The sequence below is a fragment of the Odocoileus virginianus genome, chromosome 3 (genome assembly GCF_023699985.2).
Source record: "Odocoileus virginianus isolate 20LAN1187 ecotype Illinois chromosome 3, Ovbor_1.2, whole genome shotgun sequence".
In the NCBI taxonomy this organism is placed as follows: Eukaryota; Metazoa; Chordata; class Mammalia; order Artiodactyla; family Cervidae; genus Odocoileus; species Odocoileus virginianus.
In genome coordinates this window covers 17,484,909-17,621,572 of record NC_069676.1, presented here as the reverse complement: position 1 = coordinate 17,621,572, position 136,664 = coordinate 17,484,909, and the positions used below count along the sequence as shown (strand labels likewise).

Below are 136,664 nucleotides of genomic sequence, written 5' to 3'. Positions count from 1 at the left end.
CTGAATATGCTTCCCTGGTGGCCCAGTGGTGAAGAATCCACCTGCCAATGCAGGAGACTCAAGAGACATGTGTTCAATCCTTGGGTCAAGAAGATCCCCTGGAGAGGGAAATGGCAACCCACTCCAGTATTCTTGCCTGAGAAATCCAATGGACAGATGAGCCTGGAGTGCTATACAGTCCACGGGGTCACAAGAGTCAGACACAACTTAGCAACTAAACAACATCAGCAAACAACAACTAAACTTTTAAAGAGAACTAGAAAGTCCAAGTGGTCAGAGAGGAAAAAAAAAAGTGAAGCAGTTCAAACTCTTTTTCTTGGCATTAAAAGTCACTGGTCCATCATTGTTTGTTTCAAATCTATTGTTTAAACACAAGCTCGTGTATCACCACAAGGGTTGGAAATATGAACTATGTCCAAAGGGAATTCAAAAGAATTAGAATCAATAAGAACTAACTCTCCAAATGAATGTGTGTCGCCAAGTCTATGTGAGTCTGGGGCCAAATGCATTGCCCAAATTTCTCCCAGTTCACTTTTGTGTACAAGACAATTTTTATTAAAGGATTCATAATAAAATGTGATAATTCAAAACTTCCAGTGGCCAAACCACAACAATTGTTCAGACCAGGACTGGACAGACCATGACTTGCCAAATCCAGTCTATTTTTATAGGAGCTAAGAAGATTTTTTTTTTTTAACTGCTTGGGAAAAGAATCAAAAGCAGATTGATATTTCACACGTGCTAAGTACAGAGGATTCAAATTTCAGCTCCCAAAAACCTTTTTGGCACTGGGCCATGTTCATTGACAGTTTTCACACTGGGATCACAAGCTGAGAAGCTGTCAACTTTGCTGACCCTCTTACTGGTTTAGATCAAGGGAGGTTATTCTGACATTGCTCAAAATTGTCTATACACGGTGATATGAAAAATAAAATAATAATACAATCAGGTTTATTATCCTTTTTTGAATTCTCTACAATGCCCTCCTTTTTTCCCAGATTTTTTTAAAAAATTGAAAGATAGTTGATTTACAGTGCTGTGTTAGTTTCTGGTATACAGGAAAGTGACTCAGTTATACACATATTTATTTTCTCTTTCAGATTCTTTCCCATTATGATTTAGGATATTGAATATAGTTCCCTGTGCTATACAGTAGGACCTCTGTTTATTGTGTATATAGTAGTGTGTCTCTGTTAATCCCAAGGTCCTAGTTTATTCCTCCCGCCCCCAATCTTCCCCTTTGGTAACCAAAAGTCTGTTCTCTATGTCTGTGAGTCTGTTCCTGTTTTGTAAATAAGTTCATTTGTATCATATTATATTTTAGATTCCACATATGGTTGATGTCATATGATATTTTCCTTTCTGTCTGACTTGACTTATAATCTCTAGGTCCATTCATGATGCTGCAAATGACACTATTTCATTCTTTTTTATGGCTGAGTAGTATTCCACAGTGTCTGTGTAGCACACCTCTTTTTTTTAATCCATTCATCTGTTGAGGGACAGTTGGGTTGTTTCAGTGCCTTAACTGTTGTCAATAGTGCTGCTGTGAACATTGCGGTGCATGTATATTTTTGAATTAGAATTTCCTCCATATACATGCCCAGGAATGGAATTGCTGGATCATATGGTAGCTCTATTTTTAATTTTAAAAGGAACCTCCATGCTGTTCTCCATAGTGGCTACATCAATTTACATTCCCACCAACAGTGTAGGAGGATTCCCTTTTCCATACCTCTTCTCCAGCATTTATTATTTGTAGACACTTTATTCTGACTGGTGTGAGATGATAACCTCACTGAGGTTTTGCTTTGCATTTCCCTAAAAATTAGTGATATTGAGCATCTTTTCATGTGCCTATTGGCCGTCTGTATGTCTTCTTTGGGAAAGGTCTATTTAGGTCTTTCGCTCACTTTTTAATTGGGTTGCTTGGTTGTTGTTTTTTTTTTTTTTTTCATTATTGACCTATATGAGATGTTTGTATATTTTGGAAATGAATTGGCCTCTTTTTTGATAGCACCTGGGGTGGGCTGCTCCCCTTGCCCCAGCCATGGTATGCTGCGGCTTACATGTGAGAACTCACTAGATCTTTATTATTTAGAGAGGGGGGAAGTAGTGGCCCAGAGAAGCCAAGTGACTTGTCCAAGGTCACACAGCTTGCAAGAGGAGGGGCTGGAACTGAATCCAGAGAGGGGTAGCCTTGACATCCCCTCTGTGCCGAAAGACATGACAAAGAAGCCAGCATCCTGCCTGATACCACCACAAGCATTGCCACCTGTGTCAGTCCTGGCTCACCCTGGGGGCAGCTCCAACTTAGCATCACTGCCTGGGATTTCAGCATGACTGCTTACAAGCTGCACAACCTTGGGTGAGAGCATCCTTCCTCGAGCCTCAGTTTATTCATCTGCAAAATGGATGTAACAAAGCCCCTCGCTTGTTTGGGGTTTTTGGAAGATCAAGTTTATCTGCATACTTCACAAAGTCCCTGTCAAGATGCGTGACCAATAAATTTTAGCTGTGGTTTTGATGAGACTGGGTGCTTAGACCCAGGAGCTGGGTCTAGGAGGAATGGCATTGTTTTTCTTGGAGAAGGGAAGACTGTGTGTGTTGGGGGTGGTGCTGGGGGGGAGTGGTTTGAGAGAATTCCATGCATGTTTGTTGTTTGTTTTTGAAACCCCGTTGGGGTTCTCCATGCATGTTTGGATGCAAACTGCATATACAAAATAAACCTAATGAAAGGTAAGAAATTACTTCCTTTTCAGTCCTCTTTTAAACCAATTCTACCAAGAAGTACTCAAATTGGGTGCTGCTGAGTCATGAACACCTATTTGCTGACTACTTTAACAATCACCTAATCCAGAACCTTCCACAGGCAAAAGCAGCTGCCTAGAATTTAATAACACTGTTTACTTTCCTTTGCATCTGTTGTAGGCACCTGATACTTATAAAAAAAAAATTACCCCAATGTTATATTTCCTTTCAAGATATATTCATTGGGACTTCTCTGATGATCCAGTGGTTAAGATTTCAACTTACAGTGCACGGGATTTGGGTTTGATCCCTTGTTGGGGAACTAAAAGATCCCACATGCCTAGAGGCCAAAAAATCAAAACATAAAACAGAAGCAATACTGTAACAAATTCAATAAAGACTTCAAAATGCTTCACATAAAAAAAACTTAAAAAATAAAGACTGACCTAAAAAAAAAAAAAGGAAAGTTTAGTACAACCTTCAGCATTATTATGTACTTGGCTTTTTTTCCTCAATAATTTATTTTAGAAAAACACATAGGTCTTCCTAGTGGTCCAGTGGTTAAGAATCCACCTGCTAATGCAAGGGACATGGGTTCAGTCTCTGGTCCGGGAAGAGTCCACATGCTGCAGGGTAACAAAGCCCATGTGCCACAGCTACTGCGCCTGTGCTCTAAAGTGCGTGCTCTGGAACAAGAGGCACCACTGCAAGGAGAAGCCTTTGCTTCACAACTAGAGAAGGCCCACATGGAGCAACGAGGACCCAGGGCAGCCAAAAATAAATGATAAATAAATTTTTTTTTAATTTTTAAAAACTTAAAAAAAAATAAAGACATTTAGTAACATGATGGTAAATTAGACCAGTATCAGATGCCCCAATTAGAAGGTAATTGTTTAAAAAAAAAAAGTTACCAAAAATAAATGTTACTAAATTCTGTGGAGGGTTGTCGATGATCTTTTATTTTTTAAAATTTTTATGTACTTAACTTTGGCTGCCCTGGGTCTTCATTGCTGCACATGGGCTTTCTCTATTTGCAGTGAGTGGGGGCTACTCTCTCGTTGTGGTGCTTGGACTTCTCCTTGTGGTGGCTTCTCTTATTGAGGAGCACAGGCTCTAAAGCATAGGCTCAGTAGTTGGCGGTTCTCAGACTTAGTTGCTCCGAGGCATGCAGAATCTTCCTGGATCAGGGATCAAACCCACGTCTCCTGCAGGCAGATTCTTCACCACTGAGCCACCAGGGAAGACCTGTCAATGATCTTTTAAGAACATTCTAACCTGGAGATGCTACTGGTGATCTGAGAGTTCCATGGTGTTCTGCCTGAGCAGGAAGGAAATTTGGGGGTTAACCACGCTCCCATTGAGAAGGATCAGGGTGCAGTGCTTCCTTCACCCTTTCTCAGCATGACCAACCTCACTCATGCATGGACGGGATTGTCCCCTACCTCGTGGGTTTCTCCCATAAGTACGTACACAATGTGCGTGGCCCATGACTCGTATTAAACTTCACTCCTGGTCAGCTTTCCCCTGAGATTAAACATTAACCCCGATGTTTAATCTGGCAGGGGCTTCATTTTATATAACCTTTAGATCAATCCTCGCATGCTGCAGATGGAGAAGCAGAGTCCTGGAGGGGAGAAGTGACTTGAGATGTCACAGCCAAGTTGTTTGCTGAGCTGGGGACCAACTTCGAACTCTTGGTCCAGAAAGCCACTGTGCACAAAATGGGAAAGTTATGAACTGATCACAGATGAGGCGACGCCCCAACTTGGCCTCGAGCAGGTGTCTTTGTCTTGAGATCCGTGGAGCACGCTGTCATGAAGTTCACTCCACAAGTGTGTTTGGAGCCACTTCACTGGTGTGAGGGGGACTGTTTCGGAGGCTGGGGGTATATTGGTGGGGCTTCCCAGGTGACCTAGTGGTAAAGAATCTGCCTGCAATGCAGGAGACACAGGAGTTACTGGTTCGATCCTTGGGTCGGGGAGATCCGCTGGAGGAGGGCATGGCAACCCACTCCAGTATTCTTGCCTGGATAATCTCATGGACAGAGGAGACTGGTGGGCTTTGGTCCATAGGGTCACAGAGATTTGGACACAATGGAAGTGATTGGGCACACATGCTCAGTGATCAAAATACACAGGTCTTTGCTCCCTGGTGTAAACAGACAACATAGATGGATAAAGAGAATTCTGTCCCATCAAAGGTGTTATACTGGGTATGACTGGGGTGGAAGGTGGCTTTGGCAAGGGTAATCAAGGCAGCTTCTTAGAAGAGATGACCACCAGGCTTGGATTTCATCACAACTTGGAGGAATGTTAGGGGCTGAATTGTATCCCCAGCCCTGAATTCCTATATTGGAGTCCTCACCCCCAGGACTTCAGAATGTGACTGTATTTGGAGATGGGGGGCTTCACAGAGGTGATCAAAGTAAAATGATGTCACTAGGGTGGGCTCTAATCCGTAAGACTGGGGTGCTTGTAAATGGGGGACACGTGGACACAGAGACACAGGGAGAAGCCAGCATCTAAAAGGCAGTGAGAGAGGCCTCGGAAGAAACCAGCCCTCCAGCATTCCCAGCATCCCAGTGGTTAGGACTCCTTTCTTCTGCCGCAGGGGCACGGGTTCGATCCCTGGTTGGGGAACTAAGATCCTTTCTCATGCCAGCTGGCATGACCAAAAGAATAAGAATAAAAATACATAAAATAAACCTTAAAAAAACTGGGGTGTTTGAGTGATGTCCGACTCTTTATGACCCCATGGACTGTAGCCCACTAGGCTCCTCTTTCCATGAGATTCTCCACGTAAGAATACTGTAGTGGGTTGCCATTTCCTCCTCCAAGGGATCTTCCCAACTCAGGGATCGAACTCGAGTCTCTTATGTGCCACCTGGGAAGCCCATGAGGTGAGAAAAGTCAATTGAAAAAAAAAGGAACCAGCCTTGCAGACACCTTGGTCTTGGACTTCTAGCCTCTGGGACTGGAAGAAAAGATATTTCTGTTGCTCCAGCCTCCCAGGCCTTGGGACTTTGTTTGGCAGCTACAGCAAACAAATTCAGAAGGCGAGGGATGGAGGGCCTGGACCAATTCAGGATCTAGATGCCCCCACATGCCTCTTCCTCCCCCACCCTAAAGCACCCTCCCAGAATCCCTCGGGGCTGAGCCAGAGGAGACTGATGCCTGGCCTCCTCCCCACAAGGGGAAGGAAGCTGAGCTGACCACATCCGCAGCCACGGGAGGCCTCCTTTTCCTGGTGAGAGGGTCAGCTGTGACCCTTGGACCGACTAGCCATAAAACAATCACAGAGATGAGATGAGATGGTGGTGAGACCTGAAGGGGGCGGGGGTGGGGACTGGCCCGAGGGGTGTGGATCTCGAGATGGGTGAAGGACTGACCCTGTTTGCTGATCCAGACTCAGGACCCTCAGGGAACACTGCCCCAAAGACCACCTGGTCTCGGGAAGCTGGAGGACCCCCTTGCTATGGTTGGCTAAGGCCTAAACCCAGGCACCAAGCCTGGAGAACAGGACCCCTGACCCAAGGGACCTCCTAGCCCTGTCCACAAACACAGTCCACCCGGCCCCACGCAGAAACTTGTAGAACCATCACAGGACTGATCATTGGACTTCTCACCCTGGAACAAGGCACCACCCTTCCCTCAGGGTCTTTGTGGTGAGGCCCCCTCCCTGACCACCTAATATAAAATTACAAGTTGCCTCCCCTTCCACATACTCGCAGTGTCTCTTTCTTGCTTTATTTCTCTGTATCTGGTCTCTTCAATTTGTTTATTTTTTAATTTTTAAATTCAAGTATAATTGCTTTACAATTATGTGTTTCTCTTCAATGTATTTATTTACTTGCTTGTGCACAACTGATTTTACTTAGTATCTGTCTCCCTCAGCTAGGAACATCAGCTCCACGTGGGTGGGGTGTAGGAAATAACAGTTTATGTTCTCTGCTGGGTCCCCAAAGCCTGACAAACAGCAGGCACTCAAGAAGTAGTGGTCACAAGAATGAATGAATGAGGACTTCCTTGGTTGTCCAGTGGGTAAGACTCCAAGCTCCCAATGCAAGGGGCCTGGGTGCTACTCCTTGTCAGGGAACTAGATCCCACGGTCCACAACTAAAGATCCCGTGTGCCTTAACTAAGACCTCACACAGGGCTTCCTTGATGGTCCAGTGGTTAAGATCTGCCTTGCAATGCAGGAGTTACAGGTTTGATCCCTGATCCAGGATGATCCCACATGCCGTGAAGCAACTAAACCTGTGAGCCACAACTACTGAGCCCAAGTGCCTAGATCCCATGCTCCACAACAAGAGAAGCCACTGCAATGAGTAGCCTGCTCAAAGCAACAAAGAGTAGCCGTCATTGCAATGAAGAGTAGCCTCTGGTGCACCTAGAGAAAGCCTGGGCACAGCAGTGAAGACTCAGTACAGCCAAAAATAAATAAATAAACTTTTTAAAGAGACCTCACCAAAAAAAAAAAAAAATAAATAATAAAAAGACCTCATATAGCCAAATAAATAAATAATAAAATTCTTTAAAAAATGAATGAATGAATGCCTGAATGTAGGGAGCCTCACCCCCACTCCCTGAAAAAGTCTCCTTCCTGGTGGCACTGGGAGGCCCTGGTTCAAACATCCTGTCTTCACCCCTCCCTCTCCAGAGCTGGTAGCCCCCTGGACTAGGCAGCCGAGAGAATTAGGTGCTAATCAGTTGGCATTGCCCAAGAGGCTGATCAGAGTCCCCCGGCCCCCAGCCCCTGCCTGCCCCTGCCACACCCATGTCACAAGGGTTTTACTCACTGCCTGGCCTGACTGTACCCCGAGGGAGGGTCCCAGAGAAGAAGGAAGAGAAAGAGGAAGGGGAAGGGCTGATGAACTTAGACCCCCTTACCTGTCCCCCCCAAAGTGATCTAAAGGGAAGTGTAGAGAGGACTTTCTGGCAAATAATCCAAGGACTGGGGAGGTGACATGGTGACAAGAGGCAAGTCCCCGTCTGGAGAGGGGGACCTGGGTGTTGTCTCAGAGCCGCTGACTCATGGAGTGGTCACAGTGAGTCATAACCCCTTATTAGCGCCTCTGTCCTGTGCAGAACGGGGACTGTCGTCACGACCAGACTTGTGAGGCCAAAGGGCTGAAGCAGTCGGAAAGTAACAGGCGGGTGTCTGCCTGTGGAGTGCCTTGGGACTGGAGCCTGGCGTGTTTCTCACAGATGCATATAGTAGTAATAATAGCAACAACACTAAAAATGGGCAGAGTTGGAGACCTAACTCTGCGTGGGGTCTCTTCTGAGCATTCCTTTTTTTTCTTTTTTTAGGGTTTCACAGGTGGCTCAGCAGTAAAGAATCTGCCTGCCAATACAGGAGACGCAGATTCAATTCCTGGGTCAGGAAGATCCCCTGGAGGAGGAAATGGCAACCCACTCTGGTATTCTGGAGAATCTCACGGACAGAGGAATCTGGTGGACTCCACAGTCCATGGGGTCACAGAGTCAGACACTACTGAGCACACAGCACAAACAAACCCATGTTGCTCTTTTAAAATCTTTACATATTCTTTTATTCATTTATTTGGCTGTGCCAGGTCTTAGTTGCAGCATGCAAACTCTCAGCTGTGGCATGTAGGATCTAGTTCCCTGATCAGAGATTGAACTCTCACCCTCTGTGTTGGAAGGTGAAGTCTTAGCCACTGGACCAGCAGGGAAGTCTCTCCATATGTTTTAATGGATGGAACACCCAAGAATCTGTGTTTTATACATTAAAGAAGAACTTCTATATCTGTATTTTATACATTAAAAGAGTGAGTTTTTTTTTCACCCAGATAAACATATGGTACACAAGCGTATATACAGTACACTTGTGGATATACAATTTCACAGTGGAGCAGTTAGGAAAATGTCTTCAAATGCTCCTTGTGAGGGGCCAGAATAAAAAAAAATATTGAGAAACATTGATTTCTCAACTATAAATAACCATATGTTTTCAATATTGTACCATACCAGTACATAAAGATAATCCTCATTCATTTTCACAGCTATGTAATATCCCAATGTGTTAATGCATCAGACTCTATTAATCAATTACCTATGGATGAATATTTTGGTTGTTCCTAATGTTTTACATGTGTAAATGTATGTATAAATGTAGTATGTATGTGATTGTTCATTATATATTTAGTATGCTTTTTATTGAGGTAGAATTAATTTATAATAATGATGCATAGATCTTAGGTGTGTTCAATTTGATGAGTTCTGACAATTCTGGACAGTCAGGTAACCAGCACTAAAAATAAGATATGGAGTATTTTCTCCACCCTAGAAAGTTTCTTCATGCCTGTGTCTACTCAATTCCCCATTCTATTCCAGTAACCACTTTCTTTAAGCTGGTTTTAGAGAAGGCAGAGACACCATAGGTCAAATTGCCAACATCTGCTGGATCATCGAAAAAGCAAGAGAGTTCCAGAAAAACATCTATTTCTGCATTATTGACTATGCCAAAGCCTTTGGCTGTGTGGATCACAATAAACTGTGGAAAATTCTGAAAGAGATGGAATACCAGACCACCTGACCTGCCCCTTGAGAAACATGTATGCAGGTCAGGAAGCAACAGTTAGAACTGGACATGGAACAGCAAACTGGTTCCAAATAGGAAAAGGAGTACGTCAAGGCTGTATATTGTCACATTGCTTATTTAGCTTATATGCAGAGTACATCGTGAGAAACGCTGGGCTGGAAGAAGCACAAGCTGGAATCAAGATTGCTGGGAGAAATATCAATAACCTCAGATATGCAGATGACACCACCCTTTTGGCAGAAAGTGAAGAAGAACTAAAGATGAAAGTGATGAAAGTGAAAGAGGAGAGTGAAAAATTTGGCTTAAAGCTCAACATTCAGAAAACTAAGATCATGGCACCCAGTCCCATCACTTCATGGCAAATAGATGGAGAAACAGTAGAAACAGTGGCTGACTATTTTTGAGGGCTCCAAAATCACTGCAGATGGTGACAACAGCCATGAAATTAAAAGATGCTTGCTCCTTGGAAGCGAAGTTATGACCAACCTAGACAGCATATTAAAAAGCAGAGACATTACTTTGTCAACAAAGGTCTGCCTAGTCAAGGCTATGGTTTTTCCAATAGTCATGTATGGATGTGAGAGTTGGACTATAAAGAAAGCTGAGCGCTGAAGAATTGATGCTTTTGAACTATGGTGTTGGAGAAGAGAAGACTCTTGAGTCCCTTGGACTGCAAGGAGATCCAACCATTCCATCCTAAAGGAGATTTAGTCCTGGGTGTTCATTGGGAGGACTGATGTTGAAGCTGAAACTCCAATACTTTGGCCACCTGATGCAGAGAGCTGACTAATTTGAAAAGACCCTGATGCTGGGAAAGACTGAGGGCAGGAGGAGAAAGGGACAACAGAGGATGAGATGGTTGGATGGCATCACTGACTCAATGGACGTGGCTTGTGTGGACTCTGGGAGTTGGTCATGGACAGGGAGGCCTGGCATGCTGCAGTTCATGGGGTCGCAGAGAGTCAGACACAACTGAGAGACTGAACTGAACTGAACCACTTTCTATCACCGAGAATTACTTTTTTTTTTGGTCAAGTCACATGTCATGTGGGATCTTAGCTCCCTGACCAGGGATTGAACATTTGCCCCCTGCATTGGTAATGCAGCGTCTAACTGCTGGACTGCCTGGGAATTCCCACAAAGAATTACTTTTGCCTCTTCTCTGGGTATCATTTAAACGGAATCTTATAGTATATATGCTTTTGCATCTGGCTTCTTTTATCACTATGCATTTGAAATTCATATGTTGTTCAATGTATAATTAATAGTAATTTATTCCTTTTTATTGATGAGTAGCATTGTGTTGTATGGATATACCAGTTTGTTTATCTACTCCCCTATTATTGGATATTTGAGTTGTTTACTCTTCAGCACAATTATGAATAAGATTGCTATGAACATTCATGTACAAGTCTTTCTGTGAACATATATTTACATTTCTCTTAGGTAGATACCCAGGAATACAATTGCTAAGTCATATGGTAAATGCATTTTTAACTGTAAGAGATTGCCCAAGTTTCCAAAGTTTCCCCAAATTGTTGGACCATTTTGATTCCCACCAACAACGGGTGAGAGTTCTGGTTGCTCCATATTTTCCACCAACATCTGATGTTGTCTTTTTTTTATTATAGTCAGGCTAGTTTAGTGAAGTTGCTCAGTTGTGTCTGACTCTTTGCAACCCCATGGACTGTAGCCTACCATCCTCCTCCATCCATGGGATTTTCCAGGCAAGAGTACTGGAGTGGGTTGCCATTTCCTTCTCCAGGGGATCTTCCTGACCCAGGGATCAAACCCCGGGTCTCCCGCATTGCAGGCAGACACTTTACCCACTAAGCCACCAGGGAAGCCCCTAGTCAGGCTAGTGGGTATCTTTAAATGTTTTCATGTGTCAGAAATGGTTCTGTATGAATCAAGTAACAATTAGAAGCAAAGCTCACACCTAACAATGATGTTTGAGAAATGCTACAAATTCATACCTTCTTAGTGTTACAGAGTATTGTAAAGGATCTGACCAGTTCCACAAAGCTGTTTATTAACACAGTGTCCCTCAGTCTTGTTTGACCACAGCATCCTCTTGTGTCTTGTGTTGTGTTTTATACTTCAACTCATTGGTGGAATCTATTGTGGGAATTTTACTTTAGATTCCAACTTTGCATTGCTCTGAAGCACGCGTTTGTGTCCGGCACATTAGATCATGATGTCAAGGGCATCAAAAAGTCCTCTTGTCCCTCAAGTACTTATCCTCATCTTATCTTTTCAGGTATCTCTTCATTGTGCTCCGTCCTGTCCAACTCTTCGTGGTCCAACGGACTCTAATCCATCTGGTTTCTCTGTCCATGGAACTTTCCAGGCAAGAATACTGTAGTGCACTGCCATTTCCTATTCCAGGGGATCTTCTGGACTTGGGGATCGAACCTATGTCTTTTGCACTTCCTGCATTGCAAGCAGATTCTTTATCACTGTGCCACCTGGAAGCCCCATCTTTTCACTAGGGTATATGAAAGCCTTCTAAAGCCCATAACTATAAAATTATAAAAGGGGACATCCCTGGTGGTTTGGTGGTTAAAAAGACTTTACACTTTCAATGCAAGGGGCATGAGTTCAATCCTTGGTTGGGGAACTAAGATCTCACATGACATGTGGCATGGCCAAGAAGATATAAATTAACAAATGAATGAATTAAAATAAAATTACAAAAAAGTAACAAATATCCTGCAGGGAAGACTGTGGGGTCTAAATATCCATGTAGGTGTTAAGTGAGTAATGCCAGATCATTTATTCAAACAGATTTGGATAAGAAGATGAGGACGAGTTCTATGTCAAGGGTACCGGGGCTCCTGAGAGTCATAAATTGGAGTGAGGGGGAGGCAGAGACAAGTCCAGAAGTCAACCTTCACCTACTTTCTACACCTGCCAAGACAGCTCTGGAAAGGTGCCTTCACAAGCCAAGGCTGAATAAATATTACGACTGGGAACACTAAGCCAAACCAAACCAAACAATCCCCTTAAAAATCCAACCCAGAGTAGTGAAAAAGGAAATGAAAGATGCAGAGGCCAAGAGTGAGCTAATGTTACCAGTATCCGGTGTGTGTGGGTGGGGGGAGGCAGTCACCGTAACGCAAGGGTCCTCCTGCCGGGCACTGCTAACATCAAGGTCGGGCATTCCCTGTGGGGGGCTGTCCCAGGCACTGTGAGGTGTGGAGCAGTATCCCTAGCCCCCACTCACTCCAGGAGCACCTCCAGTTGTGACAGTCACATGTGTTATTGTGAGATAAGAGCAACACTCTGGCACAGCACATAGTAGGTCTGAAATAAATAATAAATAATGGCTGGTACATGGAGAAACATACACCAGGATGTATATTTCTTGAGAGCAAGGAGAGTGTTTGAGTTACCATGTAAACCTAGCACCTAGCATTTTGGCCAGCATACAGAAGGTTTGTCATCCATTCACTAAGCTCCCAAGAGCTTCCACTGTGTTTAGTATATTTCTGTCTTTGTGCCAGTACCATACTGTCTTGATGACTGTGGCTTTGTATCACTGTGTTTAGTATAAACCAATAGGTTTCCCTGGTGGCTTAGATGGTAAAGAATCTGCCTGCAATGCAGGAGACCCAAGTTCGATCCCTGGGTTGGGAAGATCCCCTGGAGAAGGGAATAGCAACCCACTCCAGTATTCTTGCCTGGGGAATCCCATGGATAGAAAAGCCTGGTGGGCTAAAGTCCACAGGATCACAAAAAGATGCGACTAACTTAAACTTCTTGCCACAGCCCACAAGACTCTGCATGACCTGCCCTGTTCCCTCCATGTCCTCCTTTCCTTCCTCTCACCCTTCACTCACTGTTCTCCAGACACATGGGCCTCCTTGCTGTTCCTCCAACACACCAGGTACAGTCCTGCCCCAGGAGCTTTGCATAAGCTGTTCCTTGACCTGAAACAGGCTTTCACTAGATCTTCCAGTGGCTGGGCTCTTGCTCATCATTTAGGACCGTACTTAAATGTCACCTTCTGAAAGAATCCTGGAACTTTCCTGGTGATCTAGTGGTTAAGAATCCTTCTTCCAATGCAGGGGATCCAGGTTCGATCCCGGGTCAGGGAATAAGATTCCACATGAAATGCGCCCCGTCCTCCTCAAAGAAAATTCATGGCATGCGGTTCAAAGAAAGCACACTAATTTTTTAAAAAAGCATTAAAAAAATAAAAATAAAGTCTTTGCCAGCCCTGTGTTGCTGTGTACATGATTACATCTAGCTTCTTGGTAGCATCCACCCCTTTGTCAGCTATTGCTATGTTTATGCTTTTATGATCTAGCTTGTCCACTGCCATAGAGTTGCCAGATGAGTAAGAGTTGATGGAGTGCCTCCTGTGTGCTGGGCATCTTTAAGACCCTAGGGACCCAGCTGAGAGCAAAAGAGCCTCTATTCTCTCCCTGATGGTGCTCACATGAAAGGGCAGGGGAGCAATGAGAGAAGAATATAGGTAAGTAAACAAGAAAATTTCCAATAGTGAGTTCCTTGAAAACAGTGATGTGATCAAGAGGTAAGGTGTGGGGAGCTCCTCTCTGGTTGTGTGTGTGGCAGGGGGCTTCTCAGTTGTCTGGGCTGGGTTCCACAAATAGCAAACATTTAGGAATGTGTGAACACAGTGAGAGAGTTGGGTTGAGCAGATATGCCTTCCAGGCAGAGGGAACAGCCAGCCCAAAGGCCCTGAGGCAGGAATCAGTTTGGCCTGCAATAAATATCTATTGAAAATAAGTGAACGCTGTCGGACACGACTGAAGCGACTTAGCAGCAGCAGCAGAAGGTTCTAGAAGGAATCGATTGCTCTGGTTTGGCCAGAAAGACCTTGCCTGGGGGAAGGGGGCTTTGAGGGTTGCCAGCTCTGATGAAGGAAGGGAACTCCTGGCTGAAGGAAGGGCGCCCCCAAAGGTTTGGGCTATTCTTTTGGGTTCTGTTTTGTTCTGGGAGTGGACGGGACCTGGCTAAGGGCCCTGGGCTTTCTTGGAGCCGACATCCGGGGACTAGGGAAAGAAACAGTCCCCGAAAGTAGGGGAAAGGTTATGCTGGAGTCGCAGCACCCCAGACTTCGGCCTTTGCCCATTGACTGGAAAAGCACAGAACATGAGAGATAACGGTCTTCCCGCCCCGCCCCCTAGCCTGCCCCGCTGTCATTGGCCCTTAACTCTGTCCGTCTTGCCTGTTGCCCAGTGAGCACCTTGGGGAGGGCTGGGAGCGCCCGGGGACTATTTCAGCATCTTTTGGGGAGTGGTGACAACCACAGAGAAGACGCAGCTGAGCCCTGGAGACCTGATGGCGGGCTGAGCCTCTGGCTCGAGGCAGACGCAGGAGGTCTGGAGAAGGAGCTAGCGGGGCTCATGGATGGGGATTTAGCCATCGGAAAGGTGAGACCTGCACAGGTCCCCAGGGGAGGGACGATTTATGCCAGGAACTCTCCCCAAGCTCCCAGAATTGGCAGGCACCTCACACCCCATTGTACAGATGGGAAGACTGAGACCCAGAGGGAGAACACAATGACTAAGATTGTGCCTCTATTCCAGGCTGCTGCTGGACTTTATTCTGAGCCTCCCTGCCTTCCAGAAAAGGGTGTGAGGGGGGATTCGGACAGGATGGGAATGCAAGAGGGGGCTAGCTTCATCCGCTGACCATCCCCACTAGGGCAGCTATCTAGCGCTTTTTAAAGAAACTGGCTGCTAGGCCCAGGGAGTTTCTGGGTTGTCCCCACAACAGAGATTTGGAGATTGAGGCTCAGCAGGCAGGAGGGGCAAGCCGACCTGGGGGCTGCAGCAGGGACTGAAGCAAAGGGGAAGGTACCTCGGGTGGTGGCAGATGGGCGGTGGGCAGGAGAGGGGCTGCATGACCCTCAGAGGTGTCCCCTCCTCGCCCCAGATGGCTTCCTCCACCAGTCCCATGGGCCCTATCGACAGCCTGGAGCTCCTGGATCTACTGTTTGACCGGCAGGATGGCATTCTGAGACACGTAGAGCTGGGAGAAGACTGGGGCCGTGGGGAGGACCAGGTGATAACCCAATGCGTTGTCCCCACCCCCACCCCCCCCCAGGTCAGAGCCGGGACTCCACTCAGCTTTGTGCCTTTACCACGCACATGTGTGATTTTAGCAAAGCACATTGTTGTATAAGACCTCTCAGCGACCCTAAGGGCCAGGTGACATTGCCTCCTTCTTAAAGGTGTGGAAAGCAAGGCCCAGAGAGGGGTGGTAACTTGACCTGGGTCACACAGCAATTTGAAGTTGGCTCCAGACTTAAACTTGGGGCTTGTTCCTCGCTCGACACAGTTTGATGTTGTTCCCGAGCTACACAATTGTGTTCAGGTTCCAGCAACGCCAGTGGGCAAGGAACATTAGCTCTTTCCACACTGCAGAAAGGACGCGTGAGGCCCAGAGAGGGTCAGCGGCTTGCCCAGAGACACACAGCAATGCGAAGCAAAGCATAGACCTCCTAATTCCCACCGGTGCTCTCTGTCCCAACAGGTCCTGCCAGGCGCGGACTCTGATGACTTCCTCAACTCCATCCTGGGTTCTGGAGATTCAGATTCCCCAACCTGGTCCCCCGCGGCCAGTGACAGTGGCATCTCAGAAGATCTGCCCTCTGACCCCCAGGACACGCCTCCACGCGGTGGGGTGCCTGCCACCCCTGCCAGCTGCCATAGTGTGGAGTCTGGTGAGGGGCCCTGCCCCTCTTACCATCCTGGCCCCACCTGCCCTGCCAGGCACCTCGGGCCAGCGGCCCAAAGGCTTGAGACTTCTGTGGCTATAGACCTGGGTGAGTCCTGTGTCAGCCAACTTCCCTCTCCTTGTCCCGGGCACTGAACGCACAAATCCCCCCTTTGAGATGGGTACTGGGGTGTTGTCATGGACCCATTTTCTGGATGGTTAAGAGATGAGTCAGAGCCACAGAGCTGGGATTCAATCTGCCTCAAGCATTGCGCTGGCAACCTCAGTTTTTATGCCTTCCATGTCTGGTTCATAGGAGACTCAATGAAAGTGTGTGAGACTGTGGGATCCCAGGCCTTGGGGTGCTCCTCTGGACCTGGGGAAAGGCCTGATGCAGAAGAATCCACCAAGAGGGCATCCTCTATCTTTTTTTGAGCCCCGAGATAGGGTGGGAGTGCTTATTAGTCCCATTGGAGACTTGAGAAACTGAGGCTCAGAGAGGTTTACTCCCTTACCCAAGGTCACACGGCTCCACCCAGTTGGGATTAGAAGCAAGGGCCATCTGACTCGGAAGACTGTGCTCTCCAGAGCAGCTCACCTATGGGGTGCCAGGTAGCTGGTGGGAGGGAACTGCGGGTGAATCAGAACTGGTCCCTGCCCCCAGGAGGAGATAAGGCCCAGCCGGCTGCAGATTCAGCCCCTAATCCTGAGTGATAACAGCCACTCCCTCTTGGGCTGGCCATGGGTCCCTAACAACGTCCTGATGAACTGGGGTCCCCGTCTTACGACAGAGGGGAGATTGAGGCACCTGGTCTTGGGGTCCCAAGCCAAGCAACAAATGCCTAGCACATTAGGGTCACTGCTGGGGGCTTTACTGGAGGAGGCAGGTAGGGAGCTGCCTGGGAGCTCGAGGTCCCCTGCCTGACCCCCACCCCTGTCTCCATCCCCATGTGCGCTGTTAGAAATGTGGAGCCCAGGCGTCTATGCCGAGGAGCAGACTGACCTGGCTGACTCACCCTCACGTTACAACCTCACAGTCAAGGACCTCCTCCTCTCCTGCAGCAGCGGGGACCTGGTGAGCAGCCCCCACCTGCCCCCTGGAGCATCAGAACTGGGAGAGGCACTGGGGCTCATGGGGCCCCAATACACCCATTTTGAAAACTGGAAGACAGTCACAGACAGGGGTTGGTATTGGTTCCAGGTCTTTTAATTCAAAGCAACCCTGAAAACTGAGGCTATTATCTTAATTTCACATGTGAGGAAGTGGGCACAGAGAGGTTTAGTAATTTGCCTTAAATCACACAGCTGCTGCAGGCTCAATTCCTGAGCTGACCTATTGGGTCTATTGTGCCCATTGTATGCTTACTTTGGGCTCTCTTATCTTGCCTGGACCTTCCGCTATGGGCAAACCAGGCCTGAGAACCCAATTAGTGCCCTGCTCCCTTTCACAGATGAGAAAACCAGTCCCCAGAGAGGCTAAGCCACAGATCCAAAGTCACACAACAAGCAAGTGGCCAAGTCAGGATTTGAACTCCTGATGCCTCAAGTTGTCCTGACAACCTCTAAAAAAGACCAGAACACCTCTCTTGACTTGAGAGACCTGCGGTGAGCGTCAGTTGTGTACCCAGTCTATGGGGACCTCATGGTCAAGAGGGGACAATGACTGCTTAGGGAAGTGTATACATAAGGGAGAGAGGCTAGAGGGGCATTGCAGGTCCAGGAAAGCTTCCTGGAGAAGACAAAACTTCAGCAGGTCTTGAGGGATAGGAAAGACAATGACTGCTTTGGAAATGCTAACTGGATTTTGTAAAAATAACAAGTTCAATATCATTGTTCTGTGTGTGAACAACTTTTGGAAGTGGGAGGCCTTATTCCCACATTGCAGATGAACACACTGAGGTTTGAGCCCTGAACAGAAAATGGTTGGACTCATCAATGGCCTGGAATTCCAGGGATTGGAGTTTGATCCGATAGATAGCAGACTGCCCCAACCTCTACCTTTATTCCTGAGCCCTGGTGTGACATTCCTAGGACTTGGCTGTCTGATGACACAGTTCTTTCATTTTCAGTGTTTCTATTTCATGATTTAAATTTAGTTTGATAATTTTTTGAATAGTCAAAGGCATGCATACAGTCCAAGTTCCAAAGGTACAAACAGGTACACGGGGAGAACCACCTCTCACCGTCTTTTCCTGGAGGCTCACTTATCCTACACCCTGTTTGTTGGATTTTCCATTTGCTGTTGCAGACAAGAGCTGTGAGAAATGTTCAGAGCCCAGAGCAGTGCGTGGCCTGTAGTAGGTGCTAAACACATAACTGTCAAATGACTATTTGTGAAACAAACAAACAAAAAACCCACACTTGTATCTGTGAGATGAATTCCTGGAAATGGAATGGCTGCGTCAGAGGGCTGTGGGCTGGTTCTTGGGAGCCCTAGTGCCGGTGTGGACCCTATAGCAACTGGATCAATTGTTTCTCGATGCCTTTTATTTCCCAGAGGCAGTCACTGTCTCTGCCCCCAAAGCAGTTCTCCTGGTTTCCCCACAGCAGCAACATCAGCTGGCAGCCCCCCACCTGTTGCAACCTGGGACTGGGCACTGCCAGGAGCTGGTGCTGACGGAGGATGAGAAGAAGCTACTAGCCAAAGAAGGCATCACTCTGCCCACTCAGCTGCCCCTTACCAAGGTGAGTCAGTGGGACCCCTGGCCCTGGGCCTCATCCTATTTCCTGCAGTAACATGCCCATGAGTCTCACCTTTGTGTGCATGTGTGTGTGTGTGCGCGCTCAGTCGTGTCCAACTCTTTGCAACCCTATGGATGGTAGCCCACCAGGTTCCTTTGTCCATGGCATTCATTTTTCAGCCAAGAACATTGGAGTGGGTTGCCACTCCATATTTCAGGGGATCTTCCCGACCCAGGGGTCGAACTCATGTCTCTTGCATTTCCTGCATTGGCAGGTGGATTCTTTACTTCTGCACCACCTGGGAAGCCTGAGTCTCACGTTTAGTTCTCCCTAACTGGTGGCTCAGATGGTAAAGAATCCGCCTGCAATGCTGGAGACCTAGGTTCGATCCCTGTGTTGGGAAGATCCCCTGCAGGAGGGCATGGCAACCCACTCCAGTTATTCTTGCCTGGAGAATTCCCATGGACGGAGGAATCTGGCGGGTTACAGTCGGTGGGGTCGCAAAGAGTCGGGCACGACTGAGTGCCTAAGCACTGCACACACAACTAGAATGTTAGGATGTGTCCGTCACCAGAGCCAGAAAATTCATCCTCAAAGCCAACACACTGGGGGCTTTCTAGCTGGCTGCGACCTCCACTCAGCCTGTTCACTCAGCATCAATACCTGAGTTTGCCTTTCCCAATTGAAAGACTTCTCTTAGTGATAACTGCCTTGGGGAAAGGCGCCAATCCCACACATGGCCAGGCGGTGGCGCGATTGCACCAGTGCACAAAATCTAGTTGTTAAAAATGGAACTGGGATTGGGAGCAGGGAAGATCATCAGGAAACCAGGACTATCCCCATTCCCCACCCCCCGCCCCCACCACCACTAGAGACTGCAGAAATCTGAGGACAGAAAATCCGGCCTTCAAGCCATGAGGGGTCGGCCCTCAAGTCCCTGAGTCTGACTCCCTTGGGAGGATACTGGGGGTGAAATTGTGGGGTCTGGGCAAGAGAGTGGACCCTGCAGACTGACTCAGTCTCCTCCCCATGTCACTCTGCAGTACGAGGAGCGAGTGCTGAAAAAGATCCGCCGGAAAATCCGAAACAAGCAGTCAGCTCAAGAAAGCCGGAAAAAGAAGAAGGAATACATTGACGGCCTGGAGACTCGGTAAGGCTGGGGACCCAGGACCCCACACTCGGGGCGGGGCGAGGGGACTGAGGCCTGAGAGAGGCAGGCGGTAGAGTAAAGGTCACAGTCTGCGTGTGTGTGCGCGCGCGCGCGCGCGCGTTTCGACTCTGCATGAACTGCAACCTGCCAAGCTCCTCTGTCCATGCAATTCTCCAGGCAAGAATACTGGACTGGGTAGCCATTTCCTTCTCCAGGGGATCTTCCCAACCCAGGGATCGAACCCATGTCTTCTGAGTGCCCTGCGTTGGCAGGTGGATTCTTTACCACTGTGCCCCATGGGAGCGACCATTCTGTATGTGAATTGCAAGGACAGAAAAATGCCTAGAGCTGGTACAGGGCTCAATTTTGAGGCCCCTTAAACCCCTAGAACAGGGGTCCCCAATTCCTGGGCCACGGACTGGTACCAATCCATGGCCTGTCAGGAACCAGGCCGCACAGCAGGAGGTGAGCAGCAGGCAAGAGGGCAATGGTGTTTACAGTCGCTCCCCACCTTATATTACCGCCTTAGCCCCACCTCCTGTCAGATCAGCAGTGGCACTAGATTCTCCTGGAAGCACAGACCCTAACCCTAAAGTCAAGGCAGAATATCCTGAGATTTCCAGAAAATAGAAATAAAGTGAAAATTAAATGTAATGCGCTTGAATCATCCTAAGACTATCCCCTCCACACCCCGGATTCATGGAAGAACTGTCTTCCTTGAAACTGGTCCCTGGTGCCAAAAAGTTTGGGGACCGCTGCCCTAGATGATGTTATGCCAAGAAGGGAGGTTATGTCCTGGCTCTTTGCCTGTAGGTGGGACATTTATTCCCTTGTCTGAGCCTTTCTGGTCCTCAGAGCTGTCATGGCTTCCTTCCAGGGAGTGGAAGGAAGGAGGAACTTCCTCAACTTAAGAACTGTGCACTCTCAGTTCAGTTCAGTAGCTCAGTCGTGTCCAACTCTTTGTGACCCCACGGACTGCAGCATGCCAGGCTTTCCTGTCCATCTCCAACTCCCGGAGCTTGCTCAGACTCATGTCCATCGAGTTGGTGATGCAATCCAACTATCTCATCCTCTGTCATCCCCTTCTCCTCCTGCCTTCGATCTTTCCCAGCATCAGGGTCTTTTCCAATGAGTCAGTTCTTCGAATCAGGTGGCCAAAGTATTGGAGTTTCAGCTTCAGGATCATCTTTCCAATGAATCTTCAGGACTGATTTCCTTTAAGATTGACTGGTTTGATCTCCTTGCAGTCCAGGGGACTCTCAAGAGTCTTCTCCAACACCACAGTTCAAAAGCATCAATTCTTTCGCACTCAGCTTTCTTTATAGTCCAACTCTCACATCCATACATGACTACTGGAAAAACCATAGCTTTGACTAGACGGAGCCTTTGTTGGCAAAATAATGTCTCTGATTTTTAATATGCTGTCTAGGTTGGTCATAACTTTTCTTCTAAGGAGTAAGTGTTTTTTAATTTCATGGCTGCAGTCACCATCTGCAGTGATTTTGGAGTCCCAGAAAATAAAGTCTGTCACTGTCTCAATTTCTTCTAATGCCTGTGCACTCTAATCCCATCCAATTACCTCCCTAAACTCATGCAGGATGCTGACAGGGTCCTCGTTATTCTTTAATGTGTTGTTGTTCAGTCGCTGAGTCATGTCCTGTAACTTCATGGTCTGTAGCACACCAGGTTTCCCTGTCCTTCACCTCCTCCTGGAGCTTGCTCAAACTCATGTCCATTTAGTCAGTGATGCCATCCAACCATCTCATCCTCTGTCATCCACTTCTCCTCCTGCCCTCAGTCTTGCCCAGCATCAGGGTAGGAAACATAAAAACTTAGTTCACTCACTTTTTAAACCAAAAGTGATTTTAGTAAATGTTACAGGCCTTTCTGCATTTTCTATTTCTTCCCTAGTCAATTTTGGGATGTGTCATTCTTCTGAAAAGTTGTCCATTTCAAATTTATTGACATAAGATAGTTCATAGTTCTCTCCCATTATTTTTTTAAGCTTTGAATGACTTATAGTTGGGACCTTTGTAATAACTCATGTTGTGTATTTGTACCTTCCCTTGTTTTTTATCTTGAGCAATCTTGCCAGAACTTTGTCTGTTTTAGTTATTGTTTTCAAAGAATGAATTTCTGACTTTTCCTCCCACTCAATTATGTTTTTGTGTACTAGTTCCTTTATTTCTACTCTTAGCTTTATTGTCTTTCATTTTTTTTAAGTGAGTTTATTCTGTTGTTCTTTTGCTGATTTTTAAACATGTATGTTCAGCTACAGGCTTCCCCAGTGGTTCAGACTATAAAGAATCTGCCTGCAATGCAGGAGACCTGGGTTTGATCCCTGGGTGGGGAAAATCTCCTGGAGGAGGGCATGGCAACCCACTCCAGTATTCTTGCCTGGAGCATCTCCATGGACAGAGGAGCCTGGCGGGCTACAGTCCATGGGGTCGCGAAGAGCACGATTGAGCACAGCACACACAGCACATGTTCAGCTGCTTAAACTGTAAAAAGGTTATCCATTTTCCTCTCAGCACTTCTTTAGCTGCATCTCACACATCTTGATTTGTATATTGTCATTACTTGGTTCCTAGGTCTTCCGTACTTTACACTGCAGATTCTTCTTTATCCCATGAGTTATTTAGGAGGGCCTTTTAGTGGGGGAATTTATTCTCTTCCTTGGATACTAACATATCCTCATGCCATGATTTGAATTTTTTTTAAATAAATTTATTTATTTATGTTGGCTGTGCTGAGTCTTCACTGCTGTGTGTGGTCTTTATCTAGTTGCAGGAAGCAGGGGCTACTCTCTAGTTGTGATGTGCGGGCTTCTCATTGCAGTGGCTTCTCTTTCTTCTTCTTTTTAAAAATATTTATTTGGCTGTGTGAGTTCTTAGTTGCAGCATATGGGATCCAGTTCCTCGACCAGGGATCAAACTTGGGCCCCTTGCATTGGGAGTGCATGAAGTCCTAGCCACTGGACCATCAGGGAACTCCTGAGGTCGCTTCTCTTGTGGCCGAGCTTGGGCCCTAGGTTCTCGGGCTTCAGCAGTTGCAGCTCTCGGGATCTGTAGGGGTGACAGGCATATTCTGAATGTCACTGTGATGTTGCATTTGCAGGATGTCAGCCTGTACCGCCCAGAATCAGGAGCTTCAGAGGAAGGTCTTGCATCTCGAAAAGCAGAACCTGTGAGTTTTGGTGTGATCGGGACTGAGGACAGGGGGAAGGTGACCCTGGAGTCTCTTGCAGGAGAGGTGGACAAGGGGGGACAGACTGTGTGATGGCAGGGCAGAGCAGAAGGTGAGGATTCTACCCAGAGAGGGGGCAGGCTGCATAGAAGAGGGGATTTAGACTTGGGCCCTTGAAGGATGTATAAGAGTTCAGTAGAGGGAAGGTGCTGCTAGTGGAAGAAATGGCATATGAATGGCCAAAGGCTAGAAGTATGGTGTGCTGGAGAACTGCAGGTGATTCCATCTATGGGGTACACGTACTAAGTCAGTTTTTATCAGCATCTATTCAGTGCCAGGAGTAGTTCTGGGTACTGATACCTCAATAGTGAGCAAAACAGATACAGTCCCTCCACTTAAAAGACTCATACTCTAGTGAGACGCATACTTAAGACAAACAAAACAATGTAAAAGATCATTCAAACAGAGATAGCCACTAGGAAGAAAAATAAACTAGGGGGAAGGGGCTAGAGAGTGGAGGGGGCTATTTTAGGCAGGGAGGTCAATAAGGTGACACTTGAGATGAGATCCAACAGATAAGAAAGAAGCAGTTACAAAAAGACCTGCGGGGAGGAACAGTGTCCTTGGTACAGAGGGCACAGCTGTGCAAAGGCCCTAGGGCAGGAATACTTGTGTGTAGGAGGAACAATAAGGGGACTGTGTGGCTGGGGCAGTGTGAGTGAGGGGCAGAGTTGGGGGAGAAGAGAGAGGGAGGGGATGAGGCAGGTCATGCAGGGCCTTGTGGGCAGCAGTGAGGACTCAGGCTTTTACCCCAAAGGAGGTGGGAACCTGGAGGGCTGGGAGTTGAATCACATTTGAAAAGTGTGGAGCATGAACCCTAGAGGGGGCACAAGAGCCTTGAGGGGACCAGAGGTAGGGGCTGGTGTCCAGGTGGGCGATGATTGCAACCTAGATGGAGGAGGCTGGGTGTCAGAAAAGTGGGTGAGATGTTCAGTGGAGATTTTTTGAGGGAGCTTCTGGGACTTTTAATAGCAGTAGAGCCTTGAGGGGTGGATAAGACTCAGACCTCAGCCAGGCTGGGAGATCCCAGAAATGGACAGGGAGCCAGGTCAAGGCCATGCAGGACTCAGCCAAGGCTTCCCATTTCCACTAAGGTCTCTCTTGGAACAGCTGAAGAAACTCCAGGCCATTGTGGTCCAGTCCACCAGCAAATCGGCACAGACGGGCACCTGCATAGCAGTGAGTCCTGACCCCCAGCTCTGATTGGGGGTGTCCTCAACCTTGGCAGAGGGGCCTGTGGGGGAGGAGAGCATGAATAGGAGCAGAGCCCTGAGTGCCGTGTCAAGCACTATCTAGTCTTCTGGGCCTCTGTTTTCCTGCGTAAGCATGCTCAGGGGTTGGGGAGGGATGGGGTGACCCCACCCACATCTCCACCAGGTCCTGCTCTTCTCCTTCGCCCTCATCGTCCTCCCCTCCATCAGCCCTTTCGCCTCCAACAGAGCCGAGAGCCCCGGAGACTTCGCACCTGTGCGAGGTATGTGGACTCGGGTTTGCTCTTCCTTCAAAACCCCTCTGGGGCACATTCCCCTTGGCTCCCCAGTCCCCATTGGGGGAGGGGAAGGGGCCCCCTTGCAAGTGCTCCCTGAGGCTGGGGGCTAAGGAAAGAAGGGAACTGGCCCTCAGGCCATCCCTCATGACCCTCCCCACGCCTTGCTCAGTTTTCTCCAGAACTCTACACAACGACGCTGCATCCCGGGTGGCTCCCGATGCTGCACCAGGCTCCGAGGCCCCCGGGCCTGGGCCCAACACTGGCGCACTTCAGGAAAGGTCTCCAGGCAGCCCTCCTGGGGAATGGGAATCCCAGGACACACGTGCTCTCGACAACTCAACAGAGGATCTGGACAACTCAACTCTGGTCCAGGGCAACTCCGTGAAGGAACTGGACCGGGCCACCCTACTGGACTGTGCCCCGCCTGAGCCAGCAGTCAGCCCGGGCCGCGTGGGGCTGGAGGCAGCAGGGGGGGAGCTGTGAGCACCATGGGTCCCTGCCCCCCTCTCCACCCTGGCCCCTCTACTCAGGGGTGCTTCAATAGGTGCTGTAGTGGACAGGGACAGGCATGGGGATCCGAGGTGAGAGAGAGACCTTGGAGAAGGTATCAGGATGGAGATGCACAGATACACAGCTACAGACCCAGGGACCCAGGTACACACCGAAATTGATTCTCAGACACAGACCATAAGGCCACAAAGCCTGAGAAATCTAGATGCAGACCCAGGTGCAGAAGGAAACAGGGACACACACACACAGACTGATCCCCGACCTAGACAGATCGATGTACACCAGGCCTCAATAACTATCCCCCTACCCCGACCCTGGGGACTCCTCCCTGCCCCCTCGCACACACGGGGGAAAAAGCAGCCAAGTCTGCAGGGACCCTGGCCCCAGAGCACGGGATGAGCCCTAAACTTCGGCGCTGCCATGACCCTTTCCTTTTCCTTTTTTTATACTGCCATGATCCTTAATAAAGTATCTTGGCAGAACACGGCTGGCGTGGAGGTGGAGTGGGGTGGCGGCTAATTTGAGTCTGGGACTCCTCAACCCACAGAAGGAAGGACTGGGCCAGCCAAAGATAGAGGAGTGACGTGGGGGAGTCCCTGTACCCCAAGGCTGGAGCGGCGACGAGAGGCGCCAGGGTTGCCTTCAGGACCTTGGAGAGCGGTGGCTGGTGGAGGGCAGGGCGCGCCAGGAGCGCGAGGTTCTGACAGCTCGAGCCCCTCCCCGCCCCGCCCCAGACCCTTCAAGGGAGTCCGCGGAAGGCCTGTGGCAGCTGCTTTCCAGGGGGGCTAGGCTGCCCACCCGGCTCGTCTTATGGATGAGGAGACTGAAGCGTCGGGAATGAAGGGACTCGCCCAAGGTCACAGCTGGGGAGCATGGGCCCCAGCTGCACCCACGTTCTTCCTTTAAAGAGTCACAACCGGATCCCTGCCGGCTTTGCGCAGGTGTGGGGATGTGGGGTCGGGTGGGGGAATTTGCAATCGCGATTAGAAGATGCGGCCTCTCTCCTCGAGGGGCTCACAGCCTAGTAGCAGAGGGCATGTATTAAAGAATCAGAGAAATAATATTTACAAATGGAGGACTCAAGGAATGTCAACAGCTGGTAAGGACTTCCTTCACTGCCAGGCCTGGACTGCATGAATGTCCCAGCGCACACACATACCAGGGGCCGCAGGCACCACACAGTCCTACCCACAGGGATTGGACCCTGGGCAAGGTTGTAGATGGTAAACACAGATTCAAGATGCAAGAAATTCTGCTTTTATTGCATTGAAGGCTTTTCTGGAAGCCTGAAGGAAGTCAGGTAGACCCACTTGTCTCCCTCCAGCCACAAAGGCAGTGTGAGCCTCTGTTGTCTGTCCTGCCACGAAGTTTGGCTCCTAAATGGTAGCTGTGTGTCCCCTCCCTCCTAGAGGGGCTGTGAAGGCTGTGTGGGGATAGGCAGGGACTGGAGAGTGTGAGGGTCCAGGAGAAAAACAGGCTTGATTCCTCTTTAGGCTGGAAATCAGAGAGGCCCTGGTCACACCTTCCAAGAACACCCTGAGTTAGGGGCTAGAGACTGGTGGTGGAGCACGTGCAGGGTTATCACCTCCAAGTTCAGGATCCGGGGCAGGGATGCTCCTTGCCAAGCCCCCTCCATAGGCTCCAAGTTAAAGGGAGGTCCAGTGGATGGCAAGTCTGCCCCCCAGCCTGGAGCCCAGCTCTCAGCACCCTGAGATCTCCCCCAAAGGACAGAAATGAGTAACAAAGTGAGACCGGTAAGAAAAAAGAAAAAGAACCCATGGTTTCTATAAAAAAAAACCCTGTCCTCCCTGAGGCCCCTGGTCAGCTAGGAACCACCTCGGTTTTCACTCTTTTGGGAGGCCTGCGAGGGGCAGGGCTGTCCGGCCACTCCCTTTTGGGGTTGGTTGGTCCGGAACCATTGTGCTGGGCGCAGGGCTCAGCTGTGGGCTCCTGCTTGGGGCTGGCAGGCACTGGGCTGTCGAGCTGGGTGGAGGCCTCGTCCTTGGGCTCCAGCTTGGGGGCAGGTGGGCGTGGCAGGGGCGGCAGTGCCCTCTCCACCACGTGGGGGCCGTTCCAGGCCGGGATCTCCAGGCCCAGGTGTTTCATGAGCCGCGTCATGACCTCATCAACATAACCGTGGATTCGCAGGTCTGCGTGGCGGTCCTGTGGAGGTGGGGACCAGTCAGGTGGAGGGAGAAGGCCTGAGGGGGGTCCAGGGGTGATATCAGGGGTGGGGTGATATCAGGGGTAGGCTCCCACACGTACATGCTTGGTGGGCTGAAGGTTGACAATGACCAGGAGACCTCCACGGCGCTTGGTGGCGAGGGGAAGGTTCCCGCTGGGCCGGATTTGCAGGGAGGTGCCCAGTGTGATGGACAGGTCTGCATTCCTGGGGCCAGGAGGTGGGATTAGTCTAAGCCCCTTGGCAAGAGTCTCTGCAGCCCTCCTCCTGCCCCGCAAGGCCAGGACATGTGGTGGCCAGCACACATACTCCCCGACCCTTGCTCAAACATCATGGTTTCACTGCTCTGCCAACACAACGGGGCCAATCCTGGGAGACCTGCTCACACAGCACCCACCTCTGCGGGCCCGGCCATGGCCTGCGTCTGACGCTTCCCTTCTGCTGGGCCACCCCCAACCCTGTCAGCAGAAGTGGAGCTGCTGGTGGGGAGCACCATATACTTGGACTCCTGGGTTCTGATCCTGGCTCAGTCACTGCTGGGCTGGGCAGCCTGGATGGAGGAGTCCAGTAGCTCCAGCCTCAGCTCAGCCACACACTCCCACCTCCTGGGGTGTGGTGAGGATGGTATGTGAGGGCTCAGTATAAGAGCTATTATGGGCAAAGTGAGGCCCAGACAGGGTGCTGATCACTCCTCTCTGGAATCCTTTCCTGAGGTCCCTCGGGAGTGGAGTTGGCTGTTTTTGCCCCTTCCCCACCCACCGCACCCGGGACCCACTGGGGTCAGACCTGCTGGCCTCGTCGGCCAGGGTGAGGTCCCGGTCAGGCAGGGAATCCTCCCAATCCAGGATGGTGTCTCTCAGCTCCCCCCTGTAGGGAGGTCAGGGGAGTCAGCAGGAGACTGGCGGCCTCCCCTGGGGTCCAGGGCATGGGGAGGGGTCACTCACCTGCAGGCCCGCAGCCCCCTGGACTTGGCCACGGTGCAGAGCCGGCCCGTGGGTTTCAGGCCCATGCTGCCCACCACGGTGTCCCGGACATACTGCCTGTGTCAAGGAGGAAAGGGTCGGCTCACCGCCGGTTCCCAGGCACCCACCCTGCAGCCCATCTGGGCAGCTCATGGTTTTTGCACAGAGCTGTTTTCCCAGGAAAGTGCGGGAGCATAAGACCAGAATCTAAACATGAGGTGACAGCTGGCAAACCCAGCAGGGGGTGGGGGTGGGGAAGCAGAGGGGGCTTTCCATGAAAAAGCTGGCCTGGGGACTTCCCTGGTAGGTTAGTGGTTAAGACTCTGTGGAGGGAGCATGGTCCTGCCAACACCTTGATGTTGGACTTGTAGCTTCCACACCCATAAGATTATGAATTTCTGTTGTTTTTAAGTTACTCAGGTTTGTGGTTGTTTCGGCAGCTGCAGGAAATGAACACACCTCCCAGGAGGAAGCTACATTCCCAGATCCTACCTTGGGAGGGTCACACCCCTGACTCTAGAAGCAGCAGGCTTAGTTCATCAGGACCTTTTGGGGAGCCCAACCTGGGTCATCCATGCCTTGTGTCCCGCCCTCTCCCGCAGTGGCACTCACGTCTTACACTTGACACATTCTTCTACAAACATGTTTCCGTGGAGCTCTGCCAGCTTGTCTCTGTGGGGGAAGAAGGAAGAGGCTCAATGGAGGAGCAGGATCCCCCGATCCCCAGCCAGCCAAGATCCAGAGGGCTCAGGGCTGGAATCCTCCCAGGACCAGAAAGAGGGGACCCCACCCAGCTCTCCCGGTGCGACTGAGAGCTGACAGCTGAGCGCCCACCCTCCCTGGCTGCCTCGCTGAACTGCCCCAGGGGCCTGGAGAGGGAGGGGCTGCCATCAACATCCATTTTCTAGATAGGGAAACTGAGGCTCAGGGAGAGGGGTGGCCTGCTCAAGGCAGGGCAGGGAGATGGACACTGGGGGCACCTGGGGAAGCCGGAGCGCACGTGCAATCCGTCCACGTTCTGGCTGACCAGGAAGCGCAGGAGGCCCACGCGCTCCAGCTGCACCAGCGCCATGTGGGTCTTTGTGGGCTGGGCATTCTCGAAGGTGGTGTCGAACTTGGGGGCCAGGCCCCGCTCCTCCATCGTCCAGACGCCATGGGGGCCCCTGCGGTGGCAGGTGGAAGAGACAGAGTTTAGAGATCAAGGAGAGGACAGAAAAAGAGAGAAACAGGCAAAGAAAAAGTCAGAGAGAGATTGATACAGACAAAGGAGGTGAGGTAGGAAAGAGGGAGAACGTGGTACATAAAAGCAGAAATTAATTATTCAACTCACCCAGCACTTACTGCTGCTGTACTTGGCATGGCCCTGTACTGGGGGATGCCGGGGCCCGAGTGCACCCAGGCCCTGCCCTCAGGGAGTCCATGGCCCTGCACTGAGGGATGCAGGGGTCCAAATGCACCCAGACCCTGCACTCAGGGAGTTCTCCATCTTGTGGGGAAGAGACACAGGTGGACACAGACACTCTGGTCCTCTGAGGGGCCAGGACAGAGGGAGCAACCCAGGGCTGGGCTGGCCCAGTGGAAATGGTAAGGGCTCTTTGTGGGACTCTGGGAAGGCTTCCTGGAGGAGGCAGAGCTGTCTCTGAACAGAGAGGAAAGGGTAGGGCTATTCAGACAGTCTGGAGGCTGCAAGGGCTGAGGTTGGAGAGCTGAACCAAGGCTAGGTGGGGAAGGGCTTTGATTTCCAGCCCGAAGTGCTTGGAACTCTGAAGTGTGGCAATGGGGAGCTATGGCAGGTTATGAAAAGGGGATGAGATTCACACCTTAGAATTTTAACACTCCTCCAGACAAGGAATCTGCTCTTCTGCTGTGAGAGTCTGTGCTGGGGGCCTGAGAGGCCTCAGAAAGAGAATACAAGTGCAATAGGCCTGCCCATCTGGGTGGGGTTGCAAACTTCACACCTACAGGGGCCACTTGGAGGCCACAAGTTTGAGACCCCTGCTTTTCAGCAACGAGACTCTTGTCTAACATAGGCTGCCTGAAATAGAGGGAAGTTAGACATTATCTGGTCTCACACCCTCACTTGCAGGTGAGGAAACTGAGGTCTGGATGGTTTCTATGGTAATAATAGAACCCAATATTTAGCCATGCACAGTGGGCCGAGACAAAAGATTTATGTTTCCCAGCACCACTTGCAACTAGGTTCAGTCACATGACCAAGTTCTGACCAATGGAAGGCAATGTTGGGTGTGATATAAAGGGATCTGCTTTGAAGGAAGGGTCTTACACATCCCCAACACCCTAGGGGACTGATGGGTCATCCTAGACTCAGTGGGAGGGAAGGCAGCAGGATGGGCTTTGATGCCTGTTCATCTGGTGAGCTCACAGGGAAGGCTGTGGCAGCCTGGAAGGCCCTGCCTCAACATCCCAGCCTGCCTGCTGACCTGAAGTCGGGGATGCCTGAGGCAGTGCTGATGCCTGCGCCTGTGTGGAACACCACATTGGAGGACTGCCAGACGAGCTGTGCCAGCTCCCACACCTTCCTCTCCAACTCCTCAGGGGGGTCGAAGACCTGTTGGGTGAGGGAGAGCAGCAGGGAGTGAAACAGAAAGGAGTGGGGCAGGTGCTAAGTCTCTTTAGTCATGTTCAACTCTGTGCGACCCCATGGACTGCAGCCTGCCAGGCTCCTCTCTCCATGGGGATTCTCCAGGCAAGAATACTAGAGTGGGTTGCCATTTCCTAGAAGAATGACAGAGCCACAGTGAGGCAGGAGGTACATAACCCCCCGCCCCGCACCTTAATGGTTAACCAACTGGAGACTCATTCCCAGTGCTCCAAAGAAACTCCAAGGTGAGAATAGCAAGACAATTAAGGTAGGGCACTGGGCCCTGCCCAGATCACATATTTCTCATTCTTGAAGCCAGGAGACCTCACTGATCACACGTGGGCAGACAGGCTCCTTGGAGGTCAAAGGTGAATGATGCCAAAGGATAATCTACCCATGGGCCTTCATAGTAGAATCCATCTAGGCTAAAAGATGCATGTGCATGTATGGGAGGACCCTGAGATATACCAAATATGGACTCTGAACCAGGCAAATCAAAATGATTGGCCAAAGGAAATCCAGAATAAATGCCTCATAAAAGTGACTTAAACTGCCACAGAAGCACAACTCAGGGACTCTCCTTGAGTCTACCTGTGTGTCTATTCATATGTATTGTACTCTTTTTCCTCCTAATAAATACTCTACTTCCTTCACTACTTTCTGTCTTTGTGGAAACTCTTTTCTGCAAAGCTGAAGGGTCAGGGCCCTTGACACCGACCACCAGTCTAGTGGTTAGGATATGGTGTTTTCACCACCTTGGCCCAACCTCAATCTCTGGCTGGGAACCCAAGCCCCACTTCAAGCGGTTTTAGGCCCAGGCCACTCGAGATCAACAAAATGTGACAAAAACTGATTAGAACCAACTAGGTCCAAGATGGTGGAAGATAAGCCTTCCAGTAGACCTTGAGCCTCATTATACATTCATTGTAATACACCAGCATATGATAAATGACACACCCTCGGTGCCATGACAGTTCAGAAGGCTAAAACGTGGGTGGTGGCCCAATTCCTGGAAATCCCCACCCCTTCCCCGAAATAATTGGAATAATCCTCCCATTCACTAGCCTATGAAATTATCCAGCTCCAAAAAACTAACCACATCATATTTCAGAACCTCTCACCTGCTGAGATGGCCCACACCCTTTCTGTGGCTGTTCTCACCTTTTGAGACAGACTGCATTCTGTCTGTGGAGAGTGTTTCTCTCTAAATAAACCCATTTCTTACCTATCCACCTCTTACCTATCACTTTGGGGCTTCGCAGACATTAGTGGTAAAGAACCCATCTGCCAATGCAAGAGACCTAAGAGACACGGGTTCAATCCCTGGGTTGGGAAGATCCCCTGAAGAAGAAAATGGCAACCCACTCTAGTATTCTTGCCTGGAGAATCCCATCGTCAGAGGAGCCTGGCGGGCTACAGCCCACAGGGTCACAAAGAGTCAGAAACAACTGAAGCAACTTAACATGCATGCACGCACATATCTCTGTCTCTCACTGAATTCTTTCTGCAGTGAGACATAAAGAAACTGAGCTTCATTAAGTCCTAAGACAAGGGTGTGATCTCAACTGAACCGTGGGTTCAAGTCCTACTCCGAGTTGCATGGTTTCAGGAGTTGAAACATGTCCCACAGTGGGCAAGGCCACAAGCCACAGACTGCCTTGCCCAGGAGGAGGGGAATGGGTGGGAAAAGGCAGCTTGTTATCACGTCCTTTCTCTGCCCACAGCCCTCCAGGGCTCCCACCTCTCCAATGGAAAAACCCAAGTTCCCACCAAGGCCCACAAGGCCCTGCAGGACCTGCCCCATCCCTGCTCTCCCCTCCTCTTTCTCTCTCCCTCGCTCACTCCACACAAGTCTCCTCAATATTCCTCCAACATACCAGGCACAGTTCAGCCTCAGGGCTTTGCAGAGGCAAAGCCCTCCACCTGGAATGTCCTCTGCCCAGACACCGACATGACTCCCCTTGCACTTCCTCTCCATCTTGGCTCAAAAGCTGTCTCACTTGCACACTCATGTTCACAGTAGCATTATTCACAGTAGCTAAATATGGGAGCAAGCCCCGTGTCAATTAACAGATGAATGGATACTAACAAATGCGGTCTACATGTACAATCAAACCAGTCAATCCTAAAGGAAATCAACCGTTAATATTCATTAGAAGGACTGATACTGAAGCTGAAGCTCCAATACTCTGGCCACCTGATGAGAAGAGCCAACTCATTAGAAAAGACCCTGATGCTGGGAAAGACTGAAGGCAGGAGAAGGGGATGACAGTGGACGAGATGGTTGGATGGCATCACCAGCTCAATGGCCATGAGTTTGAGAAAACTCCAAGAGATAGTGAAGGACAGGGAAGGCTGGCATGCTGCAGTCCACGGGGTCGCAGAGAGTTGGACCCGATTGAGTGACTGAAGAACAACAACATATACAATGGAACATTATTCAGCCTTTAAAAGGAAGAAAATTTGGACACATTATACAATACAGATGAAACCTGAGGACATCATGCTCAGTGAAATCAGACAGACACAAAAACACAAATACTGTATGATTTCACTTATGTGAGGTCCCATGAGGAGTCAGATACATAGAGAAAGTAGATGGTGGGGCCCGGGGCTGGGAGAGGGGATGGAGAGTCACTGTTAAATGGGGACAGAGTTTTAGTTTGGGAAGAGGAGACAGTTTTGTAAATGGATGGTGGTGATGGTTGCACATTAAATGTATTTCATACTGCTGAGTTATCTCAGTGATGGCTATCACCAGCCACCTAGTTTTCAATGCAGCCCCCAGCTCTCATCATCCGCTTTGCCTTTCTGCCTAGCGCTGGCCACTATCTGACTCCTTGCATTTATTTGCTACTCATCTGTCTCCCAGCTGGAACGAAGGGGCTTGGCCTGTCTGGTTCCCCATGTGGTCCAAGGGTGAACGACGTCGGTGCACCGTAGGTGCTTAATAAATGTTTGTGGGATAAAGCGAAAAAACTGGCAGGAGAGAAGAGTGGGGCTTCACACCATCTGAGAACTCGTGAATGCCTGACTCAGAAGGAAAGGACCAACTTTTGTGGGAGGCGGCAAGCTTCTCTCCAGTTTACAAGAGAGAAAGAGACCCAGAAAGAAGGGATCTCGCCAAGATCTCAGTGCATGGCGGGGACTGCTCTCAGCGAGGCTGGAGGGGTCTGATTTCCATACTCCAGGTTCCTCATCAGCCTCAAAATCCTCATCAGCCTCAGGATAGTGTCAGCTCCTAAACTTGGCACTTGAGGCCCATCCTGCCCCAGTTTTGGAAACCTCTCTGGCCAAATGTGCCCTCCAAGATTGTTTATTGCCCTTTGCCCCGGAGCCTTCCTCCTGGAACCACATCCCTTGCTTCCCCCATCAGAACTTCAGAACTTCTCTAAGTGGGTCCTATCCTCCGTCCCCAGCCGGACCGACCCGGAGCTGGGCGTGGTCGCATCCCCAGGCGCACTGGGTCGTCACTTCCCGCCCCCTCCTCACTGGGAAGTCCCTCCCATTGTCTAGCTTCAGTGTCTCCTGATATTCCCACAATGCCCCACTGCTAGCCGGTCCCGCCCAGCCCACGGCCTTGACGGCGGCCGTCGGCACCCCCAGCCGCGCTCACCTCCGGGAGACCGCACTTGCCCTTGTCCGCATACGGCGAAAGCCCCGCCGCGTAATTCACCGACATCCTCACTGCACCAACGGGAACAATAAAGTTTCCCTTGTTGCGGCTGCTTCCGCCGGAAATAGGGTGGGACGAGGAAGAAGGAGGAGCCGTATTCTCATCTTTCGTGCCGGGCCGCTCCTCGCAAGGCGCATGAGCCATGCACTATCACCGCAGTCGCCATGTTAACTGCTGGCAATGGCCCGCCGGGTTTTTATGCGCTGATCATGTGGGGTGGGGGCCTTGGAAAGGGTTGTTCAGTGACCCGGGCTGGATACTAGGGGACTGCCCACGTGAGAGTTCTCCAGTCACCTGTAAAATGAAGGGCGCAAACGATCGGTTCCCTCTTTCCCCTTTTTGAAAACGAGTAAACTGACACCCACTTCCCTCCCCGCGTCCCCCAGTCCCAGGACGGAGCCTGAGAGAGGAAACCCAAACTCTTGCTTCCAATCCAAGGTTCTTCCCCCTGCATATTTCAGAAGTTTATAAATATAGAAATTCAGGGTTCCTGTGCATGTGTGCTGGGGTCAGGAGGCAATTTGGATCCTCACTAGGGAGACTCACGGACGCCGTTCCAAATTAACCTGAACGTTATCCAGGTGTGTGATAATCACTCGGCAAGACAAGTCCTGACCGCACCAAGAGGCTGGAGAAGCTGCTTATGTCCTTGGAGTGGAGGCTTGAGGACTCATTCAGGAAATGTATTGAGCACCTATTGTGTGCTGGCGAGACGCTGGAGACCACAGGCAGCCCCCTGTGACGGGGCAATGGTGACTTAGTGTGACTGGCATGTAATGAGGGCCCTGGGCAATGAAGGAGCTCAGAGGAGGCGCCTGACCCAGCCTGGGGGCAACCAGGAAGGCTTCCTGGAGAAGGGGTGTTGTGGCAACGATCTGAACAGTGAGTACCAGTGAAAATCAGCCAGTTGGAGGTGACAGGAGGTACAGAAAGAAGGCTCTTGGTATAGGAACTGCAAGTACAAAGGCTGAGAGGAGAGAAAGAAGGTGGCTCATTCCAGAAACTGAAATCAGTCCAGCGATGTTAGGGAAGAACCTCCCTGTCTTCCCGCCAGAGCTCCTTGGCCAACAGACAGCCCGGCTGCCACCCTGTCTCCTCCCTCTGCTCATCCTCGGGCCCCCTGGGGCAGCTGCCTGCTCAGAGCTGATCAGGTGTCAGGGCTGAGTGCTGGGAGCTGCGGGTGCGAGCTGGTGGCTCGGCTGGGAGCAGGTAACCAGAGCCGGCAGTGGACACGGTGGCCTAGTGCTGGCGGCACTGGAACTGCAGGAGGTAGGAGGGAAGGAGGTGACAGAGGCCCAGGATGGAGGCTCCCCTAAGGGCCTCAGGCTCCTTGCCCCCCAAGCCCTGGCAGGTGGGAGAAAGGAAAGGCCAGCGTGTGTCCCAGCCATGCTGAGGCACCATCTCACACACACACACGCGCGCGCGCGCGCTGATTCATGCGTGCACCCCTTACTTCTTTGTCTAGGATTCGTACCCTCTCTTCCTGCTGCTGCAGCTCAATGTCCTGCCCTGCCAGCAGGCCCTGTGGATATATCATCACCTCTTCCAGGAAGCAGCTCCCTGGATGAGGGTACTTTCCCCTCCCCCAAGCCGGCAGCTTCCCTCCTGCACAGACAACCTGTGGACTCCTCTCCTGGGTGTCAATTACACCCTGCTGTGGGTGTGATTGAGTCTGTTAGACAAGAGTAAAGAAAAATGGTGGTGGGTGAATGCGTACATTAATGGATGGGGTAAATTGAAGGGGTGAATGAATAGATGGGCAGTAGATGGATGGGAGGGTGGATGGATGGGTGGGTAGATGGTAGATGGGTGTTGGCTGGCTGGATGGGTGGATAGTTGAGGTGGATAGATGGCTGGATGAGTGGTTGGGTGGGTGGATAGGCAGCTGGATGGTGGGTGTATGGTGGATGATGCATGGTTGAAGGGTGCATGGAGAACCATAAAAAGATGAGTTGGGTGATGGGTGGTGGCCAGTGGGTGGTTGGATGGATGAATGCATGGGTGATTGGATGGTGGGTGGATGAATAAGTAGATGAGTGGATGTTGGGTGGGTGGGTCAATGGTAGATGGATGGATGGATAGGTGAGTGAGTGAGTGGATAGGCAGGTGGGTGGATGGTGGACAGAGGGTGGTTGAAGGGTGAAGAATCATGAAAAGATGAGTTGGGTGGATGAGTGGATGGGTGGTGGCCAGTGAGTGGTTGCATAGATGAATGAATGAGTGAGTGGATGGATGGGTGGATGGATCAGTGAATGGTGGGTGGATGTTGGATGGATGGGTGGGTAGATGGTGGGTGGATGGATGGATAGGTGAGTAGGTAGGTGGGTGGGTAGGCAGGTGGATGATGAGTGGGTGGTGGATAAAGCACAGTTGAAGGGTGCACAGAGAACCATAAGAACATGAGTTGATCGGGTGGTGGACAGTAGGTGGATGTAGAAATGCTTGGTGGGAGGATGGGTGCATAGGTGAGTGAATGGGTGGAAGGAAGGTTTGGAGAATTCATGGGCAGGTGAAAGGACAGGTGAAGGATACACCTTTAGAGCAATCCCACTCTGACACAGGAAGGAATTCCTAGCCAGACACCCAGCAGAACACCCCCTTGAGATCGCTGCCTGACCTCTGTACCTGCAGGTGCACAAAACACAGAACAGGCTAAGCTGGACAGACATGTGTGCACAGACATACCCTGTGTTGAGCTGTGCACACACATGCATGGAGCCATCAATCACTCTAGACCTCAGCCCACCTTGGATGACTCACCTCTGTGCTCTTATTCACGCAGGAGCCAGGCTGGTGTAAAGGGTTTAGTCTCAAGGATGTTCTCTCTGACTTCCCAAAGAACATGCTCTGTACTAAGAGGCCTCAACTCTGTGCCTGGCCCCTGAAGACCCACTAAGTTTTCAGGAAAACAGAACCAGTCCAGACACTTCTAGCCTCTGGAGCCAAGAATGGAGCAGAAGAAGAGCTGAGGGGACCCAATTTGGGAGTTAGAATTCTGCCCATTAGTAAGAGACAAAGCTGATCAGAACACCACGGGGTTTTGGAACTAGGCTGGGAAAGATGAATAGGAGTTCACCAGAGGAGGGGTGGGGACAAGGCAGACATAACTGCACAGATAAAAGCTTGAAGGCCAAAAAAAGCTTGTATCTACTTGGGCAACAGGGGAAACTGGTGGGATGAATTTACTGAGCACCTATGGTTTGCCAGGCTCTATGTTAGAGATGTCATGGGAAAGCAGAGGGAATTATCTCCTGCATTTTAAGGAAGAGGGATGTGAAACTCAGAGAGGGGAAGTGACCCGATGAAGGATACACAGCAGTTAGAAGATGGGATAGGTCTGTGACCTGCTCTAAGGGCTGGGATGGCCTGGGGAGGAGGAAGTGGTACTTTTGAGGAATGGGAGGCAGATGCCCCACCTGCCCCCAGAACTGACGTCCCTCACCTCCTGGCTTTTCTCAGGAGGCCTGGGGAGAGGAAAAACGCCAGACGCAAGCTATGAAGACCCTCCGGGCACGATTTAAGAAGACAGAGGTGAGTCTGAGGCCACTGAGATGCCCGCTGTCTCTCAACTTCAGACTCCTGTCCCCCAGGACCTGCTTGAAGATCCACTGGGCCTTTGCACCATTGCCCTATGTCGCTCATCACATCATTTTGGCAACTTCCTTATGACCAAGCCCCTCCCTGGTTTCCTACCAGCCGCAGGTTCAAGTTTACCATCTTATCCTCTGGCCACCTTTCCCGTTCCTCTCTACTGCCCCCTGCTGCCCTCATCTCCACACTGTCTCCTGCTCAAGCTTTCCAGCCACCATCCCTTTGCCCAGGCTGTTCCCTCCATCTGGCCTTTCCCTGTACTGCTCCCCATCAAATCCTCCCCACCCTTCACAATTTGGCTCCAAGAACATTTCTTCTGGAAGATCTCTACTCCCAGCTACAGTGACCATTTGCTTTTCTGGGGTCTCACTTTCTCAGGGATCCTGATTTCTTGCTGTTGAGTATTCAGCAAATACTTGTATCCAGTGCTGTTCTAGACATAAAAGTGACAGCAGCAAACAGGGCAAACAGAAAGCCCTGCCCTCGTGGAGCTGACAGCCACGTGTGGATGGATGCTGTTAGTAAACAAGATAAATAAGTGAAAAGGCATGCTTTGTACCAGGCAGACAAAGAAAATAAAGAAAGGGAATTTGAAGCATCCAGGAGAGTGGAGATGGTTGCAGTTTTAAAGCCGATTGTCAGGAAACCGTCCCTGGTGGTCGAGCAGCTAAGACTCCATGCTCCCAGTGCAGGGGGCCTGGGTTCAACTCCTGGTCAGGAAACTAGATCCCGCATGCTGCAGCTAAGAGTTTGCATGCCGCAATGAAGATCGAGGATCCTGAGTCCTACAGCTAAGACCCAGCACAGCCAAAGAAAAAAATAATAATAATAAATTGCCAAAATAAATAATAAAATAATAATAATAAATAAATATTTTAAAGATGAAACAGGTTGTCAGGAAAGGCCCCACCAAGAAGCTAATACAAGAGCAAAGATCAGAGGGGAAAGGAGGAGGAAATTGTGTGTGTATTTGAAGGACTTGCATTGAAGGCAGAGGGAACAGCTGGTGCAAAGGCCCTGAGGCAGGATCCAGTTGGCATCCTTTGCAGCTCTATCATGGACTATGAACTTCCTCAGTCATCCCTACTCCCTCCTAAGCCTCCTTTCCCTAGTCCCTGCCTGGGTGGAGGGCAGTCCAGGGCAGAGTGACAGAAGCTGAGTGAGAATTCACACACAGTCAGGCAGCCAGACTTCTTGAGCACTGGTCTTTGTGGCTGCCCTCTGTCAGGCTAAACTCTGCAATTACAGCACAAAGAAACAGTTCCAGAGAAATTAACTTGGCTTTCTTGTCATAGAGCAAAGCGGCAACAGGGAGATTCAAGCCCACACGTGTCTGACTTCAGAGCCCTTAGTCTTTCTGCTGTGATGGGGCCTCCCCATCCGCCAGCTGTGGCCCCAGACAATCTGGGAGGCTGCCTGGAGGAGGTAGTGCTGGAGCAGAGCCTCGAAAGACGGAAGATTCAGACAAGTGAAGATACATGGCGGGCGGGGGGAGGGAAGGGATATGTATATGGATATGTATGGATATGAATATGGATATGGATATGAGGATGTGGACCAGTATGGGCAAAGGTTTGGAGGCTGGGCTGAGCCTGTTTGATACAGAGGCATTATGGGATGATGAAGAAGTTCTTTTGGCTGGAGCCGAGAATGTTGAAAACCAAGCAGAGGAACATGCCAGTTGTTGTTCAGTCACTCAGTTGTGTCTGACTGTTTGCAACCCCATGGACTGCAGCATGTCAGGCTTCCCTATCCTTCACTTTCTCCCAGAGTTTGCTCAAACTCTTGTCCATTGAGTCGATGATGTCATCCAACCATCTCATCCTCTGTTGTCCCCTTCTCCTCCTGCCGTCAGCCTTTCCCAGCATCAGGGTCTTTTCCAGTGAGTCAGCTCTTCACATCAGGTGGCCAAAGTATTGGAGCTTCAACTTCAGCATCAGTCCTTTCAGTGAATATTCAGGGCTGATTTCCTTTAGGATTGACTGATTCAATCTTGCTGTCCAAGGGACTCTCAAGAGTCTTCTCCAGCACCCCATTTCAAAACCATCAGTTCTTCAGCACACAGTCTTCTTTACAGTCCAACACTCACATCTGTTCATGACTATTGGAAAAGCCATAGCTTTGACTATATGGACCTTTGTTGACAAAGTGACATTAAAAAATGGGGCAGAGGAAAAAGCCTGGTTTTATTCATTCATTCATTCATTTACTTGGGCTGTGCTTCAAAACTTGCAGGATCTCAGTTCCCTGGCCAGGGACAGCACCTGTACCTGCTGTGGAGGAAACTCAGAGCAGGGAATTCTGCCCTCCCAACCAATTCTTTTTTTTTTTTTCAACCAATTCTTAAATGTATTTTTATTAATTATCAATTTTAACATTCCTTCATTTTATTTATTTAATTTAAAATTTAAATTTATGTTGTTGAATTTATTTTTATTTCATCCTATTTTTGTTTTTATTTTCAAACACTATAACGAACTTTCCAGGTGCTTTGCAGACGTCAGCCTATTTAATCCTCCTAACAATCATGTAGGATGACAGCTTTTATTATCTTCACTATTTAAATGAGTAAAGGATGCCCAGAGAGGTTAAGGAACTTGCCCAAGGTCACACAGCTAGTAAATGAGAGGTCCGCCTTCTCCCTGGGCTGTGTTACTAGGAACAGGATAGGGCCTTGACTGTGAGGAAAGTGAACTGATTGAGGGGAGAGAGAGGGATCGGGGTGGGAGAAAGTGAGAGAGAAGAGACAGAGTGAGGAATAAATGGCTTGTTAATCCCTACAAAATCTGGCATGGGGTCAGCTTCATTTGGGGCTTCCCTGGTAGCTCAGATGATAAAGAATCTGCCTGCAATGGGGAAGACCCAGGTTCGATTCTTGGGTTGGGAAGATCCCCTAGAGAAGGAAATGGCAACCCACTCCAGTATTCTTACCTGGCAGAACTCCATGGACTGAGGAGCCTGGCAGGCTACAATCCATGGGGTCACAAAGAGTTGGAAATGACTGAGCGACTAACTTTCATTTTCTTTTCAGCTTCATTTATTGCAGAATGATCCTACAATTTTCATTCCATTTGGAATCAGTTCCTAGTTAGTGTTCACATTTACCCCTAAGAATTCCTGAGAACTTGGAAGTCAGTGTTAGACCAAACCATATCATTGGTTTTTAATTTTGCTGTAAATTGAGAGAATGCTTTTAATCAGGAAGAGCATCTCAAATTTTTTATCTACAATTTCTATTCAGATAAACCAGGAATCCAGGTATCAATCACATGGGTCTTCTCAGCCATAACAGAGATAACACCAGAGGGCCTGTAGCCATAGCATTGTTAATTTCAGAAGCAGAGTTCTGTTGAAATAAAATTCTTCAAAAAGTTTCGGCTGCAAAAACAAAAAAAAGAAAAAATGCACCTAATTTGGGATGTGACTGTGTTTTGATAGGTGCCTAGCACAGAGTCAGAAGGCAGGGGCGGGGGCAGAGGCGTGTTAAAAACTCCACCTGGGTGTGAGGATCTCTGGGGTTGGATGTACGGGGGTGCAGCAAGCAGAGACACCAAAGGCTGGGGCAGGAGTGGCAGATGCAAGGCCTGGAGCAGGAAGCAGAGGAAAAGCTGGGCCTCCATCCTTCCATTCCCCCGCAGCACGCCCCCGCCCCCGCCCCGCCCCAGGGGTTCCAGTTTCTCGGCTGGCAGCAGGAGTCAGGTTCAGCTTTTCTTCGGCTGCCCCAGGGAAGAAAGCAAACACCCCTGACGGCAGTGGTCCTCTTCCACCTCCCTCCGCCTCCATCTCCCTGGACATTCTGTTTCCCTTTCTCAGCACACAGCCCAGCCGCCACACCTGGGCTCCAGACCTTCGCTGGATCCACTGCTTTCGGGATCCAGCCTGCTCTGCCAGGCCTGGCAGAGCGGCCCTGCTTGCTCTGAGTCCTCTCCAGGCCTCAGTATTTCCATCCGTAAGATGGAAGTTAACTGGAACTAGAAGCCTCGTTTTTTTGGATTCCCTCTGATCTCTTGCCTTTATTTCAGGTTTTAGAAAAATTCCACAAGAAAGAAGCTTGTGGATCTGTTAAAAAAATTTTTTTAGAAGATTCATAGACTCCCGGTGCCTCAATACTTTTTAGAAAGGCTGTGTGTCCCTCACTTTACCCAGAGTCTCTATTTCTTTTTTTTTTTTTTTCAACATGAACAAACTAGTCTTTTGATATTGGATCAAAAAAAGGCACTAGGGAATTGACTGAATTTTGTAGTTTGTAGTTTATTATTAGAATGCCCTGCAAAATACTCTGTTTGTTTGTTTGTTTGATTGATTTTTTATTGAATTTGTTACAAATACTGCTTCTGTGTTGATTTCTTGGCTACAAGGCAGTTGGGGTCTTAGCTCCCTGACCAGGGATAGAACCTGCGTCCCCTGCATTGGAAGGCAAAGTCTTAACTACCAGACTACCAGGGAAGTCCTGAAAAATACTCTTGAAATGAAGAAATGTACATGTATATATTTACTAGATATATGACCTTATTTTAAATCCGAGTCACTATTTAACTCATTCAACAAACATTTAATGAATACCTACTGCAGGCTGGAGACCAAGGCTGGCTTCACAGATGCTCCCACTCAGAAGAGCCCCGTGGTGTTTGGTTTCATTTCTGCCTGTCTTGACATTCTTAGTCACTTTTCAGCTAGGGGCTCTGCGTTTTCACTTTGTACCGGGTACTCCTAAATCTGTACCTGGGACCTACTGGGGAGATATGGCAGTGACTAAAGAACACAAAAATTCCTGCCTGTGCAGAGATGACATTCTGTGGAGAAATCAAGAGGAAGTGATATTTTCAGAAAGGTACATGGGATGACGTCAGGTGATAATAAAAACCATAAAGGAAAACTAGCCCCCACTGAGGGGATCAGAGTGACAAGGGGGTGACCAGAGAAAGGCTGTCTGAAGAGGTGTCTTCCAGTGCAAAAGACAGTGAAGGGATCAGCCTTGTATGCGGTGGAGGAGAGAGGGCATCCCGGGTGGAGGACACAGGAAGGGCAAAAGCCCGGAGGTGGGCAGAGCTGTCTGAGGATTGGAAAGGAGGCCACTGCAGCAGGAATCCATGGACCCAGGGACAGGTTGGGGGAAGAGCTCAGAGAGTTGAGGAGGAGGAGTGATAAGAGCAAAAGTGGGCACATTTTTTCATGTAAAAGGCCGGATGGTAAACTTCTTTTTCGGCCACACCTTGCAGCTCGTGGAATCTTCGTTCCCAGCGCGTGCATGCTAAGTCACTTCAGTTGTGTCTGATGCTTTGCAAGTCCATGAACTGTAGCCTACTAGACTCCTCTGTCCATGGGATAACTTGGGAGTCCTAACCATTGGGCAATCAGGGAATTCCCAGAGGCTGTTTGAAAATTAATGAGCATAGCTTCACCCCAATGTTGTTGTTCAGTTGCTCAGTGGTGTCTGACTCTTTGGACTGCAGCACGCCAGGCTTCCCTGTCCTTCACTATCTCCCAGAGTGTGCTCAAACTTATGTCCATTGAGCCAGTGATGCCACCCAACCATCTCATCCTCTGCCATCCCTTTCTTCTGCCTTCAATATTTCCCAGCATCAGGGGCTTTTCCAATGAGCCAGATCTTTGCATCAGGTGGCCAGAGTATTGGAGCTCCAGCTTCAGCATCACTCCTTCCAATGAATATTCAGGGTTGCTTTCCTTTAGGATTGACTTGTTTGTTTTCCTTGCCATCCAGACTTGTTCTACGGACTCTGAAATGTGATTTTCATATAATTTCAGGGGGGTGGGGGGCATACCTTGAGACTTGTGGGATCTTAGTTCCGGATCAAACCTGCACCTCCTGCATTGGGAGCACAGAGTCTTAACCACTGCACTGCCAGGAAGTCCCCTCATATAATTTTCATGTGTTGCAAAATATAACTCTTCTTTTGATTTTTCCCCCCTAACCACTTATAAGTGTAAAAACCATTCTCAGCTCTTGGCCTGGACAAAACCAGGTGGGAGTGGGGTAGGGTGGGAGACCTCAGTTGGTGGACCCCTTGCCATGGAACCGCCTGGGCTCTGTGAGCAGTTAGCATCTGATGCCAAGTGAGGTCACTGGAGGCTTATGTGCAGGAGAGAGAGATGCTCTGATGCAGGTTTAGGCAGCTGGTGGGCCAGGGAGGGGAATAGAAGCAGGGAGGCCTGGGTGGAGGTGACCCCACGGTGGAGCTGTGATGGGACTGACCGTGTGTGAGAAGGGGTCCTTGGATGCAGTTTGGCTGCTGGGTTGGGTGTGGGGTAAGAGAGGAGTCAGGTGGGATGGTGGTACCCTCGGCACACTGCAAGGGGAGGGGCTTCTGATCGTGTCTGGCATCCAGAGGACAGACCAAGGGCAGTTGGAAATCTGAGGCCTGAGCTGCGAGATACATTTCAGTCTCCTCTCTGGACGGGCCTAAGAGTCACCCCCCTACCCAAGTGTAAGAGGAGAGAGGAGGCCTCAACACCTTCCCTCCAACTCCTCAATTGCTTATCAGCAAACTCTCCATTTACCTGTCCCCACCTCTCCCTCCACCTGCCCAAAGGTGTCTGAGAATAATCACGGACAACAGCAGTGATCCTGCCCCCAGGGACACTGGGCGATGCCTCTGACATGGTTGTCACACAGTGGGCAGTGGGGAGGGGGGCTGCTCCTGGACCAGGGATGCTGTTCAACACCCTCACAGAGTCCAGGATGGCCCCACCCCAGGGAATGACGAGACCCCAAATGTCAGCATTGCCTCCAGGTGGAGGAACCTGGCTTTATGCTATCCATTCCGTTATCTATTCCATTTAACAGTGGAAGAATTGAGGCCCAGAGAGGGAGAGTGGCTACTCTCAGGTCACACAGCAGGTACACAATGGCCCAGCTGTGTTCAAAGCCCCAGTGCCTGTCAGCAGCTATTGCTCTTAAGTTTGGGTTCCTGGGACTTCCCTGGTGGCCCAGAGGTTAAGACTCCACACTCCCAAGGCAGAGTGCATAGGTTTGATCCCTGGTGGAGAAATTAAGACCCCACATGCCTCATGGTGCAGTCAAAAATAAAAATTAAGGTTAAAAATTTGGGCTCCTGAAAACCTGTCTCTCCGCACATCCCTTCTCTCCCCTGTAATGCCAACCTCCCACCTTCTCCTGGCCCTTTCTCAAATTTTCATTCACAACACAGTGGACTGTCCTGCCTTTTGGAACTGTTGTGGCTCTTCTGACATCCCACATGCCTTGTTTCCCCCTAACTCCATCTCTTTACAACATCTCTCCCCCTCTGCCCTACCCTTCGGTATGCCCCTGACCAATGCCCCAGGTCCTGGACTGGGGCAGAGTTACCACACTGGTCCAGGAGCACAGTTTATTTCATGATTTCTCCTTAACATGATCTTGTTCCTGCTGCTCTCCAGTGCTGTCCATTCTTCAAGTTTCAACTCAGATGTCCTCTCTTGCAGGATTTCCCTGACTTCCCAGATTGTTTCAAGAGTCCTCTCTGAGCTTCCAGCTCACCTGAGCTTCCCCTTTAACAGCCCTGATCACTTTGGTTCATAAATCCGTGGGTGTGTCTGTCTCCCCAGGGACCTCAGTGACAACAAGGACAACTGTCTTTGCCACCACTGAGTCCCGACGTGCAGGGTTGTGCCAGGCGCCGTCCAGGACGTGTGGACGGAATGAATGCAATTGGCCTATGAGTCATGCCTTCACTGTACAAACATTCACCAACTTCCTCACCCCACCCTGGGATCCAAGGCCCTTTGCCAGGGAGGCCTCAATGGGACTCTGCTCTCAAGGGGCTCTCAATCTGAGAACAGAATGAGGGGAACACAGACCCTTCCATCTCCTTGGAGTTAGAGCTAAAGCTGGTGTCCTCGCTGTCTTTCAGTGGTTTAACTGAGCACCTACTATGTCCTGAGTCCCAGGATGCAGGATTAGATATGCAGACAGTCCAGCTGCATCTCTCTATGATGAATCAATCTCTGTTTGTAGCACACTTGCTTGGTGCCAGTGTTGCAGCAGTCCCCAACCTTTTTGGCACCAGAAGCCAGTCCTGGGGAAGACAATATTTCCATGAGCCCGGAGTGTGGGGATGGGGATAGTTTCAGGATGATTTAAGTGCATTACATTTATTTTGCAGTTTATTTCTATTTTGTGGCAATCTCAGGATATTCTGCCTTAACTTTTAGGGTTAGGGTTCAAGTTCCTCAGAATCTGATGCCCCTGCAGATCTAACAAGAGGCTGGGTTCAGGCAGTAAACATCAATGAAGTTTCTCTTGTTTGCCCACCGCTCACCTCCTGCTATGCGGCCTGGTTCTTAACAGGCCACCAATGGATACTGGTCCATGGGTGGGAGGCTGGGGACCTCTGATATATAGCATCTCATTTAGTCCTCCCAGTAACCCTCGGCAGTAGGTACTGTTTAAAAGGAAACCCATTTCCTGGATGAGGAAAGTGAAGTCCAAAGCAGGTAAGTATCTTGGCCCATCTTGTAGGTGGTAAATGCGAGTGTGTGGAGGGTGTCGCTGTGGGGGGAGGTGGTGTCCTGGATTCAAATTCAGCTTTGTCAAGACTGCAGAACAGCCCCACTGGCGGATGAATGAATGAGTGAGTGAGTGAGTGAGTGAATGAGAGCCCGGATGGCCCAGCAGCAATGGGACCAGGCCGAGAGTCACCTGAGACCCCCGCATCCCCCATTCCCCGGCCAGCTCAAAGGAGGCGGAGACGGATGCAGTCGGGTACCTGGAGATGCTGGGAGCCTGGCCCCCCTTGCCCCGGCCTCCTGGCGGCGAGAAGGTCAGGTCTGGCCTCGGCGGTGCCCCTCCCCCAGAGCCCATCCCCACTCCCTGGCGCTCCCCCCCACCCGTAGGGGAGGGGCCGGGAGGGGGGCGGCAGGCGGGGCGCGGGGGAGGGGCGGCGTCTGGTTTGGCTGGACCGCGCGGGCCGGGCGGCCGAGCTCCGGCTTCGCGGGCCCCTACCTCCGGCTCCTCTGGCCCCTCCGACCGGGTCACCTCCCGGAGCTCGGCCGCCCGGCCGCCCGGCGCCCTGGACGCCATGAAGCAGCTGTGTCTGTGCGCCACCGCCTCCTTCGCGGTAGGGCCGGGGGAGGGGGCGTGGGAGGGGGCTGGCGCGGGCCCTTCCTCCCCTCCCCGCCCCGCCCCGCCCCCTGGCCGCGCAGAGCCTAGACCCTCCACCCGCAGACCCGAGAGGGCGAAGCAGGGAGGACAGCGGAAGGAGGGGAAACAGAGATGGGAGGATGGATGGCACATATGGGGAGAAGATCTTGAGGACAGATGGGGACACTCAGAAGAATTTAGAGGGCAGTTAGGTGGACAGTTTTGGATGGGATCATCTAGGGGGACAATTTGGGTGATACTTTGACCTTTTTTGGGGGAAAGATATTGACATTTGGAGAACAATTTTGGAGAACATCTGAAAGATTTGGGGGGGAGGACATTTTGGGGACATTTGACGGGGTCACTGGAGGGATGAATTTGGGGAAGATATTTAGAGATGCATTTAGGACATTTGCAGGACAGTCTTGGCGTCTCAGGGGCAGAAGAAGGGTAGCTGGCAGAGGACAGTGTGAGGGACATTTAAGGGACCTTTAGTGGTTCCTTTGGGAAGACTTTGGAGGGCAGTTCAAGAAGACTTGGTGAGGTGATATTAGAAAGGCGGGTTTAACTAAGAGATGGCTGGAAACCTAGGTTTGGGGGACAGCTTCTTGGAAAGATGCTGGGAGCTGAGCTGGGGATGGTTTGATGGTGTGGTTGCTGGCAGTGGTGGAGGACAGCTAGGGGGGCAGGTGCTGAGGACCCAGGCTGGAGTTATGCCGTCTCAGGCCCCCACCCAGGACCACTTCCCCCGGCAGCTGCGGCTCAGCCCCACTGACCTCGGCTCCTGCCCACCCTGCGGCCCCTGCCCCATCCCGAAGCCGGCGGCAGCCAGAGGCAGGCGCCAGGCAAGTGCCCAGGACCGGCGGCGAGAGCCCAGAGCCCCTGCCGGGGGAGCGGGGAGGGACAGTGGCCACCAGTCCCACGTTCTTCTGGGTGTGCCCCGCAGAGCCAGGACTGGGGCAAAAGTGACGAGCGGCTGCTGCAGGCGGTGGAGAACAACGATCCCACTCGGGTGGCCTCCCTCATCGCCCGCAAGGGGCTTGTGCCCACCAAGCTGGACCCCGAGGGCAAGTCCGCGTGAGTGTCCATGTTCTGGGGATGTGAGGGCTGAGGGGTGGCCACCCTGCAGTTGACCCCTGACCTCTGGCCTCCAGATTCCACCTGGCAGCCATGAGGGGTGCAGCCAGCTGTCTTGAGGTGATGCTGGCACACGGCGCCAACACCATGAGCACGGATGGGGCAGGTACTACCCTCCAGCCCTGGGGGAGGGAGGAGGAACTCTGACCAGGTGCCCAGCCTGAGGGCCCAGTCACGCCCTGCTTCATGGCCTCAGTGTCCTGCTGAAAAGGGGGGTTCCCTTCTGTGCCCCTGGGGACAGAAGCATGTCAAGCTGTGGTACCCAAGGATGGAGACTGTGGTTGGCAGTAGACAGAATGAGTCAACTTGTGGATCGGGGAGCTGGGACTCAGGTAGTGGTTGAGTCAGAGGAAGCAGTAGAAACAGAAGAGTGTCGGAGCTTGAGGAGCATCTGAGGGCGTATGAATAACCAGTGTAGTTTTCTGGGGGGAATATCTGAGGTTCATGGAGTAGCTGGGGTTTAGAGGTAGCAGGAGCTCAGGAGTAATGAGGCATGGGGCATAGCCAGGCATAGGAGCTAGAATTTGGGGATTTACAGAGTATCAAAGATAGGGGCATAGCTGGCACTTTGATATAGTTGAGCTTATAGAATAACTAAGGCTTCCCCGGTAGCTCAGCTGGTAATGAATCCACCTGTAATGCAGAAGACCCAGTTCAATTCCTGGGTCGGGAAGATCCCCTGGAGAAGGCATAGGCTACCCACTCCAGTATTCTTGGGCTTCCCTGGTGGCCCAGATGGTGAATAATCTGCCAGCAATGCAGGAGACCCGGGTTTGATCCCTGGGTTGGGAAGATCTCCTGGAGGAGGGCATGGCAACCCATTCCAGTATTCTTGCCTGGAGAATCCCCATGGGCAGAGGAGCCTGGCAGGCTACAGTCCCTGGGGTTGAAAAGAGTTGGACCAGACTGAGCAAGTAAGCACAGCACATAAAGTAGCTGAGGGCCTGGGGAGCAGCTGGAGACCTGAGGAGTAGATGGGGATATTGGGGAGTAGCTGGAGACCTGGGGAGTAGCTGGGAACAGAGGGAGCAGCTGAGGACATGGAGAGAAGCTGAGGACAGTAGTGCTTGAGGAATGGAAAGATGTGGAGTGTAGCTAGGATGAGACTGTCTGAGACACAGATCAGCTGGGGCTTGGAGAGTCTCTGTCCCCAGGAGTAGCAGGGTTTTGAGAATACCTGGGTTTGAGGATTAGCTAGACAGAGTCATCACAATTATTGACACAGGTTTGGGGGGCAGCAGAAGCTCCCTGAGTATCTGAAGCTCTAGTACGTTCTAGAATATTCATTTTCCCTTTTAGGTTACAACGCCCTCCACTTGGCTGCTAAGTACGGGCACCCACAGTGCTTGAAGCAACTACTGCAGGTCATTTCCTTTCCTGTCTCCAACACTTCCCAACCCCCTGATACTCCCCTGCCCTGACTACTCCTGGTGAGTTCCAGGATTTCATGGAAGCCCCAGATACACCCTGAATCCTAGGTATTCCTTGGCCCCTTTTACTCCTGAGTCCTAGCTATTCCCTGGACAGTGAGACTCTCCGAGTGTCCAGCTATGTCCCACATCCAAGAAATACTCTGAATATCGGATGTCTCCTGAGCCCCGCCTTCTCCCTAAACTCTGGATACTGTCTTAGCCATAGCCACTTTCAGGGCTCCCACCTACACCCCAGACCCCCAGCCACCCCTGGGCTCCCAGCTAATCCCTCTTTCTCACCAACTTTCATAAGAGTCAAGATGGGGGCCCATGAGGAGTGGGTTCCACAGAGCAGGTGGGTGGGGGGAGTGGGGAAGGTCCAAGGAGCCTGAGATACAGCAGACTCCAAGGAAGAGCAGTTCCTAGAGAAATTAGGCAACAAACAAGGATGGCTCCACCTCCAATGACCCATCCCTCCCCCCAGGCATCCTGCGAGGTGGATACTGTGGACAGCAGTGGGTGGACCGCCCTGCATCATGCAGGTGGGTACAGCCTAGCCTCGCCCTGGCCACCTTGGCCCCCAGAGGCTGAGCTTGGGGATTGTTCTACCTGGGGTTGTGGTGACGTGCCTGGGACATATTCCACCTCCTTCCTCATGGAGCTCCTTGCTCTGCATTGTTATTTCTTTCTTTCTTTTTTTGGCTGTACTATGTCTTCATTGCACCATTCTTCGTTGTGCACAGGCTTCTCTAGTGGTGGCTCACAGGCTCACTAATTGCAGTACTCAGACTTCGTTGCTCCGCAGCAGGTAGGGTCTTAGTTCCCCGACCAGGGATCAAACCCAAGTCCCTTGCATTGGAAGGCAAATTCTTAGCCACTGGAGCACCATTGGACGGACAAGGGAATTGAGTCCTGTAAACAAGGAAGTGGGGAGGATCCAGGCTGCCTGACCCCAAAGCACAGCCTACTGTACGCCAGGCCTGGGTGAGGACAATCGGAGGGTTATTGCTTCAAGAACTCCTAGGGAACCTCAGGAAGGCTTGGCAGCCTTCATAATCATCAAATCCAAACTTTTCCAAGGGAGGGGAAGAGACCCAAACCCCTTGAGCCAGAGCCCAGCGCAGTGTCTATACACCAGGTCCATGACATTTGAGAATGTCTTTCACTTGATGACTCTCAGGTGAAAACATGAAATACATTTGCTTTGGAGTTTTATTTAGTTGAAACATTCTCTGCAGTTAAAGTACGCTGCCACCTAGTGGTAGCAAAGCCTTTGCTCACTTTATGGAAGCTTCTTGGTTTTTTTCATTCATAAATATTTGTCAAGTGTCTGCTGTGTGCCAGGCTCTGTTCTAAACAGTGAGATTACAGCAGCAAACAAAACCCCATAAGCCCTTGGGCACACAGCAGATAATAACATAGAGTTTATTTATTTTTGTAGCTTTTTTTTTTCCTTATCTTACCTTTATGGCCATGGGTGAGGCATGTGGGAGCTTAGTTCCTGACCAAGGATCAAACTTGGGCCCCCTGCAGTGCAAGCACAGGGTTTTAACCACTGAACCACCAGGGAAGTCCAAAAGTTTGATGATTTCCAGCAGCACTTCCTTGCACAAAGCCTTCTCTTCCCTCTCTGAGGCTCTGGACATACGCACCCTGCCCTGCTTCTTTGTCAACCAAGTCCTCCCAAGCTCCTCCCTAGCTCCTCCCTGCCTCAGGGTCCATGTCCATGCAGTGACCTCTACCCTTCACCTTTCACCATCGAAACTCAGAACTCAGATCAAACCCCAATAAGCCTGCTGAACCTCCGCAGAGGTCTGATCTCTCTAGTAAACATTAACTCTCTTTGGGGAATTCCCTGGCAGTCCAGTGGTTAGGGTTCCAAGCTTCCACTGCAGGGGATGTGAGTTCGATCCCTGGGTCAGGGGATTAAGGTCCCACATGCCATGTGGAGTGGCCAAAAAAAAAAAAAAATTAACACTCTTTATATGAAGGTTCAGCATATAGTCAGTACACAGTTAATGCCGGTTGAACAAAAAAGGGATAAATACTTGAAAATCAGTGAAAAATTTCACCCTAAAAAGGAGCCACAGGCTTTCCTGGTGGCTCAGCGGTAAAGAATCCACCTGCACTGCAGGAGACATAAAAGGCACAGGCTCAATCCCTGGGTCGGGAAGATCCCCTGGAGGAGGGCATGGCAACCCACTCCAGTGTTCTTGCCTGGAGAAGCCCATGGACAGAGGAGCCTGGGGGGCTACAGTCCACAGGGTTGCAGAGTCGGATATGACTGAAGCAACTGAGCACGCACACATGGAAGAGAGACCACAGTGGAAAGATGAGGAAAGAGCTTTGGACTGGGGGTTCGAAGACCCGGGTCCTCCTTCTGGCTGTCTCTAACCCCCTGAGTGACCATGGACCTGTGGGGCTCCGTTTTCTCATCTGTAAAATTTAAGCCATATCTTTGCTACTGGTCTTCTAGGGGAGGTCAGAGTTTCTCATGAAATAAAAGATAAAAATGACACCCAGGGACTTACCTGGGGGTCCAGTGGTTAAGAATCTCCCTCCCAATGCAGGGGACACAGGTTCAATCCCTGGTCCAGAGAGATTCCACATGCCGAGTGGCAACTAAGTCCCTGCACCACAGCTGCTGCCTGTGCTCAGCAATGAAGACCCAGCTCAGCAAAAAAATAAAAAAGAATCACCCTCAAGCTGAAGGCCCCCAGAAAATATCAAAGCCCCTCCCTACCTACCTACCCTTCTCTCTTTTTCCAGCTGCTGGCGGCTGCATCTCCTGCTCAGAAATACTCTGCTCCTTCAAGGCCCATCTGAATCCCCGAGATCGGGTGAGTCCCTGACATTTTTTGTTATTGTTATTCAGTTGCTCAGTCATGTCTGACTTTTTGCGACCCCGTGGACTGCAGCCCACCAGGCTTCCCTGTCCTTCACTATGTCTTGGAGCTTGCTCAAACTCATGTTCATTAAGTGGGTGATGCCATCCAACCATCTCATCCTCTGCCGCCCCCTATTCCTCCTGCCCTCAATCTTTCCCAGCATCAGGGTGTTTTCCAATGAATCGGCTCTTTGCATCAGGTGGCCAAAGTACTGGAATCTTTGGGGAAAGATGGTGCATTTGAGGTATCCCAGGCACCCTTTGAAAAGTGGAGATTTGGAGTGAACTTAGGGGGCCCATCACAGGCTTCCCAACCTCCCAGAGTCAGTCCCTCATATCTTGTCCTTGTCTCATCCTCTCCCCACCGCCCCCCTCAGCTGGGTACAACACCCCTCATCATTGCAGCTCAGATGTGTCACACAGATCTGTGCCGCCTCCTCCTGCAGCAGGGGGCTGCTGCAAATGACCAGGATCTTCAGGGCAGGTGAGCCTCTCCCCTCCCAGCCAGTTCACTGTGTGCTGTGTGACCTTGGGCAAGTCTCTTAACCTCTCTGGGTGTGAGATCTAGTGTGTCTTCCTCTCTCAACCCAGCCTGGGTGTTGAGGAGGGTGTGGAGGTTTGAAAATACCCTCGCCCCCTCAGCAGCCTCCTCTTCTGGTAGGACGGCCCTGATGCTGGCCTGTGAGGGAGCCAGCCCCGAAACAGTGGAGGTGCTGCTGCAGGGCGGCGCCCAGCCGGGCATCACAGATGCGCTGGGCCAGAATGCTGCTCACTACGGCACCCTGGCAGGGGACAAGCTCATCCTGCACCTCCTACAGGAGGCAGCCCAGCGCCCCTCACCACCCAGCGGTATGCGAACCCCACTTCTTAACAGTTTCAAGCACCCCCTTCCCTCCACTCGGTAGTTTCTTGCCACCCCTTTCTCTCCCTTCCTCCTGTGGATAGTTTCAAGGTATCCCTGTTCATATTATAGGAGGTTTTGTTGCTTGCCTCACACTGCTCGGGGTAGTTTCAAGGAGCCCCAGAGCTTTTAGAGTAGTCTAGGGGTCAACTCTGTGTTTCTGGGGCATCTTATTCTTGGATCTTTGCCTTCCCTAAGAATTGGCCCTCCCAGTCGCCCCATTCTGGAGATGCTACTGTTCTTTTTGAGAGTTGCAAGGCCCCTTCTATGAGCATTCTGGCAAAATGGTTAGTTCCTACCTTAAAAGTCCTGATTCTGGGGGGGACTCAAGTTCCCTGGGCTAACAAATGCCCTTCCTAGGGCTAGGAAGGGCATCCCTAACACAGTGCCTGACCCTGCTTCCCTCTCTCCCCTGCTTTCGCAGAGGATGATTCAGGCGAGGCATCATCTCAGGTATGGATCCCTAAGCAGTGAGTGAGTCCCCACCCCACCCCACCCCACTCCCACCCCTCCACCCCCATACACACACCACCTTTCCCCTTGACCCAAGCTCCCTGAGAAGAAAAGGAAAAGATGCACCCTTGACTTGGGGTTAATACCTCGAAGGACCTGTTTGGAAGAGTGCTACCTTTAGGGTGGACTTTCCAGGTGGCACTCGTGTTAAAGAACCTGCCTGCCAATGCAGGAGATGTAAGAGAAGTGGGTTCGATCCCTGGGTTGGGAAGATTCCCTTGGAGGACGCCATGGCAACCCACGCCACTACTCTTGCCTGGAGAAATCCCAGGGACAGAGGAGCCTGGCAGGCTGCTGTCTGTAGGGTTGCAAAGAATCGTACTCCACTGAAGCGACTTAGCACACACCTTGAGGGTACACCACCGCCAAGTGGCGGCAGCGTCCATAGCATAACCACCAGGATGCTGAGAACACTGAGGGCCTGGGACCAAATCATGGGGCTGGGGTGGGATGGCAGAGGGAACGAGACTGATAAGGGCTGGTGTGGTCAGGGAAGGAGGCAAGTCTGGCCTCTTTCTCTCAATCCTACAGCTTGTCAGCTCCACAGGGAAAGGATTGTAAACAGTAGGGTCTAGCTGGGGAAAGTACCAGGGTGCAGAAAGGGACAGAGGGTAAAGCATAAGATCTGGAACTCTCAGGGGACGTGGTTTTATTCCTTTTTATGCTGGGATAAGTGAGGTCCAGAGAGAGGCAGAGATTCACTCAAGATCACCCAGGAAGTGAGGGCAGAGTTGGGGCTGGTGACAGAGAGTGGGCTGGCTGTGTTGGTTTATCTGGGTGGGAAGCTGGCATGTTGCCCATATCCCCCATCTACCCCTACCCCCAGAATTCTGTGTCCAGCCATGACAAGCAAGGGGCCCCCAAGAAGCGGAAGGCACCTCAACCCCCCACCAATATCCCAATGCTGGTGAGAGATGCCCTGGCCTTGGGGAAGAGTTGGGGGGTTCCCTCTAGGTAGCACGGGGAGAAAGTTCTGGCTCAGGTATGGGAGGACGCAGTCCTTGGGCCTGATGTAAAGGTGGTGGGGTGGGGGGCACAGGATGACCAAGATGCCTACGAGGAGATCGTGCGGCTGCGACAGGAGAGGGGCCGTCTGCTACAGAAGATCCGGGGCCTAGAGCAGCACCAGGAACGAAGAAAGCAGGAGGTGGGGGGTAGCAGAGACACGGGCCTGGGGCTAAGCCTGGGGTGGGTGGCATTCTAGGGGGATACTCCCCTCCCTGCCTTCCTCCTCCTCCCTCTCTCCCCACCTGCTCACTCTGCTCCAGCCACACAGGCCTCCTGGCTCTTCCTCCAACATACCAGGCCTGGTCCCACCCCAGGGCCTTTGCACAGACTGTGCCCTCTGCTGGGAACACTTCTCCCAGCTGTCCCTATGACTCCTTCTTGCCCCTCCTACAGGTCTTTGCTCAAACACACCTCCCCTACCCAACTTATTTAAAATTGTAACATCCCCATTCACTTTTCAGTCCCCTTTGTTTTTATTCAAAGCACTTACTGCTATTAGATATACTATATATTTTATTCATATTCACTCATTTGCCTGTGAACCCACACGGGCAGGCTTGGTTGATGGTGCCTCACTTTCTGTAACTGCCTAATAAGTATTTATTGGATGAATGAATATTTGAGTGAGTGAGTGAATGAATAAATGAATGAGACAGAAGTTCCCTGGTGGTCCAGTAGTTAAGGCTCTGTGCTTCCACCACAGGGAGCATGGATTTGATCCCTGGTTGGGGAACTAAGATCCCAAATGCCACACTACACAACCAAAAATAATGATAATAAATGAATGCATGCATGAATGAATGAATTAGTGGCTCCAAAGGGGATCTGGCACAAAATAGGCAAGAGAACATCTATGGAGGGGATGGAGGATCATTGAGCAGGAGGTGGGCTGGGGAGCCTCCCCAGCCCAGATCTAAGCCCAGTCCCCACTTCTTCTGTCAGCTGCCAGAGGCAGAGGCCAGTTCCCTCCACAGCCTGGAGAGACAGGTAGGGTGGAAGGTGGGAGGAAGTGGACCCCCAGCTGCCTGGTATTTTCTCCTGGAGGCCCACTGAGACCCCCCACTCCCTCCCTGCAGGTCCAAGAGCTACAGCAGCTTCTGGCTGAGAAGCAGGAGGAGAAGGAGAGCCTGGGCCGAGAGGTGGAGAGTTTGCAGAGCAGGCTGTCCCTTCTGGAGGTGGGCCCAATGGGTAGCAAGGCAGGAGTGGGGCTTTTAGGGGTGGGGCCGCCAGGGTTGGGGTATTTCTTCTGCAGCAGCTGCGTGATAACCACACTAATACAGATAGTCTCACACACATGCAAACACAGAACAGACAAACATACAAACATAATCAAGTATAGATAACAAACACACGTACACATAATGAACACTTTTTGAAACCTGCAATCACCCATACTCATGTACATGCAGAGATAGACAACAACATTTATGTATATGTGGTCTTACACATGCAACAGGCAAACACATAACAAACACATCTATGGATATGTCATCTCACACACACAACAGATATTTCTCATTCAATCACATACCTGGGCAACACATTCACAAATTCATGTATTCACACAAATATTTCTCAAAATAAATAAAGCAAACAGATACAGGTACACAATCATACACACACATACACAAACATAAAACAGTCACACACCACAGACTACAAGTGCAAAATCACACACACTCATAGGCGCTCACACAGGAGAGGCCGGGGCCACTGTGCATGCCCCGCAGGGGCACACACGTGTGCACATACATGCTCGCTGCAGACCTACAAGCCCTGAGCCACTGTTGCAGCGACTTGCACCCAGGCAGGCACATGGGGCCCCACACAGAATCCCAGACACACCATTTCAAGGACACACAGCCATCCCTCCCTTGGCCCCACATAACAGACAGCATATGCAACCCTCGCTATTGGGGTTGTGATCACACACACTGGGGAGACACGGGGGCTGGAGGGAGGGCAGGACCTCAAGCCGAACCCTGGTTCCCCTGCCCCGCCACAGAATGAGCGGGAGAACACCAGCTATGATGTGGCCACCCTGCAGGATGAGGAGGGTGAGCTATCTGAATTCCCAGGTGAGACCCCGCCTGCCTTCCCCCTGCCCCCCCCCACCCCCGACCGTATCTGGGGCCCCAGGAGTCACAGCTTTAACCCACAGGCATGGAGAGAGTTGAATTTGGGAGGGAGCCTAGCTGACACTCACAGTTTATTCCATTCCTGGAAGTGTGCCTGCCCCGGGGGCCCTGACCCACAGCTCCAGACCCCCAACTCCCATTCCTTGTGGCTGGAACTCTGGGGCCTGAGTCTGTGTCCTCTGCCAGGGGCTGAGGTGCTGCTCTCCAGGCAGCTAAGCCCGTCGGCCCAGGAGCTCTTGGCTTCGCTGCAGGAGCAGGTGGCCATGCTCACCAGACAGAACCAGGAGCTGATGGAGAAAGTCCAGGTGGGGAAACCAGAGCTGATGGAGAAGGTTTCCAGGAGGGAGGGATGGGAGCAAGTCTGAGGACCCACGGGGCTGTTTCCCGGGGGTTTGGGTGGGCACGTGGCTAGGTCTGTGGAGAGGGAAAGTGGCGTGGCTGCCCTGTGCCCCCCTCACGCCCACCACGGCCACTTCCACTCTTGCTCGGTTCCCCTGTCCCCACCAGATCCTGGAGCACTTTGAGAAGGACGAGATGGAGGCAGATGGTCCGGCCGAGGTCATTCCTCTGGAGCTCTACAGCGCTCTCCAGGCTGAGTTTGACCAGCTCCGCAGGCAGCACGCCAAAGCCCTGCAGGCGCTGGAGCAGCAGGAAGCTCGGGAGGCCCTTGCAGAACAGGAGGCAGCCTCTAGGGAGGGCAGAGGTCTGGGAACCAAGCCCTCCAGAAACGGGCCGGTGGAAATAGCGCTTAACGGCACTGCAGCTCCGGAAACTGGAGTGAACGGAGCCGAGACCACGGACGAGGAGGCTGCAGGAGTAGAAACCGTGGAAGCCCTGTCACAGAGCTTGGAAGTCGTGTCCACGATGGCCGAGGCCACGGACACGGAGACCACGGAAACAGGGCGCGTGGGGGCCCAGCCCTTGGAAACAAAGGCCACAGGAGCTGAGGTTGCAGAAATGAAAACTCCAGAAGGAGGAGGAAACCCAGAACCAAAGGCCACAGGAGCAGAGACCACCAGTATGAAAACAGAAAAGAAGCCCCCTGGAGTAGGTGCAGTGGAAGAAGAGCTCACAGGCTCAGAGGCCATGGGAGTGGAGGTCATGACCCCGAGGGTCCTCACAGGCCCCATCCTGCACCCGGGTGCTGCGGAGGCCTCAGAAAAGCTGCAGACAGAGCTAGAGACCAGGATCCGCAGCTTGGAGGAGGCGCTCAGGCAGCGGGAGCGGGAGGCGGCCGCCGAGCTGGAGGCGGCCCACGGCAAGTGCGAGGCCGCGGAGGCCGAGGCGGGCCGGCTGCGGGAGCGGGTGCGGGAGGCTGAGGGCGGCCGGGCTAGCGGGGTCAGAGATGGGGACACAGGCCAGCTGCGGGCCGCCCTGGAACAGGCCCGCGAGGACCTCCGGGACCGGGACTGCCGTCTCCGGGAGCTGGAGGCGGCCTCGGTCCGGCTGGACGAGGCCCGGGCCGGCCGGCTGCTGGCCGAGGAGGAGGCCCGGGGCCTGCGGGCAGAGCTGGCCCGACGGGAGGAGGCGCGGCTGGAGCTGAGCCGGGAGCTGGAGGCGCTGCGGGAGCAGCTGGTCGTGGCCACGGCCACCGGGGAGCAGCAGCGGGCCGCGGCCGCCGAGCTGGGCCAGGCGCGGGACGCGGCCGAGGCCCGGGCCGCGGAGCTGTCCGCGGCCTGTGAGGAGGCCCGGCGGGGCCTGGCAGAGCTGCGGGAGGCCTCCGAGGCGCTCCGCCAGTCGGCCGTGCCGGCCTCCGAGCACCACCGGCTGCAGGAAGAGGCTCTGGAGCTGCGGGGCCGGGCCGCCTGCCTGGAGCAGGAGGTGGTGGCCACAGGCAAGGAGGCCGCCCGGCTGCGCGCAGAGCTGGAGCGCGAGCGGGTGGGCAGCATGGCCCGCCTGGAGCACGAGCGCATCGTGGGCGCCCTGAAGGCCGACGTGGCCCGGTTGCAAGGGCAGCTGGAGGAGCTGGGGCGACGCCACGAGAAGACCACGGCCGAAGTCTTCCAGGTGAGCGTGGAGGAATCCCCATTGGACAGCTGCTTGGTGATCTGTTTGGATCCCACAGCCAGGTGAGGTTTCCACCCCACTGGTTTCAGTCCAGCAGAAATTTGACCGTGCTGGTGGACCTTTAACCCTGCAGCCATTCTGACGACCTCACTGTTTCAGCTGGTGTTTTCTGTTTTAAAACATTTTGTCTATTTTGACTCCCCATTTTTTTCCTAATGGTTAGCAGGTTTTGAGATCTGTTAAACCTCTGCATATCCCAAGATCGGGAAGATATTTTTAAAAATTCATCTTTTGAAGTATAGTTGATTTACAATGTTGTATTAATTTCTGCTGTTCAGCAAAGTGACTCGGTTCATGTGTATATTCTTTTTCATTTTCTTTTCTTTTATGGTTTCTCACAGGCTATCGAATATAGTTTCTTGTGCTATAGGATAGGACCTTGTTGTTTATGGCGAAGTTTCATTTTGTTTGTTTTGGTTTTTATTTGTTTGTTTTTATGCACCCTGGGGCATGTGGGATCTTGGTTCTCTGGCCAGGGATTGAACCCAGGCCCCCTGCAGTGGAAGGTTGGATTCAAACCACTGGACTGCCATGGACGTCTCAGTGAAGATGTTCTTATGTGCCTTCTTCCAGCATCTTTTTATTTTAATTTCCCAATCACACTGATGCTATGTTTCTAACTGTGGGTGTGGTGTGAGGTAGGAATTAATATTCACCCATCTTTTGGTAAGCAGTGAATTGGGCTTTTTACTCTGATATTTTTTCCTATATTCATTTTCTCTGTTGGTCAAACTGACCCTGTTTTTTTTTTTTTTTCCCAGCCAGCTGTTTTTGAGATTGTCATTTTATCTTATGATCATTTTTGATGCTTCAACCCCAAAATAGGAGGATGTTTTGTGTAAGGAGTTTTGATCCAATTATTTTGAACCCAGTAGATTTTTATGCTGATTTTCTTTCAAACCAGGGGACTATCTTTGGGGCCCTGAAGGTGTATCTTTTGACTCCATCTCTTTCCTTAAACACACACACACACACACACACACACACACACACACACACACACGCAAACCAAATTTAAAAAAAATAGCAATTCTTTTAAACAAATGCAGGAATAAAAAGCCACAATTATTAATCGTCATCAGGGAGGCATTTTTCTCTCCATATGTCTGCTTACTCATCTGTATAATGGAGCTAATAATAATTCTTAGTCCTCACATGAAATTAAATGGTTTAATTTCTGTAAAATACTTAGGATAGTGATGGTACAAGTGATTAATAATTGCAACCAGGATTATTTTTTCCAATAATATACTCTTTTGGTTTTTTTTTTTTTTTGGCTGTGCCACTTGCAGGAATCTTAGTTCCCCAATGAGGGATCAAATCCAGGCTTCCTGCTTTGGAAGCACAGAGTCCTAACCACTGAACTGCCAGGGAATTTCCAAGAGCATGCTGTTTTAAACCAGTAAAGTTTGATCTATTTCTTAGTATTCACATCCAACTTTAAGTATGCCCATCTTCATACTTACTTTCCAAATTTTACCTTCTCTCATGACTACTTATTTTGGGGATAAATTGATTCCAACTTAGTTTTTCTGTTTTGTTTTTTAATTGTTAATGTGTAGCCAGTCTGTACTAAGTGAAACATCTAATTATTATCCATTTTCCCTGGAGCTTTATGTCTATAAAGGCCAGTGATCCACCCAGGCTCAATTTTTGCAAATCTAACACTGTTCCAACCTTGATATTTTTGTAAAAAAATGCAGTCACAATTTTTGGACATTTGTTGACTTTTCATCCAGATTCGTCTGTTTTTCCTTCATTTTTGTAAGAAATCTACACACTTTCACACTTTCCCACTGGCAGAGAACAGAATGTTAGTTATGATGTAATAAAAATAGTAACAATAACATTCATTATATGGTTTTAATAATAACAGTAACAACAACGTCACAAACTCAAACACTTACTGTGTACCAACCACTGTTCTAAGTGTCTTCCATGTATTTGCTCATTTTATCCTCACAACCACCCTGTGACATAGGGGTTTTTATTATCCTCCTTTTATATATGAGCAGATTGAGGCACGGGGAGCTCATGTCACTTGTCTAAGGACCCACAACTCGGCAGAGTCAGACGTTTCTAGTGCCTACAGGAATCCAGGACCCCTAAACCAAATTCCTTGACAGCAAATGGCCTTGAATGTCCCAAGGTTGCAATGGAAGGGTAGGATCATTTTGGAAGGCAGGTCCAGGCTTCTTTGGGGTCCAGGTGTCCTCACGGTCACATGTGGGCTTGGGCTGCAGGTGCAGCGGGAGGCACTGTTCATGAAGAGTGAGAGACACGCGGCGGAAGCCCAGCTGGCCACGGCTGAGCAGCAGCTGCGGGGGCTTCGAACTGAGGCCGAGCGGGCGCGCCAGGCCCAGAGTCGTGCCCAGGAGGCCCTGGAGAGGGCCAGGGAGAAGGACAAGAAGGTGGGTTCCCTTTCCTTGTGCTCTGCCGGGAGGTCCCCCACTTAACAGGTGTTGGAAGGAATCTAAGAATGTCCCAGCTGAATGGGTCTTGGGAAATCATCCAATTTTCCAGATGAGCAGACAGGCTCCCAGAGGTGAACTGAGTGGCTCAGAGCCACACAGCACATTTCGAGACAGTGGACGAGAGTCCCAGGTGCTTTTGCATACAGAGCCACCTAGCCACAATCAGCTGTGTCCCTGGGCAAGTCACTTGACCTCTCTGAGCCCCAGTTTCTACCTCTGTAAACTGAAGATAAAGTTATGATAAGGATTATGGTTTATTTATAGCAGGGTCCTTCCCTCTCAGCACTAGTGACATTTGGGGATAGGCCATTCTTCTTTTTAAAAATTTATTTGACTGCACCAGGCCTTAGTTGCCACATACAAGATCTTCAGTTTTCATTGCTGCATGCGGGATTTAGTTGCAGAATGCAGGATCTAATTCCCTGACCTGGGATCGAACCCAGGCCCCCAGCATTGGGAGCTCAGAGACTTACCCGCTGGACCACCAAGGAAGTCCCAGGGGCTAGGTCATTCTCTGTGGGGGACCATTCTGGGTATTATAGGGTGTGGAGCAGCATCCCTGGTCCCTGCCCACTTGATACAAGGAGACCCCCCCCAATCCTGACAAACAGATGCCTCCAGATATTGCCTGGCATCCACTGGAGATAGGATCACCCCTGATTGAGAACCTCTGATCCACGGAAATAACAAAGCCCAGCATGCATTGAGTGTCTGCTGTTTGCTGGCACAGCTTAAAATTAATCTCTGTTCAGAGTCACAGCAACCTACAAAGGTGAGAACGATGGTTCTCCTTACCTTACAGATGAGGAAACTGAGCTTTCAAGTGGTAAGGTCATATTTCCAAGATCTCCCACTAGGCAAGGGGAGAGAAAGACCCAAACCCTGGCCCAAGGAACCCAGCCCCACCAAGACAGAAGCTTTTGTCCCACTTGTTCTGTCTGTCTCCACTTTCACCTTTTGGAGACTCCCAAGATCTGTACACTTTTTCTGCAGAGGGCAAGATGGTCACTGATTTTGGCCCTGCCTAGCCACAGTAGTCAGCTCTGCCACTGAAGAGGGGCCATAGACTCGACAGCAAATGGGCGTGGCCACATATAAATAAAAATTTACATATGACCATGGAGTTGTGAATTTGGTATAATTTTCATGTGTCAGAAAATATTCTTTTGACTTCCTACTCCTGCCTTGATGATTTTTTTTTTTTTTTAATATTTATTGGGCTTCTCTGGTGTCTCAGACAGTAAAGAATCTGCCTACAATGCAGGAGACCCGGTCTCGATCCCTGGGTCAGGAAGATCATCTGGAGGAGGTAATGGCAACCCACTCCAGTTTTCTTGCCTGGAGAATTCCATGAACAGAGGAGCTTGTTAGGCTACAGTCCATGGGCTCACAAAGAGTTGGACATGACTGAGTGACTGAGCACGTTTATTTATTTGGCTGTGCCTGGACTTAGTTGTGTCACCAGGGATCATGGATCTTGCAGTGTCCAGCTAAGCAGCGTGCAGCTTCGGTTGCGGCATGTCGCAGCATGTCAGATTTAGTTCCCCAACCAGGGATGGAACCCCAGCCCCCTGCACTGGGAGCACGGATTCTTAGCCCCTAGACCACCTTCTGATGATTTAACATGTAGAAACCATTCTTAGCTAATGGGCTGGACTTAGCCTGCTGGGTGATTTCCGCGAAGTCCGAGGCTCTTCCCGCTGCCCGGGAGAGGTCCCCAGGTCCCCACCCTGGGCTCAGGTGCTGGCTGACTCTCCCATCCTCACCCCAGATCACGGAGCTCTCCAAGGAGGTCTTCAGTCTTAAGGAGGCGCTGAAGGACCAGCTGGCGGCCCCAGACTCCTTGGAGGTGGAAGCCCTCCGTGGCCAGGTGAAAGCTCTGCGGGAACAGCTAGAGGTGAGCCTCGCCTGCCCATTGGGCACAAGGTCCCTGGAGGGTGACGGGCAGGCAGGCAGTGCACATGGAGGAAAGTAGTTCAGTATTTTAGCAAGTAGCACTGCCATGCTGTTGTGTGCCATCAAAATGGGCTCAGGGTGCAAAGGGGGCTTTTTGGCATAGCTTGGAGGGGGTCCTGCATTTCTGAGCGCCCCTCCCCTACACCCACAGGAGGCTGCCAGGGACCACAGTGCAGTGGTGGCCTTGTACAGGAGCCATCTCCTCTACGCCATTCAGGTGAGCCTCACTGGTTTTGGGGGCACCACTGCTGCTCTCTGGGCCTCAGTTTCCCTATCTGTAGGATGGGAGGCTGGTGGAGGGAAGAGGATCAATGGGCAGGGGGGGAGGGGGATGAAGAAACTGGGTGGGGAAGGGGAGAGAATGCCCAGGCTCCCTCCGCTCCCACCCTGCCCCCTCCTCAGGGTCAGATGGATGAAGACGTGCAGCGAATTCTGAGTCAGATTCTGCAGATGCAGAGGCTCCAGGCCCAGGGCCGCTGAGAGCAGAGGACTGCCCTCTGCCCCACTAGGCCTCTCACGGGGGCTTGGGGACTCATGCACTGACCTTCCTCGCTTGGAGACTAGCCTGGGCCCCCTCCCCCACTGTCCTCACTGCCTCCACCGGCCCCACTGGTCCCTGCGTGCACTGGGCAGTCTAGACCCTGGCCCTGACCATGACCCCTCCTGCCACCGGGGAATCTGAGTCCTCTCCCCAACATCTGGTCCCAAACGCTATCCCAGGAATAAAAGCTCATGGAGCAGAGCAGAAGATGAAAATGTCATGTGGCCTGATTGCTGGGCCCCACTGCAAGGAGGGGAGGGAGTGGCCCAGTACAGGGATTAGGGATTAGGGTGAGGAGAGCGAGGCAGGACTCAGTCCCCAAGATGGACACTGTGGTGTGCTGTGCTAAGTAGCTGCAGTTGTGTCCAGCACTGGAAGCTCGGAACCCTAACCACTGGACCACCAGGGAAGTCCCCTAGTTACTGCAGTATTTTGAAAAGTCAGAATGGGTGCCCCAAAGTTCATGGTGAACAAAATATCCAAATGTTAAGTGAAGACAGGATCCGAGGTCGTACATCTTACTTCACTGTTCTCATATGAGACCCATTCCTGGTGGGAGGGTCCCCAGAGGGTCCCACCCCCGCCTCCCTGCTCCTGGGCTAACTTTTTGAAATCCCCTGGGGGTTCTTGGCTCTTTCCAGCTCAAGCAGGGAGGTGGCCCTGTGTCCAGCCTGTCCCCTGGGGTTCCACGGCATCCAGCAGTCATTTTGCCTGTCCCTGGGCATTCCAGGTCCTCGGCGAATGTCCTCAGTGGGGGATGTCCGCCAAAAACCTGGGTGTCTGCCTCTCTGTGGCCTGGAGCATGGGGTGCAGCTGGCGGGGGGCGGGGTCCCCATCTCAGTGGTAGATGAGTGATCCAGCATCACCCAGGTCTGTCCATCTGTCTTGCTCAGTGCCCCCCCCCATTCCCGCCTCTCTGTTGTCTCCCTGTCATCACCGCCCTCCCCGGGGGGCTCCCCCTCCTCGCTGAAGCCGGAAGGAAGGCTCTGCTGGGAAAGGCCACGGGGTCACTACTTCTCCCTTTTGTGGCCTCTTCTCTCTGCCCCCACCTTCGGGGCCTTCCGCACCCGAAACTGGTGGTGGCCGGTGAAGGGACTGGGGGCTCCTCCTCCAGGGCCCCAGGAACTGGGCGGTGAGTCAGACAGGGAAGAGGAAGTAGGGGGCCTCCAAAGGGGGCTGGGCTTTCCCCTGGGTGGGACCTGAGTCCCCTGCCTCCCTGAGGGTACTCCTGGCCCCAGCCCCTGAGAGCAGAGCCCGCCAGAGCCATGGCCCTGAGACTCGTCCTGGTCTTTGCCGTCAGCCTCTGGGTGGGCTGCTCACTCTGTCGCGAGAGAGAAGGTATGTGTGGACCCTGGGAGTTGGAGGGAGTCCTGGCAGAGGGACACTGTCTGAGGACTGGATTGGTATGCCGTGGAATCTTCTGGATGGGGTGGGAGCCCACATGCCTTCTGTATGCCCACTGGTGGGAGAGGGTTACCATCCCATTGCATGGATGGGGGAAACTGAGGCACAAAGAGGCAAGTCCTACCCCAAGGGGACCAGGAAGCGGCAGCCGCAGCCTGGAGGGAGGAAGACTGGCGGAGAGAGACATTTTAGTTGTATTCATTCACTTCATGTGATTCAAAACAAAACTATCACAAAGACGGGGTTTAGTAAAGCATCTCTCTCCCTCCAGAAGTCCCTGCCACCCCCAGGTCCCCTCTGTGTCTCCTTCAACCTCAGTTTTCCCATCTGGAAAATGGGCTAATAGTAGTAGTTCCTGCCATGGCAGGTTGTATCAAGGGGTGGGAGATGATGTGAATGCCTTTCATTCATGTACTCATTCATTCTACAAACCTTTATTAGGTGCCTGCTGTGTGCCCAGCACTGGCTGGCAGCAAGGTAGGGGCTGGTGAGCCACAGTAAGGCTTCGACAGTTCCAGTGAATGAGAAGCTCACTCTTTCTCTCTCTCTCCGGGCCACCCAGTAGCTTCCTCCCAGCCCAGGATGTGGTGCCAGGCCTCCAGGTACCCGGTCGCCATAGACTGCTCCTGGACCCTGCCGCCCACTCCTCCGAACTCCACCAGGCCCACATCGTTCATTGCCACATACAGGTCAGAGAGCTTGGAGGGCTTCATGGGGACTAAAACTGGGCTGACCCACTAGGATCAGGGTAGCTGAACACTTAGCAAGAACCTGAAACACTCGAAATTCTAGAGCAACACCAACCCTTAGAAGTACACTCCCTAAAATACATATTGTCAGCCATGTGTGGAGGGTAAAATTTCCTAGAAGCCCCATTTGAAAAATAAAAAAAATGGTGATACTGGTTTTAATATTTTATTTAAATAATATTCAAATACTCCAAATATGTACCATCTGATTGAATGTAATGTGCTTTAACATGCTTATATAGGTTTCATATATTTAAATTTATACTAACATGCACGTTCAGTTGCTCAGTCATATCTGACTTTTTGCAACCCCATGGACTGTAGCCTGCCAGGCTCCTGTGTCCATGGGATTTTCCAGCCAAGAATAATGGAGTGGGTTGCCATTTCCTTCTCCATTTATACTAGAAATTTATACTAGAAATTGATTTATTATCATGAATAGGATTAACCAAAGCATTATTTCAACATGCATCAAAACTTTAAAAATTAATGAGATATTGTACATTCAGTCCTGTTATACTAAGTCATGGAAATTCCATTGATGCTTTATGTATATATCACATTTCAATTCAGATGCTTAATGTTCACTGGAAAATATTGATCTGTAATTAGATTTCATAACATTTGTGTTTGGGAAAGTAGATTCATACACCTGAGTTGTTCTGAGAAACTTTCTCAAGCTTTCTGATAACTAGAAACTTCATGTAGATTAGAAAGAAAGCAGAAAGTGTTAATCACTCAGTTGTAGCCAACTCTTTGTGAACCCAGGAACTGCAGCCTGCCAAGCTCCTCTATCCATGGCATTTCCCAGGCAAGAATACTGGAGTGGGTTATCATTTCCTTCTTCAGGAGGTCTTCCCTACTCAGCACTAGAACATAGGTCTCCTGCATAGTAGGCAGATTCTTTATCATTTGAGCCACCGGGGAAACATGTAGATTAGATAAAAGTCCCACTCAGTTGCACTGACTGCACTTCATTCACATCCACACTGCAGAAGCAGAACGTTTTGGATGCTGTGGAAGGTTCTGAGTGGTGTTAAACTCCACAGTCTCTAGAGTCTGAAATCTAAGGGTGCCAGAACTCAAGAGAGTTGGAATCATTATTTCAGAGTCCAGAATCTGTGAATCATAGACCTGGGAATGTTGGCATTCTAAGGCTGGAATGTTGATGAAAGCTTTACAGCCCAGACCCTAGCACCTCCTAGTGGGATGTTCCCTCCAACCCTGGGTCACCCAAGTTCTGTGATGTTGGGTTGAGGGACCCCTAGGATCACACAGCCAAGACCAGGACTCTGACCTGCTGTCCTCACATGGGGTCAGGGCACAGGTAGGCCAGCATGAAGTGCTAGGATCCTCACAGCACTCCTTCCATGTTCAGGCTCGGCGTGGCAGCCCATGGGGAAAGCTGGCCCTGCCTCCAGCCGACACCAGAAGCCACCAGCTGTATCATCCCCGATGTCCAGATGTTCTCCATGGTGCCCTATGTGCTCAACATCACCGCTGTCCACCCCAGTGGTGTCAGCAGCAGCTTCTTGCCCTTTGTCCCAGAGCACATCAGTGAGTAGGGGTCGAGGTGGGAGTGTGGAGGGCCCCCCACCTTCCTCCTACTCCTCCCCCAAAACAGATTCACCTCCCACCTGTCAGGATGAGATCCTGTCTTATCTATATGGATTCTGTGGGATCCACTTTCACAGTTGACTAAGAATCAGCCCACCTCTCCCTCTCTGGAGCCCCTAGTTGGTCCAGCCTTCATCATCGCCCACCTGGACCAGCACAGCCAATCTCGGTCCTTCCCTCACTCCTGCCCTCACATCCATCTGTCCTTCCTGAAGCAGCCATGAGAGAGCACCTGTGAGCACTCCAGTCTGGTCCCATCGTTGCACTGCTCAGAGCCCTCCAGGGCTCCCACCTCCCTGCAGGTGAAAGCCCAAGTCCTCCCCATGGCCCACAATGCCCTGCATGACCTTCCCCATCCCCTCCGCGTCCTTTCCTCCTCCCTCTCTCCCCTTTGCTCACTCTGCTCCAGCCACATGGGCCTCCTCACTGTTCCTCCAGCATGTCAGGCACAGTCCTGCCCCAGGGCTCTTGCACATGCTGTGCCCTCTGCCTAGACGGCTCTTCCTCCCTAGACCTGCATTTACTCCTTCACCTCCTATAGGTCTCAACTCAGATGTCATCTCCTCAGTGAATCCTCCCCTGAGCATTTTTTTTTTTAATTGCAAACCATCACACATTGTTAGTGGTTGCTAGAAAGCAGTCTGGCAGACCCTCAAAGAGTTAAACATAAATTACCGAGTAATCCAGAAATTCCAGTCCTAGGTATATATCTAAAAGATATGGAAGCACAAAAACGTGTACATAAATGTTCATAGCAGCGTTATCCATAAATCAGAAGCAACACAAATGCTCATTAACTGATGAATGGATTCTCAAAATGTGTCCATCCACACCCTGGAATATTATTCAGCCATAAAAAGCAGAGAAGCCCAGACACTCACTACCATGTGGATGGACCCTGAGAACATGATGCTCAGTGAGAGAAACAGACACAGCAGGACACACAGGGTGTGATTCCACTGATAGGAAACGTCCAGAACAGGCAGATCCTCAGACACAGAGAGTGGGTTCCTGGTTGTCAGGGTCTAGGGAGTGAGGAATGGAGGGTGACTACTAATATGGTCAGAGTTTCTTTGGGGGGTGATGAAATGTTCTGGGTTAAACAGTGGTGATGGTTACACAACACTCTGAATATATGAAAACCACAACTATACACTTTAAAAGAGGGAGTTCTCTGGTGTGTAAATTGTGTCTCAAAGAATATTGCAACCCACTCCCCTCCCTGCACTCCTGAACTTTCTTCCTTCCTCTTTATGACCTTCAGATTTGCCTCTTGTCTGTTGTCTTCTGCCTGGAGGGACTGGGCTCCAAGAGAACAGGGCTACTGTGTCCCAACATCCAGAACATTGCCATACACTCAATAATTATTGTTTGGTTGAATGAATGAATGAATGTCCCCTTTGCTAACCATGCCTCCTGCTTGTCCATCAGTCAAACCAGACCCTCCAGAAGGCGTGCGCCTGAGCCCCCTCCCTGGGCAGCAGCTGTGGGTGCAATGGGAGCCCCCCCGGACCTGGCCCTTCCCGGAGATCTTCTCCCTCAAGTACCGGATCCGCTACAAGCGTCACGGGGCTACCCGCTTCCGTCAGGTGAGGAGACGGGTGTGGTTCCTGGATAGAGGGAAGAGCATGTGTAAATGTGTACTGGGGTCTGGGTCACAGCTTAGGGTCCTGGTGTGTGACATAAAGGCAGCCCAGGGACTTCCCTGGTGATCCAGTCGCTAAGACTTGATTGCTAAGACTCTGAGCACCCAATGCAGGGGGCCCAGGGTTCAATCCCTGGTCAGGGAACTAGATCCCACATGCCACAATTAAGAGTTTGCATGTTCTAACTAAGATTCAGCACAGTCAAAATAAATAAATATTTCTTTAAAAAGGCAGCCCAGCAATTCTACTCCTGAGCATCCACCTGAAAAAATAAAAAACAGGATCTTGAACAAATACTTGTACATGAATGTTCACAGCAGCATTACTTACAATGGCCAAAAGCTGGAGACAATGTCAGGGCCCTCAACAGATGATGGATCCACAATGTGTGATCCGTCCACTCATGGGACCATCACTCAGCCGTGAACAGGAATAAGTGATGGACAAAGGGATTGGTGGGGGTGTGGACTCAGGGTGGGTTGGTTTGTATATGAAAGGCACGCTCCTGGTTGACCAAGAACTGCCTGACCCTGGAGGGGTAGTCTTTCCCTGCTCAGCAAGATGTTGAAGGTGGCCAAAGGTGTGGAGGGGGCCACAGAGGGCATGCTGTTTAAAATGGACATTGGTGCCTGAGTGCCGGAGCAACAGCCTGAGCAGGGGGACAGAAGCCTTGATCACAGAGTATTCTCGTTCCCACTGACCCAGCCTTGCTTCTGCTCTCAGGTGGGGCCAATTGAAGCCACATCCTTCACCCTCAAGGCTGTGAGGCCTCAAGCCAAGTACTGCATCCAGGTGGCCGCTCAGGACCTCACCGACTACGGGGAATGGAGTGCCTGGAGTCTCCCTGCTGCTACTTGACCCTGGGCAAGTAGCAGGGGCTCCCCGCATTCCTGAAGAGGGGCCATGCCCTTGACATCCACCTAAGGACGGATGGGACCTATCCGGCCTGGGTTCACCACTGTCGAGTTGCTGGGCAATCTTGGACAAAGTGACTTTGCCTCTCTGAGTTTCAGTTTCTCAATCTGTGAAATGGGAATGTGTTCCCTCCGTCCTTTGACACAGTGCAATGCTTTGGGAACTATGAATATGAGATTTTTCAATTGTTTGATTAGAACGGATCAGTGTCACTAGAATTGGGACTCTTCCTTCCTTCAGCAGATCCACGTGAGCCCCAAGGAGGAGAAACAGATCAGGACACACACACACACAGATTGAGTCCCCACTCCCACACGTGGGATCAGGGCTGGACCAGAGGAAGAGACGGGGCTGGGGGAGGCAGAGTAGGGGTGATCTGGGTTCTGCCTGGGATGGAATGATGGGATTTGTTCAGTTCAGCAGTTTCCTTCACACAGTTACTCAAAAGCTGCCCAGATGGAGAAGGAAATGGCAACCCACTCCAGTATTCTTGCCTGGAAAAATCCATGGACAGAGGAGTCTGGCGGGCTGAAGTCCATGGGATTACATGACTGAGCATGTGTGCACGAGGGTGGAGGGAGATGGGTTGGTAGCAATAAACTGGTAGAACTAAAAAAAAAAAAAAAAAAAAAAAAGCTGCCCAGAGAGACTTCCCTGGTGATCCAGTGATTAAGAGTCTGCCTTGCAATGCAGCAGGGACGTGGGTTCCATCCGTGGTGGGGGAACTAAGATCCCACATGCCTCAGAGCAACTAAACCCAAGTGCTCCAACTACTGAGCCCATGCACCACAATTAGAGAATTCCTGAATCACAAGGAAAGATCCTACATGATGCAGCAAATATCCCTCATGCCACAGTTAAGACCTGATTCAGCCAAATAAATAAATTTTTTTAAAAAGCTGCCCAGATGTGAGCCCTGCTGGAGGGGGACATAAGTTTATCTGGGATGATTTATCTGAGGAGGGTGTCACACAGCCAGGCTCTGAAGGATTTTTCTCAGCCCAGGAACTTCTCTGTACATTTCACTCAAGGCTCTCAATTCAAAGGTCACCTCCTCCAAGAAGCCTTCCCTGACCACCTCAGCTATGGCAAAGACTAAAGACCCCTCCCCCAAAGATATCCATGTCCTTACTCCCAGAACCTTTGAATATGGTACCTTACATGGCAAAAAGGGCTTTGCAGCTGTGATTAATTTAACAGAATTGAGAATCCTCAGATATGCAGATGACACCACCTTTATGGCAGAAAGTGAAGAGGAACTAAAAAGCCTCTTGATGAAAGTGAAAGAGGAGAGTGAAAAAGTTGGCTTAAAGCTCAACATTCAGAAAACTAAGATCATGGCATCTGATCCCATCACCTCATGAAAAATAGATGGGGAAACAGTGGAAACAGTGTCAGACTTTATTTTTTTGGGCTCCAAAATCACTGCAGATGATGATTGCAGCCATGAAATTAAAAGATGCTTACTCCTTGGAAGGAAAGTTATGACCAACCTAGATAGCATATTAAAAAGCAGAGACATTTTTTGCCAACAAAGGTCCGTCTAGTCAAGGCTATGGTTTTTCCAGTGGTCATGTACGGATGTGAGAGTTGGACTGTGAAGAAAGCAGAGTGCCGAAGAATTGATACTTTTGAACTGTGGTGTTGGAGAAGACTCTTGAGAGTCCCTTGGACTGAAAGGAGATCCAACCATTCCATCCTAAAGGAGATCAGTCCTGGGTGTTCATTGGAAGGACTGCTGCTGAAGCTGAAACTCCAATACTTTGGCCACCTGATGCGAAGAACTGACTCATTGGGAAAGACCCTGATGCTGGGAAAGATTGAAGGCAGGAGAAGAAGGGGACGACAGAGGATGAGATGGCTGAATGGCATCATCAACTCGATGGACATGAGTTTGAGTTAACTCCGGGAGTTGGTGATGGACAGGGAGGCCTAGCATGCTGTGATTCATGGGGTCGCAAAGAGTCGGACACGACTGAGTGACTGAACTGAACTGAACTGAACGTTTGAGGATCTTTCATTGAGTTAATGAAAATGAAGTAGAGTTATACTGGATTATCCAGGTGGCTGCAAGATGATCACAAGTGTCCTTATTGATGGGAAGCAGGAAGGTCAGAGGGAGACAGAGAAGGTGATGTGACAATGGTGGCAGAGATGAGAGTGATGCAGGACCACCAGCCATTGAATTCTGGCAGAATCTGGAAGCTGGAAAAGACAAGGAAATGGATTCTCTTCTGGAGCCTGCAGAAAGAACCAGCCTTGCCACCCATTCCCATTCCAGACTTCTCATCTCCAAAACTCTAATAAGTGTTTTAAAGTAATGAGCTTAAGGACTGCCCTGGTGGTAAAGTGGCTAGAAATCGCCTGCCGATACAGGGGACACAGTTTTGACACCCTGGTCTTGGAAGATCCCACATGCTGCAGGGCAGGTAAACCCGAGCACAACTACTGAGCCTGTGCTCTAGAGCCTAGGAGCTGCAACTACTGAGCCTGAGTGCCACAACTGCTGAAGCCCATGGACCCTAGAGCCCATGCTCCGCAACAAGGGAAGCCATCGCAGTGGGAAGCCGTCGCGCCACAGCTAGAGAAAGCCGGCACAGCTATGAAGGCCCAGCACAAACAAAAAAATAATTTTAAAAATTGAGCCTGTGATACTTTGTTACAGCAGTTATAGGACACTCATACATCTCAAGCAGCCCCTTCTCATCACTTTCCATATGTCACCCTGTTTTATTTTCTTTGGATCACTTACCAGGACCCAAATGGGTTTTTTGTGTGTTTATTGCCAGTCAGTCCCACCAGACAGTGATCTCCATGAGGACAGAAATCTTGTTCTCCGATGTGCCCCAGAGACTGAGTACATCTTTGACACAGAACAAACATTTGTAAAAGGAAAGGAGGAAGTGCGAGGAGGAACGTCCTCTTTAGAAGGACAAGGCAGCGGCAAACCATGGAGGGGACATCTGGGAGCCAGTGCATGTAGCGGGAGGTAGATCTGAAGCCTGGTCTTTGAGTCTCTGCCGATGACTCAAGATAAACTTGGGGTGGGGCCTGTGTAGCCCGTGAGAACTGTCCCAGTCCCCAGGTGAGCGCTAGGGACACAGGAACGACGTGTAGTGTCTACAGGGTAAGCACTCAACGCTGAATTCTTTATTTGTTGAATAAAGGAACTATAGGGAATGTCGCAGCCAGCAGCCACGTCCCCTGACGACCTCTAGGGGGCAAAGCTTCTCCTTCAAATCCAGAACGACGCCGGAACCTTTGTGGCATATTGATGAGGTTGCCACTGAGGAGGGAAGATAGATGGACCGAATGCTGACAGGCGGGGATCAGAACCAATGAAAAAGGCAAGGCATATACGCTGCAGCCAATAATAGCGGCTGAAGGAGGTGACGGAAGCGGAAATACAGAAGAGAGAGGGGGAAGTCCGACAAGCACCAAGCGTAGTCAGTACTCTCGTGCTCGTGAAAAGAGTAGGAGGCGAAGATGTCGGAGCGAAAAGTTTTAAACGTAAGTGTTGGGCGACTAGGGTTTTCGACCTGGGGCGAGACGTCTCGAAGCTCGGGTCGAGGGGGGCTGTGTATACCCTTCTATTAGAATCTTTGTCTTCTTCTCCAACGGCCTTCCGTTGGGCGGGGCTCTCTAGACTCCTCCCAATCACTTTCCGTGGAGGGTGGGCCTTCGCGAAGCCTAGAGGCTGGAGTGTACCCAATCACCTGTGTGGGCGGAGCTTAGGCTATTTATCCAATCACTTCTGATTGGATTTTTAAAGGGATTATCCTATAAGTCTCTTGGGGGGCGGAGGTTCCTTAGGACCGTGTTCTTCGCGCTTACACGCCTGTCTTCAGGAGGCGTGGCTCTGTTAAGTCCCGCCCCGCTTGGGGTTCTAGCCCTGCGTGTTCCTTGGAGGGATTAGGCTTTGCTAACTGTTGCTCTGTTGCAAGGGGATCCTTCCAATTGCATCAACTTCTCCCAGTTCTGTTGGGGAAGACTGGGAGTCTTGGGTGTGGAGTTGGTTTCGGAAAGGCAGGGTTCAGCTTCTGGAGAAGAGCCCTCCGGAATTTAGAGTCCCTGTTCCCCACCCTCCAGGAAGGTCTGTGCTCCCGGCAAGGGGGTTGAGCTCCCCAGCCTGGGAGTGTGTAAGCCCAGGATGTCAGGAAGAAGTAGAGAACAGACCTCCAGACTGATGGCTTGGAGCCCAGGTTTTCGAGGTCAGGTTGATGCCCCTTACTGTGACTCAGTGCTCTAATGTTTTAAACACCTGTATTTGGACGCCAGCCCCAGTGCAATGTGTTGGACTTCGAGTCCAGGAAGGTCCTTCCATCCTGAGGATCCAACTGAGAGCCCAGTTTTTTCCATAACTTACTGGTAGATAATTCTGTTCCAGGCACTGCTTGAAGTGTCATATTCATCAGATCTTCTCAGGTGGACAGGTTATCCCACCTTTAGATGAGGAAACTGAGACCCAGAGAGGTTATGTGATAGCCAGAGAGTAGAGTAGTCAGACTCAAGACACTCCGTCCCCCAGCTCTGCAACTCATGCTCCTAATCACTATACCACAGTTTCCTGAGTCATGTCCCTGGTTCTGAATCCTGGCTCTGCTCTTCACCCTGTGTGATCCTGAGTAGCTGAAATCACTGGAACTCAGCTTCCTCCTCTGTGAAATGGGCACACCTTTCTCTATTTAATAGAGTCTTTGCAAAAATTCCATGAGTCAGGGGACATCAAACTCTCTGTGTAGTACCTGGGCCTCCCCCACTTGCTCAGCAGTAAAGAATTCCCCTGCAGTGCAGGAGATGGCAGATTCGATCTCTGAGTGGGGAAGATCCCCTGGAGAAGGAAATGGCAACCCACTCCAGTATTCTTGCCTGGGAAATCCTATGGACAGAGTAACCTGTTGGGCTATGGTCCGTGGGGTCACAAAGAATCAGACAAGACTGAGTGACTAAACAACAACAATGTAGTACCTGGCACATAGGAAGTGTTCAGAATGCAAAGTGCTTTATTTTTGCGTTATCGTATGTAGTTCTTTTTTCCATAATCCAAGCTCTCCTTCCTCACATCTCCCATCTCAGACTCCTATGCAGAAAGAGTTAATACTGCAGGCCTGAGGCTGCTTGCCTTAGATAGAAAGGCCAGCTTGCTATGCTGGACTTGGACTGGCATCTGGGAACTTGAGTTTCAGGATGGTTCTTACCGTTCACTGAAAAGAATGGCTCCCTGTGCTTAAATTGTTTGTATAAACAGTGTGATTTGTGCTGAGCATATGCTCCTCTCCTGGAGTCTGGAATCATTGTATGCACTGGGCAGACCAGCCGCTAGTGAAAACCCTGGGTGCTGTGTCCCCCTGAGCTCCCCGGGGAGACATTTCACATGTGTTGTCACAGTTTATCATTGGGGGAATTGACTCCATCAGGAGAAAACCCTGGGAGCTTCTACCTGGTCTGCCTGGGCCCTGCCTCATGCACCTTTTTGCCTTTGCTGGTTTTCCTCTGTGTCCTTTTGCTGTTGATGAATAGGAGCCATGAGTACAAGTGTGTGAGCCTCCTAGGAGTTCTCTCATCAACTCACTGTACCTGGGGGTGGTATTAGGGACCCAGGCTCAGCTCCCCAGAGCCCCTTCCCTCTGCCTCTGGCCTCCCTTGCACCTGAAAGCAGCTTCCCTGACACTACGTTCCTCCCCACAGAAATACTACCCCCCTGACTTTGACCCATCAAAGATTCCCAAGCTCAAGCTGCCCAAAGATCGTCAGTATGTGGTGCGGCTGATGGCTCCCTTCAACATGAGGTGAGTGACCCCTCAGGGCCCCTGCACTCGTCGTGGTGGACAGACCCCATGCCCGGCATCCACAGGGAGCAGCCTGTCCCCAGAGCTCAGACCAGGTCACCAGTCCTGACTCAGACATGAGCCCAGTAAGCAGGTGACCTGTCTTTCCTGCCACTGAGGATCAATCTTCCTGACTGCTCAGAGCTTCCACCCGGTGCCTGAGAGCTCAGTCTTTGGTAGTAGAAGCGTGAGTGTGAGACGGAGTCCTGTACACACATTGACTTTCTCCAGCAGCCCTGTCTGTTCCTGCCCCAGGACCTTTGCACAGGCTGTTCCCTCTGCTTGGCATACACTTCCCTCTGCTCTCATATGGTTGGCTCTTTTTCACCCTCCAAGGCTTGGCTTAAATTTCATCCCCTCAGAACAACCTTCTGATCCCCAACCCAACCCCATCTATGCTTCCCTCCCCTGCCACTAGTCCCCAGACCTCGTCCTTTGTACCGTCTTGTAATGACCATATCTCACCAATTCCCAGCCCCACAGTTTTTCACATCTTTGCACATCTGAAATGAAGTGGTAACCAAAGCCACCTTTGTTAGTGAAGTTCAGCACGTGTTTACATGTTACTGATCTGCTTGTCTTCTCCTTCTCCTTCATGCATTTGTTTTTATTCAGCAGTCATTTATTGGGTACTGTTGAGTGCCAGGGACACTGGGGGGATCAAGACTTGGCCCCACAGAGTCCCAGTCTGGTGAGGAGTAGAGATAATAAACAAGTGCTCTGGCATATTCATGAAAAGCATTTGTGGGACACACAGATTGTCACAAGAGAGTGACTGGATGGTGATGGGGAAGGGGGCAGGGGGTTTTGCTGGGTGATTAGGGAAATATCAGAAGAAATACCAGTGGACTAGAATCTAAGGGTTGGAGTTTGTCACGGGCTATGGGAATTGCAATGGTGAAGGCCCACAGGTGGGACCGAGCTGGGGTGTTTGTAGGAACAGCCAGGGGGCCGGCACACTGGGCCTGGGGAGCACAGGGGCTGAGCAGGAGGGGCTGAGGGAGGGCAGAGTGCCAGAGCTCTGCCTTGCTTCATGTGGCATCCCCCCAAGTGGAATCCTCCCTCCGGAGGTCAGGATGCCCCATGAACACCAGGCTGGCATCTGGGAGTGGGAAACAGGCAAGTCTCACCTAGCTTTCGTCATCTGGGTGCTTTCCAAGAAGACAGGCAGATACTAGTGAGAAGAATATGCCAGCTAAGGGGAATCCTTACTCACAGTGGCACAGGCTTCTTGGTTGGGAGGGAGCTCCCCATCCCTGGAGGTATGCAAGTGGTTATCTGCCAGAATGCTCAAGGGTCCCACCAGCAAGAACCAGGGTACTGAGGTGACTTGAGTCCCTGTTCCTCCCCACAGATGTAAGACATGTGGAGAATACATCTACAAGGGCAAGAAGTTCAATGCTCGCAAAGAGACCGTGCAGAATGAGTCCTACCTGGGCCTGCCCATCTTCCGCTTCTACATCAAGTGCACGCGCTGCCTGGCAGAGATCACCTTCAAGGTAAGCAGCCACCCAGACCAGTCCCTCCTCCACTGGGGGGTCACCACTCCTGTCCCCTCCCTCCAGGGAAATCCCATTTCACCTTCTCCCCAGGAAACAGCAGAAGTTCAAGGAGAAGTTCACAGGAGTGTTATTTATAAAGGCAGAAAACCAAGAAGCAACCTAGATATATAGTAACAAGGTTTGATGGACAGGCTACTGTAAGTTGGAATTTTTTTTGGCTGATAGCAGCTCATATTTTTACTTTCATTGTCATCCTGAGGGTGGTATTAAGAACTTGAGGGACTTCCCTGGTGGTCCAGTGGCTAAAACTCCAAGCTTCCAATGCAGGGGGCCTGGATTTCATCCCTGGTGAGGGAACTAGATCCCATATGCTACAACTAAGAGTTTGCATGCTACAACTAAAGGGTTAAAAAAAACAATTTGGGAAAGAGATGAAGAAAACTTAGTTTTCTCTCCTCGTACTTCTATGCTGTTTGAGTATGTTTTTGCCAGAGACTTTTTTCTTAAACCATTAGATTTTATTAAAATAAGCAAAAGGTATATTATAAATTATGTTTTAATTATTTACTTTTTAAACACAGTTTTATAAGATATGGCTTATATATGCCACACAATCATTGTTTTAAAATGTATAATTCAGTGGTTTTTAGTATATTCCTAATGTGCTAAATTGCATTCTCTAATTCGAGAACATTCTCATCACCCCCAAATTAACCTCCATCCTCTCCCCCAGCTCCTGGCAATCACGAATACACTCTGTGTCTCTGGTTTGTCTGGACATTTCCTATCAAGGAATCGCATGCTGTGTGGCCCTTTGTGTCTGACTTCTCTCACTGAACCATCATGTTTTCAAAGTTCAGGAATATTGTAGCGAGTATCAGTGCCTCTCTCCTTTTTAAAGCTGAGTCATATTCCACTGTGTAGCTGGATCACATTTTGTTTGTCTGCTCATTAGCTAATAGACAGTTAGGTTGTCTCCAGAAAAACGTTTTTTTTACCTACATTGTGAAGTATGTATATATTTAGATATTAATGAATACATTTTAATTTTTTAAAGTTTAGAAAAGCTGTGGCAGAATGTTATAAATTGGCTTTTCTGTTGAAGAATTTCAGCTGATGAAATAACTAGGATTACATAAAGTGCTCTGGATACAGGTGCACACAAGGATTACTCTCCTCCTTGCTTTTTCTTTTAAACAGTAAACATCTTATTCTGGAGTAGTTTCAGATTTATAGAGAAGTTGCAAAGATAGCAGAGAGTTCCCATCTGCCCCTCACCATCTTCCCCTCCTGTTAACTTCTTCCATTTCCACATTGTATCTGCCACAATAAGAAACCAACACTGGATTGTTAGATTGTTCTTTTAACCACATTCCAGATATGACACAGATTTCAATTTTTCCACTAATGTCACCTTTCTGTTCCAGAGTCTCATCCAGGATACCATGTTATATATTGCTTTTCTATTTTATAAACACAAATAGGGCCATGCTTTATACATAGTCTATGTGTAATTTATAATCAGAGGAAGGTCAAGTGCACATGTGTGCACACACACATACAGAAAGGATTTGTGCAGGGACTTCCTTGGTGGATCAGTGGTTAAGAATCTGCACTTCCCACTGCACAGAGCATGGGTTCATTCCTTGGTCAGGGAACAAAGATCTTGCATGTAATGCTGTGTGGTCAAAACATTAAAAAAAAAAAAAAAAGATTTGTACAGAGACCCAGAAACTTATTTGCAAACATGTGGAGGGTGAAGGTCAGCATAGGGACAGTGAGCAGGTGGAGAAGGATCTGAAAATCCATGCTAGGGAGTTCAGTGATTCTGTGACAAGAGACAGGAGCACTGGAAAGAAAGAACTGTACTCGCCAAAGCAATAAGACAGGAAAAAGAATCAGTGTTAAGAGTCATGAAACAGGGAAAGAAGGTGTTGCAGGCTGCTAGCCACTGTTCAGCAGAAGCTTTTAATGCTCAGAGACATGGGAGCTGACGTATGCCTGTCCTCCCTCCCAGACAGACCCTGAAAACACAGACTACACCATGGAGCATGGAGCCACGAGGAACTTCCAGGCCGAGAAGCTCTTGGAGGAGGAGGAGAAGAGGGTACAGAAGGAGCGGGAGGACGAGGAGCTGAACAACCCCATGAAGGTGAGTCAGGCACCACCTGTGCATGCATGCATGTGTGTGTGTGTGTGTGTGTGTGTGTGTGTGCCTGTGTGTGGGTGCTGATGGAATCGATTCCCCTTCCTGCTTAACCCTCCAGGCAGGGTGTTGGGGTGGAAAGAATGGTCAGTAGAATTCTAAGATGTCCCCAAGACCCCCGCCTCCTGGTGACACATGCTGCATAGTCTCAGGACTGTGTATACAAGGATCTTACTCCCATGATCAAGTTAAGATTAAATTATGGCCCAGATGACCTAACGAAAGGGGGATTGCCCAGAACGGGCCTGACCCATCACCTGAGTCCCTTAACCTGGGTCTAGAGTCCTAGACGGAGGGAGTCATTTTTTTTTTTTAACTTAAATTATTTTTACTTAGTGACGGAGCCAGGCTGGAAGTCCAGGCCACCTGGCTCCAATACTGACTAGCCACGTGGTCTCGGGCAATCTCTTTCCCTTCCCCAAGCCTCAGTGTTCTGAGCCATGAAGTGGGTGCAGCGAAGGGACCAGGCACTGTGGATCCAGGCCCTGGGGTTGGGGGTCCTTCCTTTGCCCATGGTGATGCCCTAAGTTCAGGCAGGCCACACGGGGTGGCAGAGGGGTTTGAGTCGCAGTGCTCTCAGCTCCACGTCTGTGCCCCGGTCCCTACCAGGTGCTGGAGAACAGAACTAAGGACTCCAAGCTGGAGATGGAGGTCCTGGAAAACCTGCAAGAGCTCAAAGACCTGAACCAGCGGCAGGCCCACGTGGACTTTGAGGCCATGCTGCGGCAACACCGCCTGTCAGAGGAGGAGCGGCAGAGGCAGGAGCAGGAGGAGGATGAGCGGGAGACGGCGTGAGTGGGACAGTGGGGCCAGAGGAGGCCGGGGGTGCCCTTCCCTCTGCGTGGAATCCCCCTTCCCAATCTTTGCATGGCTCCCATCTCGGGGAGGCCTTCCCCACATCCCACTCCCCATCTTGTTTTCTCTCTTGTGGCATCTGTGTGGGGTCCCCAGGACCACCCCCAGGTTCAGTGGTTAATTAGAATGAAAAGTTACAGGGAAAAATTCAACAGCAGGAAAAGGCATGGGGCAGGATTGGGGGATTGGGCACAAAATTTCAGAGTCTTCTGCCTCTCATGATATGGGCTTAATTCCCCCAAAATGAGACATGATGGCGTGAGTGAGGTGTGGTCCCTGGGGAGGCTCATGAGATCTAGCTTGGGGTTCTCATTGGGGGCCAGTCACGCAGGCACCTGCCCAGCTTGGCCAAGCCCCCAGACTCCAGGAGGAGAGTGCACCCCTTGTTTGCCCAAATAGTGTTGGGGCAGGGAGGCTCCCATCAGTGAGGGTAGCGGGAGCCCAAGAGTCCAGGTCCAGTTGTCCCCAAGGGCTGGTCTGGCAAGCCAGCCTTTCCAGGCTTCAGCCTCAGGCCTGCTGTGTCCATGCTTCTGCAGGGCAACTCCCACTTTCTGGAAACTTCTTGCTGATTCACCCTTTTCCTGATATGTCTTCTGTCCTTCCTCACCTAAAATCTGAACAGGGACTCAGTTTGGCTTCTGCATGCAGGGCCTGGAAGGGGTTTGGGCACATAGTAGGTGGACAGCCAGTACTGTTGGGTTGGCAGGTCAGTGAGACCGGGATTAGCAGTGAGAGGAGTCTGTGTTCACTGAGCCCGATTTGGATATGGGCATTGTTCTGAGTTTGAGTTTGGACCCACCATTACGGTGGTCAAGGGAACTGAGATGTGAGGAGCCGTACACACAGCCCTGACTGAAGTCCCCTAGCTGGGGTTCAAATCGAGACAGGCTGGTTCCAGCCTTCAAGTGCTTAACCACCCCACTGGATTCAGTGGACAAAGAACTTTTTTTTTTTTTTTAGATATTTGTGCACCCCCATCCCTGACTCAGTGAGGCTAGGAGAGGAAAGCCAGGTGCCTCATTGTGGCGGGGTGGGGGAGGGTCCTGGCCACTGTTCCCCTGAAAAAGCATGTTCCACGTTCCTGCAGGGCGCTAGTGGAGGAATCAAGGAAAAGAAGGCTCCTTGAAGACTCTGACTCAGAGGAGGACACCACCCCCACCCAGCCCCACCCAGCCCTCTGGCCCAACCCCACAGCCATCCTGGACGAGGTGAGTGGGGCCACCCCATTCCCGTGTGCTCTCAGGTGAAGCAGGGACAGGGTAAGCCAGGGCTTGGCTTAACTTTGTCTTGAAAGGCCACAGACAGTCCAGGTCATAGTGCTCAGCTCCACTGTTGTAGCACTAAACAGCCGTGGGTTGTATATGAATAAGTAGGCATGGCTATGTGCCAATAAAACTTTATTTACAAAGATAGGTTGCAGCCCTCCGGGACTGTAAGGTTTTTTTTTTTTTTTTTTTCTATTATTTTTTTATTGGAGTATAATTACTTTACAGTGTTGTGTTAACTTTTGCTGCACAACAGCGTGAATCAGCTATATGTATACATGTAACCCCTCACTCCCATCCCACCCCTCTAGGTCATCACACAGCACCAAGATGAGCTCCCTGTGTTATATAGCAGCTTCCCATTAGCTATCCATCTTACACATGGTAGTGTATATACGTCAGTGCCTCTCTCCCAACCCGACCCACTCTCTCCTTTGCCCTACTTGTGTCCACAAGTCCGCTCTCTATGTCTGTGACTCTATTCCTGCCCTGCAAATCCAGGGCTATAGTTTTCCACCCCTTCTCTAGCTGCAGAAACAAAGAGACTTGCTGGATTTAGAGACGTCAGGCAAATGTTGATTTCTCAGGCGCTTAACAGTCCTGGGCTGGACTCCTGGGCAGCCCTGTTCATGCAGTTACTTCAGGGATCCAGGTTCCTCGCTCCTCCTAGTTCTGCCTTGTCCTGGAGCATGGCTGCCAGCTCGGTGGTCACAGCTAGCTCAGGGAACCCTGGGGTTCTGGCTGCGGGAAGGTGGAGGGGGTGAGGAGGAGCATCCGCCAGTGCCTGGAGGCCCAGGTTCAGATGCCATCCACACTCACTCCCCTGGAACCTGGAGTCCCAGTGGCCGGACATAGTCATGTAGCCGCCTTGAACTGCAAAGAAGACTGGGAGCTGCCCATGCTATTATTAGCAGAAAGAAGGGAAAAAGAGGGTTGTGGGGGTGGGGAGGTAGGGGGTTGTCTAGCATTTTTCACCACAGCTGTCTTATCCTAGGTGATTGAGGCCACTCTGGTTAATCGAAGGAGGGGCTTAAAATGGGAAATGGTAAATAATGCAGAGAACCCAGAAACTTTATTATAACTCAAAACAAGTTCCTGGTGTGTATTAAATACCAGTCCAGCCACTGGACAGGACCCAAAGTAACAGCAGTATCAACTGCATAGAAATTACTTTTCTCTCAAATAACAGTCGTACATGGCCGTGCTGAACAGGGAAGGTGGACCCTGGTGTCCGAGGCATCCTCCTCCTCATTGTCCTGCCATCCCCAGGATGATGCCCTCAATGCAGGGCAGTTCACTCTGGCCACTTGGAGGGGCTGGGGACAGGGGAGGACATTGAGGGTAACAATACCTTTGGTTGAGCAGATCCTTCTGCTCACACCCCACTGGTCAGAACTGAACCACCTGTCCACATTCTGATGCAAAGGGTCTGGGAAATGTAGTCTTTCACAGGGGCAGCCATGTTCAAGCTGCGAATTCTAAAGAGGATGGGTTTGGGGGTCATGCACTCTTACTTGTCAACCTTTTGATGTAGAACCAAGATATTTTCTTTGAGGCTGCATCCCCTGATCAGAGTTCTCTCTCTGTCTTTCTTGCATAATCCACCCTCAAAATTCACCTAAAATTTCCTCTTTGTTTATTTGTTTCAAGTGGAATAAGAGATTGAAAGTTCTTTCAAAACAATATGGCCTTGTATGATTTTTCCCCCAGTCTTTTAAGTCTATTTTATTATTTTATCTTGGCAGCACTATACAACATGTGGGGTCTTAGTTCCCCCACCAGGGATCGAACCTGTGCCCCCCGCAGTGGAAGCATGAAGTCCTAACCACTGGTCCACCAGGGAATTCCCTCCGCCTAGTCTTTCATTGTTGTTGCTGTTTATTTATTTATTTTTGGCCGCCCTGGATCTTCAGTGCTGCAAGCGGGCTTTGTCTAGTTGTGGCCAGTGGGGTGTACTCTCTAGTTTCAGCACAAGGTCGTCTCATTACTGCGGCTTCTCTTCTTTCAGAGCACAGGCTCTAGGACGCATGAACTGGACCTTGTTGTGGTACACAGGCTTAGTTATCCCTTGAGATGTGGGATATTCCCAGACCTGGGACCGAATCTGTGTTCTCTGCACTGGCAGGCAGGTTCTTGACCCTTGGACCATCAGGGAAGTCCTCCCCCTGATGACCCAGTGGTTAAGTTAGGTTACTATAGTCTTGGATAACTATTAAGTCTTTTCTGGTTATCTTGCTTGTAGCTAATTTGATAGTGGATTTTCTTGTTTTGTTAGGCATTACACAAACTTCACCGTAACTTTACAAAAGAATCTCTTTTCACCCCTCTGTCCCCTGGGTTTAGTTTAATGGGAACCCATCATGGTGTTTGACAAAAGGTGAAGGACAGAAATTAATTCCACCAGTCAGTTCAGTGGTGCCAGGTGAGCAAGCTTTGGCTGGGACTGCCAGTCTCTCTGTTACCCCAGTGGACAGCATCTGTCCTGGTCACCACACAGGGGGAATGCAGTGTGACCACTGTGTCCTCCTCCTCCCCCTGCCCCCACCCTAGCTGTGCTAGCCCCCTCAGATGGGCCAGGCTCAGTCCATATCACGATCTCGCTTGCTGACTTCTCCATGTCTGACTTCACCAGGTTCTTCCCCTGACCACCTGTCCCCCTCCCCCCACCCCCACGCTGTCCATCACCCTGACTTCTTTCTTTCCCATCATTGATTAAGACGATGGTGTCCTGGGACTTCCTTCGAGGTCCAGTGGTTAAGACTCCATGCTGCCAGTGCAGGAGGCACGTTTTCGATCCCTGGTCGGGAAGCTAGATCCCACATGCCACACTGCCAAAAAAACAAAGATGATGGTGGTTGTCCTGACCATCTACTTGCTCGTCCACCCTCTCTCCTCCCCAGATGGTGAGCTCTGTGCAGGCAGCCCCCTGCCGTCGTGCTCCCCCTGCACCCCCAACCCCAACAGGGCCTCTTACTTCTAGTGGTTTCCAGTTCCTCTATATAAACATCAAACATAAAAGGGGTCCCTTCTGATAAGACTGAAGAGCTGGATGTGGACTGAGCCACCTTGTCTCCCCCTGACTAGTTCCCTCCCCCTCACTAGGCACCAGGGAGGTGCCTGCCTCCCCCTTCATTCCCTCAAACGTGTTGATTGAGCACCTACTACAGATGAGGCGGGGTGTGTTCAGGGTGGTATGGCTGTAGACTGAGCTCCTACTGCAGACCCCGCAGTGAACACACAGGACCCCACAGCGGCTGGGGAGGTGGTTAATAAAGCAGTGGAGGGCACTGTGGACACAAACATGCAGCTTTCACCCGAGCCTGAACTGTGAGGAGAGGCGTCTTAGGGTTGCAGATACTTGAGATGGGTACTGCAGGATGAGTAGGAGTTCACCAAGTGATCTCGAAACAAAGGGGATATTCCAGGTGGAGGGAACGTTGTGGGTACAGATGTGGAGGTGAGCAACCCTGGTGTATGTGATTTAGGAAGTGTAAGGGTAGGGTGTAAGGGATAGAAAATGGGTAGAGGCCTTGAGTACCAAGCTTAGGGCAATGGGGAGCCACAGAGGAGTTTAGAGCAGGGGGAGAGGGCTCCTCAGCACCACAGGGGGCGTGGGGCTGGTAAAGATCCTGGCTCAGCTGGGGACTGAGAGCAGGGAGGCCAGAGGAGGGACAGATCGGAGACAAATCACCCAGTCGCATCCCGCATCCCCCACCCCCAGCAGACCCCGAAAGCCAAGAGGAAGGCAGAGAGCTGGGAGCGCAGCGTGGGTACCCTTGGCAGCAGGCCCCAGCTGTCGGGCCTGGTTGTGAAGAAAACAGACCTGGACACCAGCATCCAGCGAGGAGGAGCCCCGCCCCTCCCAGGTAGGTTCAGGCCCTTAGCTGCATGCAGCGCCTCAGGCAGCCAGCAGGTGGTGCTGTTCTGTTGAGAGGGCAGCCGGGTGAGGCAAGAAGGGCTGGAGTTTCCTTTTTAATTAAGAGGAGCAAACTATTGTTTAGTTGCTAAGTCGTGTCTGACTCTTTCACGACCCCATGGGCTGTAGCCCTGCAGGCTCCTCTGTCCATGGATTTCCGAGGCAAGAATACTAAAGTGGGTTGCCATTTCCTTCTCCAGGGGATCTTCCTTACCCAGGTATCGAACCCACATCTCCTGCTCGGCAGGCAGATTTTTTACCACCGAGGCACCGGGGAAGCCCAAAAGGAGCAAGTGTTTGCTTTAAAAACCCCATTCAGAGGCCTGTAGGATAAATTGTCTGATCTCATGGCTGCCAATACCCCATACATGGACAGTGGCCCCAGCTTCCCAAGTCGGGTGCTGGGCATCTGCATCTTGGCTGTTGTGTCATCAATGCTGTGTGTGGCCCCGGGGCCCTAGGGAGAAGGAGAATTAGGGTGAGGTGGGCCCTGTGAGGTGGAAAGAGCAGGACCCCCCATGCCTCCGTGTGCTTGGGTCCAGGGCCCTCACCCCTGCCCTGGGCCTGAGCTTCCTGTCCTGGAAGATGCTGGTGATAACAGGATCAGCCTCATGGGTCCTCAGAAGGTTTGGGGCCGGTTCCCTGAGACGCTCCAAGTCAGGCACCTGCAGTAGATCCTGGCGCCCAGCAAGCCTTACAGATGCATGACCATGTTTATCAAAACAGTTACTTCTCCGTTTGTCAGATGAGGAGACTGAGGCCCAGAGAGGTGGAGCCACTTGCCCAGAACCATACAGCCGGGGTGAGTGGTGGAACCAAGGTCCACCCCTCTTTATCACCATGGTACTTGGCTTCACTTGGGACCTGGAGCATTTCTATTTTCTGCACCCCCAGCAGGGCGCCTGTGTCCACCCGGGTCCAATTTCAGAAGTGGAGCTGCTGGGTCAAGGGGTGTGTGGGTTTAAACTGTGAGAGGTCCTCCAGATACTTTACAGAAAGGCTGCACACAAGCAGGAATGGCCGGTCCTGTTCTCCTGGCCTCCCCCAGGCTCGGCCTGCCTGCAACTGTCCCAAGACTGCTAGCTCTTGCCTCTCCCCCAGGTGCAATGAAGAATGGACAGGCAGCTGGCCCAGCGCCCCAGACCCCCAGCACGTCCTCCCTGAGCCAGTTGGGTGTGTATTCTGACAGTGAGGACAGCAGTGGCAGCAACTGAGGCCCACCTGCCCTTCCCTGATCAAGGTCACACAGCCAGCTGCGGCCGTGGTCCGGGCCAGAAGCCTTGGAAGCAAGCAGAATCACAACTGGACAAGCACAAATGTCCTCCAAGGCCGGCAGGGCAAGCAAAGACTTCAGTTGAGGGACTCAGTTTTCTTCCTGTCCCCCTGCCCTCTGGAGCTCAGGTCCCCAGGTCACACTGCAACATCCTGAAGCAGCTTCAAGGTTGTCTCTGTGACAGTCCCTGAGAGGCCAGCCATGCTTTGGACATGGGGTGGGCCCACCCACCACCCACCACCCACCACCCACCACCCACCACCCATCACTCTGGCTGGGCTCCATCCCTTTCCACCACAGAACCATCTGCAATCAATGGAAAGAACCTGCTGATGGCCTGGGCACCTTCTCTTTGTCAATGTCTGAGGATGGGATGTCAGAGGCACACAGCCTAGCCAGTCCTGGACCCCTGACTCTCAGAAACCACCAGCTAATAAATTCTCATTATTTCGTAGGCTCAGTTTGGGGCTAATTTGTAGAAAGCTGATAAAGTCAGGAGACCATTGAGTCTGACTCCAAACCTCCTGTTCTTTCAAGGTTGCCGGATTCCACCTCATGTGATCCCCTCTGACTACAGTGTTTTCTAGTTGAAGGTCCTGTGCCCCCACCAGACACTTCTGCAGCCTGTGCATGCAAATGTGTGCTCTGTCACTTCAGTCGTGTCCAACTCTTTGTGACTATGGACTGTAGCCTGCCAGGCTCCTCTGTCCATGGGATTCTCCAGGCAAGAATACTGGAGTGGGTTGCCATGCCCTCCTCCAGGGGATCTTCCTGACCCAGGGATCGAACCTGAGTCTCCTGTGGCTCCTGAGTTGCAGGCAGGTTCTACTAGAGCCACCTGGGAAGCCCCTTCACAATCTAATGAACCTCCATCTCCTCTCTCCTGCCCTTCCTGGGGTCACTGACATCAGCCCTTCTCTCTCACACACACATACTTACAGGCTTTCATTCGTCCTTTGAATAAAGAGGCTTTGTGGTTTTCAGTGTCAGAGTTTGTGGGGTGAGACCCACCCCACCCCCACATTGGGGATCTGCTTTCCTACAGCAATTTTCCTGCTTAGGGATTGCACAGAGGTGAACCAGGATCCCACTAGGGCTTCCAGCAGGGGCTCAGGGGCTTTCACATCAAGGCTCTGAGGCTGCAAAGACGGCCAGGGAGGCCTGGTTCCCAAGCCCCAACAGTGGGGTTGGGGCAGGCCCACCACGCTAGCAGCTAGTAAGAACTGGTGCCTCATGCACCTCTGTTCCCAGTTCTGCACTCAACAGCATCATGTTTATGGCTTAACGTCTGCCACCTCAGGAGTGTCTACACCATGGGAATCAGCAGAGGCCGCAGGAGCCAGTGGTGAAGCCCGTGCCAGCACACCACTGCCCGTTTTCCCCCAACTCGGCATCCTGCTGTCAGTGCCTGGGATGTAGGCCTTTCAGAGGCTCTGGGTAAAAACAAATCATCTGGGGACTTCTGCAGTTAGCACTCGGTACATTCACTGCTGCAGGCCCGGGGTTCAATCCCTGGTTGGGGAACTAACATCCCATAAACTGCGCAGTGTGACCAAAATTTAAAAATAAAATAGAAAAAATGAATAAGTCATCTAGCTTAAGTAGTTGTGAAAAGATATTGGGTTGGGAGCTCTCTGGCTCATTTTTTAAAATTATTTTATTTATTTGGGTGCATCAGGTCTTAGTTGTGGTACATGAGCTTAGTTGCCCTGCGGCATGTGGGATCTTAGCTCCCCAACCAGGGATCAAACCCTCCTACCCTAAATTGGAAGGCAGATTCTTAACCACTGGACTACCAGGGAAATTCCTCATTTTGATTGATTCTTTCAGACTGTTTCTGGAACTCCCATTGCTCTCAATTCACTGCAGTTTTTGCCATGTATGTGCACCATCCATTACTATTATTTACTTAGTATTATTAAGTGTGAACCTAACTTCATCCTAAAACAGGTCACCAAACTACAAATCTGGCTAAATCTAGCCCGTGGCCTGTCTTTGTAAATAAAGTTTTATGGCACACCAACACACCTATTTGTGTGCACGTCACCCATGACTGCCTTTGCTCCCTGGTTAAGACATTCTGTGACCTACAAAGCCAAAATAGGTACTCTCATATACCATAATAGGATAAACATGATACTAGAGGTGGTGCTAACAATGATACAATTCAAGCAGGATAGGAAAGTTCTGATGGGGCTACCTTAGGAGTTATGTGTACTGCCTATGGCTCCCTGTATTGGTTACCTAATGCTGCATAACAAATGATCCCCAAATTTAGCAGCTTAAACAACAGGAATCTGGGGTGGTTTCTCTGCGTTCTTGGCTTGAGTCTATCACAGATGCAGCTGAGATGTTGGCTAGGGCTGGGGTTTTATCTGAAGGCCTGACTGGGGAAGGATCCACTTCAAAGCTCACCCATGTGGTTGTTGGTAGAATTCACTTTTCACAGACTCTTAGCCAGAAGCCACCCTCAGTTTCCTGCCTGCATAGACCTCTCCAACGGCTGGCCTCCTGAGGAGGAGGGTCTCCTAGAAGTGACAGCCCATCACCATTGCTATGTTCTGGTTGGAAGCAGCTACACAGCGCCCCACACCATGTTGCAGGGGAGGTGCTCACATGTGGATGTGACCACCAGGAGGCTGGGGTCATGGGGGCTACCCATGGTGGCTGAGGCTGAAACACTCCAGGGTCTACCTGCAGACCCCTCAGGCTTTGCAAGAGTCTGTGTGTTGACGAGTGTCCCTGGCACCTGAGACCATTCTTGTATTTTGTAGGTGTTCATTGAATGTGTATGGCCTGAGTGGGTATCTCCTCATTCACTGAGGAGGAAATTGAGGCCCAGGGAACCACATGCTTCTGCCAGCTCTCTGCCGCCCTCCCCTTTCCACCGTGCTGGAATTGTTTCTTTCATTCTTATTTTTCCTGCAGGGCTTTACACTTTGTTCTCCCACCCATGTCCTGGGAACAGTTTGGCTCTCAGCCCCCAATTGCCTTGCTGGGTTTTCCAGGGTAGGGTAGGCAGAGGGACTGCATAGCAACACATTGGGGTCTGTCCTGTGTGCTGACCGTCCAGGGCCTCACCCTGCACCTACTGCCTGCCTTAAGCCTGCCTCCCCCAGACCATCTCCCCCTTTTTAGTCTCTGGAGCCTGCCCTTCCCCCCTCGCTGCTGACAGTCCCATTCCCCACGAGCTCCGTGTCTGTCATCTGGTCCTTGGGAGCTGTCAGGCCTCATCCGGAATCTCCTCCATCAACTCCCCTGGGGGCTGCCTGGCTGCCGGAGCACATCAGAGGGACCGGAGTTTGGGGGTGGCCCCCGCTCTGCTGAAGCCCCTGCCTGCCTGAGCCTGGGCTCCACAAAGAGACAAGGGGCTGCTCCTGCTTCTCGAGCTCCCTACACGCCCATGCCCTCAGGCACATGCTCCCCATTTCACAGAGTGGGTGAGGGGCAGGACCTAGCTTTGAAAGCGCAAGGCTCGGAGGCTACACCTTTGATCACCAGGACCTATAGAGTGGGAGCTTCCAGGGGCCGGTCGGTGCCTTCCCCATCCGTTTGGAGATGGGCCCTGAAGGGCCATGTCTGTTAGATTGAGAGCCCTTGAAAGCAAGTACATATTTCCCCCATCAGACTGGGTGCTTCAAAGGGCAGGATCACGCCTCCTCCATCAGACTGAAAGCTCCTTAAGTCAGAGCCATGCCTCTCCCTTCAGACTGGAAGCTTATTAACACATGCATCTATCTCCTCCATCAGACTGGGGGCTTCCCAGGGCAGGACCATGTCTCTCCCATCAGACTGTGAGCTAAGAAAGGCAGGGCTGTGTCCAGGAGATTCTGAGGGCAGAGGTCATCTGTCCTATCAGACTAGGAGCCCCTAAGTTGAGGCGACATCCCCTCCATCAGATCGGGAGATTTCAAGCCCCATCATGGGTCACCCCCACCTGGTCCCCACCTGTCCTAGTGCCTTGGCTCCCATCCCTACTGCAGGTATGGGGACCCCCAGCCATGGACCTCCTCTTGCTTCTTCCTGATGTCCCAGCCACCGTAAGCATATATTGAGCACCTACTGTGTGCCACACAAGGAAATATCATTTGGTCATAAAAAGAAATGAAACATGGGCACACAATAATTTGGATGAACTTTGAAAACGTGATGCTCAGTGAGAGAAGCCAAGGCACAAAAGGTCACACTGTGATTCCATTTATATGAAACGTCCAGAACAGGCAAACTCCAGAGACAGAGAATGGCTTGATGGTTGCCAGGGATTGGAGGTTTGGGGGGGGGGGGGGGGTCTGGGAAGAACCGGAAGTGACCTCTAATTTCAGGTGGAGATTTCTTTGGGGGGTGATGAAAATATCCTGAAATTACTGATGGTCACACAGCCTTGTGAACATACTAAAAACCCATGGAAATATAGTTTGAGTGGGTAAATTGTGGGGTATGTGAATTATATCTCAAAAATCTTTAAAGCACCCAAAACAGTGTAAGGCAGTAAGTGCTCAACAGTGGCTGGCTGTTGTCCCATTTCACAGACAGGAAAACAAAGCCAGGTCACTTAACACGAGGTCACATGGGCTGGGATTCCAGAAACAGAGCGCCACCTGGGAGGAGACCTGGAGAAACCATCTCTCGGACCCTGAGTGCTGGGGGAAGGGAAGTTCCCTCAGCCCAGGACCCCAGACCACCCACCTCCTTGCCTTTGTCCAGACAGTACCCGCCTCCTGGCTTGGCTCCCTTGCTCCCCATTCCCCTAATTAAAAGGAAAAACCCAAGAGGTTACGCGGCTGTTCAAGGTCACACTACCACAGGGTTGTGGGACCCCTAGCCCGGCTCTCCCCTTCGTCCACCGCCTCTCTCTCCCTGAGCCCCCTCCCTGCTCCTGCGGTGGGAGTTGGGGCAGCCTCAGGAGAAGCCGGCTCAAAAGCACAGGGAAGTCAAACGCCGTTTGATTCTGCCTCCAGGGCCCTTAATTGCTATTCCTGACACATACTGTAATTAGAAGGCCCCTTTCAAATATTTATACCTTAGACATCGTGTATTTATCTGACAGGGAGAGGACTCGGGTTTGATGAGATCTGTCAACAGCTCATCCTGAAGCCAGGGAATTGCCTTGCGGCTGACAGAAAACAGGACAATTACCCGCTGTGCTCCCTGGCAGTCCCCAGGGATGCTGCCTTGACGCTGAACGCTGACGTGGGGTGGGGGGTGTGAATGCTCTTTGGGGAGATTGGGGAGGACCAAATTCAACAGGTTTGTGTCCAATGACTCAGTCAAAGCAGGAAAGGGAAGGGGAGGGCATCTGGACACCCCTGCTGCTGTGAGGGACCTTGCCTTGCTGGCTCTGGACCTCAGTTTTCCCATCTGGAAAATGGGGCTAACAGTGCAGGGGAGATGGAGAATCTCTGACTCCATGAAGAGACCTGATGGGTGTTGAATGACACTCCACGCCAGGCCAACTCATGGCACCTGGGCAGAACTAAGCTGTGAGGTGTCTCTCCGTTCTCTGTTCCTCCTTGGTTTCCCCACGGGGGGTGAAAAATAAGTCATTCCCTCCTGGCAATCCTTTCCCCGCTCTCTGAGGGTTTCCTATTAGAAGCCCCATTTTTAAAATCAAGAGACATTGCCGGGGCCCCACTATTCTGAAGGGAGGGGGTGCAGCTCTAGCAGTGTTAGCTCTGACTCCAGTCTATTTCCCCTCCCTGCCAAGCTGCGGGCACCCGCCCACTCTAAGGGGCTTGGAGAAGGGAGCCTGAGGTCCTATCCTTCCTGACCACCCCTCTCTTATTCTATTAGGGGTCCCTGAATAAGCCCCTCTATGGGGAAAGAAAAAAAATGTGTCTCTTGGGACTGGTCGGCAGCTCCCTGGGCTCTCTTACTCCCCCCAAATCCTTGTGTCCTCGCCCCCAGACAGCTGCAGCTGCCAAGAGGCAGCCAAACCAGGCGAGACACCCCCTCCCCTCTCGTTTCTGCTCCCTCCCTCCCTCCACCCCCAGAAGCCACAAAGGGACAGATGCTGAAGACTCACGCCAGGCACTGATACCATCTCCCTTCCCCTGGCCAGCTGTCCCAACTCCCTTCCCCCATCCCGCAATGGGTCCCCGGGGGGAGGGGGGACAGAGGAAAGCCCTCTTGGGGGAGGGGAAGCCAGAACCCCTTCCCTTCTGTCCCCCCACTACTTCCTCCGGCGGCGGCGTCAATATCCATTTTAGCCAATGACCTCTGGAACAGTTTCCACACCCCCATTCTCCTGGTCAGTTTCGCTGCCAGACCCTGGTTCAATTTCAGCCCTCAATAGCGGTCACTCCTACCCCCTCTGCTGGTCAATTTCACCCCTTCTCGCGGTCAAGTCCAGCCCACCCCCTTTCCTGGTCAATTTCCACCTCGCCTTCCTCTCGTCTTCCCAACCTCAGCACCTCTTGCTCTGCAGAGCAAGGTCAGCGCCTGTGGGTTCCCGCCTCCCGCGCTCCTCGCTCGCTCCTGCCAGCCTCGGTCCTCCGGGTCACTGTCCAACCGCCGCGGCCTTGGCCCCAGCGACTCCCGCTGCGCATCCCCCCCACTCCCTCCGCGGGCAGCGGCTCTCCTCCCTCCCCAGAACAGCTGAAGGTCTCAGTCACCTCGGAGGGGCGCTCAGGGGGAGGGGCGGGGGCGGGGGAACCCGCGGAGGGGGAGGCGGGGAAGCCTTGACGTCCCTGCCCTGGACGCGGCCCGGGGCTGGTAGGGACTGGGGCTCCCGCCCGGCCGAGCGCCCCCTCCCCAAAGTCCCACCTCCCGGTCGCGCGCCGGCGGCGGCGGTGAAAGTCTCTCCGAAAGCGTGAAGGGGGATTGGAGGAGATTTTATTTCCCTTTGTGCCCGTGACTCGGGCCGAATCGAGGCGGCGGGGCCGGGGACCCCGGGCTTGGGGCTCCCCCCGGAGAGGCGAGGAGCGCAACAAAGGATGCTCCCCACCGGGGTCACCGTCCCCGCGGCCCAACTTTGCGCGCGGCGCCCGCTCCCCCGGGGAGCCCGCCCGCTGCGTTGAGAACCCAGGCGTCCGGGCTGAGCCAAGGCTGGGGGCGTCCGCTGGCGGCGCTGTCCCCGCCCTCGGCTCCCAGGAGGGGGATTCCAGAGCTTCCCGGAGGCGGCGGGTGGCCGCGCCGCGCACGAGACCGCTCTGCCCGCGGAAACTCCGCGCGCTTCCGCGGATGCCCCTGGCTCCGGCCGGACTACCCCGCGCTCGGCGTTCAGGGCCCCGCGCGACGCCCGCTTTCCACGCCGTCCTTCCAGAGCTGGGCTAAGGTGCAATTTTGCTCCTCCTTTCCCCTCCCTCCTCTTGTCTCCTTCTTTTTATCCCCTTTTCACCCTCCTCTGAGCGCAGCCAAAGGGCACACCTGATCTTTCTCCTCCTCCTTCCCATCCTACCTTCTCCCTGGGGACCCTGCCGAGGAAGAGGGCCCAGAAGAGGGCATGCGGGTCCCCCTCTGACAGTGGCCAGGTTTGGGGTGACACGCGTTCAGATGGCCAAGTGGCTCCGAGACTACCTGAGCTTTGGCGGTCGGAGGCCCCCTCCGCAGCCGCCCACCCCCGACTACACCGAGAGCGACATCCTGCGGGCCTACCGCGAGCAGAAGGATCTGGACTTTGAGGACCCCTACGAGGACGCCGATAGCCGCCTAGAGCCGGATTCCTCCGCGGGGCCCGGGGACTCCAAGGGCCCTGGAGACGCCAAATACGGCTCTCCAAAGCACCGGCTCATCAAGGTGGAGGCAGTCGACATTGCCAGAGCCAAGGTCTTGCTGGGAAGCCCCGGGGAAGAGGTGCGTGGCTAAGCCCCCTAAGCTGGGTGGGCCCCGGAGACTGGGTGGGGAGGGCCAGGCTGGGACGCCCACCCTGGATTTGGGGGAGCTTGTTTAGGTGTTACCCCAGGGGCAGACCAGGGCACCAGCCCACTTCCCCCAATCCCCCACCTGCTTGGCAGTTGGATGTCTGTCTCCTTTCAATGCACAGCGCTTGTTGCCCGCCTCCCTCTTCATTGGCTTTGTACCCCTTTCCTCCAGCTTCCTAAGTCCCCACTTCTGGATCCCTTCCCCCAGCTTCCCTTCCTCTTAGAAGCTGAAGGGATCTTCCTCAAACAGACCTGAGTGAGTCAGTTTCCTATGGGGCACTTCAACATCCTCACCACCGCTCTCCACCCTTCCTCTGTTACACTCCCATTTTACAGAAGTGGAAACTGAGGCTCACAGAACAAAAGTGACTGGCCCAAGGTCACATGGCTCTAGCTTGTTTAGAACTTGAACCAGACTTGCTTCCAATGCCCATACTTTTTTTTTTCCAGTATTTTTCCTAAATGATCAGAAGGTCCACCGTACACCATCAGCAGAGACAGAAAAGACTTCAGGGGGAATTATGGGAGGCTGTGTCTGGTAATGGGGCTTCCCTGGTGGCTCAGATGGTAAAGAATCTGCTTGCAATGCAGGAGATCCGGGTTCCATCCCTGGGTCGGGAAGATCCCCTGGAGAAGGAAATGACAACCCACTCCAGTGTTTTCACCTGGAAAATCCCATGGGCAGAGGAGCCTGCCTGGTAGTGGTTAATGGCACAGAGAAAGAGAGGAGGAGGCAGGGACTCGGGGAAGCAGACAACCTAGGCTCAAACCCTGCCTCTGACTTATCAGCTGTGTGACCCTGAGCAAGTCGCTTGCCCTGTATGTGCCTTGGTTCCCTCATCTGTAAAATGGGGATGAAGTACTTACTGAGTGTTGGTACTACCAGTAAATATATTTGAAGTCTTTTGGAACAGTACTGGCACCTGATAAACATTAAAATGATTGAAGGAGGGAGGTAGGGGTCAGAGGAAGAGAGCAAGGGATGATGTACTTGCAAACACTTGTGGGTGGAAAAAAACCCACTTGCTTGGACAGGGTGTATCAGATAGATCAGAGACAGCAGGCAAGAAGTGGACTGTACCCATGCTGTGCCCAGCATGGGTACCCAGAGCTAGGCTTGGTCCCCCTGAGTCCTTGACCCCCTCTCTTGCCTTTCTCTGTCCAGTCGAAAGTCGACACTGAGTACTCGGACCCCTTTGATGCCCAGCCCCATCCACCACCCCCGGATGATGGCTACATGGAGCCCTACGATGCCCAGCGGGTCATGAGTGGTGAGTGAGCAGGGCTTGGAGGGAAGGTGACAGGCTCCCAGGTGGGAGTGGGAGCTGACCAGTGTCCTTGGCCTCCCAGAACTGCCATGCAGGAGGGTGCAGCTGTATGACACCCCCTATGAGGAGCAGGACCAAGAACTGGGAGATGGGCCCCCTTCAGAGCAGAAACCTCGACAGAGTCGGCTGCCCCAGGAGGATGAGCGGCCAGCAGATGAGTATGACCAGCCCTGGGAGTGGAAGAAAGACCATATCTCCAAGGCGTTTGCAGGTGCTTCTCTTACCCTGACTTCTGAAGACCTGTGTCCCTCTAGTTTCTGCTCTGGTCATATCCACTGTTTCAACAAACAAAGTAAACCTCCATCACTTGTCACTTTGGTAGTTTGTTAATTCTCACTAAAGTGTGAATGACTGATAGTCATAAGTTTTTCTTTCCAGGAGAACCTGTATCTTCCTTGGAAATTGAAACCCCTTTAGTTAATCTATTTATTTTTATTTTATCTTATTTTATTGACTATGCCATAAGGCTTGCAGGACCTTAGTTCACAGACCAGGGATTGAACCCAGGCCTTTGGTAGTGAAAGCGTGGTCTTAACCACTGGTCCGCCAGGGAATTCCCTGAAACCCCTTTTCGAGTGCAATGGAATCTACTCATTCTGCTCACTATAGTGCAGGAATAGGCTTGGTGTCAGGACTAGATCTGGGTTTGTGTCTCTTATGTGGGCAAATGACTTTATCTCCCTGAGTCTCAGTTCTCTAACTTGTACCTATTGAGTAAGGCACTTGTAAACTGAGTGCTAAAGTACTCATTACACAGGAGCTTTGGGGAAGAGAGTAGCGTTTCTTAGAGTCAGTTCCTGAGTTGGGTAAGCTTGGACAAGTTTCTGAACCTGTTTCCTCTTCTGTAGAAAGAGGAATAATAAGATCACCTAGGGCTTCCCTTGTGGATCAGCTGGTAATGAATCCACCTGCAATGTGGGAGACCTGGGTCCGATCTCTGGGTTTGGAAGATCCCCTGGAGAAGGGAAAGGCTACCCACTCCAGTATTCTGATCTGGAGAATTCCATGGACTGTATAAGTCCATGGAGTCAGAAAGAGTCGGACACGACTGAGCAACTTCCACTTTTCACTTTCAAGCTCACCTTTAAGAAATAAAATAACTTGGTCCAGGAAGAGTTGTGCGAACGCAAATCTGCCCAAAAAGGTGTATAGTTGTGAGGGAAATTGGAGCTGGTGCCTCAGTCTACCAGTCTGTAAATCGAGGGCGATTGTTTAGCTCTGGGCTTTCCTGGTCGCTTAGAGGGCAAAGAATCTGCCAGTAATGCGGGAGACCCAGGCTTGATCCCTGGTCGGGAAGATCCTCTGGAGAAGGGAATGGCAACCCACTCCAGTATTCTTGCCTGGAGAATTCCAAGGATAGAGGAGCCTGGTGGTCTACAGTCCATGGGGTCGCAGAGAGTCGGACACGACTGAGCGACTAACACATTCTACATTCTCTATGACTTGGCCACAATCTCGCGGAACTTCCACTTGCCCCTCTAGCCATGTCCCCTGCTCTCTGATTTTTCATTGAGGGAACTGGCCACCTTCCATGCCACCAGATTCAGGAATGACCACACCCCTTTCTTCTGAAGGCTAATTGGTTGCTCAGGTACCAATCCATCCCCAACCTTAAACCCAACCCTTCTTCTTCTGGATTCTGATAGGTTGCCCTAAGCTGGCACCGCCTTCCTACTGAAATCCCATTGGCTTGCTCCTATCCCACCCTCTTGAGATAGGCGGGACTTAACCATTTTCTCTTTAAACCTTCCCCTTCAGTTCAGTTTGACAGTCCAGAGTGGGAAAGAACCTCGGGGTCAGCCAAGGAGCTCCGGAGACCCCCGCCCAGAAGCCCCCAGCCTGCAGAGCGCGTGGACCCGGCCCTGCCCCTGGAAAAACAGCCGTAAGTGAGGAAGCTGAAGATGGAAGAGCCGGGTTGAATCCCTCCCTGCCCCATACCAGTCAGATTCCTCGGACCAGGGGGACTGGAGGAACTTGGATTCACTCATTCACTTCATTCATTTCTTCAACTAATCCTCACTGGGTGACAGCGTCTGCTGTGCGCTAGACACACAGCTCGGTGCCAAGCAAAATCAGGTGTCTCCACTCCCTCTGGCATCAGATTCTGGGTTCAAATCCCTTCTCTGTAATTTTTGGCTCTGTGACCTTGGGCAAGTCACTCAACCTCTCTAAAGCTCGGACTCAACACTTCCAAGAGAGTGCCTGCCTCACACAGAATAGGGATTTCCTCCCTTTCCTTGGGTGGGGTTTATAAGCCTGAGAGAGAAGAGACAAAAATCATTCTCAACCCCAAGAGATCTTGCGGTGAAAGTGTGAGGATCAGGATTTTGACGGAGTTTCAACTTTAGGCTGGAATGAAGCTCACAAGCTGTGAAAGTCTGGGTGTTCTGTGTTCCTCTAGCCTAGATGTTCCTCAAAGAACTCCCTGAGCCCTGAGAGCCTAGCCCTGTGAGTACCAGCGTGTGTTTAGCACAGCTATTCCCAAACCTTAGGTAGGTGGTACAGGACTAGCTAATTAACACAAGCATGGTGGTATTTTCTTTCAATACAAACGACTTCTTGGTGCTCATTGGTCTTTGACACTTTGCTCCCTCTGTTTGAGCATGTTAAAGAAAAGTATTATGTAAAGAATGTACAGGTAGGTGGGGATATGTTGCTGTTGTTCAGATGCAAAGTCGTGTCTGACTCTGTGACCCCATGGACTGCAGCACTCCAGGCTTCCCTGTCCTGCACCATCTCCCAGAGTTTGCCCAAGTTCATGTCCATTGAATCGGTGATGCCATCCAACCATCTCATCCTCTGTCCTCTTCTTCTTCTGCCTTCAGTCTTTTCCAGCATCAGGGTCTTTTCCAATGAGTCAGCTGTTTGCATCAGGTGGCCAAAGCATTGAAACTTCAGCTCAGCATCAGTCCTTCCAAAGAGTATCCAGGGTTGATTTCCTTTAGCATTGACTGGTTTGATCTCCTTGCTGTCCAAGGGACTCTCAAGAGATACAGGATGCAGCAAACCTCATGAAAGTGATGTGCAAGTGATGCAAGTTGGAGGGAGGGATTGAGGACACCTGGGCACTCACCTGAGGGAGGCTGCAAAAATCAAAGTCGAGGGTACATGTTGAATTAGAGGGTGGTGGGCCTGGGTTTACCTGCCTCCCAAAGAGACCCTAAGTTCCTCTTGAGAAATCCAAGGGAATTTGTCTCCCTTGTTTGCCTGGATGTCACAAGTCCTTGAATGAGCTGTGCCTGCATCCAGCCTCAGGACGTGTTGGAAGGGGGATCGCCTTCAGGAGACATCTGTCCCCACCCCCTAGGTGGTTCCACGGCCTGCTGAGCCGGGCAGATGCCGAGAACCTCCTGTCGCTCTGCAAGGAAGGCAGCTACCTTGTGCGGCTCAGTGAGACCAGCCCCCAAGACTGCTCCCTGTCCCTCAGGTGAGACCCCAATCCTCTGGAGGGACAGAGGGTCACAGGACTGCATGCCTTCGACTGTCAAGCCTTTGACTGAATTCAGCTGGAGAAGAGGAGTGTGGCTCCAGGAGCCAGTGGGCGGGATTTCCAGGGCGAATGGACAGAGCTTTCAGGCCAGTGGGTGGGGCTTATGGGAGCCGTGGGCAGAGCTTCTAGGTCAGAAGGCGGGACTTCCAGAGAGGCTACCGGCATGGTTCTGACTGAGAATGAGCTCCCTGTCACTGGAGGTATGCAAGAAAATGGAAAGGAAGCCATACAGTAAATCTAGAACTTCAGTGAGATGAGGAACTAGGTGTCCAAGTTTCCTCTGGACTCCTCCCAGGTTTAAAAGTATATCCATTTGTGTCAATCCAGGGCCAAAATCTCAGTGGCCCTGTAGACGTTTGAGTTTGATACCCTGGTTCTACGTGCTTCTCTGCCTAAGATTCTAAGTGTGTCTGATTACAAAACGCTCCTAAGATTCTACCAGGTTTCTGAGTCTGAGATTCCTAAAAGGTCAAGATTGAAGAGGGTTTGGAAGTAGATTCATATCCTGCCTCTCCCACTTCCTAGCTGTGTGACCTCAGCTAAATCATTCAACCTCTCTGGGCCTCTGTTTCCTCATCTGTGAAACAAAGACAATAATAGCATCCAGTTTGTTGTAATACTACGATTAAAAGAGGGGGGAAAGTGAAAAAGTGTTGAGAAGAATGCCCAGCAAACAGGAAGCACTTAATTCATACTAATGATGGTAATAGAGTCATATCCAGGTTCTATGTCATTCACCTACCAGAGATGTAAAGGAAAGGGACCCTAGGGAATTCCCTGGCAGTCCAGTGGTTAGGACTCCATGGGTGAGGGTACAATCAGGGAACTAAGATCCTGCAAGCCTCATGGAAAAGCCAAAAGCAAAAAAAAAAGGGGGGGTTGGGGGGTCCCTTGATTGAGGGTAACCAGGATGGGTAGCACAAGGGGTCAGGAGGTTTGGCGAGAAAGGGCCTTCTGTGTCCTTGGGGAGGGACCTCCGACTGGGAGGAACTCCAGCCTGTCTTCACAGGGGACAAGCGCAGACGGCATCCCACAGTGGGGAACGAGTCAACAGCTTGATGCCAAGTGGCCGTTAACCAGAAATATTTGGGGATTCCTGGCTCGGGTTCCTAGGGTCCTCCAGGGAGTGACTTTGAGGTTGGAGAGTGTGGGTGGGCCTCAAGTGCTGGGTACCCCTTCTGACCTGACCCCTGTCCCCAGGAGCAGCCAGGGCTTCCTGCACCTGAAGTTCGCTCGCACCCGAGAGAACCAGTTTGTGCTGGGTCAGCACAGCGGCCCTTTCCCCAGTGTGCCGGCGCTGGTGCTCCACTACAGCTCCCGCCCGCTGCCCGTGCAGGGCGCCGAGCATCTGGCCCTCCTGTACCCGCTGGTCTCACAGACCCCCTGACCTGGAGCCTCAGCCCTGTACCCCGGGCCATGAGACCCCAGATCACTGGCTGCAAACGCTGGAGGTCTTTCCAGTCCTGGGGGAGGCTGAATGGAGAGATCTCTGCTCCTCCAGGCCCTCTTTGGCCCCCTTCTGGGTTCTAGGGCCCAGAACTGTGTCTGGAACCCCTCCTCTGGCCTGGAAAATAAATAAGTTATTGTGTGTTTCAAGTGTTCTTTCTGGGAGGGGGAGCTCAACCCCTGAAGGAAGAGGGGAGGCAGACCCGTGGAGACCTGCATCCCCAGCTCCATGTTTTTGGTGTGGAGCCAGGGTTGGAGTCTGAATGGTTCACAGGGAGGGACCAACATTCAGAGAGCTGTTGACAGGCAGGGAGAGCGAGGTATGGAGGCAGATAAAACCTGGAGACAGCAGACGTCCGCTGATTAAAAAGATGGCGAAACCGAGGGGGCGAGGCTCTAAGGCCAACCCTGCCTCCACCCCACCCCTCCTTCCTATCCTGGGCCGGTGGCCACGGGCTGATGCTGCTGCCGAAAAGGACATCTGTCCCCATGGAAACAGCAGACGTGGGGGAGGGGAGCCAGGCTCAGCTGGTGTCACTTCAAGGTGACAGTTGGGCAGGAGACCCCAGGGGGCTGACAAATGCCAGGAAGCCCCAATCTCCCCCCTCACCCCCTAACTCCAATCCTGCCTAGGGAGGGGGTAGACACCAGTTGGGGAGGGGGCGTGCTTCCAGCTCCAGGCACTGTTTGGAAGTGAGGGACATCACTTCTCTGCTAATTGGACATGACCTTCCAAGGATAAGAGGGGGAAAGCTTTCAAGCGCCCTCACCAGAGTCGTCCTCCAGGACTGCACCCCCAGATGACTCCCTAATAGCTCAAATCTCTAGCACTGCCAAATTGCCACGGATACTGGCTTTGCTTTCTTCATGAATCTTTATTGGATGTTCTTGGGACAAGGGAGAGGTCTATCCTCATAAAAACAAGGATGGGGTCTCTAGGATAAACTGCTGGACTCTGTGATCCCCTAGGAATAAGTCACATCTTTATATAGTCACTGGGGGGAGGTCTTCTCTGGCTCTCCTGGGTTCTAATTTCTCTTTCCACTTCAAGGAACCCTCTTGACCTTGGCTGCCCAGAGGAACCTGGGCCAGGAGAGATTCTGACTGCAGAGATGGGGTGAATGGATCTGGGGCTGGGGCAAGATTTGGGAGCCAGTTGCGACTTGGGGGTGGAGCACTGGGGGGAAGAGATCAAATAGAAGCTTTGGCCCTTCTGATCCTCACTGTCCAGCACCTTCCTTTCCACAGGCCACGCCTCATTCTTCCTTGGGACTCTCCGGGGCCGGTATAGAACGTTGCTGTAGAGTGGACTGCCTGCATTGGGGGGTGGGGTGGGAGATGACACCAAGAGGGGACAGTCATTTAAGAGAGCCTGGTCCTCTCCAGCCCACTTTCTGGGGGCTTGTCTATGACCCTGGGGTAGGGGCTAGCCTTCCCCATCCATTCCTCTTCTCTGCCCCCCCCAGCCTCACCCTCCCTCCTTCCGAAAGGAGCAGGTGTCGAAACCAGAAGGGGATGCGTTCCCGCCTAGTCAAGCAGATGCAGTTCCAGCTTTCGCTACGAGGGGGCGCGATCGCCAGGGGATGGCAGTGCTCTTGGGAACCTTCGGTCCTCTGCTCAGCTACCTGCGCGGTTCCTTACCTGCATCCCTGTTCCGGTAGCGGCGGCAGCCCCAGGTCCCGGCGCCCAGAGCGAAAGCGGCCACAGCCACCGCCCCTGCCACCAGCGGCGCGAAGTAGAGTCCTGGAATGGGAGAGGGGATGATGAGCTGGCTGACGGGGGGCGTGGTCGAGGGGCGGGGCGGAGCTGAAGGAAGGTCAGGTAGACGGAGCTCACCTGAGAAGCTCTGGTCTTGTAGCCAGCCATCTGCAGAGACGAAACCTACTTCTCAGGGGAGCTCACCTTTGAGTTCAGCATCCTGCACCCCTTTAGGGTAAGAGCCCCTCTACCCCGTGTGGGACCTCAGGGTTCCTACACTTGCCATGCTGTGAGTTCAGGCCAGTATTTGCTCTAAACCTCTTTCCTCTTCTGAAAAATGAGACTAAGCATGCCTATCTTGCTGGGTTATTGTGAATACATTCCAGACCCGGTAATAAACTCTTTAGACATAATCACTTTAAATTCATATAGTCTGGGGACTTCCCTGGTGGTCCAGTGGTTAAGACTCTGAACTCCGAATGCAGGGGGCCCAGGTTCGATCCCCGGTCAGGGAACTAGACCCCACATGCCAGAACTAAGAGTTCACATGCTGAAACAAAGATTCCGCATGCTGCAACTAAGACCTGGCACAGGAAAACAAATGCATATTTTAAATAAATAAATAAATTCACCTAGTCTGATGAGAAAGCACTATTAGCTGAATTTTGATAACTAAGGAATCAGGCACAAGAGAGTCAAGTCACTAGCATAAGGTCACAGAGGAAGTGAATAGCCGAGTGGGGATGTGCTTTCAGGTCTGTGTAATGGACAGGAACCCCAGCCAAGGCGCTTTCTCCTGTGACCAAAACAAGACCCAGAGTCCCCAGCCCCTTCATCTTGCAGGTTCTAAAGTTGGCAGTGATCCCGGGGTGGGGGGGGTTCCTACGGGGAAGCCAGCTGCGCAGAGCTGAATCCGTGCTGACCCACCCTCGCTGCCTCACAGCTGCCAACAACTCTCAGCCTGGTGCCTCCGCTGCCCGCCTCTGCTAATTGGTAATTGGCCCCCTTGTCCCTGAGAGCTGAGGGTAGGGGGGTGGGGGGCAGCAGGGCGGCCATAACACACCGCCCTGGAGGCAGGCAGTGGGCGGATCCTGCCAGCTGGAGGGAAACGGGCATCTCTCGGAGCTAGGAGTCTGGGTGGTGCTTCATTTTGCCTGATAGGAGCCAGGCAGGTCCCCAAGGCCCTGAGGAACAGTGGAGAGTGCCAGGCCGCAACAGGCCAACTTGCAAACTATGCAGGATTTGGCCCTTATGTGGGTGTCATGCAGAGTTGGGGAAATGTATCAATCAGGCTCTGGAGAAAGCTGCCTGCATCCCGGCTTGTGTGGGTGGCTGGACGTGTCTTGGCCCTGGCTGGGCCTTAGCTTTATTCTCTGTGAAAGGAGGCTGCTGGCTAAGCTGATCTGGAAAGTTCCTTCCAGCCTTGAGAGTCAATGGTTTTCTTATTTGTCTGTTTGTTTTGTGTGTGTGTTTTATTTTTGGCCCTGTGGGATTGAAGCCGTGCAGTGGAAGCATGGAGTCCTGACCACTGGACCAGGGAGGTCCCGACAGTCAATGGCTTTCAATTCTAGATCCTGGAATTCTAGAGTTTTCTGCTCTTACATACTCTGTGATTGCAAAAGGCTAAGAGTTTATCTATTTAAAGTATTTCAGACACTACACTTCTAAGATTCTAGAATCTCCCATGCCTTTGTTTCAGTGTTTCTCAACCTTTTTTCATTATCACTCCCCTAAGAAGACTTTTTAAGAACCTTCATTTGTTCCCTCATGAAATGTTAATACCACAGATATACTATAAATCTGTTTGTGGGCTATCTGCACATCTCTGCTTTACACATAAAAGGATAAGATTTTCTTTGCTCTCAAGAACCAATGTTTACCTTCTTAGGAGTGATAGACCCCATGGATAACATATGCTGTAATTCTAAGAGCTTAGAATTTATTCCCCTAGGATTATCAAACTGCAAGATTCTGCTTTATGGTTTGATATTCTAGAATTGTTTTAGGTACAATAGAACTGTGTCCATATGTCGACCAAAAAACAAGTTCTAGGGACTTCCCTAATGGTCCATTGGTTAACATTCCATGTTTCCAATGCAGGAGGTGCAGGTTTGATCCCTGATCAGGGAACTAAGATCCCACATGCCCCACAGTGCAGCAAAAAAAAAAAAAATATTTTTAAAAAGACAAGCTCTAGATTGTTCATAGCAGTCTTATTTATAATAGCCAAAACCCAGAAGTTACCAAAATAGCCATCAGTAGGAAATTGGACTGAGCAGTGGTGATGGAGGGCACTCTACAGAAAAGGAACAGGATGAGCCACTGCTCCACACACCAATACAGAGGAGTCTTACAGAGTGTTGAGTGAAAAATGTCAGACACAGAATGCACTCTATGATTTCATTTAAGTAAAATAGGAAGCCAGTTAAATAGATTTATGCTGCTATAAGTCAGAATAGTGGGGGGGAGGGGGAGGTGAGGATGGCATTTATAAGGAGGCATGTATGTGTGTTGAGCAGGGTGGTGAGTACCCAAGTGTGCGTAGGTTGTGAGAATCCATTGCTATGATTTGTGTTGGTGTTGTTTAGTCAATAAGTCATGTCCGATTTTTTTGCAACCCCATGGATTATAGCCCATCAGTCTCCCCTCTCCATGGATTTCCCAGGCAAGAATACTGGAGTGGGTTGCCATTTCCTTCTCCAGGGGGATCTCCCCAAGCCAGAGATCTCCCGCATCACAGGTGGATTCTTTACCACTGAGCCACCAGCGAAGCCTATGATTTGTATACATCCCTCCAAAATTCACATGTTGAATCCTAACCTCTAATACAGAGGTAACGAGCGGTCAGGGCCTTTGGGGGGTAACTCGGTAAAGGGGCAGAGCCTTCATGAATGGCACCAGTGCTCTTACCGTGGCCTGTCCAGCGGTTAAGACTCTGCCCTTCCAAGGCAGGCGGTGCAGGTTCAGCCCCTGGTTGCTGAACTAAAATCCCACATGCAGTGTGGCCCAGCAGCCCTCAATAAAAGGGACCCTAAAGAGCTCCCCAGCCCCCTCTGCTACATGAGGACACAGCCAGAAGGTGCGGCCTATGAGCCAGGAAGAGGGCGCTCACCAGAGCACGACCTTGCTGGCACTTTGATCTTGATCTCTAGAATTCTGAGAAATAAATATGTGGTTTATAAACCACCCAGTCTGTAGTGTTTTATCAGTGATCTAACAGACTAAGATATCCATGAGCTGGCCACTTTCAGCATGTGCATTTCTCTGTATGGAGGATATACTTGAATAACACAGTTTACGGAACTGTTTTGAATTTGAATCCAGAATTATCTATATTCAAGAGTGTTTATGATTGTGATATACTGGAGCAGGGCTGAGTAACTACAGCATGTGAGTCAAATTCAGCCCTCTGTTTTTTTTCCCCAAATAAAATTTTATTGGCACCCAGGCCCACCCATTCCCGTAAGCATGTCTATGGAGACTTTCACACTATAATAGCAGAGTGGAGTCATCACAACAGAAACTGTCTGGCCTGCAAAATTCTTGCATCTGCAGACTGTTTCTAGGAATCTGATTTAGAGAATTTAGTTGCTAGGAGTTTGAGATTCTAGAAGCTTAAGATTTCCAGAAGTTCCAAGTCCTCCCTGGCTTACACCCCTGCTCCGCACGCCCATGCTCTGATACCTGTCTCCACCAGGAGCTGCGTCCCGTTGCCCTGGGCCTCCTCCCAATCAGGGATCTCCACGGTCGCCCCACACACATAGCGTCCACTGTCACTGAAGCTCACGTGGTTCAGGTGCAGGGTGAGGTTGCCAGGCAGCTGCCAGGAGAGCCATCCCTGAGGCCCACAGACATTCTTGCTGAGATTGCCTTTGATGATGTGTGTCTGGCAGAAGATGTCAACGTCCTTGATCCACTCGACACGGAGCCGCTCCCAGGCCTGGGTCCATACCACCTGGCAGGTCAAAGTCACCTGGCTGTCCTGTCTCACCTGCAAGAACTTGGGTGTCTGCTGCACAGTCAGGCCTGTGGCTCCTTGCAGGACTAGGGGAAAGAAGAAGTGAGTGAGACCTTCATAAGTGTGTGTGTGTGTGAGTGTCTATGTGCATGTGTGACTTACTTCCCTAGCCAGTCCACAGGAATAAGCCAGTGAGAGCCTGAAAGCTTACTGCCTGTGTGATCTTTGCAAGGTCATTTCTTGCTGAATCTTCATGGACCCATCTGTGAAATGGGTATAAGTCTCTCAGCACTTGTGAGATTTCAAGGTGAACTCTATGACATGTCGGCCTCTCAGCCACAGAAAGATTGCCTGGAGTGTGCCAGACCCTGATCTGGACCCTGTGGACACAGACACACAGGTGACTGAGACAGACAGAAGCCCCTCCCCTTGTGGAGCCGGTGGTCTCAGGGGAGAGACACAGGAAGTCTTGAAATGAGAATCACAATGGAGGAAAGTCATGGGGAATGGCAAGAGATGATAAGGATGAAATGAGAGGGTTTACTTATAGAGGGTGATCAGGGAGGGCCTCTCAGAGGAGGTGGCATTTGAGCAGGGATGTGAATAGAAAGATGCGTTCGGGGCTTGCCTGGTGGTACAGTTAAGAATCCACCTGCCGGATCCTCTATGACCCACATCCCAGAATTTTAGAAACAAAAGCAAAAATAAACAAATGGGACCTAATGAAACTTAAAAGCTTTTGCACAACAAAGGAAACTATAAGCAAGGTGAAAAGACAGCCCTCAGATTGGGAGAAAATAATAGCAAACTAAGCAACAGACAAAGGATTAATCTCAAAAATATACAAGCAACTCCTCCAGCTCAACTCCAGAAAAATAAATGACCCAATCAAAAAATGGGCCAAAGAACTAAACAGACATTTCTCCAAGGAAGACATACAGATGGCAAAAAAACACATGAAAAGATGCTCAACATCACTCATTATCAGAGAAATGCAAATCAAAACCACAATGAGGTACCATTACACGCCAGTCAGGATGGCTGCTATCCAAAAGTCTACAAGCAATAAATGCTGGAGAGGGTGTGGAGAAAAGGGAACCCTCTTACACTGTTGGTGGGAATGCAAATTAGTATAGCCACTATGGAAAACAGTGTGGAGATTTCTTAAAAAGCTAGAAATAGAACTGCCATATGACCCAGCAATCCCACTTCTGGGCATACACACCAAGGAAACCAGATCTGAAAGAGACACGTGCACCCCAATGTTCATCGCAGCACTGTTTATAATAGCCAGGACATGGAAGCAACCCAGATGCCCATCAGCAGACGAATGGATGAGGAAGCTGTGGTACATATACACCATGGAATATTACTCAGCCATTAAAAAGAATTCATTTGAATCAGTTCTAATGAGATGGATGAAACTGGAGCCCATTATACAGAGTGAAGTAAGCCAGAGAGATAAAGACCATTACAGTATACTAACACATATATAGGGAATTTAGAAAGATGGTAACGATAACCCTATATGCAAAACAGAAAAAGAGACTCAGATGTATAGAACAGATTTGTGGACTCTGTGGGAGAAGGCAAGGGTGGGATGTTCCAAGAGAACAGCATCTAAACATATTTATTATCTAGGGTGAAACAGATCACCAGCCCAGTTTGGATGCATGAGACAAGTGCTCAGGCCTGGTGCACTGGGAAGACCCAGAGGGATCGGGTGGAGAGGGAGGTGGGAGGGGGGACCGGGATGGGGAATACATGTAAATCCATGGCTAATTCATTTCAATGTATGACAAAAACCACTGCAATGTTGTAAAGTAATTAGCCTCCAACTAATAAAAATAAATGGAAAAAAAAAAAAAAAAGAATCCACCTGCCGATGCAGGAGACACGGGTTCGATCCCTAGTTGGGGAAGATCCCACATGCTGTGGGACAACTAAGCCTGTGCTCTGCAACAAGAGAAACCGCTGCAATGAGAAGACCAAACACCGCAACTAGAGAGTAGCCCCTGCTTGCCACAACTAAAGAAAGTCTGAGTGCACCAGTGAAGACCCAGCACAGCCATAAACAAATAAAATAAATCTCAAAAAAAAAAGAAGTAGTCAGTCGTCCATAAGGAATGGGTCATGCAAAGGTCCTGAGGCTAGAACGGGCCTGGTGAGTTGGAGAAACAGGGAGGAGGCCCCCAGGGTTGGAGCAGAGCATCCAAGGGGGAGAGAGGGAGGAAGTGGGATCAGAGAAGTCAGCGGGGCATGGCTTTCAGAGACCTGCGGGCTGTGTGGGTAGGGTATAAGGGAGGTAGGGAGGTGGGTGGGGGTGGGGAAAGGGGAGCAGTGTACTTTTCAATCTAAGCATGATGGGAAACCACTGGAGCAGGGAGGAAATGTGGTCCAGTTAAAATTTTAAAAATAACCACAGTCATTGCCATGGTGAGAACAGACTGTGATCTTCATGGGGCAGGGGTTGGGGTGGGGGGCGGTCAGGATGGCCGAGAAACCAGGGTCCAGGAGACTGGTGATGGGACCCAGACCCTGGAAAAGAAGAGGTCAGAGTCTGAACAGATTTTGAAAGTTGCCCACAGAAGAACTACAAGACCTGAGTTAGTCACTGTTCCCCCGAAACTGTCGCAACACTGTTCATCGGCTAAACTCTAACACAAAATTAAAAGTTTAAAAATAAATATTAAAAAAGAAGAAGAACTGAATTGGGAGGGAGGGAAAGAGAGATAGTGGCAGATTTCCAAGGTTCTTAGGCTGGGGCACTTTGTGATTGGTGGCGACTTTAGGCCAAGATGGGGGACACTGAGGGCCTTCCTTAGCGGTCCAGTGTTTAAGACTTGAGCTTCCACTGCAGGGGGTGTGCGTTTGATCCCTGATTGGGGAACTAAGTTAATCTCACATGCCACACAGGCAAAAAAAAAAAAAATGATGGGGGATACCGAGTAGAAGAAGCAGGGTTAGAGCGGAAAGAAAGAGTTTGCTTTTGGCCATGGGAAGTATGGGGTACCTGTTAGATGCCCCCCCAGAAGTGATGAGTTGCTGTCAAGTTCCTGGCGTTTGGGGTGGAGTTGCAGCTGACCCTAAAGAGAGGAGATGCAGGGAAGAGTATTCCAGGCAGAGGGAACAGAAGGTGCAAAGGTCCAGAGGTAGGATCGAGCTCGATGTGTTGGGATAAAAAAAGAAGAAAGAAAGAGGAGTCAGCAGACTGGCCATGGGGGCCAGGGAGGGAACGCAGAGGAGCACAGAGAATAGAGAGGCCAGCAGGGCCAGGTCACACAAGGCTGGTGAGCAGGTCCCAGTGTGCATTTTATCCTAAGCCTCCCTCTGTGGATTTTTGCTAGAACGGTTCAACCCTTGTAGGCTTCCCTGGGAGCCCAGATGGCAAAGAATCTGCTTGCAATGCAGGAGACCTGGGTTCAGTCCCTGGGTAGGGAAGATCCCCTGGAGAAGGAAATGGCAACCCATTCCAGTATTCTTGCCTGGAGAATTCCATGGGCAGAGGAACCTGGCAGGCAAGAGTTGAACTCTACTGAGCAACTAACACACACAGAGTTCAACCCTTGTAAAGTTCTGAGTATCAGGGAGAGAGACAGGGTGTATTTGGCAGAGCGGAGAGACTAAGGTTTTGAGGGGGCTCTGAACAGGAGGGGCAGGCAGCTGGAGTGACGAGTCATAACAGGATGGGGCCAAGGTGGGGAGATTCAGATACTCACCCCAGAACTGCACCAGGAGGACCAGCACTGTGCCCGGGGACCCCATTCCTGGCCCATCAGGCCCCTCTCTCCCAGCTGGCGCCCCGCTACCCCCTTTCCCCTCCCGTGTGACAGACTTCCTGCCACAGAAGGTTAGGTGACACTCCGCCCCCACCATAGAGGCCTAAGCGACACCCAGGCCAGCTAGCAGACGTCCAGTGGCCACTACTGCTGGGGCTCCACTTCCTGTCACCTGTGCCTCAGTTTCCCTCTTTTTTTTTCAAGGTGGAAGGCAATACATGTATGTGATGGAGATGAAGTGAGTGAAAATCTTCCTAAAAGACTACAGAGGGACCTTCCTGGCCATCCAGAGGTTAAGACTTGGCCTTCCAATGCAGGGGGTGCGGGTTCAGTCCCTGGTTGGGGACCTAAGATCCCACACACCTAGAAGCCGAGAAACCAAAACATAAAACAGAAACAATATTTTTTAAAAAATAGACATTTAAGAATTGTGTTTGCTTATTCATCTTTGGTCATCCTGGGTCTTCACTGCTGCATACGGGCTCCTCTTGTCGGGGAGCACGGGCTTCAGTAGTTGTGGCCTGTGGGCTTAGTTGCCCTGCAGCATGTGGAATCTTCCCTGACCAGGGATGGAACCCATGTCCCTTGCATTGGCAGACACATTCTCAACCATTGGACCGCCAGAGAAGTCCAAAACAGAAACAATATTGTTAACAAATTCAATAAAATCTTTAAAAATTGTCCACATCAAAGAAAAAAATCTTAAAAAAAAAAAAAAGACTCCATAAACATGCCTAGACTGGGGACACACTGCAGGACAGGTGAGAGAAGGAACAGGGAGGGGACCAGATGGTTCAGACCTGAGCAGGGGACCTAGGGGCAGCGTTTCAGCCTCAATTATTTTGCCCCTAAGATGTCTTCTTTTGGGGTTCAAGGGAATGGATTTCTGCTAATGGTTTTGAGTCCCACGGCAGGTGGGGGGGGGGGGTTACCTGCCCCTACAACTGGGAGAAGTTTGCAGGGGGTGCTTCATAGCCTCCAGACTTTCTCTCAGCCCTGCACGTATTACCCCTCGGCTAGCTGTACCCACGCTGGGAGGAGGTGGCAGACTCCTAGACCTCAATGTCTCACTCCCAACCACAGTGTGACCTCTTTTTTTTTTTTTTTCCAACCAGAAAGAAGAAGGTCACTGTTCTTGGCAGAACTGTTCCCATCACTCACAGACAGGCCCCTGTGGTGGTGTTCTGCAGCCTCCTCCTAGCCCTATGGATTCTGGGCAGGCAGAGAGGCTTCCGGAGGAGATGTCAGAGCCTGGGGCTCTGTGGGATGCTTAGGAGTTCAGCTGTGATGTGGGGAGAGAAAGGCAACATTGGAAGCTGAACATCTGCTTAGGCAAAAGACTTTGGCTTTTCAGTAAATGCGAGGCTTGAGTAGTCGTGGAGCCAGGTCTACGGGCCAGGATGGCGGGCCGGAAATGTGGCGATGAAATTCCATTTTGAGTGGTAGCTGAGAAGTTGCAGGGGTGAAAGAGTTGGGAAACTGAGGCACAGAACCAGGGACAGGCTCAAAGTCACAGGGAAGTTGAACCCAGGCATCATGCCTCCCAGTTATGAGCTCTCTCCAGCTCAGGCATCATTAGCAATATCACCTGCGACGACCCAGGCTCTGAGGGTCTCGGCCTTCCGCGACCCCAGCTCAAGAAAGACTACATTTCCCAGCTTGCAGCGAGGGGCGCGCCTGCGCGCTGCGGCCAGTGATGGAGCGCTGACTGGGGGCACGGCGGCGGCGGCGGCGAGGACTCGGCGGGCCATTGGCTACCGGCAGCGGCAAAGGCAGCTTGGGGACTAGAAGAGCGAGTGGGGCCCGCGGGCCGGGCCGGGACGACCTGGGCTGCAGCCATGGAGGACCAGAAAGTAAGACCCGGGCGGGGCAGGGCGCGGTCCGAAGCGGGGGTGGACGAGAGGAGGGGGACCAGGTGATGCCGCAGCGTCCTCCCAGCCTCCCCCGACCCCAGCTGCTCTGCGGCCGAAGCCCCACCCTCGCCGCAACCACGCCCGGATCTAGCCCCCATTCTGGACGCCGCAGCCCCCCACCCTAGCCACGACCCACATCATCTTGTCCTGAGTTAAGGACATCCCCTTCATGGCCCCCACGCCGCCCCAGTATCAGGGACCCAGCCTTGACTCCATCACCCACGCCTTCCATCGGTACTGCGGACCAGGTGTCCCGACCCTGACCACGCCCCGCCTCGGAGGGCGCCCCACCAGCTCAGCACAGGTGACCCCCACCAATCCCGTGCCCCCAGAAGAAGGACCCGTGGGAGGCCTGGGTTAGGGCTGCAGGCCCTAGAAGCACCCACCTACGCCGGCCTCCTCTTCCGGCATCCCCTCCCCCAGACCTTCTTACCTTTCTCCACTTACCTGATTTCCTAGCGTCTCCCCTTTTCCAGATGAACCCATGTTCTGCGGGCATCCTTTTCCTCTGGGGTCTCTTTCCCGGAGCTAGCTCTTCACCCCAATCATGCCCCTCCCCCTAAGGATATAGCTACCTGGTTGAAGGCTTTGCACTCAGGCAGACCTGGCCGGGGCCCAGGGTCTGTGCTTCCTGAGAAGTTCTCTCAGAGCCTCAGTTTCCTCCGCTGTGAAATGGGCGGACTCAATGTGCCTGATGCCTGCTGCTCCCTGAGGGCTGTAGGGCCAGAGCTCCACCCAGGGCCTGCCCTTGGGTGGTGCCCAAGCTTTTTGGCACAGTGGCTCCCACATCCTTTCCCTGGATCCCTGGAGGACAGAAAGGGGGAGCTTCAAGTCAAGGAGCCCTGGCCAGGCTGAGGGACTTGTTTGTGCATGCTTCCCTGGGGGCAGGAGGCTCTGAGGAAGATCATCACGACGCTGGCTGTGAAAAATGAAGAGATCCAGAGTTTCATTTACTCCCTCAAGCAGATGCTGCTGAACGTGGAGGTGAGGAAGTCACCCCTGCCCCCAGGGTGGGGGGAAGGGCAGCTACAGAGGTAACCTGCCCTTGGGGACCCTGCGCCTCGATGCTTGTCTGAGTAGCAGCTTGGCCAGTCCTGGCCGCTCTGACCTCACCTCGTCTCTCTAAGGCAAACTCTGCCAAGGTGCAGGAGGACCTGGAAGCCGAGTTCCAGTCCCTCTTCTCCCTCCTGGAGGAGCTGAAGGAGGGCATGCTCATGAAGATAAAGCAGGACCGTGCCAGCCGCACCTATGAGCTACAGGTGTGTGTGATTTGGGGGGGGGGTGTTCTCCCGGACTCCCTCCCAGACACCATCCCCTCCACACTCCCCAGAACCCGACCGGCCTCAACATCTTCCTCCGAACCTGCTCCTCCTCTCTTGCCCCCTCCCAGAGGGGCCTCCAGTGTCCCTGGTGTCATGAGCCAGACCGTCCAGTGGTGTCAGCCACACCTCCTCTTTTCCCTGGGCTCTTCCCAACCCCCTCCCTGGCTGTGCCCTATCCATCCCCCATCCACCTGCTCTCCCTCTTAATCCCTTCTCCCCTCCATCGCCGCAGCCCCACCTCTACATCTGGCTGTTCCTCCCCACCTGTCTTCATCTCGCACTTCCAATTTTTCAGCCCTCACCACTGGTCCCTCAGATCTGAGGGCATCATTTCCTGCCAAACACCCGCTATGGCTCCTCTGGGGTCTCAGATTCCAAGCTGGGGTCACCAGGGCGACAGCAGCACTTCCTGGGCCACCTCCTAGCACCCTGGATACCCATCCACAAGGAATGTGGAGCACTAGGCTCAGATTTGACCTAGGCCTTTCTGCTGCTTTTTAAAAAATATTCACTTATTTTATTTATATGGTTATGCTGGGTCTTTGTTGCAGCATGTAGAATCTTTAGTTACAGCATGTGGAATCTAGGTCCCTGACCAGGGATCGAACCAGGCCCCCTGCATTGGGAGCTTGGAGTCTTAGTCACTGTACCACCAGGGAAGTCCCTCCACATGTCCATTTCTAAGAAAGGGATCCCCAAATGGTTCTGATGTCCTACCCGCAGAGAGGCCCAAACTCCCTCTCACCTCCATCTCACACCTGGAGTTGGAGAAAGACATGGTACCCCAGATCCCCAAGGTGATGAGGAGCCCTGGGAGGGTCTGATGCCGTGGAGTAAGGTGTCTCTTTTCTTGGTGGCATGGCACCTGCAGAACCAGCTGGCTGCCTGCACGCGAGCCTTGGAGAGCTCAGAGGAGCTTCTGGAGACGGCCAACCAGACCCTGCTGGCCACTGACAGCAAGGACTTTCCCCAGGTGGGCACCTCGGGAGCCAGAGTGGCCACCCAGATACGTTTGCATTTCAGATCAACTACAAGTAATGTTTTACTCTGATTATGGCCCACGCGGTATTTAGTCTGAGTACATCCTAAACATCATTGATAGGACATATGCTAAAATAAGAATTCTTTGTGGTAGATCTAAAACTCACAGGAAGCCCAGCTTGGTGCTCTGTGATGACCTAGATGGGTGGGATGGGAAGGAGGTGGGAGAGGAGTCCAAGAGGGAGCATGTATACATGTGTCCATACAGCTGATTCACTTTGTTGTACAGCAGAATCTAATATAACATTGTAAAGAAATTATACTCCAATTAAAAAAAAAGAATGAATAAAATTTTTAGTATATCTCATGCAAATGTTTGGTATAAGTATTTCCCAAATGTCGCCTGGGACATATTTACACTAAAATATTTATTCAGTATTTGAAATTCAAATTTAACAAGGAATTAATTTTTTAGTAATATGTTACATCCAATATTTAGTGTAAGTATATCTGAAATATTGGATAGGACCTCCTTATACTAAAAAGTATATATTTATTTATTGTTCATCTGCAATGCAAATTTAACTGGGTAGCCTATCTTTTCATTTGCTAAATCAGTCAGCTGTGTGTACTGGGCACTAGGCAGGAGCGGGGGATAGGGGTGGGAGCCTGTCTTAGACTCCCATCCCATCAGGGTCCGGCTAAGGTTTACTTCCCCCGTGTTGGGGCACTTTGACACATGGACACCCGGCTGGGCCTCAGTCTTATTGTCTATGTAGTGGGTTTCTGATTCAGCCAACGCAATTCTTTGGCTTTTGTTCTGCCCCTCTTTCCAGGCTGCCAAGCAAATCAAAGATGGGTAAGACGCTGGGACCTGGCTCCCACCCCATTGCCCCACCCCCATTGTGAAGGTGGGAACACCCAGGTGAGGGTCCCTTGGCCCAGGGCACCGGACTGCAGCAAGGGGGAGGGGGGCCCCCTACACACACCTCGGGGGACTAGGCCCGGGCGTCCACCTCCTTCCCTGCAGTGTGCAGGCTGCCTCCACCTCCTTCCCTGCAGTGTGACAATGGCCCCCGCCTTCCGGCTGTCACTGAAAGCCAAGGTCAGCGACAACATGAGTCATCTCATGGTGGACTTTGCACAGGAGCGGAGGATGTTGCAGGCACTCACGTTCCTGCCTGGTGAGAGGGGAACTCACTGGATCGTAGGGAAAAATAATCCCAAAGTCTAGGAGAGGGTCCCAAGACAAGGCATGACAATCAGAATAAGGCTGACAACCATTTGTGGAAATGGCAGAAGGTCCCGCCCTGACTTGGTGCCCTGAGGATTCCCACCCCCCAGTGGGTGGAGCCATAAGGAAGCCCCACCCTGTGGTAAAGTCCTGAAGAATCCCCACCGACTGGGGGTGGAGTCCCATGGAGGCCACACCCCAAATGGTAGCATTCTGGAAACTTACTACCTCTAAATGGTAGGATTCAGAGAAGCCCAAGTATTCGTTGATTGAACCCTAAGAAAGCTCTTCTCTGCCCCACACCCTTTGGTGAAACCCTAAGGAGGCTCCACCCCCAGGCTCCGGAACCCAGAGAAGCCCCGCCCCTAATCCTGGTATCTGGAGGATGCCCAGACCCCAGGAAGGTCTAGTGTGTGGCAGGGTTATAGCCAGGCCCGCCCCTGCAGGCTTCCCTGCCCCCGTCCTCCACCCCGCACCCTGACACCCCTCTCTCCTCTGTCCTGGGCAGTGCCTAGCGCCCCTGTGATCGACCTGGCCGAGTCCCTAGTGGCCGACAACTGTGTAACCTTGGTGTGGCGCATGCCAGATGAGGACAACAAGATTGACCACTTCGTGCTGGAATATCGGCGGACCAACTTTGAGGGCCCGCCCCGCCTCAAGGAGGACCAGCCCTGGATGGTCATCGAGGGGATCCGGCAAACGGAATACACCCTGACGGGTAAGTGCAGCTCGGCCTTCCCCATGAGTCCACCTGGGGCTCGTGGACCATCCTCAAGGCTCTGCTGGGCTGATGGGGAGTAACTGATATAATAAGGGAAACCATGCTGGTGACAGCCCTGCACCATGTACTGAGGGCTTACTATGTGCTAAGTATTTTACCCACATGTAATGAGTGTGTTATTGTCAGCTCTTTACAGATGAAGGAACTGAGTGAAGCACCTGGAAAGGGTGTGCTCCATCCCTGTCTTATCTCTATGATCCATCATTCATTCATTCATTTTGACTTAGTCCCTGCAGGGTACCAAGCATTGTCCTTACAGTAGTAAACAAAGTGCCTGAGAATCCCTCCTCTCTTGGAGCTGGTGTTCAGGGAACCATCCTCCCAGGACCTGAGGATTTCCTTGGCACTTAACACGAAAGCAGAAAGACTGGGGGAATCCATCCAGCTGGTAGGGGAGGGTCTGGAGGAGGGTAAAATCAGGGGTCCCTAATGAGTTAAGAAACCATCCTGAGCCAGGGGGAAGCCCTCAAGGGTGGGGAGAGTCTCCCTGACAAGATAACTATCACCAGGGCTCTTGGGCTATAATCAGCCTGCTCCCTATCTGTAATTAGCATACAAGCTTAATAATAAGCATGCTAATTGCAGGAAAGAAAGCCAGCAGCCAAGAAGAGGGCCTGAGAAGCTCTCAGCTTACCCTTTGCATGGAAATAAAAATAAACACATCCCATTTTCCCCCGGTCTTTTTAAAAAAATTATTGTGGCAAAATACACATAAGGTAAAATCCACCACGGTCACCATTAAGTGTACAGATCAGCTATTCAGTGCATTCATAATGTTGTGCTATGATCACTCCCACCATCCATCTCCAGAACCTCTCAGCTTGCAAAACTGAAACTGTCCCCATTAGTTTTTGTTATTGTTGTCATTTGTTTTGTTTTTAAATTTTGGCCTTACCACATGGCTTGCAGAATCCTAGTTCCCTGACCAGGGATCAAACCCCTGCCCTTGGCAGTGAAAGCACAGAGTCCTAAGCACTGGACCACCAGGAAATTCCCCTGTCCCCATTAGACACTAACTTCCATTGCTCTCTCCCCAGTCCCTGGCATCCACCATTCTAATTCCCGTCCCTGGGACTGTTACTACTCTAAGTACCTCATATAGATGGAGTCAAACAGTGTGCCTGGCTTGTCGCTGAGCATTGTGTCCTCAAGGTTCACCGTGTTGTAACAGGTGTTAGTTTCCTTCCTTTTTAAGGCTGAATAATATTTCATTGTGTATACACACACACAGAGACACACACATACAAACACACACAGACACACACACACATGGGGCTTCCTAGGTGACGCTAGTAGTAAAGAATCCACCTGCCAATGCAGAAGACTTAAGAGATCACCTGGAGAAGGAAATGGCAACCCATTCCAGTATTCTTGCTTGAGAAATCCCATGGACAGAGGAGCCTGGCAGTCTACAGTCCCATCGGGTCACAAAGAGTTGGACAGCCTGAGCACATATCATATATATATATATATACAATGAAATATATATACATATATTTCAAAATATATTTACAAAAATATATATATATATTTGGCTTTCTCCAGTAGTGGCAGCTTACATAACTAGAGTTCAATACCAGAACCAGGAAGCTGATGTGAGTATAGTCTGAAGGGTTGATTGACTTTTCATCAGTTTCACCAGTTTAGCAAGCACTGATTTGCATGTACATGTGTAATACTGTATGTAATTTTATCCCCTATGTGAATTTATGTAACTACCACCACAATCAAAATGTAGAGCTTCTCCATCACAGGCTTCCAGATGCATCTACTTTACCCCTCTGAAACTTCCTGCCCCGAGGAATTCACTCACTAAAATCCATAGTGAGTGAATTCCTCGGGGCAGGAAGTTGAATGAATCCCTCACAAGGCCTGTGATATTGAAGATGATGAATTCACTCACCTATGTAAATAACCCATGTGGTTATTTGCAATCCACCTACTATCTTGTTGACTATTTGGAAGACAGGAGGGTTTTGGTTAAGTTCTTATAACTTATATTCCTTGGGCCATCTCATCCTTATGTGAACCCGGCTCGGTGTGGGGAAAATGATTGTTAGGTTGCAGATTAGGAAACAGACACCCACTGTGAAAAGTTGGATAGGTTCATGATTCAGAATCCAAGCCTTCTGGGTGGTAGTCTTAGCTTCCCTGGTAAAAGATCTGGCAGAGGGTAAAGAATCTGCCTGCAATTCAGGAGACCAGGGTTCGATTCCTGGGTCGGGAAGATCCCCTGGAGAAGGAAATAGCAACCCACTCTGGTATTTTCACCTGGGAAATCCCATGGACAGAGGAGCCTGGCAGGCTACACAGCTCATGGGGTCAGAGTCAGACACGATGGAGCAACACTTTCTACTTAGCGCTGGAGCAGTAGGTGGCGCTGCTGAGCAAACTACAGAACTCAGAGAAGGGGATTCAAGAAAGGGTGAGGTAGTGTGGGTGGGCACCTGGAGAAAGTAACAGACAGGCCGAGGCCCAAAAGAGAAGCCGGGGAGACCGAGTTCCAGGCCAAGGAACAGCCTGATCAAGGGCTCAGAGGACAGAACACTGAGCCTTTGTGTCTGGAACTAGTTAACTTTGCAGAGGGAACATCTGTAGGGAAAGGGGAGAAGAGGGATAGGGACTTACCCTGAGGGCAAGGGGACCTATGAGAGGTTTCAGAACATGGATTTCTGAGTGTTGTTTGGAATGCCCAGAGAAGGCATCCTGCAGGGAACACCCGGGGCAACTGGACACGTGGTCTCAGCTAGAGGTTGAGTTGAGTGTGCTCTGTGGGTAGGCAGATAGTGTCTTAAGGGTGAGCAGGGGCTGGTCCGAGTGCAGTGGTGTTTACAATTAATTGATCACAGCCAGTTACAGATTTCTTTGTTCCTTTTCCACTCCCACTGCTTCACTTGACTAGAAAAAAAAAGGGGGGGGGGAATTAAAGCAAAAAGGGTGAGCAGAGTCTTAGACTGAGTCACCCAAACATTTGAGAGTACAGAGGAGCCTGCAAAGAAGACCAAGAGGGAGCAGTCAGAGGGGGCAGTCAGTAGAGGGCAGTGCCATGACTGCCAAGGAAAAATGTTCCATGAAGGAAGGAGTGGTCAGCCAGGGGAACCTACTAGATGAGGACTGACAAGCCCAGAAGAGGGAGAGAGAGTGAAGTCGCTGAGAGAGGTCTGGACATATCTCCAAAGAGGTTTTGCATGAGGGGGAAGACAGTTCGATAGTTGCTTTCATTTTTTTTAAGATTAGAAGAAATTAATAATAACTTTTAGAAAGGATACCATTAGGGAAAATCTTTAAGGCACTGGTCATGGCTAGATCCAGGAGTTCCAGCATATGGCTCACTCAGCTCAGTTCTAGACACTTGTTGGCTCTGAGAAAGCAGACATTCTCAAGTAGCATTGCCAACATGGTGGCAAATTTTCCCAGGAGTGGCTTCGTCCTGGTTGGCTAGTTCAGAGGAAAGAGGGACTCTGCTCACTCTAATATCAGCCAGAGTCCCAGGGCAGATTCTGATTGGTCAGTTTGGGTCATGTGCCTATCCCTGGACCAATTGCTGTGACTGAGCCTTAAAGCATCCTGATTGGCCAGTGTGGATTACAGGGGAGCCAAATGATCCATAGCCCCACAGGTGAGTGGGGACAGGGATGATTTCTCAGGGTTACCATGTGGTCTACAAGATGCTCCTTAGAAGGAGAGGTGGTGGGATGACTGTGGGACACTCGGACCTCTAATCTATCACTCAGAGAGTACACAATGTTAAGCCCCCTCTGTTGTCTTGCAGGTCTCAAGTTTGACATGAAATACATGAATTTCCGTGTGAAGGCCTGTAATAAGGCAGTTTCAGGCGAGTTCTCCGAGCCAGTGACCCTGGAGACACCAGGTGACTGACTCCCATACCTCCCCTCGCTGTGACTCCATAACCACTCACTCCCAGGGCTCCAGGGACTGGTGTCTAATGAGAATCTTCTAATCAGGGTTCTGTGGCCCTTTTTGCCCTGGTTGCCAGGAAGCTCAGTGCTCAATCCATAGTAGATTCCTTAGCCTGAGTGTCTGGTATAAATTTGGTATTGTTCTTTGCATTTGCAGTTGATCGCATCATACCTGGATGGTTTTTACACACACACACTCCCCCTCTCTCTTTCTCTAACTCACTCTTCAAAAAAAAAAAAATAGCTTAGTGCTCTATAGAATTGGAAACAGGGTATCAGTACTGAAGACAGATTTCTTAGCCCCCCCACAGTGATGATACCTTTGCATGTTTGGGTAGGAAGTCGTTTCTGCACTCTAGCTTAGCTCTGTCATGCTATAGCGCAGCTCCTTTTCTGGGATTAATCCCCAGTGAAAGCACAGGGCAGCACAGTGGTTTGAAAATGGCTTCAGACCTGGGAGACCTTTAAGCAACTAGCCCTTGGCTTTCACTCCTCTGGCTACATGTTCTGCCCGCTCCACCCTTCCCTGTCTCGTCTCTTGGTGCTTTTCTGCCTGTTGTCTCCATCTCTCTCCATCTCTGAACCTTTGTCCATTTCTCTCTTTTTCTCTCTCTTGGTCTTAGTCTTTGTTCCTTTGTTTCTTTCTGTTCTCTGTCCCTGTCATGGTCTGTCGTGGTCACTGTCTGTCTCTCTGTCTCTCTCTGTGTCTCTGGGTTTTCCCATCTCTGTGACTCCTGTGTCTGCCTGGCCCCAGCGTTCATGTTCCGCCTGGATGCGTCCACATCCCACCAGAACCTGCGGGTGGATGATCTCTCCGTGGAGTGGGACGCCATGGGCGGGAAGGTGCAGGATATCAAAGCTCGCGAGAAAGATGGCAAGGGGCGGACGGCGTCTCCCATCAACTCCCCAGCCAGGTAGCCTGCCCCCTCCCCTCCCTGCCTCTCTGGTGGAGGAGATCAAGCTGGACATGGACATACAGAGTCCGGTGTGGTCAAGGCTGGGGTAGAGGGAGGGACATGGAGTGGGGGAGCCCAAAGAGTGAATGAAGGGAGAGGAATCTTTGAAGTGGGTTTTGATGGTCGAATAGGATTTTCTAGATGTGGAAGGGCACAGGTATGTTCCAACATGAGAGACCCTGTGTATGAAAAGAACCACACACAGTCCAGGAAAGATGAAAAGTTCATGGTGACTGGGGTGGACCAGGGAAGCCCTCCTATGGGAGAGGTGAGGTCTGAATTGAGACTTCCCCCTCCCTATCACCCACAGAGGTACTCCATCTCCCAAGAGGATGCCTTCGGGTCGCGGGGGACGGGATCGCTTCACAGCTGAGTCCTACACGGTTCTGGGTAAGGAGGAGGGAAGACCGGAGTAGAGAGAAGTCTGGGCAGGGCCCTGATGGGGGATGGTGGGAGGGAATTCCTTTGGCTGGGGAAACTGAGGCAGGTGTCAAAAAAAACTTCTGTGAGAACAGTACCAGGGATGTGTTATTGTGACCTTGGGGGAATGGGAAGATTTGTGGCTGAGGGATCGTTGGGGGAAAGTCAGAACTTATGGATGCTCTAGACTGGGGAGGGCTGGGCAGTAGCTTAAGGGGGAATTTCCTGAGGCCTGTGGAGTAGATGAGACCCAGGGAGTAGCTGGAAAGAATAGTTGCCTGTGGCTAGCCAGGTTTGTGGAGGAGCTGAAGCAAGACAGGGGCTTGGGGAAGTGGCTTAAGATGAGTGGAGGAGCCAGAGAGAGTAGCTCAGTCTGAGAAATGGAGAGAATGACTAGGGTGAGAGATATTGGCACCACAGGACTGATTGGATCCTGTGAAGGAGAAGCTGGAATCTGAGGAGGAACACGAGTTCCTGGAAATCACCACTGTCCTGAAAAAAAACCTTGAGAAAGAGGTCGGGATCTATGGAGAAGCCAGTGTGGTCTGTAATACCTGGGAGGTGATGAGGGTGGGAGATGAAGTTAGGGAGTTGCTGTGTTTTTTTGTTTTTTTGTTTTTTAATTTTTTTTGGCTGCGCCGGGTCTCAGTTGCGGCACTCAGGATCTTTAGTTGTGACATGCAAACTCTTAGTTGTAGCATGTGGAATCTAGTTCCCTGACCGGGGTGGAACCCAGGCCCCTGCATTGGGAGAGTGGAGTCTTAACCACTGGACCACCAGGGAAGTCCTGAGAGTAGCTGGTTTCCAGGGCTGAGTGAGGAGCTGAGCTATGGTCTTGTGGGGCAGAAGTGGGTGGAGAAGCTGCAGCGCAAGAATAGCTGGATGGGAAAATCGCTGAAGTCACAAGAATCTGGATCCAGGATCCTGGGAGGGTATAGATTAACTGATATCTCGCTGAGGCTTGGAGACTTATCTGGGCTTAGTCAGATATCTAGTATCTTAGTCAGATATCTAGGGAGGCATGGGATAGCTGGGGACCAGGCAGTGTCTAGAGGAAAGAGCTAGGGTCTGGCTGCCCATTTTGAAAGGGCACCCAGGAGCCAATTCTACCCAGTCCCCCTGCCCGCCCCATCCCCCAGGGGACACGCTGATTGACGGCGGGGAACATTACTGGGAGGTGCGCTACGAGCCAGACAGCAAGGCGTTTGGCGTGGGGGTGGCCTACCGTAGCCTGGGTCGCTTCGAGCAGCTGGGCAAGACGGCTGCGTCCTGGTGCCTGCACGTCAACAACTGGCTGCAGGTCAGCTTCACTGCCAAACATGCCAACAAGGCCAAGATGCTGGACGCCCCCGTGCCCGACTGCCTGGGTGTGCACTGTGACTTCCATCAAGGTGATCCCCTCCGAGCCCTCACTGGCCACCCCTCTCCACTTTTCTCTCTCTGCCCAAACCTCTCTCACCGGCCCCTTTGTCGCCCTTGCCCTCCACCCCAGGCCTCCTGTCCTTCTACAATGGCCGCACCAAACAGCTGCTGCACACCTTCAAGGCCAAGTTCACACAGCCGCTGCTCCCGGCCTTCACGGTGAGGGGCCCAGGAAGTAAGAGCGGGGTGGCGTGAGGGTTGGCTTTCCTGCTGAGCCTGCCTATCCCCTTCCCCCTGCCCTGACTGTTCCCCAGGTGTGGTGTGGCAGCTTCCACGTGACGACCGGCCTGCAGGTCCCCAGCTCCGTGCGTTGCCTGCAGAAGCGGGGCAGTGCCACCAGCAGCTCCAACACCAGCCTCACCTAGGCCCCTGGACTGCCCATCAGCGGGCAGATTTCGGGGGCCGCCTCCAGGCCTCGGCTGTTTCAGCTGGGCACCCTCCTCTCACTTGCTGCTTGGAGCCTTAACTCCTGATGGGGGGTCACTGCTGGAGAGTGGGCCCCCGGGTCGGGCCCTCCTCCACACTTCACCTCCTAATAAAGGTCAAACACTGGCCAGGTGGTGCTGCTGGGTTTTTGGGGCTAGGTGGCACTGGCTGTGCCTGGTCCTCTCCAGACCTCAGCTTTCTCAGATGTAAAATGGGAAATTTCTTGGGAATTCCCTGGCAGTCCAATGGTTAGGACTCTGTGCTTTCACTGCAGAGGCCTGGATTCAATCCCTGGTCGGGGAACTAAGATCTCACAAGCTTGTTGTTTAGTCCCCAAGTCGGGTCCAACTCTTTGAGACCCGACGGACTGTAGCCCGCCAGGCTCCTCTGTTCATGGGATTTCCCAGGCAAGAATACTGGAGTGGGTTGCCATTTCCTATTCCAGGGGATCATCCTGATACAGGGATTGAACCCGTGTCTCCTGCATTGCAGGCGTATTCTTTACCACCGAGCCACTAGGGAAGCCCCCACAAGCCATGAGGCACAGCCGTAAAAAAGCTGGGAGCTTTGCTTACAGGGTCAGGAGGCAGGTTTTGCTGAGCTGAGGACCACTGGGACCAGCTGTGGCAGTCATCTAACAGACCCCGCACCGCCCCACCCAGCCAAGCCAAACACAGCTCCTGGGGTCACTTGAGTTTTAATTCTGGGAGGAGGGATCCGCCTGACTGGTGTGTGGCGCTTGGAGACGGACCTGCTGGTCTGCCACGTGCTCAGCTGCCTGCTCCAGTGCCCGCCTCCTCTGCAGTTTCTCCTCCAGTTCTGCTGTCACATCTGCCAGCCCTGAGAATGAGGGTAGGGGTGCCTGAGGCTCCAGTGGCACCAGAGACCCCCAGTCTAGGCTTTCCCTGCTTATATCCACCCAGGACCACTGCAGCATAGGATGAAAATGTGTTCAGTGGCCATGAGGAACTTCAAGATGGACACAGCAGAGCATTAAACCTAGCATGGAATGCTCCAGAGTGTGACCACCTGGGTCCCCCACTTGAGAAGCCCTCTTATACTGACCCTTACCTGTGGTGGGCAAGAAAGCCTGTGCTGAGCTGGCTGCCAGCTTCCTGGCTGGGCCACTGTTGAGGCCTTTGGGCTCTGCAGGAACAGACAGATGAAGGCTGAGGCCCACCCTCAGCTACAAAGGGGAAGGGCTGGGAGGAGGAACACCCCCCCATACCTGACTTGGGCACAATAGGTGGCTTTGGAAGCTTTGCCTGCAGCTTGGCCAACCGCCTGGGCTTCAGAACAACTGGTCGACTCGGGGAAGGCACTGTGTGGACAGAGATGTACTGTGTCACATCTGGTCACCAGCTTGCTACCCATGGCCAGTTCTAGCCACCCCTGTCCCCCACCCACCATCCTCGTTCACGTAGCTGGCAGCTGGGGTGTCTCCAATGGGGATGACATAGTTGTTTTCCTGGTCCGGTAGTGGAGGCAGCTTGTCCTGACTGGGCGCAGGCGTGATGGATGTGGGAGGCAGCTGCTTAGGGCCACCCATGGGGGGTGCAGGACCTGGTGGGAAACTGTGGTCACTGTCGGGGCCCAGGTGGAACAGAGACACAGGTGGGGATGTGTGTGTGCACACCTGCATACAGGCCTGTGTCTCCATGCATGTGTGTCTGGACATGGGCCTGTTTATGTCTGTGGTTGTGTGTCCCTGGGTAGCAATACATGGACACTGGGTGAATTTTGTAAGTTGAATGTAAGTAAAGGGTTTCCCTGCCTGGTAGCTCAGCCTGTAAAGAATCCACTGGCAATGCGGGAGACCTGGGATCAATCCCTGGGTTGAGAAGATCCCCTAGAAGAAGGCATGACAACCCACTCCAGTATTCTTGCCTGGAGAATCCCCATGGACAGAGGAGCCTGGTGGGCTACAGTTCATGGGGTCAGAGAGTCAAACACAACTGAGGTACTAAGCACTGCTCAGCGAAGGGTTTATACTCTTGTGCATGCATGATACCTCATGGATGCTAAGGCATGTGTTACAGCACTTGTCTATATTAGTGTGTACACACATGTATCTGTAAAGGTCTGAATCTGTGCTCATGAGTGGATATGTCTGCATTTTGTGTGTACACACGTGGTTGTGACTTGAAGTATATATATGTGTGCTACATGGGACTGGAACTGTATGATACCCAGGTTTATGCATGGGTGGAGCCACTGTTTACACAGGAACTTCTCATTATACAGGTGGACACACAGGTTTATGTTCATGAGTGGCATGTGTGTATGTATGTACATTTGTGTACATTGTACATACATTTGTGTATGTGTCATGCATGCGGGGTCCTCAGCATCTGCCCAGTCCAGGGAAGACCATACTGTGCTCATCCCACAGACCTTTCCACTTTTCTAATCTCTTCCTTTTGCTCCATAATCTGGACCACTCCCAGCCTGATTTCCCATCTCTTCCTAATGAAATCCTTTGAGAAATTTAGGAAACACCCACTCTTCCAAGAAGACTCCCCCCAATTCTGCCCATCCTCCTCCTCTCCCCAACTCTAGGTTGCACCCTCACCCCCGCACTCTCCCACCCCCTCGCCTTCCAGCCCCAGGTTCAACCTCTCAGGATTGCGAGTGCGTGCCCAGCCCTGTCCATTCCCTCCATAACCTGGAAGCACCTACAGGACAGGGTCTGGGTACTTTCTGGGTCCCTGCAGCTCTAGGTACAAGACTGGGCACAGGTGGAGCCATGAGGGTCCTAGATCCTTTCCCACTCTGCCCCAGCGGCGGCCGCGAGGAGGGGGCATCACCTGGGCCGGGGGTGGAGGGGGCCGAGGGCGCCACCCACACACTCTCGCCATTCTCTTTATCCGCCTCCACGAAGCCTGGAACAGAGAGGGCGGCCTGGAGGAGGCACGGCAGCTGGGGGCTGACCCAAGGGTGTCCGGGTTGGGAAGGCGGCGGGAGAGGCGTGGACCGAGCCCTCCCCCCAACCGAGTTCCCTGAGGTTCTACCAACCTATCACTTTCTCATAGTCTTCATCCAGCAGGAAGGGCACCAGCGCCTTATTGGTGTGCGACACGAAATAATTGACCACTGCTTCGAGCGAGGTGCAGCAGAACTGGGGTCAGAGAGGGGATGCTATCAGGGCCGGCGTGGAAGGGGCGCAGCCGACGCCGTTGCCTTCCCCGGACCCGGCCCGAAGCTCACCGGCTCCTCCACGTCGATTACGTACTTGGCGCCCTCGCGCTTCACCTTGTAGTGCCTGACCACCGGCGTCCTGACAGGGTAGGGGGCGAGTGCATGACCTGGCTGTAGGACAAGGAAGGGCCCGACCCTCGCCCGGGCCCCGCCCCCAAGAAGGGCCTAACCCTGACCACCCCACGTCCTGGCGTGGCTCTCGGCGGGGGATTAGGCCCTCAAAAGACTCCACCTTCAAGAAAGACCCTGCTCCTGGCAATGTCCCCCGAGAGAACCAAGCCCTGATAGATTCCACTGGGAGGCCCCGCCCAGGCCCCACCCACAAAGTGACCACGCCCCTGTACCCGACGCCACGCCCGCCCGAAACCGCGCATGCGCACCCATTAAGCGTCTGGAGCGTGGTGACCGACACGCCGCCCGCGCCGTCCCCGCTGGGCCGCAGCAGCAGGTTCCCGCACTCGGGGTAGCGCTCCAGGAGCAGTTGCGCCTCCAGTCGGCTCACTTTCAGGAAGCACCTGGGGCGGGCAACGTCACTCACTGGGGCAGGCCCCGCCCCCAGAGACACAGCCACGCCCTCCCAATGTAACCCCGCCCCTGGGCACCCAGCCAAGCTCGCCTGTCGGTCACCTGGTCCCAGGAGACCCTACCTCATCCCTACAGACCCAGACTCTGCCTCTGGAAGCCCATGCCTGCCCTCCGGGAACGGAGACCAACCCTCAGAGCCCGAGACTCGCCACCCCGGCATCTAAACCCTCCCCTGAAGGCCCAGACCCGCGGTCAGGAACCTAGAACTGCCCCAAACACCCAGTCGGGCTCCCAGCTGTGGGGACCCAATCCCCACCCCTGCTCGGATGCACTGTGTACCCAAGACCCAACGCCAGGAGACCCCATTCACTGCCCTCTGCGGCCCCATGTTTCCCAGCCCGCCACCGTCCTGGAGACCCTTGGGCGCTTACGATGGCATCTCGAGCGCACGGCGGGCCTCCTCTTTGGCCAGGGCCTCGGACATCATGTACAGGTGTCCTGGCAGCAACGTCAGGTTGGACGGGACGCGGAGCTGAACCGGGATTGGGGCGATCAGGGAATGGGCGCCTGTGACTGTGTCACAGGGGGCACACTGAGGCCAAGGTGCGGATGTAGCCAGAATGGAACCCAGGTCTGGAGGGGGCTCCCGAGCCTCCTGACACATCAGGGGCAGAAAGGGCTTAGAGAGGACTTCCGTGATGGGGGACGGACAGAGCAAATGGAGGCTCTCAAACTCAACGGCCTGTAGGGCCAGACGGGGAGCAATTGAGTAACATAGAAATCAGGGCTGTTTTCTAACATTCCTGGTTTTTAAACGACAGCAGCTGACTTTTAAATTTATAGCACTTTGTTGGCAAAACAAAACGCAGATGGTTTACACCTGGTTCAGAGGCTGCCAGTTTGAGACTAATGAGGAGGTTGAGAGGTTTGTTTGGGGAATGGAAATTTTAAAAAGGATTTCTGAGCAGGCCAAGTGGGGAAGGAGAGAGGGAAGGGCCGAGGTTGACCACTCTTACCTCCACTACTGTCAGGATGAAGCCTTTCCACATCTCCCGAGACTCCAGGCTCTCTACCTGGGGAACAAAAGAAAAAGTATGCCTGGCTGAAGAGCCTTGGTCTATCCATCTGTGAAATGGGAGTAAGGAATAAGCATCCCTGTTTCCGAGGGTTGTTATGAAAATTAAATGTTGAGCGGGTTAATTTAGAATGATGTATGTAAGGACATATGTCCTTAGTAATATGGGGGTACTATTCTTTAATGTTATTACATCAACTATTTTTAATTAATTTATTTTTGGTTGTGCTGGGTTTTCATTGCTGCACGCAGGCTTTCTCTAGTTGCAGTCTGCAGGCTTCTCATTGCAGTGGCTTCTCTTGTCGCAGAGCATGGGCTCTAGGGCAAATGGACTTCAGTAGTTGTGGCACTTGGGCTCAATAGTTGTAGCACATAACCATTGCTCCATAGCAGGTGGAATCTTCCTGGACCGAGTCGCCTGCATTGGCAGGTGGATTCTGAGCCACTGGACCACCAGGGAAGTTCACATCAACATTTCAAAAAAACATAGATCATACATCTCCGATGTGTGAAACCCTCCCTTGATTTCTACCTCCCTCAAGGTAGAAACCCAGGTCCTCCTTGTAGCCCACAGGTCTTACACAACCTGCCCCATCCCCTCCCTGCCCTCATTCCCTCCCTCTTTCCTCCTTTCTCACTCTGCTTCAGCCACTGGGGCTTTCTCACTCTTCCTCCAACATTCCAGACACAGTTCAGCCTCAGGGCCTGTGCACATGCTGTTTCTACTGCTGAAGTTGTTTCTCAGATCTCTACACTGCTGGCTTCCTCACCTCCTTCAGGTCTTCAATAAGAAGACCTATTCACACTTCTTAACATCACAGCCCTGAGCCCCCATCCCCTTTCCCTTGCACTTGTTTCCCTAGCATCTGCCACCATCTAATACTCCATATATTTTACACATTTTTATTTTTTATTGTATGCTTCCACCACAAGACTCAAGACTGTAAACTCTACAAGGGAAGGTATTTCTTTTCTTTTTTTAAATTGAAGTATAGTTTATTTATAATGTTGTGTTACTTTCAGGTATATAGAAAAGTGATATATATATGTGTGTGTTTTATATATGAGATTCTTTTAAAAAAATTTTTGACTGTACCAACTAGCATGTGGGATCTTATTTCCCCATCAAGGGATGGAACCTGCACCTCCTGCATTAGAAGGTGGAGTCTTAACCACTGGACCACAGGGAAGTCCCTGTGAGATTCTTTTTGAGACTCTTTTCCCTTATATATTATTCTAAAATTCTGAATATACTTTTCGCTGTAGGTCGTTCTTGCTTATGTATATTATATACAGTAATGTGTATATGTTAATCTCAAACTCCTAATTTATTCCCCCCCTCCTTTCCCCTTTGGTAACCATAAATTTGTTGTCTATGACTGTGGAACTATTTCTGTTTGTATGTAAGTTCATTTGTATCATTTTTTTCTTAGATTCCACAGATAAGCAATATCATGTGGTATTTGTCTTTCTCCTTCTGACTTCACTCAGTTTATAATCTCTAGGTCCATCCATGTTGCTGCAAATGGCATTATTCTGTTCTGGCTAAGTAATATTCCATTGTGTGTATGTACCACATCTTCTTTTTCATTTCTTCCATTGAAGAACATTTAGGTTGCTTCTGTGTCTTGGCTCTTGTAAATGCTGCATTCGATCTGGTTGGGAAGATCCCCTGGAGAAGGGAAAGGCTACCCACTCCAGTATTCTGGCCTAGAGAATTCCATGGACTGTGTAGTCCATGGGGTCGCAGAGAGTCAGACACGACTGAGTGACTTTCACTTCACTTCACTTCATGAACGTAGGGGTACATGTACCTTTTTGAATTATTGTTTTCTCCTGATATATGCCCATGAGTGGGATTGCAGGACCATATGGTAGTTCTATATTTAGTTTTTTAAGGAACCTCCATACTGTTCCCCATACTGGCTGCATCAATTTACATTCTCAAAAACAGGGCAGGAGGGTTCCCATTTCTCCATACTCTCTCTAGCATTTATTATTTGTAGACTTTCTGATGATGGCCATTCTGGCCAGTGTCATTGTGGTTTTGATTTGCATTTCTCTAATAGTTAGCGATGTTGAGCATCTTTTCACATGTCTCTTGGCCATCTTTATGTCTTTGGAGACATGTCTATTTAGATATCCCATTTTTTGTTTGAGTTGATTGTTTTTTTGATATTGAACTGTATGTATATTTGGGAGATTAATCCTTTGTCAGTCATATTGTTTGCAAATATTTTCTCCCATTCTATAGGTGTCTTTTTGGTTTCTTTTGCTGTGCAAGACCTTTTAAGTTTAATTAGATCCCATTTGTTTATTTTTGTTTTTATTTCCTTTACTCTAGGAACTGGATCCAAAAAGATACTGCTGCAATTTATGTCAAAGAGTGTTCTGTCTATGTTTTCCTCTAGGAGTTTTATAGTACATGGTCTTACATTTAGGTGTTTAATCCATTTTTAGTTTATTTTTGTGTATGATGTTAGTATAATTAAAAGCAGAGACATCACTTTGCTGACAACAGTCCATATAATCAAAGCTATGATTTTTCCGGTAATCATGTACCAATGTGAGAGTTGGACCATAAAGAAGGCTGAGAGCTGAAAAATTGATGCTTTTGAATTATGATGCTGGAGAAGTCCCTTGGACTGCAAGGAGATCAAACTAGTCAATCCTAAAGGAAATCAGCCCTGAATATTTACTAAAAGGGCTGATGCTGAAGCTGAAGCTCCAAAACTTTGGCCACCTGATGTGAAGGACTGACTTACTGGAAAAGACCCTGATGCTGGAAAAGACTGAAGGCAGGAGGAGAAGGGGACGACAGAGGATGAGATGGTTGGATGGCATCACTGATTCGATGGACATGAGTTTGAGCAAGCTCTGGGAGTTGGACAGGGAGGCCTCGTGTGCTGCAGTCCATGGGGTTCACGGAGTCAGACACAAATTAGCGACTGAACATGATATTAGAGAGTGTTCTAAGCACAGGAATTTTTAATTGTGTTAGTCACTGCTGTGACTAAGAAGAGTGTCTGGAACACGATAGGTGCTCAATGATAACTGAAGATTGAATGATGGCAGTTGTGGTCCTTGTGGATCAGATTGTGTTCTGGGCACTTTACACATATTATCTCATTTTTCATTTGTAGAAACTAAGGCCCAGAGAGGTTAATGATTTGCCCAGTGATAAACTCTGTGTTGACTCTGTGCTGGTAGGTGTTAATGGTGGGTGTGACATGGAGGAATGGTCTCCCACCAGCCCCTCCTTAAGAGACTTACCTTGAACTTGATCTCCTGGTTCCGAAGGACCAAGCAGAAGTGGGTGCCAGGGTCATGGGAGATCCCCCAGGGAGCCTCATCTGTGAGCTTCACAAAGCCTCCTAGATCTAGCTTCTCCACATGCTGGGAGCACAGAAGACAGAGTCTGAGTGTCTCATCCCCTCCAGCTAGGACATCCTGTCCACACCCTCTGTTAGGTCCTGGGATCAAGGGCAGGCCAATTCTTGAGGCTTAATTTCCATCCTTACCTTAGTGTCCCGATTGTTGTTGTAGAAATAGAGAGTCAGGCCCTGAAGACCTGCCCAGAACTTCTTGTAATCCTGTGAACCAGAGGTGAAGAAAGAGAGGGAGGTGAGGTGGCAGAGCTGGGCACCTCCATCCTTCTCTACCTCAGGACCTTTGCACCTGCTGGGCTCTTTGCCTGAACATGCTTCTCCCAGATCTTTACATGGTTTCCTTCATCACCTGCAGCCACCAGGGCAGCCCACAGAGAAAGCAGAGACACTAAAATCTTCCGGAGAAGAGAAATTAGCACCCTCAGGTAGAGACACACCCTGGGCCAAGAGATTGCAGAGGAGGAGAGAGGACTTGAAACTGCTAAATCGGGGAAGACTTCCCAAAGGAAGAAGTAAATTAATGAGTCCATAAAGGCTTCCCTGGTGGCTCAGATGGTAAAGAATCTGCCTACAATGCAGGAGACCAATGGGGGCTCAACCCCTGGGTTGGGAAGATCCCCTGGAGAAGGGAATGGCTACCCACTCTAGTATTTGGACAGAGAAGCCTGGTGGGCTACAGTCCATGGGGTTGCAAGTAGTTGGACATGACTGAGTGACTAACTTTCACAATGAGGATAGCTCTTATATTGACACTGATCATCTGTCCATCGCGCCACTATTGATTCATTCATCCATCCATTCTTTTATCCACTTATGTACTCACCCATCCATCCATCCACCTGTCTACAGGCATGCTTCATTTTATTGTATTTCACAGATATTGTGGGGTTTTGTTTTTAAACAAATTAAATATCTGTGGCTATCCTGAGTCAGAAAGTGTCTACTGGTATCATTTCTCCAAAAGCATTATTTTAAAATTAAGTTATGTGCATTGTCTTTTTAGGATACAGTGCTATTCCACACGCCCTAGAGCCCATGCTCTGCCACAAGAGAAGCTACTACAATGAGAAGGCCGTGCACTGCAACTACAGAGAAGCCTCCCCTGACTTTAACTAGAGAGAGCCCTCGAACAGCAACAAAGACCCAGCGCAGCCAAAAATAAAGAAGTAAATAAAAAGAAAGCAGATGATTATGAGCTAATTTTTAAAAAGATATAGTGCTATTGCATACAACAGGGTACAGACTAGTGTCAACATAACTTTTATAAAGCACTGGGAAATGAAAAAAAATTCATATGGCTCACTTTATCGCAATATTTGCTTTATTGTGGTGATCTGGCACCAAACCTGCAGTGTCTCCCAAGTATATTTGTGTTTATCCATCCTTTCACCTGTCTGTCCTGGAGATGGACATGGCAACCCACTCCAGTACTCTTGCCTGGAAAATCCCATGGATCGAGGAGCCTGGTAGGCTACAGTCCATGGAGTCTCGCAAAGTTGGACACGACTGAGCGACTTCACTTTCACTTTCATGCATTGGAGAAGGAAATGGCAACACACTCCAGTGTTCTTGCCTGGAGAATCCCAGGGACAGAGGAGCCTGGTGGGCTGCTGTCTATGGGGTCGCACAGAGTTGGACACGATTGAAGTGATTTAGCAGCAGCAGCAGCAGCACCTGTCTGTCCACCCACCCACCCACCCACCCATCTGTCCATCCATAGATACATCCTAGATACACACATACATTTAACTATCATTTCCTGAAGAACTACTGTGTGCTAGGCACTAGGAAGAAAGCAGTAAGTGAACAAACTCATCTGCTTTGTCATACACCAGTTATGTGTCACCCATTGAATGCTGTTTAAGCTCTTTGTGCCTCAGTTTCACCACTGATAAAATAGCAGATAATTATGGTACCTGCCTAGGACTTCCCTGGCAGTCCAGTGGTAAGACTCTTGGCTTCCACTGCAGGGGGTGTGGGTTTGATCCCTGGTTGGGGAACCAAGATCCCCTACATGCTTCGAGGTGTGTTCACAGATAAATAAACCCTCTTTCTTAACCCCTGAGATCTCCTGCCTCTGGTGCTTTCTAGGCTGGGGAGGATTTGAATGCATGAAGGCAGAAGGAAAGGAGGAAACTTCCAGGGCAAAGGCAGGGAAAAGGGTGCTTGGTTTGGGTCCTTGTGGGAGATGAGGGTGGGGCTTAGTGGATTGGAGGGGTTGAGCTTTATTCTGAGGACACACACACATACACACACTCACACACTCACTGGGCCCCCGACTGGCATCTGGTCCTGTAGTACACAGCCCCCAGTACCTCTCACTCTCCCCACCTGCAATCTGTATGGACCTTGATCCCCGTGGCTAAGGTTCACAGAGTTAGCTCAGGGCTGGGGGAGGAGGGATACGGGGGTGGGGAGTGGTGTCAGAAGACACCCCCCCTACTTCCTGGAGGAAGTCCCCAATCCTGTTTATATCTGAGATTCAGAAAGAGACCAATAGAGCCAGGCAGGGAGAGACACAGAAAGAGAAAGAGCTCAGATCAGAATCAGGGAGAGACAGACAGACAGACAGAACCTTTCCCAGCCCCCAGTCCACGTCGTGCCCCAACCAGCACCCACCCCACCCTCCTCAGCAGGCTGGGGAGGTCTAGGTTCAGAGAGGTGCCGCACCTGTCCAGGGGCCGTCCAGCAGTGCCAGCTCCCAAGCCCGTCTTACCCGATCTCGGGGTCCCTTCTTCTCCAGGAAGCTCTCATAGTAGTGCGAGGGTAGGGCACTCTTGGGCTTGGGGACCCGGGGCGGGCTCAGGGCCAAGGCCATGACGGGCCAGGGTCCTTGGCCCAGCCTGGCCTCTCCCTCCAGCGGGTGCCCCAGCTGAGTCAGGAAGCTGAGAAACAGGTTCCAGGGGAATTTCCTCTCTTCTGTCAGCTCCAGAGCTCCCTCCCCTGCCAGCCCTGGGCGGGGGCTGGGCCGGGCAGGTCCAAGGATTCTAAGGAAATCTCGGTCTCTCTGGTGCCTGCAAGGAGTCAGGGAGTCAGGGAGGCCTGGCTGGAGTCAGGGAACAGAGGAGGGAGCTGCCGGGGTGGGGTGGGGGGGGCTGTTGGTGTGGTGTGGGGGCATCAACAGGGGCACTTGCCTAAGCAAAGGTCTGGAAGGGACAGAAAGGAATCTGGTGCCAGAGCTGTGAAGGAATGAGACTAGAAAGTGACACAATTTCCAGGAGGCCTGTTAGGCTGCCTGGACATTAGAAAAATCTGGCTTGTATTTATCCAAAAATCTTGCAGAGATTTTGACAGGAATAGCACTAAATCTGTATATCAGTTGGGGGAGACTAGGCTATTTTTTTTTTTTTAATTTTAGGCAGTGCCACAAGTGAGATCTCAGGTCCCTGACCAGGTATGGAACCTACACCCCTCTGCATCAGAATGTGTAGTCTTAACTACTAGACAGTCAGGGAAGTTCCAAAACTTGATAACTTTTGCATACTGTGTTGAGTCTTCCAACCCACAGACATGGTCTTTCCCTTTTTTCCTTCCTTCCTTCCTCCCTCCTTCCCTTGTTTCTTATTGAAGTATAATAATATTATGTTAGTTTCAGATTCTCTTCATTTATTTAAATCTTTGATTTCTTTCATCAGTGTTGTATAGTTTTCAGTATCCAAGTCCTGTATCTGTTTGGTTAGATTTACATCTAAGCATTTCTTTTTTTCTTTCTATTTCAAAACATTGTAAGTGATATTGTATTTTCAATTCCAGTTTTCATATACTCATTGTTAGCATACAAACATGCCATTGATTTTTGTGTGTTGATCTCTTATTCTATAACCTTTCTGAATTAACTCACTCCTTAGTTATAGGGGCATGTTTGGGAGATTTCTTGAAATTTTGTACACAGGTCATGTCATTTGCAAATAGGGTTAATTTTCAATTTATATGCCTTTTATTTCTTTTTCTTGTCTTATTGTAATGGCTAGCACTTTCAGGACTCTGTTGAATCAGAGTCCTGAGAGTGAAGGCCTTTTCTTATTCCCAGTCTCAATAGGAAAAGTGTTACATCTTTTACCATGAAGTACAATGTTACCTGAGGTTTTGTTTATGTTCTTCATCAAGCTGATGTAGTTTCCCTCTGTTCCTGGTCT

At 51.1% G+C, this 136,664-nt stretch overlaps 9 protein-coding genes and 1 non-coding gene across 30 annotated transcripts; 7 read left to right on the top strand and 3 right to left on the bottom strand.

The window, feature by feature from the left end:
• The first annotated feature begins 14,555 nt into the window (after positions 1 to 14,555).
• CREB3L3 (cAMP responsive element binding protein 3 like 3) lies at positions 14,556 to 25,569 on the top strand. Of its 3 annotated transcripts, none has more exons than XM_020895313.2 (10): positions 14,556 to 14,720; positions 15,226 to 15,354; positions 15,826 to 16,117; positions 16,971 to 17,083; positions 18,556 to 18,693; positions 19,734 to 19,840; positions 22,958 to 23,026; positions 24,181 to 24,265; positions 24,508 to 24,560; positions 24,745 to 25,569. In XM_020895313.2, the coding sequence occupies exons 1-10, from the start codon at positions 14,694 to 14,696 to the stop codon at positions 25,001 to 25,003; spliced, it is 1,272 nt and encodes a 423-aa protein (XP_020750972.2). In that variant the 5' UTR covers positions 14,556 to 14,693; the 3' UTR covers positions 25,004 to 25,569. The 3 variants fall into 3 exon arrangements, with proteins under 3 accessions (XP_020750972.2, XP_020750970.2, XP_020750969.2); XM_020895311.2 differs by having other exon boundaries at positions 14,561 to 14,720; positions 18,559 to 18,693; positions 24,464 to 24,560; XM_020895310.2 differs by having other exon boundaries at positions 14,562 to 14,720; positions 24,464 to 24,560.
• Positions 25,570 to 26,319: 750 nt separating this feature from the next.
• On the bottom strand, positions 26,320 to 35,159 carry SIRT6 (sirtuin 6). Its single transcript, XM_020895301.2, has 9 exons — positions 35,074 to 35,159; positions 34,448 to 34,801; positions 30,671 to 30,798; positions 29,210 to 29,392; positions 28,842 to 28,901; positions 28,212 to 28,307; positions 28,054 to 28,134; positions 27,351 to 27,474; positions 26,320 to 27,248 (listed from the first exon to the last, which is right to left on the bottom strand). The coding sequence occupies exons 2-9, from the start codon at positions 34,649 to 34,651 to the stop codon at positions 26,907 to 26,909; spliced, it is 1,218 nt and encodes a 405-aa protein (XP_020750960.1). The 5' UTR covers positions 34,652 to 34,801; positions 35,074 to 35,159; the 3' UTR covers positions 26,320 to 26,906.
• Positions 35,160 to 35,197: 38 nt separating this feature from the next.
• On the top strand, positions 35,198 to 65,180 carry ANKRD24 (ankyrin repeat domain 24). Of its 14 annotated transcripts, none has more exons than XM_070464961.1 (22): positions 35,198 to 35,389; positions 37,967 to 38,038; positions 47,954 to 48,043; positions 48,145 to 48,275; positions 48,353 to 48,441; positions 49,635 to 49,699; positions 50,232 to 50,289; positions 52,517 to 52,587; positions 53,012 to 53,118; positions 53,296 to 53,483; positions 53,960 to 53,988; positions 54,875 to 54,955; positions 55,088 to 55,195; positions 55,999 to 56,043; positions 56,133 to 56,231; positions 57,062 to 57,134; positions 57,381 to 57,499; positions 57,702 to 59,201; positions 61,505 to 61,672; positions 63,507 to 63,632; positions 63,843 to 63,908; positions 64,094 to 65,179. In XM_070464961.1, exons 2-22 carry the CDS (start codon positions 38,003 to 38,005, stop codon positions 64,169 to 64,171), a joined length of 3,327 nt encoding a protein of 1,108 aa, XP_070321062.1. In that variant the 5' UTR covers positions 35,198 to 35,389; positions 37,967 to 38,002; the 3' UTR covers positions 64,172 to 65,179. The 14 variants fall into 14 exon arrangements, with proteins under 14 accessions (XP_070321062.1, XP_070321061.1, XP_070321065.1 ...); XM_070464960.1 differs by having other exon boundaries at positions 35,198 to 35,776; XM_070464964.1 differs by lacking the exon at positions 47,954 to 48,043 and having other exon boundaries at positions 64,094 to 65,178.
• Positions 65,181 to 65,370: 190 nt separating this feature from the next.
• Positions 65,371 to 71,464, top strand: EBI3 (Epstein-Barr virus induced 3). Of its 2 annotated transcripts, none has more exons than XM_020895307.2 (5): positions 65,371 to 65,570; positions 66,202 to 66,325; positions 67,764 to 67,942; positions 69,434 to 69,591; positions 70,372 to 71,464. In XM_020895307.2, the coding sequence occupies exons 1-5, from the start codon at positions 65,498 to 65,500 to the stop codon at positions 70,504 to 70,506; spliced, it is 669 nt and encodes a 222-aa protein (XP_020750966.1). In that variant the 5' UTR covers positions 65,371 to 65,497; the 3' UTR covers positions 70,507 to 71,464. The 2 variants fall into 2 exon arrangements, with proteins under 2 accessions (XP_020750966.1, XP_020750965.1); XM_020895306.2 differs by having other exon boundaries at positions 66,199 to 66,325.
• A 622-nt stretch (positions 71,465 to 72,086) lies between these two features.
• Positions 72,087 to 88,391, top strand: YJU2 (YJU2 splicing factor homolog). Of its 2 annotated transcripts, none has more exons than XM_020895303.2 (8): positions 72,087 to 74,073; positions 76,252 to 76,352; positions 77,746 to 77,890; positions 79,911 to 80,045; positions 80,709 to 80,890; positions 82,042 to 82,162; positions 85,941 to 86,085; positions 87,237 to 88,391. In XM_020895303.2, the coding sequence occupies exons 1-8, from the start codon at positions 74,050 to 74,052 to the stop codon at positions 87,347 to 87,349; spliced, it is 966 nt and encodes a 321-aa protein (XP_020750962.1). In that variant the 5' UTR covers positions 72,087 to 74,049; the 3' UTR covers positions 87,350 to 88,391. The 2 variants fall into 2 exon arrangements, with proteins under 2 accessions (XP_020750962.1, XP_020750963.1); XM_020895304.2 differs by having other exon boundaries at positions 72,090 to 74,073; positions 85,944 to 86,085.
• Positions 88,392 to 94,074: 5,683 nt separating this feature from the next.
• Positions 94,075 to 101,675, top strand: SHD (Src homology 2 domain containing transforming protein D). Its single transcript, XM_020895261.2, has 6 exons — positions 94,075 to 95,199; positions 96,433 to 96,538; positions 96,618 to 96,806; positions 98,354 to 98,477; positions 99,903 to 100,022; positions 101,286 to 101,675. The coding sequence occupies exons 1-6, from the start codon at positions 94,900 to 94,902 to the stop codon at positions 101,470 to 101,472; spliced, it is 1,026 nt and encodes a 341-aa protein (XP_020750920.1). The 5' UTR covers positions 94,075 to 94,899; the 3' UTR covers positions 101,473 to 101,675.
• A 711-nt stretch (positions 101,676 to 102,386) lies between these two features.
• Positions 102,387 to 113,795, bottom strand: TMIGD2 (transmembrane and immunoglobulin domain containing 2). Of its 3 annotated transcripts, none has more exons than XM_070464952.1 (5): positions 113,327 to 113,795; positions 106,914 to 107,273; positions 103,368 to 103,397; positions 103,173 to 103,274; positions 102,387 to 102,845 (listed from the first exon to the last, which is right to left on the bottom strand). In XM_070464952.1, exons 1-5 carry the CDS (start codon positions 113,376 to 113,378, stop codon positions 102,508 to 102,510), a joined length of 882 nt encoding a protein of 293 aa, XP_070321053.1. In that variant the 5' UTR covers positions 113,379 to 113,795; the 3' UTR covers positions 102,387 to 102,507. The 3 variants fall into 3 exon arrangements, with proteins under 3 accessions (XP_070321053.1, XP_020750911.2, XP_070321054.1); XM_020895252.2 differs by lacking the exon at positions 113,327 to 113,795 and adding an exon at positions 110,907 to 111,008; XM_070464953.1 differs by lacking the exon at positions 103,368 to 103,397.
• Positions 103,672 to 103,744, top strand: TRNAQ-CUG (transfer RNA glutamine (anticodon CUG)). The gene has a single exon. It is a non-coding gene; the product is annotated as a tRNA-Arg (tRNA).
• FSD1 (fibronectin type III and SPRY domain containing 1) lies at positions 112,652 to 124,467 on the top strand. Its single transcript, XM_020895300.2, has 13 exons — positions 112,652 to 112,819; positions 113,768 to 113,863; positions 114,007 to 114,138; positions 115,073 to 115,174; positions 116,019 to 116,041; positions 116,245 to 116,366; positions 116,925 to 117,134; positions 120,970 to 121,068; positions 121,872 to 122,031; positions 122,384 to 122,463; positions 123,633 to 123,884; positions 123,986 to 124,074; positions 124,170 to 124,467. The coding sequence occupies exons 1-13, from the start codon at positions 112,805 to 112,807 to the stop codon at positions 124,278 to 124,280; spliced, it is 1,491 nt and encodes a 496-aa protein (XP_020750959.2). The 5' UTR covers positions 112,652 to 112,804; the 3' UTR covers positions 124,281 to 124,467.
• A 555-nt stretch (positions 124,468 to 125,022) lies between these two features.
• On the bottom strand, positions 125,023 to 135,455 carry STAP2 (signal transducing adaptor family member 2). 2 transcript variants are annotated; one of them, XM_020895259.2, is made up of 13 exons: positions 135,245 to 135,455; positions 132,661 to 132,732; positions 132,413 to 132,535; positions 129,081 to 129,137; positions 128,496 to 128,596; positions 127,920 to 128,054; positions 127,549 to 127,618; positions 127,357 to 127,459; positions 127,149 to 127,223; positions 125,749 to 125,904; positions 125,570 to 125,662; positions 125,413 to 125,487; positions 125,023 to 125,181 (listed from the first exon to the last, which is right to left on the bottom strand). In XM_020895259.2, exons 1-13 carry the CDS (start codon positions 135,344 to 135,346, stop codon positions 125,039 to 125,041), a joined length of 1,305 nt encoding a protein of 434 aa, XP_020750918.1. In that variant the 5' UTR covers positions 135,347 to 135,455; the 3' UTR covers positions 125,023 to 125,038. The 2 variants fall into 2 exon arrangements, with proteins under 2 accessions (XP_020750918.1, XP_020750919.1); XM_020895260.2 differs by lacking the exon at positions 127,149 to 127,223.
• Between the last annotated feature and the right edge of the window lie 1,209 nt (positions 135,456 to 136,664).

Coding starts and splice junctions, on each gene's coding strand:
- CREB3L3 (XM_020895310.2), top strand. CDS start 14,694: ATGGATGGGGATTTAGCCATCGGAAAG. Junction 14,721..15,225: donor GGGATTTAGCCATCGGAAAG/GTGAGACCTGCA, acceptor TCCTCGCCCCAG/ATGGCTTCCTCCACCAGTCC. Junction 24,561..24,744: donor AGACTTCGCACCTGTGCGAG/GTATGTGGACTC, acceptor CGCCTTGCTCAG/TTTTCTCCAGAACTCTACAC.
- SIRT6 (XM_020895301.2), bottom strand. CDS start 34,651: ATGGCTCATGCGCCTTGCGAGGAGCGGCCCGGCACGAAAGATGAGAAT. Junction 30,799..34,447: donor GCAAGTGCGGTCTCCCGGAG/GTGAGCGCGGCT, acceptor CTCACCCAACAG/GTCTTCGACCCCCCTGAGGA. Junction 28,902..29,209: donor GTGCGCTCCGGCTTCCCCAG/GTGCCCCCAGTG, acceptor CTTCCCCCACAG/AGACAAGCTGGCAGAGCTCC.
- ANKRD24 (XM_070464954.1), top strand. CDS start 46,831: ATGCTGGGAGCCTGGCCCCCCTTGCCCCGGCCTCCTGGCGGCGAGAAG. Junction 57,500..57,701: donor AGCTGATGGAGAAAGTCCAG/GTGGGGAAACCA, acceptor TGTCCCCACCAG/ATCCTGGAGCACTTTGAGAA. Junction 63,633..63,842: donor CTCTGCGGGAACAGCTAGAG/GTGAGCCTCGCC, acceptor CTACACCCACAG/GAGGCTGCCAGGGACCACAG.
- EBI3 (XM_020895306.2), top strand. CDS start 65,498: ATGGCCCTGAGACTCGTCCTGGTCTTTGCCGTCAGCCTCTGGGTGGGC. Junction 66,326..67,763: donor TCGTTCATTGCCACATACAG/GTCAGAGAGCTT, acceptor TTCCATGTTCAG/GCTCGGCGTGGCAGCCCATG. Junction 67,943..69,433: donor CTTTGTCCCAGAGCACATCA/GTGAGTAGGGGT, acceptor CTTGTCCATCAG/TCAAACCAGACCCTCCAGAA.
- YJU2 (XM_020895303.2), top strand. CDS start 74,050: ATGTCGGAGCGAAAAGTTTTAAAC. Junction 74,074..76,251: donor CGGAGCGAAAAGTTTTAAAC/GTAAGTGTTGGG, acceptor TCCTCCCCACAG/AAATACTACCCCCCTGACTT. Junction 80,046..80,708: donor AGCTGAACAACCCCATGAAG/GTGAGTCAGGCA, acceptor GGTCCCTACCAG/GTGCTGGAGAACAGAACTAA.
- SHD (XM_020895261.2), top strand. CDS start 94,900: ATGGCCAAGTGGCTCCGAGACTACCTGAGCTTTGGCGGTCGGAGGCCC. Junction 95,200..96,432: donor TGGGAAGCCCCGGGGAAGAG/GTGCGTGGCTAA, acceptor TTCTCTGTCCAG/TCGAAAGTCGACACTGAGTA. Junction 96,539..96,617: donor TGCCCAGCGGGTCATGAGTG/GTGAGTGAGCAG, acceptor TTGGCCTCCCAG/AACTGCCATGCAGGAGGGTG.
- FSD1 (XM_020895300.2), top strand. Junction 114,139..115,072: donor GCCGCACCTATGAGCTACAG/GTGTGTGTGATT, acceptor TGGCACCTGCAG/AACCAGCTGGCTGCCTGCAC. Junction 117,135..120,969: donor AACGGAATACACCCTGACGG/GTAAGTGCAGCT, acceptor GTTGTCTTGCAG/GTCTCAAGTTTGACATGAAA.
- TMIGD2 (XM_070464952.1), bottom strand. CDS start 113,378: ATGCCCGCAGAACATGGGTTCATCTGGAAAAGGGGAGACGCTAGGAAA. Junction 107,274..113,326: donor GGGAGACGCTAGGAAATCAG/GTAAGTGGAGAA, acceptor TCTTTCCCCTAG/TCCTGCAAGGAGCCACAGGC. Junction 103,398..106,913: donor GCAGCTCCTGGTGGAGACAG/GTATCAGAGCAT, acceptor TCGTCTCTGCAG/ATGGCTGGCTACAAGACCAG.
- STAP2 (XM_020895259.2), bottom strand. CDS start 135,346: ATGGCCTTGGCCCTGAGCCCGCCCCGGGTCCCCAAGCCCAAGAGTGCC. Junction 125,663..125,748: donor CAGCTACGTGAACGAGGATG/GTGGGTGGGGGA, acceptor CTGTCCACACAG/TGCCTTCCCCGAGTCGACCA. Junction 125,182..125,412: donor GGCTTTCTTGCCCACCACAG/GTAAGGGTCAGT, acceptor CCTCATTCTCAG/GGCTGGCAGATGTGACAGCA.